Source organism: Arvicanthis niloticus, chromosome 14 (genome assembly GCF_011762505.2).
Source record: "Arvicanthis niloticus isolate mArvNil1 chromosome 14, mArvNil1.pat.X, whole genome shotgun sequence".
NCBI classification, from domain to species: Eukaryota; Metazoa; Chordata; class Mammalia; order Rodentia; family Muridae; genus Arvicanthis; species Arvicanthis niloticus.
The window spans coordinates 74,744,300-74,877,742 of NC_047671.1; the positions used below are offsets into that span (position 1 = coordinate 74,744,300).

At 39.6% G+C, this 133,443-nt stretch overlaps 1 protein-coding gene and 1 long non-coding RNA gene across 2 annotated transcripts; one reads left to right on the forward strand and one right to left on the reverse strand.

Annotated features, from left to right (window-relative positions):
- Positions 1-12,683: 12,683 nt before the first annotated feature.
- On the reverse strand, positions 12,684-111,262 carry Mib1 (MIB E3 ubiquitin protein ligase 1). The gene is made up of 21 exons (XM_034517857.2): positions 110,887-111,262; positions 88,847-89,018; positions 86,916-87,045; positions 84,404-84,508; positions 82,502-82,568; positions 80,041-80,245; positions 78,076-78,259; positions 73,358-73,502; positions 70,753-70,886; positions 65,940-66,047; positions 54,003-54,200; positions 51,177-51,328; positions 34,171-34,303; positions 32,610-32,696; positions 31,315-31,476; positions 28,647-28,828; positions 25,632-25,824; positions 23,790-23,868; positions 20,676-20,789; positions 19,214-19,314; positions 12,684-18,509 (listed from the first exon to the last, which is right to left on the reverse strand). The coding sequence occupies exons 1-21, from the start codon at positions 111,113-111,115 to the stop codon at positions 18,369-18,371; spliced, it is 3,021 nt and encodes a 1,006-aa protein (XP_034373748.1). The 5' UTR covers positions 111,116-111,262; the 3' UTR covers positions 12,684-18,368.
- LOC117719680 (uncharacterized) lies at positions 40,758-46,504 on the forward strand. The gene is made up of 3 exons (XR_013103851.1): positions 40,758-40,874; positions 42,530-42,701; positions 46,334-46,504. It is a non-coding gene; the product is annotated as an uncharacterized LOC117719680 (long non-coding RNA).
- Positions 111,263-133,443: the final 22,181 nt, after the last annotated feature.

Here is a 133,443-nt window from a genome sequence, read left to right on the forward strand (position 1 = left end):
TTATACCCAGACCTTAGGAGTCTGAGGCAGGAGGATCACCATAAGTCAGAAGCCACCCTGTACCTCAGAGTAAGGTCTTGCCTCAAAAAAAATTTAAGTCAGGAGCTGGAGAGATGCCTTGGCAGTTGAGAGAACTTGCTCTTGCAGGGGACCTGGATTTGGTCCCCAGCAGCCATCCAGGTAGCTCGCAAGCATCTGGAACTCCAGTGAGGGGATCTGACTCCTCCCCTTTCTGGTATCCAAGGGATCCTGCACACAGTGGCACACGTAAACTCACACACGTTCACACATGTGCATATAAATGAAGAGTAAAGCCAGTGTGGTGCTGCACACCTTTAAGCCCAGCATTCAGGAGGCAGAGGCAGGTGGATGTCTGTGAGTTCTAGGTCAATCTGGTCTACAGAGTGAGCTCCAGACCAGCCACAGCTACATAGTGAGACCCTGTCTCAAAAATGATCACAAAAATAATGATAATGAAAAATAAATCATTAAAAATAGATTTTTTTAAAAAAAGCAAATTTGAAATAGTGTGATCCATTTGATCTAGCAATCCCACATCTGGGCACGAACTCGGTGAGCTAAAGGTTACCTGTGTTCTCGTGTTCCACTGTTACTCTATGAAAGATAACCAAGATACAGACTTCACCGAGGTGTCCATCAACAGACGAGTACATATGAAGTGTGTGGTACATATACACCACAGGATGTTACGCATGTATAAAAAGGAAATCTTGCCATTTTTGAGAACAGGGGTGAACCTAGACATTATGTGAATGAAACCAGGCGCAGAGAGGCAAACAGTGCTCACTTCCACTCATCCGCTGGTCCTATAGAAGAGTCAAGACAAGGGTTGGCAGGGCAAAAAGGAGGTGGGGGTGGAAAGAAGCTGGATAGTGGTCACGATAACACAATGCGATAAGAATATGTTCTAGTGTTGGGTCTCTATAACCTAAGAGGGTGATTATAGTTAATAATTTATTGAATATGTCTTCTCTTTTCTCTCTTTTAAAAAAAAATCACAGGATCTTCCAACCTGGCTTCAAACTCAAGTCAATCCTCCTGCCTCAGCTTCTTTAGTGCTGTATTGTAAGTGCTAGCCACCACAGTGTCTTTGATTTTTTTTTTTTTTTTTTTTTTTTTTTTTGAGACAGGGTTATGTTATTTAGCTCATGCTGGCCTGGAACTCATTATGTAGTCCAAACTGACTTTGAACTTGAGAACTTCCTGCCTCAGTCTCTCAAGCATTGAGGAACTAGCCAAGCTATGCACAGCTCCTATGCTATCTAGTCCCCTGACCTTCGTTGTAACACAGTGACTAGTGAACAAAATGTTGTATATTACCCAAAGCTGGGGCTGAAATGTGAGGGGATATGGAAGCACTGTGACTGTTGCCTGAAGTTGGAGGCCCCACTGGTAGACAGACATCTGTCCTTTTGGTTTGAGTGAGCTTGTCTTTGCTGGCTACTGGCACCCTGATGGGCACACTGTGTAAGTGTGTGTAGAGGGGATTTACTCTGAAGCTGACAAAGCTCACAACAGAGGCACAGGCCCCTATCCAGGGCTTGAGTTCTCTCAGTAGCTTATTCATGTGAGCATACTGTTTATAAAACAGGTTCAAATAATATATTTTTCACTGATGGTATCTTCTACTTTAATTCCTGTTGCTGTGGTAAAATATCCTGATAAAAATCAGTTTAGGATTACCACTCTAGGGTGTGCTCCGTCACTGCAGGAAGTCACAGCAGGATTGTGAAGCAGATAGGCATCCAGAGTCAAGAGCAGAGACAAGTGAATACATGTGTGCTTAGTGCTTAACTCAAAGCCCAGGACCTAAATCCAGAGAGTGGCCCACATATAGTGGGCTGCTTTCAACTCCCTGAACCCACATGATATTACACGACTGTCTGACTTCCAGGGATCCAATGTCCTCGCCTCCTCGGGCTCCAGACATGCCCACAGTGCAATGACATACATGCAGACAAAACACCCATACACATAAAATAAATAAAAATCTAAAGAAAATTATCCACAGCTGTGTTCACAGGCCAACCTGCCTTTTGAGGCTCTTTTCAATTCTAGATTATTCCAAGTTGAGGTGCCAACCACCTGTAGCAATAAAACCTTTCCACTCTTGTGCTACCACAGCTGGTTATGAGTGTCTGAGAACAGAGCTCAGGGATTCATGTGTGTGTGCTAGGCAAGCATTCTACAAACCGAGTGGCACCGCACACTCTGCTTTGTCCTCTTTTCAACACTCTTTCTGTTAGCTGGAGAGAGACCACCCAGGGAAATTTCTAAGCTGAGCCAGATAAGGATGTGTCAAGGACACACTGATTTGGGATTTAATTAGATGCATTAATGCAGCCCACAGATAATTCTGTGCGAACCTAAGTTATTTTTAAAATACCCTGATCTAGAAAGCTTTTAGGACCATGCTGTCTAGTTTTGAGATGGAAGGGAGGTGGTCACCACCATGCTGTGTCCTGAGATGTCTGGCAGAACTGTGCGGGCTAAGGAGGACAGAAAAGGTTCAGAACAGATGTGATCACTGCAGTGTTGGGTTGAAGAGTGGTCATCAGAGATTGCATTAACACCAGGCCAAAATGGAGACATCCTACTGAAACCGCAGTGTGTAGGGCTGGCAATGTGTTTTCTTCCTCCTCCTCTTCTCCTCCCACCCCCTTCCTCTGTTCCTCCTCTTCTTTTCTTTTGAAACAGGGTCTTACTCTAACCTGTAGCCCAGGCTGGCCCCAAACTTGCAGCAGTCCTCCCTCCTTCGCCTCCTAGGTGCTGAAATTACAGGTCTGCACCATATTTTCCTCTTTTTCTCCTCCTCCTCCTCCTCCTTATACCTATCATTTCTTCTTCTGTTCATCATGTCCCGACTACAGTCTCCCCTCCCTCCACTCCTTCAAGTGCCACCCCTCATCTCCCCTCTTCTCCTAATCCACTCTACTGTTTCTTCAGGAAAAAAAAAAGCAGCCCTCTTAGGGACATCAACCAAACATAGCACAAAAGTTACAATAAGACCAGGCACTAAACCTCATATCAAGGCTGGACAAGGCAACCTAGTAGAAGGAAAAAGTTCCCAAGAACAGGGAAAAGAATCAGAACTCTCACAACACCACCAAGCTACACATCCATAACATGTACGTAGAGGACCTAGCTCAGATCTATACAGGGTCCATGATTGTTGCTTCAGTCTCTGTGAGCCCCTATGAGCCTGGCTAAGTTGACTCTGTTCTCATGATGTCCTCTGCCCTCTCCCATCTGGCTCCTACAATCCTTCCTCCTCCACTTCCATGGGGTTCCTTGAGCTGTGCCTACTATGGTTGTGTCTCTGCATCAGCTCTCATCAGTTGCTAGATGAAGACTCTCTGATTAGGCTTGGCTCCAACCTATGAATATCAGAATACCATCGAGAATCATTTTACTGACTTTTTTTTCCAGTCATGTTTGGTTCTATCCTAGGTCCCTGGGCGATCTAGCCTCTGGTTCGTCACCATTCAGGCAGTGTCAGGCATGGGCTTCCTCTCATGGCATGGGCAACACGTTGAGCCAGTCATTGATTCTGCACCACCACTACCCCAGTACATCTTGCAGGTGTCTATTTCCCCTTCCCAGGGAGATCCACTTGCTCCCACTCCCCCTGAGTGCTCCTTGTTATTTAGCTTCTGGGTCTGTGAATTACAGCATGACTATTTACTTTACAGCTATTATCTACTTATAGATCAGTACATACCATATTTGTCTTTCTGGGTCTGGGTTACCCCACTCAGGAATATTTTTTCTAGTTCTACACATTTGCCTACAAATTTCATGATGTCATTTTTTTTTAACATCTGAGTAATACTCCATTGTACAAATGACCACATTTTCTTTATCTACTCTTTAACTGAGGTGCATATAGGTGGTTTCCAGTTTCTGGCTATTATAAATGAAGCTGATGTGAACATAGTGGAGCATGTGTCCTTGTGGTAGGATAGAGCATCCTTTGGGTATATGCCCAGGAGTGGTGTACTGGGTCTTGAGGTGGATCCATTCCCTATTTTCTGAGGAACCATCATAATGGTTTCCAAAGTGGCTGTAGAAGTTTGTACTCCCACCAGCAATGGAGGAGTGTTCCCTTGCTCCAAATTCTTACCAGCACGAACTGTCACTTGTATTTTTGACCTTAGCCATTCTGACGGGTGTAAGGTGGAATCTCAAAGTAGTTTTGATTTGTATTTCCCTGATGGCTAAGGATGTTGAGCGTTTAAGTGTTTAAGTAGGGGCATTTGGGGAGCAACATGGAAATTTAGTGCAGTGACAGTTTCCCTGGAATCTACATTTGGTAAGCTGATGTCTCATCTCTTAAGTTCTTTATATATTTTAGATACTAGCCTTCTGCTGGATGTGAAGTTGGTGAAAATATTTTCCCATTCTGTAGGCTGCCATTTTGTTCTACTGATGTTGCCCTTTACCTTACAGAAGATTTTCAGTTTCATGAGGTCCCGATTTATTAATTGTTGATCTGAGTGCCTAAGCTATTAGTGTTCTGTTTGAGAAGTTGTCTCCTGTGCCAATGTGTTCAAGGCAGTTCCCTACTAACGTGTCTGGTTTTATGTTAAGATCTTTGACCTACGTGCACTTGAGTTTTGTCTAAGGTGATAGATGTGGATCTATTTGCATTCTTCTACATGCAGACATTCAGTTAGACCAGCAACATGTGAAGATCACTTTTCTTTTTAAAAGGATTCACAAAATATAACTCTTGGAGCTGAATATTGCTGCAAGTTTGAGGCCAACCTAGGGCACACAACCAGGCCAGCCTGAGCTACAGTGTAAAACCCTGTCTCAAACAACACATATATGCACACACACACACACACACACACACACACACGTAAGTAGACAGTTTATCTAGTATACATGGGACACTTATTAGATCAACATCCTATAAACATGTGAGGGCATGGGCACATGATTCCAGAACTCAAGGGACAGAGGCAGAAGGATCAGATATTCAAGGTCATCTTCAGGTATACAGCCAGATGGAGGGCAATCTGGGCTACAAGAGACCCCTGTATCAAAAAAAAAAAAAAAAAAAAAAAAAAGGAAGGAAGAAAAAACAAAACAAAACAAAACAAAAAAAACCCAAAAACATAAAGAAGGGGGGAGAGGAAGGAAGAAAGGACCATGCTAAAAAAAACCATGCTAAATTATTTTTCTGCTTTGTCTATTAATAAAATCACAGACACACTGAGAGATCAGAAGTTTAAATTAAGACTAAGGGAGAAAGATATCAGGGAGTTGAGTTTTTAAAAATCCTCTTTCTAGCTGAGCATAGTGGTGCATGCCTTTACCACCAGCACTCATGAGGCAGAGACAGGCAGATCTCTGTGAGTTTAAGGCTAGCATGATCTACAAATCAAGTTCTAGGACAGCCAGGGATACAGAGAAACCCTGTCTCCAAAAAGAAAAACAAAATCCTGTTTTTGGAACATTGGGAATATGTGCAATCTTTGTTCTAACTGTAATTAGATGTGACTTCTGGTAAATAAAACCCACTTTCACATCTGTATTTATATCTGTTAATTTCTGTTGTTTTCTGAATATGTAATTCCCATTGTGTGAGTTCCTGGCCCCACAGTCTTGACTTTGCCTCCTGATCATGCACGTATAGAACAGAAAAGTGGCTCTGCTGGGAAACATGGAGGATGTGGAGTTTGTTTATACAGGAGAGAGAACTTGTTATGTTGCTCCCAGACAGAGATTGCCAGTCAAGCAATGCTTGAATCATGGTGTCTGCCACTTAGATAATTCCATCAAGCCCATTTTATTATTGTTGCCTTAGACATACTACCTTTTGTTCAAAACCCTTAGACACAATAATTGTGAGATACAGAGGGGCTTTACATTGTGTGTGTGCATGCTTGTGCTTCTGTGTGTGTGTGTTTCATGTCAGAGGACAACTTGATAATATCAGTTCTCTCTTCTTACTATATGGATCCAGAGATTAAACTCAGGTCACCCAGCTTTGTGATAAGACCCTTTATCCGCTGAGCTACAACACGAACCCTAGAGACAGGTTTGGTTTTGTTTTAAATTGGTTGTTACCATACTTTATGTGCAGCAAGTTTTAACTAAAACATCACTTACTGAGAAGTAAAGACTGGCCACTGCTCTCTCTGCCTGTTTCCCACCACAGGGCTGTGTGAGGACAGAGGAAGGCAGGGACAGACTATAGTGCAGGTCAATTTAACCCAGGCCCAGGCCCCTTAACGCAGCAGCCTCAGGACTTGACTCTCTAGGAGACTTTTACTGCCCCCTTGTGGTATAAAATGATGCAGCTAATGGACTCCGGAGACCATTTTCCTGAATCTTCATCTGGAAAATTCAAAGAAAATCAAGGTAAGCTATCATCCCTCAGGCTCTTCCCATTCAGTTGAAAGCTTTTTTCACAGTTACTTCTCTGGACACAACTCAGTGCTGCCATCAAAGGGAGGCTTTTTGTCAGGAATGGGAGCTTTGAAACAACAGAAAGAAGAGCGGTGGGTAGGTGGGTGGAGAAGGGGCAAGGAATAGGGACATGAGAAGGAGGGAAGGAGGGGGAGAGGGAAGAGGAAGCAGAAGACAATGCAGGAACAAGGGAGGGAAGAAAAAGGAAACAGAAGTTTGGAAGTCAGGCTTGGTGCTGTCCTCCTGTGACCCTTACTCAGAATGTGGAGGAGGGAGTGTCAGAAGACAAGGTCATGTTCAGCTTGAGCAACTTCAGGGCTAGCTTTTCCATGCCCCCACCTCCCCCCAATGAACAAAGTTAAAGAAAACTAGGTGGACTTTAAGTACAGCTACTAACAACTGAAAAACTACATAATTTCACCTCTCTGAGCCGCCTCACCTCACAGATCATTGAGTCTTGTGCTGACCAATCGGCTGCATATGAAGCTCTGTGTGGCACAGGTGCCAAGAAGGTGGCTCTGTTGCTGTCATTAAACCTGATGGTGTCATATTTACCAGACCCCATGACGCTCAGCAGGGAGAGATAAACAGGTAAAAGAGCAAATTCCCAAATTCCACAGGGAGACCAGATGACCATCTCTGCAAACACACACAGCCGGACACACTTCTTGTGTGGGGAGTATGGCATCCCTCTTGAGGGCTGAATCTTAGAGGCTAGGACCAGCTGCAGTGCACCACCCTCTCCTCAGTAGTCAGACGGCAGCCCTCAGCTCCACTGGGTTCTCACAGAGGACAGAGAAACGTCGAAGATCCACACATTCAAGGCCCCCGTCCTGTAAGCGTACTTTTGGGGGCTACTTTATTGGGTTTTATTATCAACCACCCTTCTATCCACCCCCCAAAACTAGGTAAGAGAGAGAGGTTAGAAGGGAAATGGGGCATACACATTTTTAGATTACTTCCTGCTGATTAGGGGCATCAAGTTCGTTGGGGGGAAATCGATCTCCAACCAGCAGTCCAGCAAGACAGCAATCCTGCAGCAGCAAATGCAGCGGCAGGGGAGCCGCAGCAGCAAATGCAGCGGCAGGGGAGCTGCAGCCAACATGGGCACTCTCGGGGCTCTCACATTTATACCCTCTCCTAGAGCACAATCATTGTAAGTGGTTGTGAACAATCTGAAGTAGCCCAGTATCCCACACCAAGGATTAAAACGAAATCACATTTACATAATATAACTGGGTTTTTAAAGAAACCAAGATTCTTACTACACCATCACTGTCGAACCTCTGGGAGAGCTGTGAGGTGAACATCCACAGACTTGCTGCACCTGGCTGACGACTGAGGACCAGGTGGCACCTCTCCTTCCCAGAGAGACGATGTGGGTCGAACAGTAATGGATCCTGAGCTAAACTTGAAGAAACTGGGTATCCCCCACCCCTTTTTGACCTCATCGCTGATGCTCCTAAGTTCCTGGGCTCCCCCGACTTCAATTCATCAATCCAGGCAAGACTGTAACTTTCTAGGTCTCATTCCCAAGAAAAGGTTGAGGCTGTGTCGAATGTAGTCCAGGCTGGCCTCAAACTGCCAAGCTCTGAGGGGAAATTGCCTTACCTTTCTTTCTTACTCAGCTGTTTATTACCGCAGCAGATGCCTGAGTTAAAGTGTGCGTAAGAAAAGGCCACGGCATCCTTCCTCTTCTCATTTAACGTGTTCAACACTCTTCTGCCATCTTCATTTTAATGGTTACCCAGATGTGTACATTTCTATACTCTTAATGTCTAAAGTGATTACTTCACCTTCTTTAAAATAACTATACATTCAGAAATGTATTGTCCTATCTGCTTTGTATATTAGTTTGTTTTCATTACTATAGCAAAGTAACCAAGACAGGCTACTACCTAAAATAGCAGTGGCTTTTGCTCCTGGTCTGCAGATGTGAAGTCTGGGGCTTTGACTCATGCTTTTGCTGCTGGCAGCCATTCCACAGTGGCGCACAGCATCACAGAGCTAGACACAGGACAAGCACACGGTCTGGTTTCTCTCCTTATTCTTAAGAGTCCAACAGGATTCAATCCTGGAGTCCCACCAGAGAGACTTCACATAGCCCTAACTACCTCCCAAAGACCCCACCCACCTCTAAGGCAGCAGAGTCTCATTCCACAGTCAGTATTAAGCATCAATACTCAAGGTCATGCGGAAACACTCAAATCATCAGACCAAGGCACCCTGCTCTCACCGTTCACACTCGTGTTCCTAACCATCTTGATTCTACATGTGATTTAAACACTGCGCACTGAGGAGGCCTGGTGGAGCCTTTCATCTCTGCTCTTCAAAGGCAGATCTCTGCGTCCAAGGGCAGCTTTGTCTATACAGGGAGCTACAGGCCAACGAGAACTACATAGTACTGCCTCAAAAAAAAAAAAAAAAAAAAAAAAAAAAAAAAAGAATAAAAACAAAAACTCACCACATATAAGCACAATAAGCATTTATATTCGGCCACATATTTGCTTCTCTAGTGCTTGTCATTAATTTTGCAATTTTACATTTTCAATAGTAATCTCTAGGCCCAATGAGGGACCTTATCTGTAAAAAAAAAAGAAAAAGAAAAAGAAAAAGGTAAAAGGGAGCTGGAGAGATGGCTCATTGGTTAAGAGCACTTGCTGTTCTTTCAGTGCACCTAGGTGTGGTTCCCAGCACCCATACGATGGCTCACAAGTGTCTGTAACTCCAACTCTAGGATTTGATTATTTGTTTCTTCTTCTGAGACAAGATCTCACTATGTAGCCCTGGGTGTCCTGGAACTTGCCATGTAAAACAGACTGGCCTTGAATTAAGAGATCATTGGCTGCTGCCTCCAAAGTGCTGGGACTAAAGATGTACACCACCATACCTAGCTCCATACCTTTTTTAAAATGAAAGGCAGACATTACTAAAACTACTCTTGGATTTCTAAAAAAGATTTTTAGAACCGTTCTGGGTTTACCAACATGCTGTCCAGACAAAACAGGTGCCATACACTGCCTTATATGCAGCTTTTGCTATTATTAATATCTTGCAATAGTATGGTATATTTGGTACATTTGATGAATCAAAATTAACATACTAGGGGGCAGTGAGATGTCTCAGTGGGTGTCTTAGGGTTTTACTTTGCTGTAAAGAGACACCATGACCAAGGCAACACTTACAAAGGACAACACTGAACTGGGACTGGCTCACAGGTTCCAAGGTTCAGTCTATTATTATCACCGCAGAAGCATGGCAACGTCCAGGCAGGCATGGTGCAGAAGGAGATGAGAGTTCTACATCCTGTTCCAAAGGCACACAGAATTCTCCCAGGCAGCTGGCAGGAGTGTCACTATTCCCACAGTGACACACCTCCTCTCACAGGACCACACCTCCTAATCCTGGCACTCCCTGTTGGAGGGTCAACGTGGTATTTTTCCTGATAGAATTCATAGATCAAATTTGAAAAAAAAAAAAAAAAACCTAAGGATTATTGTTTCTATCTTCTGAAGAGACAGTACATAACTGGCATAATTTCTTCCATAAATATTCCATAAAATTCAGCATGAAATCACCATGTTCATACTGCTTTGTTTTTAAAGCAATGTTTTTGATAGCTATCCAGAGTCCCCAGTTCTCTTTGATGGGAATACCTTTCAGGGAATGAAACCGTTTAGGTGGTAAAATAAGTAAAAAAAAAAAAAAAAAAAAAAAAATGTATAAAAGACTCAGGGCTAGAATTGGTAATACTGTATCTTCCTTTTTAAACTGGACCTCATGTGGCTCAGGTGGGCTTGAACTCAGTCTGCAGTAGGGGATGATTTTCTGGCTCCGTTATGCAAATGCCAGGACTGTAAGAGCACATCACGACCAGCCTTCATGTAATTTACATTTTAATACTTGTCAGATCTGAAGTGATGGTACCCTGTATATTCCTTGCTGTCAGTAATCCCCGCCTTTTAATTGCCTATTTAACCTGGCTAATCTCTTTAGTTGATCATTTCAGGGTCGAGCTCTTAATATTATTATTCCTCCAATAAATTCCTGTTTATACTTTTTTTTTCCCTTCCAATTTCTGCTCCCATTTTTATTTCTTTTGATTAATTTGTCCCTCTTCTAGTTTCCTAAAGGAGTTTTTACCTTTTCGACTATATACTATATAGTATACTATATATCTTTTCTACTATATTCTATATACTGTCAATGTCACCAGCTTCTTTTCTGGGGACTGCTTTCTGTGCATGTGCCTGTGTGTACCAACCACCTAGCCAGCCTCTAACTTGAGATCTTTTTGATCTCACCCTCAAAAGTCCTATGAACATACGTATAAGCCACCACACCCAGTATCCAAAGGGGCCTTCACTTGAGAGTTCTGTGGCTTCTGTGTTACTTGTGTGGCTTAGTCACCAACAACTTAATGACTGGGATTTTTTTTTTTTAACCACCTCTCTAGATTTCTAGTTTAATTCTAGTCTGTGAGAATATGGTGTCATTCTTTTAAGACACATTAAGTATATATGAAGGCCCCAAATATTTTCTTCCTGACTCAATGTTCCATGTGAGCCTAAGAGTTATGTATTCTTTGCTGTTGGTAGTAAACTACTGTGTCTATGTCAACCACACCGAGCTGACTACGCTTTCTCTTGTGTCTCATGCTTTTTCCTTCCAGTCCTGGGGACTGAGCCTGGGTCCACACATGTCAAGTCCAGTGGGTGCTCTACTGCTGAGGGAAGAGCTAGCTCGGCGATATGGGCTCCTTTGAACTTCCACCTCTTAGGTTTGTGCACAACAGTATTTACTGTTTGTTAACGTTCTGCTCAATACTAATACTAATTGGTGAGAGGGGAAATAAGAAATATTTACACTATTTTTTAAATTCTGTCTTTTAGAAAGTTGTTCTGTGAATGAATGCAAGGCCTATTGAGAGCACAACCAAAAGCATCTCTCCTCAGGGCATCATCAGCTGCTGCACCACCACCCAGTCTCCTTGACATTTGCTCGTTCACTCGTGGTCTCTATCATGGTCTGGACTGCACATACTTACTACGTGTACCATTATTATTATGTTCTGGGTCTAGATTGTACTCACTACTTCTATCACTATTATCATTATTATTAGGTTTTAGGTCTGAATTACAATTACTATAGCTATCATTATCATTATCATTATTGTTGTTGTTGATGTTGTTATTTCTCACAAAAATAAAAGTGAGCTCATCAACTATTATTTTGGTTGTAAATGAAGAAACGATTGGCCAAGGCTCAGGCTCCAGCACCTATGGGCTTTCCACTTCTCATGCTTCACTGCATCTTCTGAACATCTACTGTTGCTCCAAAAGCATTATCCAAGATTTGAGATATGCTGTGCCATAAAATATAAGTGAATCTAATCTCTGTGAAGGATAACTGTTAATGATAAAATATAAATCATGTTTTCTAAAACGTCTTTTATTATTAAACCTATAGTTTCAATTTAATAAAAAATATGACCATGAGGTAACTACTTATACAGTAATGGAAAGAAACACAAAATACAATTAATTAGAGGTTATCCAAAATAAATTCAGTTTAAAATTGAAAACTCATGTGCTTTTATCAATTAAACAAAAGATGTGTTTTCAATGGATTTTCTTTTAGACATTTGAGATACGCATCTTTTAAACTAGAATTAGAAAAAAACCTATCAAACAAGTACATCTAGCAACTTTAAAAATAAAATACTCCCAAACTACTCAATGACTGATTAGTCACAAAACACTGAAAATATCTACTTTCTAAAAATTGTGTGTATGTATATATGCGTATGTACATATGCACGCATGCACATGTGCGCGCACACACACACATCTGTCTTCTGAAGAGGAATAAGCTTTTTAAAAATATATGTTCTCTAGAGAGAGAGTGAGAGAGAAAGGGTGAGTCCTTCCTGTGTGGCTTTCTTTAATCAAGTCTGTTCTATTCAGGTTACTTTCCAAATACACCTTAATCTTCTAAGAGTCAGCACTAAACACGCGAGCTTCTCTGACCTTCGCTGGGCTTCTGACATGTGACCACAGTGAGAGCCTTCTAGATGTGGGTGCCTACTTCTCATACTGAGTTTGAGAGGTGTCCTTGTTTCTCAAAGATATAGTAATTTTCTTTCCAATAATAGGATTTTTTTTGATGTATTGAGATTTGTTTTCAAATGTATTAAAAATAAAAATTCATTTATATTATTATAAAGAATAGCTTCCAAAAAGTCAGAGAAAAACATATTATACCACAGATTTTATTAATGGTAAATGTTTGCATTTATTTTTAAAAGCTTAGTTTTTACTAAGCTTTTTTCTTAAACAAAAGCTAATAAAACAAGAATCATTTTTCCATACAGAAACTTTATCCATAAACAAGATTTAAATTTATTCCAACATTGAAAGCTAAAAAGAACTGGAAAAATTACAAAGCGCAAAACATTTAAGTCAGCCTTTTTCTACCATTTGAATATACTGTACTTAGGATGGCAGACACATACTGAAGGAGACAGAAAAACATGCATTTAGTCTACAGATCAGCATTAAAAATGACATGCAATTCATGATTTCCTTTCAATTATTTATTCAACTGAACCACTTGAACAAAGGGTTTGGTTTGGTTTCCACTTGAGAGGAAGATGATCTGTTTTCTGAGCTGATCATCTTCTCGTACTAGGTACAAAGTGTATGAGCTCTGGTCTCTCCCCAACAGCTATTTGAGGTGACTTGCAGATAGACAACAAACACCATTTTTCTGGTTAACAGTGCCATGGCCTTGAATAATCAGTTTGTAAAAAACAGAATCAAAAAAACCAAGTATCAAGTGCAAATGTAGAAGACTTCCCTTAAAGACTGAGGCAAGCCCAGCCCACGCAGAGGTGTTCTTGCACACGCTCAGCAGGCTCAGGAGGAGCCTGCGTATCATGACTGTGCACTGGAGGTTGCCTAATACAAAGTTTTTTAAAGTGTTGCCAAGTTAATCAAGGCACTGAAGAATTATGCAGATGGAGTTTCCAAAATATATTAACAATTGCTTTAACTGTTAAAAAGCCCTGAGTCAGAACTCTCAATAGCTTCCTGAAACTGTACTCAGACAAAATGGCATATTTGCTTATTTCATAAAAAATTAGAAAATCACTTTGTTTTTGAAGAAAGAAGTCATGTTTATGAAATAAAATCAAGAGAACTATACAGGTCAGTCCAAATACTCTCCTTCTTAGACAGTTGTATATCAATTCAAACCTTTGAATTTAGGCACCAAATTAATGTGACAGGTTACTTTTCCTGTATCTATTACTTAAATTCTCAAAAAAAAAAAGAAAGAAAGAAAGAAAGAAAATCTAACTTTAACTTCAGGTTGCTTCCTTTTCTCCCACAAATAAGACAAGATGCTGGACGGTGGAAAGAAAAGCAGTGTTCTGGTCGAAAAGGAGGTAGAAAATGCCAAGGTAGCGACTTAACTTTATTAACTATCCGCTCCTACTTTACATTGTAATTATGCCACTGCTAGCCACTTTTCAGCCACCGAAGCTCGGTGCAAAGGATTTCTCCTTCACTGCAGGAAAGCAGCACACACACAAGACAACATTAAAAAGCTTCCTCATGTTTAGTGTTTAAAGACATACAGCTGTAATTATCAATACTGCCATTGCATGTGTGTTTGTGTGTGTGAGTCAAAGGATATACATGATTATCAAGTAGTGTCAGTAAGCATTCCTATTGTAATACTCAAGCAAGCTAAATTAGGTTGCCTTTTGAAAGAAAAATGTGTTCTGTGACTTTTGACAGGTAGACTCAATGACAACTGACATTTATAACAAGGCACAAATTACTTTTGAAAAATCTATTACTTTCCCAATATAGTACAAAACCAAAGCTAACTTATTTTCCATATTTAAAATGTGTTTTCCCCCTCTGGCTCAAAACAAAATAATAAACACTTTCAATGAACATAAATGTAAAAAATAGCAGTTATGGCAGGGGAGAGATGCCCTTCCTCAAATCTCTGGAACCTGATGTTTACCTAGGCTTGGATCTTGCAAACACAAATGACTCTACTCAGTAGTCTGAGTGTCTGTGTTACAAGTAGTCAGAACCCTACTGCACAGAGGGAAGGAAGAAGGAAGCGTCTGATGGGCACAGATTGAGTGGAAGTGGCCCTTCTAAACTGCATGTTAAGAAGCAGTCAGGACAACACACCTTATGATATGTGGTGCTCACTGCAATTTAAAAAAAAAATGCCAAAAATGTATCCGTGAGTGCGTTTTTTATACAAATTATTACTATAAACGTTTCAGACACTCTGAAAGGATAAATGCTTTTTCTTTTAGACCTTAAAAGAGCAAGTCATGTTAAAACTCTGCAATTTACAAAACAACTGACAGGCCATATGAAGAACTGACCTTAGAAACCCCTTTGTATGTTTTAGTTAAATGTGCCCTCTCCACTAATACCATGGCAAGTCCTACATGACTCTCGTCTCTGTGCTTACTGTTTTTGTTTCCTATTTGTTGTAACCCCAATCCCCCAAGCCAGCTCTGTTCCATCCAGCCTTGTCCTAGTTGACAAATTTAACTATTCCTCATCCAAAAAGTGCCCAGAATTCAAAATAAACAGAAAACATCCATCAGGCAATATATGACTACCAGGATGTTCCCATGTGGAAAAATGACCCGGCAAGGCTTGAATTTTGAACTAGACAAATCTTAAGCAGCATGCATTTTCAACATTCTAAAATAAAATGTTCTTTCAGACTAAAGTCATCAAAAATATAAATTTAAGGAATTATTTCCAGTTAATTTTATGTTTCAGTAGACTTCTAGTTAACCTGCCATTATTAAATTACAAATACCTTAAGCATAATTCAGGTAACTAAACTAAACATTTGCCTAGTATAATATTCTTACACTAATATAAAATTATATTCTCTTGAAAACCCTGCTCCCAAAAAAATTGTGTATGTGTACAGCACAGGTCAGGATGTTTGACGACGTGAACAAGAGCAGCTGTGACAGCACCGCCTGCTAAGTTGCGTGTGTGCTGAGTGAGAAAGCCAGCAGTCTTAGTGAATAAAGGAGAAATTGTGGTGGGCTGAGGAGCACAGGAAGGGAATCCAGCACTGTTCCCGACAGCTCTCCTGAAACAGCAGCAAGGAATGCTAACACGACTCAGGATCCCATCCTTCTGTCCACAGATGGTGCAGCGGAAGCTCTGAGTGCACCAAGACACCGACACCCTTTCCTGCCCCCCATTTAGACCCTCAAGTCCAATACTTTAAAAAATGAATGCATGTCACTGTAAAAATAATTCTAAGGAAAAGAATTCTTCTGAGGCACAGGAAAAAGAGGTTTACATAACAAGAAGGAAAGATCGCCAAGGGGCCAAGTGTTCTAAAGAGACTAAGAGGTAGTAGTTTCAGAGTGCAGGAGAAAGTCACTGGCATGATTCAGTTCCTGGTCTTACTGTCTCCCGTAAACCCAAAACAAATTTACAATAATTTTAGATGCCCAAAGACCTGAACGGAAGTGCATCTGTTCCTAATAGGCATAACATAAACAGCCAAGTGACAAAGAGGAAGCCGCACGTCCCCAGCACTACAGACATGATGGCTTCTCTCTCCTAAGCTAGTGTGTTGTGCTCTGCATGGAGGAGATGACGGAGCAGGTCTATCCCTTGACAGACAGAAGCTTTACAGGATATAAAACTCAGCACTGCAGCTTGAGAGACAGAGAAAGGAATGAAGTGGGATGCAGCTGTGGTGCACAGGTTCTTGGGCTGGCAGACTGTACCAGCTATCCCTCCTTGCCTGATGACAAGCGGAAAGAGTTGGGCTGCCTATGGCAAGGAAGAAAAGATGCTCATTTCTGCTCTTTCTAAGTCTGCAAGAAGATAGTTTGTCTCTTTATGTAAACATTGTATCATCCGATGTATCTTTAAAAAACAAAAAACCCTTCAAATCATACTTAGAAAACAGCCCCATTGCTTCCTTCCAACAGAACATTTTTAACTTGAAACCAATATGGAGTGTACTCTCCAAAATGATTAATACTTGTTAGATATGGTGGGATCCCCACTCTATAATCACACAATTGGAAGGCAAAGGCAGGAAGATTATGAGGTTGAGGCTAGCCTGAGCTACACAGTAAGTTCCAGGTCAGCTTGGAATACATAGTGAGCCTCTATCTCAAAAACACAAAGGAGAAATAAAGCAGTTACTCAGCTAAACACAGACATGGAACTTCTGAGTCTGCAAGGCAGACAGCAGCTCAGCTCAGCTCAGCGTGAGGCTGGCGAAGGCAGCTGCAAGTAAACTCCAGCAACAAAGTACAGCCAGGCTGGACATTGCTCTCCCACTTTAGTTGCTACAGAAAAAAAAAAAAAAAAAAAAAAAAAAAAAAACCAACAACCCCAACCCCAACCAGACACAAGCCAGCCAGGTTCAAATGCTGGAGAAACTGTCCTCGAAGGACACCATCCTGAAGAGTACATGCTTACATACAGCACATAGTAGACACTATTGTAAATAACTGACAGGAGTTTTTTAGTTTTTTTCCTTTTGTTGTTGTTGTTGTTTTTACAATCTAGCAGTGAGGAAACTCAAAACACTTAATGTGCATGTATTTAGGCTGGATACAAAGATTACTCATTTAAAGGAGACAGAATGCTCAGGCCCCTAACCAAGTCAACATGTATTTTCCATTCTTCCCAGAAATGCCCTGGCACCCTTCTCTAAGTATCTGACACTAAGCTATTTATTGTACCTTAGTTAATGATGATAGTTTAAAGAATGTTCATCTGTAGGTATAAAGAAAACCTATGTTCTTTAGAGTAAAATTACTATCCAAGAGAGAATGGAAGTAAGGCGTCTGATGAAGGTAGAACCTCTAACACTGTCAGAAGTAACAGATATTCAGAACAGACTGCTGCCTCTAACAACGCACCACCCAGCTGAAGAGACCTCAGAGGCACAGAAAGGATGGTGTGTACACACTGATAAGATCAAGCCCAGGTCAGGGGTCACAGGGAAAACAGGAATTACTTTTCACAGATCTTTTTCTACAAATGGCTGATGCAAACAGTGAGACGTTAATACAAGAAGTGCAGCAGTGATAACCAGGTAAAAGGTGTGCTTGCGTCGTTCTGGGCTAGCCTTCAGTTCTCACTAGAATTTTGCATTGCTTTTTCATGTCTACTGGTGATTTTGAAATTATTCATTAATTTAAGTTAGTCCAATTTTCCTTTTAAGTCTAGAAAAGGAGGGAAAGTCATTATTCTCTTACCCCACACTTCTCCACTTACTTAAAAATTCAGAAGCAATCATTTAGATAACTTCAAATCAGCCTGAAACACAATGTTTCCTTCAGCACTGCTCTAGACAAGAGGCATCTCGTCTACACTCCTGTCACCACACACACATGACATAGTTTGACTTGCCCCACTCACCTTCGGTATCACTTTTTAGAACAGCGTATCATTTCACCATGTGAAAACATGATAATCATGTAGAATACTGCCCTTGTAAGTCAATGTCTAAGGTTTAACATATGTGTACATATTAAAAAAGAAAAATGTGAAAGGAGGTCCTTAAAGGATTTCCCCTTCAAAGCCAAAAGCAAATTTTCTATGAGTTACTATGGATTTGATGTTCCAAATTCAAGAGGAAAACACACACACACAAACACACACACACACATACATGCACTCGCACACGCACACATACACACACACAATGGCAATTTCAAATACTGTATGTATGTTTTCATTGTGATGGTGGTCTATATATAGTCTAATTACATTCTAATAAAGAAATTATGAAATTACAGATTAACCCATTAAATTCCCAACTAGTTTTAGAACCTACTAAGATCTCATGATCACATACTTTTAGCTAACAAAACACTCTGTGTTTCTTAATCAGTACAAAAGAATCCTTCGTTCAATGGCCTTGCGACAAATTGGGCATTCACTCATCCGGTCTCCACAGAGCTGGCATGTCCCATGGCCGCAGAGGAAAATCATGTTCTTCAGACGGTCCAAGCACACAGGGCACATAGTCTGAAATGCAATCAGACAGTGAGTCAGTGGGAGCGACCTGATACTTTAAGTGTAACACAACAACTCTTTTGTATCATTAATTTTCTATTCTGGTTTTAGTCAGCCTTCCTCCACCTCTCACAGTTGAACACCAGTCTGAATTTTGCACTCATTTTCCCCTTGGTTTTCTACATAAGCACGCACGTATTAAAAGTATATACACATAGAAATGTACACAAGTCATAGAGTCCACAGCATGACCAGACTCTTGTACCAGGCTCTAGGCTCCTTGGTTCTTCACAGCAGAGAAATTCACTATCCAGCCTCTAAACAGTATGATTTCCACCAGGTCTGTAGCCGTAGACAGCATCCTGTTTAGTTTACTAGGCAATGGCAGTGTGTTCCTAAGTCGTTTTAACAATGGTGCCTCTTCTCAGCAGCAGGGTAGGAGTGCTCCTGCTGCATACTCTATTCTACTACTTGGCACCAACATGTCTGCATAGCCATCAATGTTTGAAAGGCACCTCACTGCAGCTTTGTCCAGCCATATTTGTTGCTATCTGGGTTGCATGTTTTGGAAAATGTCTGACTCCAAATCAAGGTCAGACACTAGTCATTGCTCCACTTGAACACTAAAAGTGACCTGTTATGGCAAGATCTCTTACTATGCTCACCAAGTGAGGTGGCACAGTAAGAGGCGCTGGGTGCTGGGGTGCAGTCCTTACCTGCTCCTTAATGTCCTGAAGCTGCTGCTGCAGCTTCTGCACGTCTGCGTTGACATTGGTGTTGTCTTTGTCCTTCTGTAGCACGGGGATACTCCCACTCGCTAGAACAGAATTCAAGAAAAACCTTCTTTGTTATCACTGTTTTGACAGTGGTGTGAATAGAAATGGCCCCCACAGGCTCATAGATTTGAGTGCTTGTCATCAGGGAGTGGCACTGCTTGACAGGGATGAGGAGGTGTGGCCTTGCTGGAGGAAGTGTGTTACAGGTGGTGGGCTTTGGGGTTCCAAAAGTCCAAGCCAATCCCAGAGTTGTTTCCTGCTATCTGTGGGTCCAGACACAGAACTCCCAACTACTTCTTCAGCACCATATCTGCCTGCATCAGCATCAGCATCAGCATCAGCATGCAGCATGCAGCATGCTTTCCACCATGATGGTAATGAACTAACTCTGAAATTGTAAGCAAGCCCCAGTTAAATGTAATAGTGTCTCTTCACAGCAATATAACACTACCTAAGGCACTGACTCAAAAGAAAAAAAAATATTTTAAACAGTTGTATGACTAAAAAAGTAGGAGGCAGGGTTGGGAATACAAGCGTTATAACAGGTGACTGCTTGCTAAGCATGAGCAATGACTTCATTTTGCCAGCATCATGATATAAAAGGAAAAACTGAAAGCTAATTATCTTCATCTCTCCACTTGTCTGTGTTAGAATTTAGCTTACTCTGTCCCTAATTACTATCCAATGTAATACTATCCAATGTAATACATGCAAATTAGATGATCTTGCAAGCCTGCTATGTAAAGGGACCAAGTTAAAACATTTGTAAACTGGGAAAAAAAAAAAAAAAAAAAAAAAAAAAAAAAAAAAAAAACCTAAATTGGAACTCACCACCCCATTTCCAGATACATTAAATTGGTCTGGTATACAGCTCATTGGTATAGTATATGCTTAATTAATCTGACTCCCAGAAATAGGTATACAAACACAGCCAGTAAATTTCATCTTTAAAACAAAAAGCAAATATTCTTTAAGCAAGAATATAATGCTCTTCATATTACAAAGCCTCAGACATGTAATATTAGGCTGGCAAGTTGGTTCAGTGGTAAAAATGCTTGGTACTTGCCGCATAAACCTAGATCCCCAGAAGCCATGTAAAGGTTGGGGGAGAGAATCAATTCCATAGAGTTGTCCTCCGATTTCCACTTACTGAGGCATGTACAAACCTACATACACACATTATACATGCATACATTCACTTTCAAAGTCTATAATCATATCACAAACTAAACAAAAATCCAATTTTACATTTCTTATACTAACAAAAGCACCAAAAAACCATACCTACTTCTCTGTCAATCTACCTCACATATCTTAGGCTGCACAAGACACAGCGTAGTGTAATGGAGGGACATATCCAACAAGAAAGCAGACAAAGAACCCCTCAACAGGGGACACTCACAGATCTCATCAGAGGGCTCTTCTGAGCTCTTGCCCCCACAGCACGTGATGAAAGGCGCCCTCCGCTCGACCACTGCACGGCACTGCACACACTTCTTCATCAGGCTGGCACAGTCTGAAAGGAACAGCACTTCTTAGCTACGACAGAAACGGCATTGCCTTTCTCTGCTCTATTTCTATAATGTAACCACATACTGAAACAAAGAGTAAAACAACATACCAGATCCTAGCTACAACACGTTATAAAATGAACTCCTACCTTAGTATCATGTTATTAACCTAAGGATGAAAACTGTCCACTGAAACAAAGAACCTATCAGGAAAACATTTCCTAATGTAACTGAATAGTGATTTTTTTTCAAGTAAATATTTCCAAATCATAAAGTTTAGCTGGGAATGGTGGTATACAATTATCATCCTGTTTCAAAAATCCATTAAAAAAAACAATAAACAAGCAAAAAATAAAGGATCTTAAGGCTTAGAAAACGGAGAGAAATACTGTTGACACATTTCAGTTAATAGACTTATGAGTGCCATATCCAATGCACACATCTGAAAGAAGGAAGCTACAGTGCACACTGCGCATGCTGTAAGCACGTGACGTGCTCCTGCTGTTTTCTATCAGTCTGAAACTCTGCGGCTCTTGATATGGCCATGCCCATTTAATGTGACACATTCACTCAGCCCTTCATTCACCCAGGGTCTCCTCTGCCTCCCTAAAACATGATGGCCAAATGTTCCTAAAAACAGTTTCTATAATACATTTCCCTTCCCTTAGGTTTCCCTCTGTCACCTGATGCACTGCTTCAGAGTAACTAGGAAAATGTTTCCAAAAGACCATCTTTGCCATGATAAATTTTCAAAAACTGTATTTTAGTAGCCTTTCTCATTTTAGAAAAGAAACACTGCGGCTGGAGAGACGGCTTAGGGGCAGGTAAGAACACTGGCTGCTCTTCCTGAAAATCCAGATTCAGTTCCCATAGGGCAACTAAAAACCATCTGTAATCCCATCTAGGGCGAGCTAGCACCCTCTCCTGGCCTCGTACAGCACTGCATGTACAGAGTGCACAGACATACATTTGGGCAAAACATACACATAGAATACAAATTAATCTCTTAAAGAAAAAAAATATCTAGGCACAATATACATTATTGATTATTCATATCATCTTACAATGAACTTGTTAATTATAAGATAAGAAATAGTAAGTTAACATGTTCTTTTTTTATCAACATGTAGCCCAGGCTAACCTTGGGCACTAACATATCTAGTCTATTTGTCTTCAATCTGGAGGCAAACTTTTTTCTTAAAGAATTAATGTATTATATACTAATCAAACAATATACCATCAAAATTACATGGACTTTTTTCTTAAAGAATTAAGGTATTATATACTAATCAAACAATATACCATCAAAATTACATGAACTTCCTGTAACTGTTTAATTATATATTTCTAAACAATAGAATTTTCTAAATAAATAAATAAACAAACAAGCAATCAGCCTCTTCAAAAAGGACATAACTTTCCTTTTGACCGATCAAGGTACTTTATACTCTTCAAGGCTGGAAGGCTCTGCGTAACATCACTGTAGCATGGGTTCTGAATTAAACACTTCAGCTTATACTCATTATGAAAGGGCTGCCTCCCTCAGCCATGCATGCGTGGTGACGAGCATGGTCAGGAGCTGGGCAGTGAGGGGCACACAGGCAAGTCCTGTACTTGGGAGGGAGAAGAAGGAAGATCAAAAGCTCGAGGCTAGCCTGGGCTACATGTAAGACCCTGTCCAAAAATCAAACAAACAAAAAGTTTAGCGCTGAAGATGTAGCTCTGAAGCAGAACACTTGCTGAACATGTTAAGAGGTCACATGAATGATCTCAAGGACCATAAATAAAACAAACATAGAAAACCCACCTAACTGTGATTGTACTGAAGATTAAATTATGATGCATTTAAGTAGAGAGTAAAATGTCTAGTCTAGAGTTCAAAGTTCAAAGTTAGCTAGTACACTACAAAGCAAGAATCTTGTAAAAGTTTTTAGAAATCCTTGGGGGGAAAATAAAATATTAAGGCTCAAGGGACCGTGTACTCAATACTAGTGGTTACAATTGTCCTTCAAGTCTCACACAGGCATTACTTGGTCTACAGTAGGAAGGAGTCAACAAACCACTGCCCCAAAGCCTGCTCATGTAAATACGCTTTTATTGAAACACAGTTCCATCGTTCCCATGGTCATTTCTGGACTGCAATGACAGTACTGGGTAGTTGGAAGAGGTGAGTGATTACTGAAAAAGCTACATGGCCTACAAAGCCAAAAAACATTGATTATTTGTTCTCATACAGAAAAAAGTTTGCCAACTTCTGGTCTACAAAAGTTTACTTAACAGATGGAATGTCTAGGTTGTTTTGACAACTGATGACAGCCTTTCTACGTGCCTTGGTGGATAGAAACAATTACTTGAGTTAGACTGTCAACAGTACAAATCCTTGACCTATTATTTAGTTGTCTATCAAAATGAAAAAACTTAAAACAAAACACCAGTATTCTGGGGACCTATAAGATGGCTCAGTGGGTAAGCCCCAATCAACAGAGCTGTAAGAGACCAAGGAATCAGGCAGGTACACAGAGAAGGCAATGCTAAAGACAATGAAAGTACTCTGACACATACCAACCACTGTTTATACAAAAAAGGATGGACTAGATGCTTTAATAATTTTAGAAGTTTCTATTATGTATGAAAGAAAGAGAGATCCTTTGTGGTAATACAGAAATAAATAAAAATTCAAAATAAATAAATAAGTAAATACATACACACACACAACAGACACATACACACACAACAGACACATACACACACACACACACACACACACACACACCCCAAAAAAATCCAAAACAAATTTTAAAAGAGTCTGATAGAACATAGAATTTCAGTAGTCAAATTATTCAGTATACTCTGTTGCTCAAAAGTAGAGACCAGAAAGGAAACTAAATGCTTGTCCAGCTTTTGTGTAGGTGGGTTATCCAATAAACAAACAAACAAACATCAAAGATGTAGTAGTTTGCTTTTGTCTCTATGACAACATGGGAGGTTTCCAATAGGCTACTTACTTTCACAAGCACACATGTGCCCACAAGGTTGAAAGAGAACAGCTGCTTTCTTGTCAGAACACACCACACATTCTTCAATCTACAGTGAGAAAAGGCAGAGTGAACACGTGTAGAGAAATCTTATCACCCCAGCAGCTATGGCACCGTGTCCTTCCCCATCCAGAAGCCCCCTTCTCTGGCGCTCCTGCCTGCTCATTTTCACATCACTAGGTACCTAGTTTAAGGAGCTATTTTTGCATTCCTCTCCTACTTGACACCAAGAGCTGTGTAGAAAGATTCCATATCATCTAAATGTTAGTTTCCCTTTTTTGTCAAAAAACTTAAGGAAGTTTTAATAAACAAGTACTAACACAAATGACTGTGAGAAGACTAACAACAACAAAATCCTACCCAGAGTAGCCAAGCTGTTAAGTTCAAGAGAGCGTGCTTGTGTTGCCTCCATCTAGGGAGTCATTCATGAAAGCCCCCCTTTCAGGATCTGGCCAATTCCCATGCTTCCTAGAGCCCAGAACAATTAGGTCACTCCTCACCCACCCTGTCACTAAGTCTGCAGTCTTCCACAACCAACGTATGCTGTTGATCTGACCGCATCTACAGTGTGTGTGTCTGGTAAACTGTGTTCCCTGCCTGTGGCTCCTTTTCCCTCTAGCTCGTACCACTGCCTTAGACTCACATTTGTTTTCCAACCAGACTGCCTTTACTCAACACAGCCACACCTAACTACCTTTTATTTATTAGTATTATTATCCAGAAATGGTCACCTCTCACTATAACACCATCCAACCACTAAACACTGTTCTTGCTTGCTTTCATGAATGTGTGCTCTCCCAGCCTATGGCTCAGTACTGTACATGGAGTTTGCATACCTGGCACACTAGTTTAGTACAGTAAACTGCTTGGTCTCTGATATTCTTAAACCCCAAAACCATCACCAATACTAATAAATTACCTAATATTATTTATAATAGTAGACTTTAAAATAACAGAGCAAATTGATCTAGTAATCACTTATATATCGTTTCTCCTATTTAAAAGAAAAGTCTTTCTAAGCACAAATATTCCCCTTCTGGATTATTTTCTTGGGCTACATTTCCATGCGTGGAACAACTGAAATCAAAGCGGTTTGTGACTCTGAGCCAACAATGTCCTCCCAGCATGTATCAATGTTACTTAACAAAGTAATCATTTCCTGCTTTGATAGTTAGCATTAAAAAAAACAACCTTTCATTTCCTAATTCAACAAAAAGTTTGTACTAATTTGTAATGTATTTATACTTCCCTAATTACTAAAGAATCCAAATGATTCCTCTAAACACACCCCTTTCACTAAAAATAAGATTTTTCTTCAATGAAACTGTTGATTCCCCTTTAGCCACTTGGGGTCACTATTTCCTTGTGGTCAAAAACAGCTGGTAACCCAGCAAATCTGTTGATTGGTTAGACGTGTCTGTTTTTTTTTTTTTTTTTTAAATTTTCCAGAGATTTGAAAACTTCATAGTATATAATACAAAGTAGAATTCAATGTACCTAAGTTTAAAAGACTCTGAAATCAAAACAGGTGATTAACTTTTAAGTACTATACTTTAGATATAAAAAGAAAATGTAAACTAAAAAGACTGAGACTTAAAAACCATGTATGGTTTTTAAATTCTGGTAATAATGAACATGAAAAGGAACATCAGATTAGACTAGAAATCAATTCATAAATTCTGTATAAACTATGTACTATGATATTTAACTTATTCGTAAGAGCACAGTAAAACCCCTATCACAGAGGGGAGCCCTGGGTCTCACAGAACTCCACAATACAACACAACAACACAAGACTGGCCAGTTTGTTACCTTTGTCCTGGACTGAACCTGTTCTTTACAAATGAGGCATTTCTTGACACGAGGGGAACACAAAGAACATGTCGCAATGTGTCCACACGGACCAAAAAGAGTATCTCTCTTCATGTCTGAGCATACCATACACTCCTCTAAGGTTTCAGAATCGTTGCTAATCATAGACGGACTCCGAGAACCCACTTGGCCACTAATAAAACAGAATATTTCAAATCAAGCCCATCCAAATATTTAAACAAATATGTTAATTTTTGACATCCGGAGTGTCATTAGCACACATAAAAACAGATTGTATTAAAAATCAAATGTCAACAACTTTATGTAAATCCATTTTTCTATTTTTTAAATTTGTAATTGCTTACATTCACATCTCTGTTGCTCAAAAGCATAGATCAAAAAGGGTACCTTTTCCCATTTATAAACCTCTGAACCTTCTCTTCTAGTGCCAGTAAATCTTCAAATTAAGACTCAATGAAAAAGAGTGAACTTATTAAAAAAAAAAAAAGAGCGGAAAACACTAGCAAAGGCTAATTTAGTGAGCTGGGTATAGTGGTGCATGCTTTTAATCCCAGCTTTCAAGAGGCAGAGGCAGGTGGGTCTCTGTGAGTTCAAGACCAGCGTGGTCTACACAGTGAGTTTAATGATAGACAGAGCAACATAGTGAGTCTATGTCTCAAAATAAACAAATAAAAACTAATGTAAGTGAAATTTCATTTAGAACACATTCTATCTACACAGACATAGCAGAAACCGCCAGAGAAATAAAACAAATATCCCAAGTAGCACTATATTATTACATTAATTAAAAAAAACACCACCAGGGGCTGAAGAGAAGGCTCAGCGCTTAAGAGCACTGACTATTCTTCCAGAGGTCCTGAGTTCAATTCCCAGCAACCACATCCTGGCTCACAACCATCTGTAATGGGACCAGATGCTGTCTTTTGTGTGTCTGAAGACAGCTACAGTGTGCTCATAGACATAAAATAAACAAACACCACCAGAGTTCACAAAGGGTGGAAAACTATAAAGTAAGACATTCCAGCTGCTGCTCTGACACTGCACTGAGTGTGCTGTTCAGGAGGCTAAAACTGTACTACATACAGGAAGGTAGACTATAGCTCATATGTAGAAGCAGGCAGGAAATACATGCATGTATAACTAATATAGCTATGAAAAATTCATGCAGGCTTCAGAAACGTATGAATGCACATAAAGGTTCTCTAGTAAGGCCCCACTGCTCAAAGTTATTACTACAATAATGAGAGTGCCTTGTACTTATTTATAAATATATTCTGTAATCCTATATCAGAATGTTAAGTTCTTAAAGATATACTTTAATATTTATTTCAAATATAATTTAAATATATACATTAAAATACTTAAAGTTGGGGTTACAAGCTAGTTCAGGCTCCCACTTAAATTATTTACATTAAAAGAGAGATAAAGAGACATCTCAGTGATTAAGAGAATGTATTGTTCTTTCAGATGACCCAAGTTCAGTGTCCAGCACCCTCAATGAATGGTTTAGGATCTCCCACACCTCCTGTTCTGGGGGATCTAAAACCTCCTGCCTGGACAGATGGACACAAAATTAAAAATAATTAAAATGAATCTTTAAAATATAACCTCAATATATTCTCTCTCTTACATACACACACTCCTGTCTTTTCATTATCAATATATTCTCTTACACACTTACACACATACTCCTGTTTTTTCATTATTAATATATTCTCTTACACACACAAACATACACAAACTCCTGTCTTTTCATTATCAATATATTCCAATATATTCTCTCTCTTAAACACTTACACACACACGCACGCGCACACACTCTTGTTTTTTCATTTTCAATATATTCTCTCTTACACACTTCTGTTCATGAAATCCGAAGCAATGTCATTTTATCATTATATATACTTTTTTGTTGTTGTTCTTGTTTTTTTGAGACAAGGTTTCTTTGTGTAGTCCTATATGCACTAAAACTTACTCTGTAGACCTGACTGGGCTCTGTCTCAGAGACCCAATTGCTTCTGCTTCCAGATTACTGGTATTAGGAGTGTGTGCCACCACTGCCCAGTGGTTACAAATATATTTTAAATGAGGTGAGAAAAGGCTGGAGAGATGGCTTAGCAGTTAAGTGCACTGGCTGCTCTTCCAGAGGTCTTGAGTTCAATTCCAAGCAACCACATGGTGGCTCACAACCATCTGTAATGGGATCTGATGCCCTCTTCTGGTGTGTCTGAAGACAGTGACAGTGTACTCACATACATAAAACAATTAAAAAAAAAAAAAAAAAAAAAAAAAGGAGTGACATGATCTTAAAAAAAAAAAAAAAAAGAAGAAGTAAGAAAATATAAACATAAAGGGACAGCTACCAATTTAGTCACTAATAAGAGGTATAGAGGTCAAAAGAGACGTGTACTTTCTGTATGCCTACTCAGTTAAAACAAAAAATGTATACCAGAAGTTTAAATTAAAATTACTGACATTTCACATAGGAATGTGTGAAACAATCACCTTTAGGGAAAATGCCCAATCAACCTGGCAGTTCCTTTGTTCATTCTTGGAACCTTTATTGCTAATAACTGTCTTCAAGGTTTGGTGCAAGGTGCTGGAAGTATTACACATTTTTCACTCTGTTCACAGAGAGTAAACTACCTTTTGCAGGAAAATATTGTAATGTTAGTCAGTTTTGTTGTTGTTGTTGTTGTTTTGTTTTTACTCTTAAGGCTTTTCCTTACAAATTCCCAGAGCATGCAGAATTCCTGGAAGAACTAATTCAGAGAAGTTTCTTAAGCTTACCCAAACAGTAGTCCATATAACGTGGGGCTGTAACATGAAAAGAGACACTACAGAGAGGAAAGGTTTCCAAGGAACAAAGTGGCAACACAAAGGTCTAAGAACTGCAAAGATCAAGATACCTGCGAGTCCCAGGTCCTCCCTTATGAAGTTGTACAGCATCTCATGGATAGAAGAATAGTACATTACATGAGAAAAACTACAAACCTGACTTTTTCCTTATGACATTTTGCTAGAGCTTTGCAGAGACTTGGGTCAGGACAGAGATCCAGTGGTGATTGACCCTTTTTATTTCGAATGCTGAGGTCGGCACCATTGGCTGCCAAGAAACACGCAATAGATGCTGCACTCTTCTTCTCGGCCCCCTGGGTACCAAGTCCCATTATTAACTGAAATCAAATGAAAAGAGTTATGATTTTGCCTTAAAGAAATCTGCCATCAATCACTGCTACCAATATGTGTGTGTGTTGGATATGTAAGAGTTTCAGTCCTAACAGAAACTCATCTCTCCACAGTCCCCATTTTTCTTGATTTTCCCAAATTTGTGAACTGACTCTCCAGTGTACGAGTGGACCAAAAGTGGCTAAACTCAGGTGGATGCCTGCTTCCTACATGACTGATTCAGAAACCACACAGAACCAAAGTCAGGTCAATTAAGACTAAGGAACTCAAGTACAGTGTCTGGTTAACAAGAAATAGCACTTTTGTTCCTACTCAGTTTAGCTCTGGGGCTGCTACCAAGTAACTTCTCAATGCTTCTGAATCAAGGTAAAACTCAAAAGAATGAAAAGAAACGGGATCTGATTATGTCATCTGAGATATGGATCTAAATATAGCTGAAATTGTTAAAATAACTATCAACTGAGGACCCATAGACGCCAGGTACTATTTTAAGTATTTTTATGATCTTACACAATAACCCATGGAGAGAAGTATGCTCCTCTCAACTTTAAAATAAGGAAAAAGAAAAAAGGAGGCACAAAGAAGTTAAAAATGTATACTCAGAATACATTTATACTCTTTAAAATGATAATAAAATTAATTTGAAAGTGAAAAGGCTTACCATAGCCAATCATTTAAAATAAATTTGGAGGACTTCCATTGTCTGATTTCAATATAAACAAACGTTGAGCACAGAGCTCTAAGACACTTGACTGGGTATCCCACAGCTAAGAAAGAACATGGAGGAAAACAACAAGACACAGTATGTAAAAGGAAACCTCCAGACAACTAGCTGACTGATCCTGAATAAAGTCAGCAGGATCAGACACAAGCAGAAAAAGACACTACTCAACAAAAGGTATAGGGACAGTTGGCCATCCGTCCGTCAGTTAACAAACAAACTAACTGCAACCTATAACACATAAACTATATAAAAGTTCACTTGAACTTAAATGCAATAGCTCAGCTTTATAAGCTTCTATAGCAAGAAGTCTAAATGACCTTCACTTTGCCAAAGATTTCTTAGTATACATAAAGCATACATAATAAAAGAAAAAACTAATTACATTTTTTCAACATTAAGACATTCTGTTATTCTAAGAACACTGTCAAAAATTGAGCATGGTGGCTTACACTGTGATCACAGCTATTCAAAGGTCAAGGCAGGAGGAACAAGAATTTGAGGATAACTGGGGTAGATTAAGGCCTCATTACAAAACACCACTGTCAAAAGGGAAAGAAACGTGAATGTACAGCATAACCCACTTCTTGCCATCCCAGAGCACTACAGACAAGGAGGACATCAACAGACTGATTTTTGACTTGTAGGCTCATCTGAATTTAGAGAAGCATCTTTGGGGACACACTAGATCAAATGGAACTCCATCTCTTATAGCTTTCTAAGAATGAAAAGTGTTTTGAGAATGCAAAAAGGACCAAATATCCATTCTGGAACTTCTCTCCTCAGGAAGACAGGAGGTATAGACACATCACACCAGCCACTATACACACAACTGGTATGCCTGCACTTCTGACTCTTCTCTACACTTGGAGGACACAGTGTATTTCCAGTGTCTGAAAACTATAGTATTTAATTATACAGAGACGCTTTTGTTGTTTTGCTTATTTGAGATAGGGTCTCACTCTAGCATAGCCTGGCCTAGAACTTATAATCGGGTCACAAATCCTGCCTTAGCCTAAGTGACGGATTACAGTCATGAGTTAGCATGTCTGTCTTTACATATATCAATTCTTGAAAAGCATCACTGACTACTCCATACAGAAGCATCTCATACTAACTCACATTTGTTCCTGTGCGGCAGCACTGCACCACTCGTCATTACCTTGCACAATCACCCCACAGAGAAGAGAAGGCAGTACTGCCATCAGTAGCAACACAAGCCACAGACCAGCAAAAGTAAGTACGCATCACATCCTTGACATGACCTTGTTTTCACATTATATAAACAATTCTTGAAATAATTAGAAGAAAACAAAAGACCTGGCAGTGGAAAGAGTGCTTGCCTAGTATGCATGAGGCCTAGGACTCAATCCCTAACACCTCAAAAACTAAAACCACAAGAAAACAAATGAATACTAGAATTCTAATGAAAAAGATTTGAGAAAATAGCTCTTCAAATACATGTGGGATTAATCAAATGAAAAGCAGGTCAAAATGAACAAGCATTAGGGATTTCAAATTAAAACCATAATAGATACTCACTCCATCCCATTTGTACTGTTGAAGTTATAAAGAACCAAACAACTTTGATAAGATGCAGAACAAATGCCCTTCATAGTGACCAGTAGTAGCATTAAAGTTTGATAAACCCAAGTCCATCTCCAAAAAAATGTTTTGTCCAATGCAAATCAGATGCAGAGTAAATATAAAATATGCTTGCACTAGTAGTGAGAGGACATTATCTTTACTCACTGTGTTTTTTGAAGGTTCCCAGGCAGCATCTACCTTGCCCACGTCTTGCATGTCTTGCAGCTGACGTAGTTGAGACAAAGTATGATGTCTCAAAGCTTCATGCAGAGGAGTATCTCCATCCTTATCCTGAATGTCTAGCTTAGCACCTGCACGGACCAAAAGCTGAGGGGGGGAGAAAGAAGGAGAGGCCTCATTTGGATAATATCCATACCTATAAGAAACTGTAGCCTATCAGCAGTAGGCATTCTGGACCAATTTGAAATTTTAAAAAACAATAAATGTAAACACTGTTTGCTAAAACCTAATCACTTGGCAAAATGAATTACTGATTATTTCATCATGTGCCTTGCACAGTAAATTGTAAGTTCACTTTAGATTGTCCGTATGGTGTTTCAACAATCTTCCTAATCCTTTCTACAAGTATCAAAGAGCTCTAAACAATAGCATCTACAGAAACTAATCTCTGTATAGTCTTGTCTTGGCAAATCAAGCTTTTTATCTTGTTTTGTCTCTTTTTATGTTCTAAAAAGTTAATATAAAATATAATTCTATGACTTATTTTTCAAACTTGTTAACTTTTGCTGTCGACTTGTCTAGATTTGGAGAAACCTAGGAAACATACCTCTGGGTGGGTGTGTCTTTGAGTAAGTTTCTAGAGGTTTAACAGAGGAAGACAGACCCACACTGACTGTGTGGCCCTGTGTGATGGTCTGGCGTACCAGACTGAATAAAAGGGACAGGGGTACACTGTAACCAACTGCCATGGCTTCCCCACCCTAACAGACTGTATCTTCTCACACTGTGAGACAAACCAACCCTTCCCTTAAGTGGCTTCTGCCAGCTATTTTGTCACAGCAAAGAGAAAAGCTACTAAAAAAGGACCAGATCCAGTTCTGCTGTTCTGAGGCAGAGTACAGAATAAACTTTGCTGTCACATTTCCTGGTGACACTGTGGCAGAGTCACTGCTCCATAAAAATATTTAAAGCAATATTTTTTTCAGGAATTTTGTTTGAAATCACCAAACTAATAAATTAAAAACATATAGTTCAAATTTTCAATTTGCAGCAAAGATCCCAGGCAAAGCTTTTATTTTACTATCAACTATGCATATTAAGGGGGATATAATTATTCAAATTGTTGCTTTAAATTTTCTCACTAACATTATGAGAAGTCTGAGGACAGTATGCTGAAGACTTTGTACCTAGGTATTAATTCCTTATCCCACAGACACAAATGAAAGGCTCTAAATCTCAATATGGTTAAAAGCTCATATGAACAGGAATAAATACTTTACCCTAACAATCTGGGTGTGCTGCCGTTCAACAGCAAGGTGTAGAGCCGTTTGCTGGTTCACATTCTGGATATCCAGGTTTGCATTTCCCTAACAATGAACAGATATTAAATAGTTACATCTGAACAACAGAGAAGAAGAACATGCAAATTGTTAGCTATTTATAAGGAATACATAGCTCTGTCCACCACTGTTTCTTCCTTGGAAGCTGTCCTGACACAGTTCTCATACAGATAGTGAAAACTGGACAGACAGACAGCCAACCTAGAGGTAGAACAGTTAATGTAAACCTGAGTATTTCCTTTACAGTGACTACCTCAAACTAGCTCAGGGACAAGTACAGTATGGAGCTGAACAGTATTCTCTTTTATTATCCCCTGAGAGCAATTCTTATAAGCTGTAAGCACCTCTGAAATTTCAGCAACTGTGTCTCCATATAGGATTCAGAGTAACTTTAATGACCTGAAGCTCACTTCCTTCTCTTGCATAAGCAAGCTCTTCGTCACTCAGTGAGAAGAAGTGAGGAGATGATCTGAATGTTACGAAGCTAGTAAAGGCAGAGCAGGAAGTCGTATGCATGCTCAGGAGAGGAACAAACAGATGGACTCCAAAAGTAGCTGTTACTATACACAAGGGAAAGAGTCTATGGACAAAACACTGATCTTAGAATCAAGGCACTTTGTCTTAAGCTCTGCCGCTTACAAGCCATGAAAACTTTTGTAAGCTTTTCACTATTTAGCCCTTTTCTTCAGTTCTAAAATAGTGAGATCTATTTCACAGGGCTTATGTAAAGATTAAGAAGTACAGCATAAAAAACTGCTTAGCATAATGTCTGACATAACAAAGGAAAATTAAAAACAGAGTCAACACTTCAAAAGAAACACCTTACACTGCTAGGCTAAACCCATCTAATCACAGCTGTGATGGCCACCTGTGCCCATGCATGGACTGCTGGCCAGAGCTGAAACTCCAGCAAGTTATGTCATATTCTGGAAGACAGACATTTCTAGTTTGCTTTTATCATGTTTAATTATGTTTCTTTCACTGGTCATGAGGTACCTGGTTCTCAGATCATCTGTTAACATCTATTTAAATGTGAATAGTAGGGAAATTACGAGCAAGTATTAGAGAGAGGCTGGCAAAACGTAGCCAAGCCTAATGTCCTGAGTTTGATCTCCAAGTGTCCTATGATGGAAGGATGAAATCATTTCTTAAAGACTGTTCTTTTGACCTCTATACACACAGTATGGTGCAAACACAATGAGAGGAGGTAGGTGGAGAGCCAGTGTTGGCCAGGAAAACGTGCGTACCTACAGTCCCAGTACTCAGGAGGCTGAGGCAAGATACTGAGTTTTAGGTAAAACTGGGCTACGTATCAAGACTGTTTGTTTCATGCAAACAAACAAAAACAACCAGTATGTAACAACAGAGCATATATTGAGTTAATTTTCATCATCATGAGGGTTTTACGACAACCTGTACCTGCAGTTGAATATCCACTTTGTGAAACAAATTAAAGAATTAAAAAGTTTTATGTCTGTTAAAGCGTAACTGCCTCTCCTACCTGATGCACCAAGAGCTCAGCCACTTCCACATGATTATTTAGGGCAGCCAGGTGCAAGGCAGTGTAGCCATCATCTTTCTTCTCATCCACAATCCATGGTCTTGGTAATTTTGAGAGTAAAACACGCATTGCACTGAAAGGCAAACTCACATTGTCTTTACATTTGCATAATATGATCTTTGTTTTCTTTAGAAAAATAGTCAAAAGAAACCCTGTAATCAAATGAAGATAGCCTTTAAAAATAAAACAAAAAACAAAATAAGAAAATCATGTTTCTACACACAGGCAGAAATTACTGTCATAATTCTCCAATGTTTTGCTTTGTGCTATTTTGAGAGACAAACAATCAGCATTTTTAGAATGCAGCCAGCACAGAACCTAAATGCTACAGAGAAAAGCTGTGGTTGAGAAGAAGAGCCAGGCAGTGGTGGCACACGCCTTTAATCCCAGCACTTGGGAGGCAGAGGCAGGCAGATTTCTGAGTTCGAGGCCAGCCTGGTCTACAGAGTGAGTTCCAGGACAGCCAGGACTACACAGAGAAACCCTGTCTCGAAAAAAAACAAAAAGGAAAAAAAAAAAAAAAAAAAAAGAGGAGACCACCCAGGAGAAAGAAGAGAAAGCAAACAGTGTGGCCTGAGGAAACCTGAATGTTCACCTTTAGTAGTTTCTACCATAAAGAAATAACAATTTACAGAAGGTAATAAGGGCGAGACAGCAGGAGAACTGATAAGACATACTCGGTAGCTTATTAAGAATAGCAGAATTAAAATGTGATTTATGTTTAGTGCTAAAATTCTGTTTGTGAGTTGCATCGAGTGGTAATCATAATTCAATATTTACACTTCTAAAATCGTTAATATTTTCAAAAAGCCAAAAGTCAAAGACCCCATAAGAACATAAAAAACTTAAAAGTCCCAGAGACCCAGAGAACCAAATTAAGAAATAAATGCTTCTTGGCAACCTTTCCTCACAAAACTAATTTCTATGGAAAAACTCGCCGAAGTATCAGCCTCTACACTGACACGGGGACCTCAGAGGACTCGGCTGCAAATGTCTTTGATGGCGGAACTTTATAAATTCCAAGTGTTTTAAGAACAGGCTTTGAAGGAGCAGGTAAGTAAGACGCTTGTGGCTGCACCTGGGTTTGATTCCAGGGACTCATGGTGGGAGGTGGAAGGGGAGAACCCACTCCTCTAAGTTGTGCTCTGACCTCACTATATACATCATGGAGTATCGACGCACATGTGTGAACACATGCTTACACACATAAGCTTGTCACACAGATACAGACACACACACACACACATAAAATAGATGATTGTTTTTAAAAATTAAGCTTTGGGGGGGAAAGTAAGCTTTGGGAAGCTGGAGTGAGCAGTTGTGAGCACTTCCAGAGGTTCTGAGTTCAATTTCCAGCAACCATATGGTGGCTCACAACCATCAGTGATAGGATCCAATGCCCTCTTCTGGTGTCTGAAGGCAGCTACCGTGACTCAATATACATTAAATAAATAAATCTTTATTTAAAAAAAAAAAAAGTGAACAAGAACCTCTAACTTAAACTAATGCTGCCAAATGCTTAGTTTTAGCAGATATTTTTGCTTTTAGAGTCTTGCTACTTATGCAGGCAAAGCTGGTCTTGAACTTTGATGACCCTGCCTTATCCTCCCACCATGACTAGCTCGACTCAGATTATGGAAAGTCACTGGTGACTACTAGACTACAAAATATATGGACATCATGATGGCCATATCATCCACTACCCACCACTCTGCACACCAGAGTGCAGAAAAAAACATGAGAGAAAAAAAAAAAACTTATAAAAGGTTTATACCCTGACAGGAGCCTGATACAGCTGTCTCCTAAGAGGCTCTGCCAGATCCTGACCAATACAGATGTGAATGCTCGCAGCCAACCATTGGACTGAACACAGGAACCCCAATGGAGGAGTTAGAGAAAGGACTGAAAGAGCTAAAGGGGACTTATGTGGCATCAATGGGAGGGGGAGGCCCTTGGTCCTGTGGAGGCTTGATGCCCAAGTGTAAAGGAATGCTAGGGGGAGTGGGTGGGTGGGTGGGTGGGTGGGGGAGGGAGCATTCTCATAGAAGCAGGGTAAGGGGGATGGGATAGATTTGCAGAGGCGAAACCGGGAAAGGGGATAACATTTGAAATGTAAATAAATAAAGCATTCAATTAAAAAAAATAAGGGAAATTAAGTGCTGCATAATAAAGTAAGAAAGAAAAAAGGTTTTATACCACTCTATAAAGTTTAGAAGACACACAAATCATGAACACGTTTATGAAAAATGCTATGGGAATGTGAAGATGGGTCAGAAGTTAAGAGCACTTAATGCTCTTGCAGAGGACCCTGGTTTGGTTCCCAACACCAACCACATTGTGGTTCACAGCTGTCAGTTAACTTCAATTCATCAGCCTTCTCCTGGCCTCCTCAGGCACCAGGTACAATGTGGCACATATATATCATATACATAAAACTTAAATTAATTTTCAAGAAGAAATAAAGTATTACTTAAAAGCAATGAAAGGGGCTGGAGAGTCCGCCAGTGGTTCAAGCGCTTGTGGATGACCCGGATTCCGTTCCCTGCATCCACATGGCAGCTAACAACTGTCTGTAACTCTACTGCCAGAGTATGTTCTTTCTGGCCTCTTGAGGCACTGGCATGTACGTGGTACACCGACATACACGTGGGAAAACACCCATATACATAAAATAACAATGAAAAAATAAAATCTCAAAAAAACCCACGTATAATAAATGTTTGCTGACAGATCATAGTCAAAACCAATGAAAGCTGGTCATGGCGATTCAAGCCTATAATTATAATCCTAGCACTCACTTAGGCTGAAGCAACAAGAGCATGAATTCAACGTAAGCTCAGGTGAAATAAAGATCCTGTCTCTTAAAAACTAATTACAATTTAAAAAAAAAAAAAAGTGCAAACTAAGTAACTATCAACTAGGCAACATTAGGTGGACAAATGTTCACTCACTTTGTGGTGCTGGGAGGGATGAACCTTGTGCATGCTCTCTCACTAAGCTAGACCCTTAGGTCTCTAGAACTTAAAACATTTTTAAATTTTTTTATTTAACATTCCTTTTTTGTCTGCTCTGAAAACCACATTATATCCTATCCCCAATTTCACTTTTGTTTTTGACGAAGCTAAGAAGCCTAAGGAGTATTAACTAGACACTCTGTACGTTTTCTCCTCAATAGCCTGGAGCTAGGGGTCCTGGCAGAGTAACTTACATAGGCAGTGCTTCCCATTACTCTTCACCTACCATCCACATGATCCACCACTCTTAATGTTGACTCCTGCATGGAGGAGTGTGCGTCCTAACTCTCTGTTGAACACTGTCTCCACTCTGTATTCTACCCTCTTGACGAGGCACTGTACAGCCCACACTCAAGGGGTGCAAAGCCATGTTCCTTGTCTGAGAGAAACATCTACACTGGCACATTCTACACTGAAGCTACAGGGGATTCACTTTTACTGATATAGATAGATAGAAGATAGATAGATAGATAGATAGATAGATAGATAGATAGATAGATAGATTCATACATATACATAACACATACATATATACATGAGTAAATTTTTTAAATGATTTATTTTTATTTTATGTGCATTGATGTTTTGTTTGCATGTATGTCTGCATGAGGATTTTAGATCCACTGGAACTGGAGTTATAGGCAGTTTTGAGTTACTACTTGGGTGCTGGGAATTGAACCTGGACCCTCTAGAACAGCCAGTGCTCTTAACAGTTGCCATCTCTCCAACCCCCTCTTCAGAGATTGTAATTAGAAACTTATCAACTTCTTTAGAAAAGTAAAGAAAACAACACACAACCTTGAAAAGAGAAACCATCTTTAGGCCCAGCTTGGAGAAAATAAAGGAAGAGACCCTTGTCTCTTCACCTCTGTACACCAGTAATAGACCAGCACAGTCTGCCCTCTTCGTTCTACAGAATGGACGATTTTAAGAACACACTGTAGAACCTGGGAGGGCAGCTACAGGTTCTCTACAGCACTTCCAGCTAGTCACCAGGAGAGGCTATTGCTATGCTGCAAGCACTGAGGGCTATGAAATTACACAAAAGACACCATTACTAGCTCAACAAGCAAGTCAATTTCTTTCACTAAGCCAACAGACTGTTAATTGCAGTCTCTAAGATTTGGTGTTATTTTTCCCAATAGGGAAACACTCTTTGACTTATCAACTAGTTCTTTTTCAACAGGTTAAGGACACGGATGTTTTAGAGATAAGATCTTACTACCAGTTAAGCAGGCATTTGTAATAGTGCCAAAAAAGCATTAAGTTCCAGAACAACTAATAGTGGTGCCTAGCCTAATCCCTGGCACATGGCAGTGCTCAGACATTTGCTGAATGACGAACAAATGAGTTCCAAGAAGCAGAGGGGACAAGCAGCTGTCTACACTGGTATGCGGTGCTCAAATGGTACCAGGCTAATCTCTAGTGCCTGCCATGCTATTCCTAATGTCTTTCTTCAGCAAGAGGGAACATTTTCTCGAATCCAGCAGGTAAACTACAAAAGTCTTGCATATTATTATCACTTAATTTTAGAAAGATGTTAGAATAGCATTTTACTGGGAGGTCAATAAACATTTGCTTAGTTAATTTAAGAATCCCTTTAAGCCAGGCAGTGGTGGCACACGCCTAAATCCTGGCACTTGGGAGGCAGAGGCAGGCAGATTTCTGAGTTTGAGGCCAGCCTGGTCTACAGAGTGAGTTCCAGGACAGCCAGGGCTATACAGAGAAACCCTGTCTTGAAAAATAAACAAACAAACAAAGAATCCCTTTATAGTAGGTAAAGCAGATTAGTGCAGAGTTCATGAAGAAACTTAAGAAAGTTAGCCCAAACAAACAAACAAAAAAATTGGAGCCATGTCATACATTCTTATACAGTTGTATACAGAAAGAGATTCTTTGCACATGGAAACCAGACCTCAAAGTTTTGGTGAGTGGAAAGAATGAAGAAACACGGGGCATCATCAAGTCTGAGCATCCAGGCAGGGTATTAGTAATACCAGATCTTTGGTGGATTGCTGAGCATAGGAGTAGGAATTTTCTGACTCATTTCAATGTCACAACCCCAGCACAGGAACATGGCACAGTATTCATTGCTACCGAACAGCAAGGTCGGGTAATTTAGGACCTAAAAATTAAACTCTTCTAAAATCTGACATATATCATCTCTTAATGTGCATAAATTTTGAACATCTGGAAAAAGTATAGTTTTCTAAAATTCATCAGTATCCACGAAAGCATTCCTTTAAAATCCTCACCCCAAACAAGGTAACTGTGAAGACAAAAGACTGTCAAGACTAGACCCCTGCCTGTGTAAGGTGATGTAGTTCTACTTGACCCTTAGCTCAATGGCTACTTAAGAGAATATGTCTGAGTTAAGAACAAGATATATATGGTTTCTCCTGGCCAGTTTTTCAGGCTTTTGAGATTTAAATTTTATCTTTATGGATTTGCTGGTGTTTTAATACTACTCATTTTTGGTTAAAAATAGGTATCTATATTTAAATTTAACCTGAATGCACTATTAAAATTGAGAACTCTGAAGTATTTCCTGTTTTTAAGACACATGCTATATAGCAAAGTTATGCCAAATTCATGACCATTTAGTCTGTGGATGGTTATACCTAAATGGTACTTAGAACACTGAAGAAAGACAGAGCACTTAGACTTAGATTTAAAAGTTCAATCCACACTAAAAGGCATGTGTGGACTTGTACATTTACATACAGTTCAAAGCACATCATTACCCACAGACATTCCTACCATATTCTCACTAAGTGCGCTAAGACAAAGTGACCAAAGTGGACACTGAACTAAGATTCTAAATATCCTTCCAAAGAATCCCTTGTACACATTTCTTACTGATCTTATCTCACGGCACTATATAGATTCTATTCACCATTTCTATTCTCCATTCAAGTACTATTTATTATGTTTTTAAACAATTTTTTAAAAATAGAAATAACTATTCCTAAATATAACTGTACAAAGTCCCTACAGGCCAACAGCTGTGTAATTCATTACTATACAAAACATTTTTAACCAGCAAAAAAACGTCATATTATGAAATATTTTGATAGCAGAGGGATTTTTGCATCCTGCAGATCTGCCTGAAGACTGTCTTGCTACCAGCCAGGGAAAATTTGTTGTGCTCCCCCCAGCCCCGCCCTTTTTCTCTGCAGTGCTTCTAAGTATAGTGACAGCCACATGAGGTTTTCCTCGTCTCAGCACAAGCTCAGGGGGAATCTGGGAAATGTAAGTGGAAACATGAGACACCACTTTATTTGGCAGTACTTAAAAAAAAATAGCAGGACAAATGGCAAAGCAGTGTTGGGACCACAGGAAGAACAATCAATAGGCAGAAAGCAAGATAGAAGCCTCCTCAGCTTTTAGATCGACAATCGACAGCTGAGAGACTATTTTTTGCTATGGCTGACTAAATATGGTCAGGGAAGAGAGAGGCACAAGAGAGCCTGTTTGCCTCGGAGTGCATGTTTCAAATGCTTAGCTGCCTATAAAGCTCTAACAGCCTAGGCTGTGGCCACTGAGTCGGGAAGAATATAAGTTGGCCTCTGTGGTGACTATGTGGAAGTCCTGACCTCGCTTGCAGACTTGATCTCTGGATATGACAAGGTAGCTTCATTCCAGATCTACCACTAACCCTGGATATTCAAACTCCTGTTCCTCCAAAAGAATCCCAAAGCAAGAAAGATGCAGAATATTTCCTGTGGCATCAGAAGAACCTAGTATATTCTGGTGGGCACAGGAAACGAAGTGAATGTTTACAGCTACTTGGGGGAGTATGAGGTGTGTTTGGGGTTTTGCTTGCAGTGTTTTTTTTTTTTAAATCTTGGATTACAAAATTAACATCCTCTGTAACCTTCCCCTCTTGTGAATCATTTCATCTAACAAAACCCAGCTACCTACAGTCTCTTTGCTACTGTAGCAACCTTCCTATTACTTAACTTTCTCTACATATCTATACAATAATTGGTATATTACATTCCAAATCATATGATCAATGTTGATTCAATTTTAGAGTGTGTGTGTGTTTGCACGCCTACATTAACACATCTGTGTATGTGTGTCTATGTCTATGAGGAAGAGCAAGGGAGAAAGGTAAATTATGTATTTTTTGTATATTTAACTTGTCTTTCAATTTTATCTTAAAAGGTAAGATTCTGTGTTCACTTATACACCTGCTCACTGTACCCAGCGCATAAAAGAAGTGCTGAGTCAGCATCAGTGTGACTCTAGGTCATTACATCTCTTCCCTGTAAGTGCTGCAGAACAGCACGCTCACAGTTAACCAAGCATGAGAACTGACTTGTAAGGATGCTTCTGACTTTCTGCATGTTTATCTAGTATTGACTGATATATATTCTCATTGTTAAATTAATTTATATCTGGGCATAGGCTAATTTCAAAGCTCAAATTGATAATTTAGTTTTAAAATGCACGCCATATAACTTCAAAAATGTACAATCTACCACTGACATTATGTCACTAAAGCCACAGTCTTTATTGTTTTAGATTAAACAATTGTTTCAATTGTGTCTCACTTCTCTAGTAAATCTGCATCCCTATCTCCAGAGCACAACAGCTTCTAAAAGCTACTTCAAGATTTAGGTTATAAAATGTCTCCCCTTGTTTATACCCAGGCCATAGACATCTGCATGACAGTGCACGGTGCAATTCTCAACTGCACTGCTGACTGAGGCCTGTGCTAGCAGCTCACTAGCTTTCTTCAGGGGCTGCAGAAATCCCATTCCCCACTTCCCTCCCAGCACTCCCTTTTCTATACTTTACCAAATCTCAAAGCTTCTCAATGTGTCCTTTTGAATTAACCTTCGAAATATCATAGTGACTATAGGTCACTCAAATTATTTTTTTTCTTGTGCTAAATACTCAAGGTAAAACCCAGAGATTCACAGACTAAAGTGCTTCTGCTCTTTAACAGAGACTTTGAAAAGTTATTTTAGTACTTTTCCATTATATTAAAAACCATTTTTAAAAAGCAACTTCATACAAACCAAGCACATATTATTTGAATTTGCATTCAATGCAAACAAAAACACAACAAAAACTTGCTAAATGATAGTGAGTTTTTAATCTGTTACCTTGAAAATAAATTTCCATTTAAGAACATTAATTCACCCACACAATGAAATGACCCAATTTTCAAAGCCTGTGCTAAGTGTAAATTGTTTCTTCCAATAAGTGTTAAGTAGAAGTATCTGGTTTATAAAAATAATTTAAACTAAATTGATTATCATCTGTCTATAAAGGATCTAGAAGCAAAGAAAAGGGATGTATAATGGAGAAAGCAGCAAGAACACTAACATTTCTGAATATACTTAGAGGACTCTGCTGACTGCATCTCTTGGAAAAGAAGGAAGCAGGGCAAAGCATGGCAGTGCTTAAAGGAACAAAGAGCAGAAGGGGCACTGACGGGATCAGGTAAATCTGTTGTAAAATTCAGTTTCTGATAAGCTCTGCACATGATCCATTATTGTTCCAGAAAAGTAATCAGAATGTTCTATTACCAAATGGGAGAAACAGGCCGCTTCATGTTGTTGCAGCTGTCGGCGTAGGAGTGCCTACCCAGAGCACATACTTCTTTATGTACCCATATGAACATACGATGCTATGGAATGTAAAGAAGTATGTATTTTGGGTAGGTAACGTCCACCAAGAGGAAGTTAAGCTGAAGCTAAAGGAAACTCTTTCCAGGAGGATGACCTTCAAACTTTGAGTTAACCTACTGTCAAGAAAATGGCCACTGAGAACAGCCCCATTCCACTTATGGGTGCCAACTAATAGCCCTTATATTATACTTAAGAGAATAGTTCCATGAAAGAGGGTTTTAATTTTTATATTAAAACATACTACACTCTACACTGAATACTCACATGATTAAAATTTGACTACTACAGAGGAAACGGTATTGCTAGCACAAAACAGGATCACAACTGGATATTGATAGTGTATCACATCTATCAAATCAGGACCAACAAGTCTAATAATAAAAAAAAAAAAATAAAGCAACAAAAAGCTGCTTTTACTCATATTTTAATAGCTATTCTTCACATGGGGTAAAATATATAACCTATTACAATCAGAGGACTTTCTAAGCCAAAATTTTCGGTTTTATTACTTTCTTTTCTAACAGCTATTGAACTATAATTTTTAAAAACTATGTTTTAAGTAAAATTATACTGTACACATGAAATCACTGGCTCTTGTCCTTCTCCAGTCTGTCAGTTCTTAACCCAATTTGTACTTTAAGTGCAGTTAGTACAACAGCATGAGAGAGAATGATAAAAATGACAAAATCCTAGGCCACAACTAAAACATGAACAGTATATATTGGCCACAAACTGTCAAAAATGTAAGTCTGTTATCCTTACTTATATCAAATGGTATTATTCTTTTCATAATGAATTATGAATAACTATATTAGTTATTCCACAGGTCTGGAAGGTTTTAAAAATTCTTTAAGAAACAGTTTCACAACTAAGAATTTATTACAATCCTTAGAGAATACTAGCTATTCATTTATAAAGTAAGCTGAAAACTGATTCTGTTGCTTCCAAGCTCAGCTTATGTCTAGGAGTATTTTGAATCACTCTGAAATGTCACATCCAGCACTTAGATCAGCTGTCCCTTTTGAAGTGAGTACATGTTAAACTCTAGGCATCTGCTGACACTGCTATAACTCAAACACTTCAACTGTCTCCCTGACAGGGATAACAGATGCTGACACTATCAGACGCTGTACTATTTTTTCCCATGGCCTCTCCTTGTCCTGATATGGCCAGTACACGAAACTGAACTATCCAAAAACACACTTGAGCAACTGGATTTGCTGAATGGCTGCCATGTAACTACTAAAAATAAAACCAGGCAAGTGCTGTCCACATTCAGCACTTAAGTTCAGGCAACTGAATACCTGTTTCACTATTTGGAAAAAATTCTGGAAAGAATTAAAATTACATTAATTTCACCAGAAGCACAATATTTAACAACAGATATAGAATATTAAATTATCTGCATACTCTCTGAGATTGTGTTGTCCTTCTACCACATTAATTAAAAAAATAAAATTATATGTTATTTCACTCAGCATTCTTATTTTACAAACAAAATTATATCAGACTTTTATTGTACGAGTGAGTATATGCTAGAAGACATCCTCTTCAGACAGGAAATCTACAACAGAATCATATTAACAAGTGCTTAAGTGTTGGTTTTAAAGTATTACGTGGTAAGTTTTAATATTCAAAATTCAGGGTTACAGCTAACTACCATACATCAATGTATCACTAACCTTATAATAAGAACTAAACAATCTATACTCAAACCAGCATAGAATTTAGTCAAGAAAATAGATCTTTAAGGTTAATTTCTGAACTCAGGGTTAGTATGCCAATATAAGCAAAAGCAAAGATTGGCACTGAAGATATGTGTGATGTAATAATAAATTAAAGGACAGAGTTATTTTCTTAAGGCCATTCGCATCCTTCCACTCCCTTTCAGAACTTGCTAAGTCCTCAACTACCATGCTTAATTAGAAGCAGTACAAAAATATGTAGCTAACATGACCCTTTTTCAACTTCTAGTTTAATTACTTAAAACCCTGGCTTGCAGGCATGGTGGCAAACAGCTTTAATCACAGCACTTGAGAGACAGAGGCAGACAGATCTCTGAGGCCAGCCTGGTCTACATAGTGAATTCCAAGCCAGCCAGGGCTACATAGAGACTTGAATGAACAAACCAACCTGGGTGATAATTTAGAAGCATTACTCTGAAACACATTATGATTTATTTGTTCTTTTAAATGTTCGTTTTGAAAGGCTATTGTGTGCATTTAAGATCTGAGTAAAGATGCACAATTCATGTGAGCTGCAAGAATAGCAAGTAGGTCATATGCCTAAAAATGGGAATTTCCTATTTAACAACTGGTACACTAGTGTGGGAACCTCTAACACTTGTCATGTTATATTTCCACAATGTGCATTTAACCTGTTTGGACCCTAAATCAGCAGCGGTAATGCTTTGCTAAAGCTGGTAAAATGGAACCAAATCGCCTCTCAATGGATTTGGTCCCCTTCAACCAGCTGTAGCTATGCATTGATGACCACAGGACAGCCGGCGCTTTATGACTGTGAACTCCATCTCAACTAATTTCAACTTACTGAATTCATACAGACTGTAATTTAAAGCAAATAACTAACAACTGTTGGTTTCATCTGGAAGAACTAAACTGGTTAAAGATGTATCTTAAAAGCTTTATGAAAATGTGTGATAAAAAGAATTTCAAATAAATTATTTATTTGTGGTTGTGGTATTAACTTTTCATTTTAATTAATAAAATTTAAAAACTATTATAAAAGCACTTCACATTTTAAAAGTCACATTATTAAATTTCTTCTTCTGAAAGTGATAATAAGACGCCTATTGTACTCGCTAATGAAAATGACAAAAATATTTGAGAAACTTACCAAAAACTCACCTAAAAACATGATAGGAATATCACACTATTTCACATGGGCATACATAATTTAAAGGTTATTTTTTTAATTCTTAAAAATATTTAATGTGTATTTGTATGTATTTGTATGTGGGCCTGTGTACATGAGTACAGTTGCCCAATGGAGGGCAAAGGCATCAGATCCCTCTGAAGTTACAGATAAGCCACCTGCCATGGGTGTCTGAAACTCAACTAACATCCTCTAAAAAAAGAAAATAGCAGGGTGTACTCGTAACTGCTGAGCCCATGGTATGCATGTTTTTTTTTTTTTTTTTTGCTTTTTTTTTAATTTATTTTTATTGGATATTTTATTTACATTTCAGATGCCATCCCCTTTCCCCATTTTCCCTCCCTAGAAAACCCCTATCCCATGCCCCCTTTTCCTTTTTGCTTTTATACAGTTTTTTTAAATGTTAATCAAAGGCTTTATAAGTTTGGTATTGCTCAATCAGAAATGTAACCCACTACCCAACCTAGATATATCAACTATCTTTGACTAGTGGAGACATGTGAACATCCGCCTCCATGTCCCCCTCTGTTTCTCTCTCTCTCTCATCAGGTGTGCACGTTGTAAGTTACAGAGAACGACAACTGTATTCAGTACTCCAGAGATGCAGCAATGACCTTCAGAAGGACAAAGCCTTCAATTCTGCCACTACGTAACTGAGTTTTAGCAGAATGTTCCAGGGACAGACTTTAACAATAAATAGCTAATTCTTCTGACCCTGAACCCGAAGCAAAGGTTTTGTAACGCTTAAAACAGAAAGAAAATGCTAAAACATTACTACTTACTACTTATGAAGCTCTCCTCACTTGCCAGCTGACAACCCTCACTAACAAACAAGCAGCTGCTAGAGAGCGGCCTTTGTCCTTCAGAGAAACTTTCCTTACAAGTCTCTTAGTGACAAAGCCAGAGACCAACAGCCACTCAATTTTCTCAATGACTACAAGAGAACTGAAGATAGCTTGTGTTGCATACTAAGCACACACTTTAGCAATAGTGAAGGCCTGCAGGCAGGTGCCTGAGTAGCCACAGCTGTGTGCTTATCCAAATAAACCTGGCTTTCACTTTTTATCAATCTTGATTTAGAATTGAAATTTTACCCAATGGAAATAAAATTACAGGACTAAATTCTAGGAGGAAACACCTCTATAAACATCAAGTATCTGGAGATGTAGCTCAAGAGTGTCTTGCATATACAATGTCCTAGGCTCAATCTCTAGTACCTCCAATACATAAACAAAAAACACCAAGTATCAGAAAACATGATCAATGTTATTCTCAGTTACAATTTCTAACCCTACAGATCAGCTTCTAAATTTACAATCTGTTTTGATCTGCACTTTCAAGTCCAGGTTTCAAAACATATCTTCCATAACATAAGGCACCTAGACATATTTTCACACACAGGATAATAAAAGTTGTTCTTCAGAAAAGCACATGCAATAATTATCAGTTATACAATGTTGCTGATGCATTGCTGAAAAATTACTGTTATTAACTAAAAGCAAAGCCAGGAAGCGTACTGTTTCCACATATATACATAGACACATACATATATATGTGCATGCATGCATACATACATACATACATACATACATACAAACACACACACATACATACATACATGTGTATATGCAAATTCTGGAAACTTCCCATATTTTCAATTATAACAAATGGAAATGATTACAAGCAAACTTGTCCTGAGATGAGCATATACAATGTTAAAAAAAATTAATGGGGGGAAAAAATGCAAATGTCCCAAAAAGAAAAAAGAAAAACTCTCAAAAATACCAGAGAATTATACTAACTAAAGAACTATTACTAGTTACAATTAAAGTGGAACAGAAGTCCAGCATACAATCATACTAAGTAATTTCAGACTGTGTCAAAACAAGATCACAAAAACAGGCTGAAATGTTACAATAAGGATATTGATAGACATATTAACAAGACTAGAAAATGCTCAAAGAAAGGGAAAATGCAGAACATTTGTTAATATTTGATACTGTATCTTAAAAGAGGGAAAATTTTAGTATTTGGAAATAATAATGTGCCATATCTGCTTTTTTAAAGTAAGAATAAAGGCCCAAAGTCTAGAAGAGTTAATTGTAATAAAATATCTGTTATGAACAAAAAAAAAAAAAAAAAGAAAGAAAGAAAAAGAAAAAGAAAAAGAAAAAACTCAAAACACCTCAACATGGTATTACAATTGATACATATGTTTACATAAACATTTAGTGTTTGCCAATAAAACCTGTACATGGCAACCACAGTCACGGCTGCCCAAAATATGTTAAAGAAAAAGGATAAGGGAGTCATGTAGCTTTAACCAAAGCCATTTTGTTATATAAATTAGTACATTTTCCTTTCTTTTAAAAATATTTAACTGTGTATGCATGTGGTATATGTGTGTGCCACTGTACACATGTACAGGTCAGAGAACAACTTGGAGAAGTCACTTCTTTCCTTCTCTAACTGGGTCCTGGGGAGTGAACTCATGTCATCAGGCAACAAGTACCTTTACCTACAGAGCCATCTTCTCCAGCCCCTCTTTTCTTTTCTCAATGTCATCTAATACAAATTAGCTGGTTGAAGGAGTCACTGTTAACATATTTTCTGAAAAATCCAAGAATTACACAAGAATTAATTCTATAATTAATTATACATTATCTTCTTGAAATCTTGCAGTGTCTTTACTGTTAAGATTAATTTGAATGTCTCTGTATAAATGTGGAGTATATACACATGAATATGAACATCCCTTGTCCTTAAGGAAAAGGAACATGGAAATGTACATAGTTAACAGACCACACTAAGCAGGCCACACACGTGAGTAACAAACACCACAGAACTCTAGTGGAGAGGAGGTAGCAATTGCAGGTGGGAAGAAAGGAAAGGTGGCTAAGATAACATAGTCATGAAAGAAAACTGTTTAAGAACAGGGAGCAAGAAGACAACCTACTTTAGACAGTAACATAACTAAAGGGCAAGGTAGGCAGGAAGATCTGAATTAGTGGGGAAAAGTCAGAGAGAATGGCTCTACACACTCAGCCCATAACCCCCCAGCCCTCAGAAGACTGAGGCGGAAGACGACAGACAGTTCTCAGACCACTTGAGCTACATAATGAAACTGTCTTGAAAAAGAAAAAAAAAAAAAATGGGCTTGAATGCAACCCCAGACATAATAAATAAAATGAAAATAAATCAAAATAAAATAAATAAATAAAATCAAAAGCTGGTCAGAGGGCAGAGACCACAGACTGATGGCACAGTGCTTCCCTCAAAGCTGCCTAAATACAATCACCAGTAGAGCAAGCGAAACATCAAATTAAGGCTTTAAAACTTTGGCTTTTAAAAGAACTGCGGTGATGCATATGATGTGCTTAGAAGAGGCTTATCATGCTTCCAGTAAGTGATGTCATCACTGTCCTCCTCTATCTTATGGAGGGAGACGTAATAATTACTGTCTCCTTTACAATGCAAATGGATAAAGAGTTCAAATATTTGTAATATGAAAAGAATTCAATGTGTACTGGGCAAATATTGCCCTTCAATTCACCCCAAACAGCAGTTCCAATAAAGTCCTGCTGTCTTCTATAACTACCCTCAAGTGGTCATCCTAAGTTTTAAACATAGCAAAAGAAAAAACTGAAATGTGATATAAAATACACTAATGAGGGATGAACATGTAAAATTATTCAAAGAATTAAATAAAAACCACACGCATATTAAGGAATTCCAAAGAGAAAGAATTCACAATAGATAAAATTACCAAACATCAAAGTGAAAATTTTTCTTTTTTTCTTTTTTTTTTTTTTTTTTAAATATTGGAGGAGTTTTGAGTAGAAGGGTGGGTTTTTTTTTGCATTCAAATTTTTTTCACTTGTCTCCTTTTTTTTAAATTGGATATTTTATTTACATTTCAAATGCCATCCCCTTCCCCCATTTCCCTCCCTAGAAAGCCCCTATCTCATGCCCCCTTCTCCTTTCTGCTTTATACAATTTTTTTAATGTTAATCAAAGACTTTATAAGTTTGGTAATGCTCAATATCAATCAGAAGTGTAACCCAATACCCAATCTAGATATATCAACTATCTTTGACTGGCAGAGACATGTGAACATCTGCCTCCATGTCTGGCCCCCCCTCTCTCTTTCTCTCTCATCACCTAGCTCCTCCTCTCCTTCTCCTCCTCCTCTCCTTCTCCTCCTCTCTGTACTCCTCCCACCTTAGCTCCTCCTACATATCACCCTTCCTGTTAAAATAAAACTTTTCTCTCAAAATACAGTTAGAGCATAACTATACCAATTTATGTCAGTAAGGTGCAAGATAGGCCTAATACCCAGTCCATCATTTTGTTGACTAAGCAGAACCTCTGTCATCTCTCCTAAATAAAAGACTTAGTTCTGAACCTGGCTTTTTCCCCCCTTGGCTTTAGAATGAATGTCAGCTGAAAACCATCCTCTCAAATCTTTTCTCTCAAAGTAAATAGCAAGGATTGGCTATGAGACTATAAGTTTTCAACCCCATCAGAAATCCAGAATGACTGAGTTAACTGAAATTATGGGAAGCACAAAGCATAGCTTCTAAAACATAGCCAATTTATAAAGACCGCTGAACACCTGGACAGTCCTATACTACAGAACGTTAGAGCATCTGATCTTCAGCCTTCTGGCCCAGGATCATCTGACAGACCTAGTGATGCAGAATTATTAAGGGCTGATTACTCTGTCTTGGCAGATATAATCAGTCAACTATTCTGCAAGTGTGTCCTTTTCTGGACAGTAATTTGTCTGTAGATGAAAAGAGGCAATTCTTGCCTAGTGGCTGTCTCACCACATTTGGAATAATTCCAAAGATGCTCAATTTGTGAAGATTTTTCAAAGTCAATATATTATAGGGTTTTACTTAACTATAAGAAAACGTAAGTTGTTTATGATAACCTTATCATTTGTATTCGTCTTCAAAAGTAGCCCTCTAAAATTTTAACCAGCAAACCCTTTTAATCTGGTAGAACACCCATTACTAGAATATAATTAAGGTTCCTTGGTATTACATATCTAAATAACCCAGTATTACAATGACCATAAATACTTAACATCATCCAAATGTGAGGTTAGAAGACACCTTGTGAAGGATGTTGAAGAAGCAAAAAATCTTTAGACACATTTAATTGAAATCTTTAGATACTTTATATCTATATTCAAGAGACCACTTCATAATACTTATATTGGAGCAACATGTACCTGATGAATGAAGGCATATTTTCTATAGAGCTTTAATCATTTGAAATGCTGAAATTAGCCAAATCTGTCCTCATCACATCAGGAAAATGACTACCACAACCCACAGGAAGCCGCCTTTAAGCAGCACCTAGAGCATTAAAAGACGACCTTTACCTGGGATTCCCTCTCAGTGCAGCATGATGCAGGGCATTGAACCCATTATTGTTCGTGATGGTCACATCTGCTCCAGCTTCCAGAAGAACTGCCAGAATGTCATCCCGTTTCTTACTTATGGCATCATGGAGAGGAGTGTCACCTTCAGAATCCTTTTTTGTTTTTTTTTTTTAAAGTTTAAAGAGACTTCCATTAGTTCTCCTTTCATTGATCAACAGGAAGACTTTCACAGAACTACTAAACAGAAGAAGCAGGCTCTCTAACAGCAAACTGCTGTCAGTCAGTAATCATGCTCTGGGTTTTTTTTGGTTTTTCAGGTTTTTCAAGACAAGGTTTCTCTGTATAGCCAGCCCTGGCTGTCCTGGAACTCACTCTGTAGACCAGGCTGGCCTCGATCGAACTCAGAAATCCACCTGCCTCTGCCTCCCGAGTGCTGGGATTAAAGGCTAAAGGTGTTCATCACCACTGCCCAGCCATGCTCTAGGTTCTTACTGGTCTGTTTCTGACAGGCGGTGACAGTGGTGGTAGTTCTTTTTGAGATACATTCTCACACTGCAGTCTGAGCTAACCTTTAACTTTACTCTATATAGTCGAGGCTAGCTTTGAACTACCGATCTTCCTGCCTCTTCTTTCCAAGTGCTGGATTACAAGTATGTATTAACACACCCAATGTCACACTCTATTGTCATTGCGCATACCATGCACAAAGCCTTGGGCTCCATCTCCAGCACCACAGGAAATGGGGCATGACAATACATACCTATAACCCTAGCACTAGGGAGGTGAAGGTACAAAGATCGTAAGTTCTAGGTCATTATCATTTATAATGTCAGCCTGGGCTACAAGATATCTTGGCTCAAATATTAAAACCAACAACCTATGGCAGCACTTGTAGGCACCAATACAATAAGTGTAAGGCCAGTGTTTTCAGCCTTTATACAAGTATCGATAATTTTTCCATTTCCTATATATGCAAGCCACCAGTAAGAGTCAACATCTAATGTGTTTTCAGAGGGCGGGAAAGTGGTTACTTAGCTCAAAGTAGAGACAAATCCAATCAAAACTCTAACTTCTGAATTTACTTTTTGAAAACCTGTATCTGTGTGTATGGGGTGCAGTGTATGGTACAAGAACAGGTGTATGCGCCTAGAGAAAGACAGCAACCACATCCCTCTTCTCTTCTCACTCACTCCCTTGCGACAGCGACAGCATCTCTGACTACATCAGCCAGGCTGGCTGGCCAGGAGCTTTGCACTCACTTGTCTCCAGCATCCCAATGCTGGTGCTGCAGGAATGTTATAGACATGCTCAATTTGTTGTGTGGGTGCTAAACATCTGAACTCACATCCCCCTGCTTACACAAGTGCCCTTACTCACGGAAAGGGCTCTTACTCCCTCAATCTACCTTTTGTGGAGGTACTTATCATTAACCAATTTACTTAGCAACGAATTCTAATTCAGCAGCGATCATCTGCAAAAGTGGATTATAGCTTATATACAATTTGTAGTTTTACAAAGTCATATATAGTGTACCCTCTATTATATATCACAGTTGTCAGATCCAGCTTGCCATCTGTTTTTAGAAATTAAATTTTACTGGAACATAGTCATACCCATTTACCTATGTATTAGGTATGATTATCTCATTCTATAATGGCAGAGATATATGGCCTTGAAATAAAATACATGAAAGCCTATAGTATCATCTGGCCTTATTTAGGAAATGTTTTCCAATCACCTACATAAGGTATTTCTAACCCAAGTTCAATCCAACCACCTACCTTCTATTTGGTGGCACTAAAAACACACAGCCTCTCACCTAAGGTGAAGTAATGTGCCCTGGAATACCTTTCCATGGGTTCCTGGTCTATCCTGCTTCCTGATCCCCACAACAGCTATTTCAAAGCACAAGTCTCAAGTATGCTTTGTCTACCACAGTCCCTACACATAACTATTTCCCACTTCAGACTGAAAGTCTATCTGAACGCCTTTTCCTTAACAGATCAACACTCTCAGTTCTTCCTTGTTCTCTAGTTCTTCTTCCCACAAGCAGGATAGACAGCTGCATCCTGGTTCAGAGGAATCGTTCCAAGTGGCAGCTGGCTGAGCAGTACCTGCCACTCTCTGCTACCACTCCTGGAATATCACAAGCTGTTTAAGACCACAGTGATTGCTCCTGTTGTCCTCTAGTTATTACTGTGTTTTCAACTTAAAGAAGTTTTGCATAGTTTAATAGTGCTCAAGAATATTTACTTAAAAATAATACTCATTAATTATTATAAATGATTATAAAATGTATTTAAAAATAAATACTTTTATTTAAAACTAATATTTCAAGTCTATTTTGTTAAAGATGATCAAGATACAAAAAAGGCTACAAAGAAACTCAAACACTGACATATTATGATTATATGCTATTTTATTTTTCTATGAAATTAAGTACTCATTCGTAATTTTAACCATGTATATGCGAAAAACTGTTCATGGACACAGACCATGTTTCTCTTATATATATGGTTTAAGTTCATCTAGTTGCTAAACAAGCTTAGAAAAAAAATCATTTTTAGGCAAAATTTTTGTTTCAAATATCAGGCTACGTTCCTTCCTACTCTCAGTCAGCATAACATATTTTCCAAAGCAGATTTAAACCTAGAACCTAGAATAATAAAACAACAATGAAAACATTTAAAAAGCTGCAAAGTAAGTTATCTTATATCAGCCTGTATCTTGGATATTCTTCACAATAACAAATTTACTACAGAATTTGTGGTGTCACTTTAACCAGTCCTACCAATGCCTGCTTAGTATATTCCTCTCAAGTCTTACCTGGAGACTGGGATGACAACCAAAGTCCAACAAAGTCTTCACAACCTGAAGATGACCTTTATTGACAGCGATATGAAGAGGCGTCTGTCTACGCTTATTACGAGCATTCAAGTCGGCACTGCCTCGGTGCAGGACTTCAATGACAGCACCCTCATCTCCAAAGGCTGCATGGTGAACAGCCCGATCTCCATCTTTATCCTGAAGATCAGCATGAAAGTTCAATCAGAAAAGAGTTAAGAAAGAAAACCTAAAGCTATAAAATATCACAAACCAAATTAACTGCAGAAAAGTTATGGAAAAATAAATATAAAAATGACAAATGTTAAAACTAAATTAAATTACACCATACTAAACTAAGCCAGTATAAGGGTATTTTACTAAAACAGTAGTACTGGGGATCAAACCTAGGGTCTCACATAGGGAAGGCACATGCTCTACAGCTGGTGCCATCCAGCTCATTACAAAGTCTTTTAGACAGAATCTGACGTTGCCTCAGCTGGCCTTGAGCCCTCCTGCCTCAGTATCCCAAGGCCTGGCATTTCCAGAATGCAGGACTAAACCAGGCTCAAGACAACTACACTACTATCTATTGAATGGTAACAAAAAAGATACTTATTAGTTAAATTACATCTAAATCAGATGTTACATCTAAGTGTTGAACATACATACTTCTGTGTATTTGAAAACATAAAATCTTACTAAATAATGCTTTTTAAAGTTTGAAAAAATGAGCCGGGTGGTGATGGCACACTCGAGTACTCTGGAGGCAGAAGCAAACGGATCTCTGTGAGTTCCAGGCCAGCTTGGTCTTCAAAGCAAGCTCCAGAACAGAAAAGACTACACAGAGAAACCCTGTCTCAAAAACAAACAAACCAACAAACAACCCCCCCCAAAACAAAGAAAACAAAAACAAAGCAAAAAAAGCAAACAAACCCCACAAAATTCTATAACTCTTTCAGAGGAATTAAATAAACTATGCTTGCCATACTGTTTGTAACAGTCAAACTTCTAAAAAGATGAGAGATTCACTTTTTTGTTTACATAAAATAAACTACTTTATAAAGGGGAAAATGCTTACACTGTACCATAAAGGTAACATATATTATGTATCACATATATTATGTATCACATATATTTGCATTAGCCTCATTTCTTTTGCAGAGACAGATATACATAGAAAAGAATACTATAATACTCCTACTATCTTCATGAGAATACTACACTCCAAATGTCAACACCATTGCACTTGAATGTAAGCTTATTCAAGTATTCCTCCAAAACAGTGACTCCCGACATATGTGTCAGTACCTAGACAACTCCACAGATTTTACAAGGGGCTTGAAAACTCATTTGGTACCATAATCACTTAAAACTACTTCTCAAGGATCACACACGTAGATGATGTAATTAAATACTTCTAAAACAAATGAACAGATACAAAACAAGTACTGAATTCAAGATAGGTTTTGTTTTGTAATATTTGCCTGTTATCTTTCAAAAAGTTATCAAGGGTAATATTTATGTAGGAATTTGGTTCAGAAACACTTCTTGAAATGGTAGGAAATTTCTACCTTGTGACATTTCTGACTAAATCAAAACAGGAGTTGCAGAGAAAAACTCTTACATACTGTATGTGTATCACTTGTCATTAAAAAAACCTATGACCTATAGGAAAGAAAAGATTAGAAGATGGGATGTTCAGAAGGCAGAAAGGATTCTGGGATAGAGCCAGATAAGGAAGATTTGGGTCCCAGACATAGAAAACTGACTATCGGTCTCCATCTGCACTTAGGAGCTAAGGCTGTCTGTCCCAGAGCCCTCCGCAACCCAAATCCTTCCCAGAGAGAGCTGGTCTCCCAGGATTGCTGACACACCTAAGATCACAGGCTCACAGGTCCACAGAGACAGCAATATCAACTAACACCAGAGATAACCAGATGGTGAAAGGAAAGCACAAGAACCTAACCAACAGATGCTACTTGGCATCATAAGAACCCAGTTCTCCCACCACAGCAAGTCCTGGATACCCCATCACCCTGGAAAAGCTAGACTCTGATTTAAAATCACATCTTATGATGATGATAGAGGACTTTAAGAAGGACATAAATAACTCCCTTAAAGAAATACAAGAGAACACTGGTAAAAATCAGGTAGAAGCTTCCCCCCCCCCCCTTTTTTTTTTTTTTTTTGGTTTTTCGAGACAGGGTTTCTCTATGTAGAGGTAAAAGAGGTAAAAAAATTTTTTCCTTAAAGAGGAAAAAAATCTCTTAAAGAATTACATTATAGGAAAGTACAACCAAACAGTGAAGGAATTGAACAAAACCATATAAATATAAAAATAGAATCTAAATATAAAAATAGAAACAATAAGAAACTCACAAATGGAGATAAGCCTGGAAATAGAAAATCTTGAAAAGAGATCAGGAGTCACAGATGCAAGCATTACCAACAGAATATAAGAGTTAGAAGAGAGAATCTCAGGTACAGAAATTACAATAGAAAACACTGACACAACAGTCAAAGAAAATATAAAATGCAGAAAGCTCCTAACCCAAAACATCCAGGAAATCCAGGACACAATGAGAAGATCAAACCTAAGGATAATAAATAGGTATAGAAAAAAGTCAAGATTCCCAACTTAAAGAGCCAGTAAATATCTTCAACAAAATTATAAAAGAAAACTTCCAAACCTAAAGAAAGAGATGAACATAGAAGAAGCCTACAGAACGCCAAATAGACTGGACCAGAAAAGAGATTCCTCCCATTACATAATAATCACAACATCAAATGCACGAAACAAAGTAAGACTATTAAAAGCAGTAAGGGAAAAAGGGCAAGTAACATATAAAGGCAGACCTATCAGAATTATACCAGACTTCTCACCAGAGACACTGAAAGCCAGAAGATCCTTGGCAGACATCATACAGACCCTAAGAGAACGCAAATGCCAGCCCAGGCTACTATACTCAGAAAAACTCTCAATTACCATAGATGGAGAAACCAAAATATTCCATGACAAAAACAAATTTACACAAGGTCTTTGCACAAACCCAGCACTACAAAGGATAATAGAGGGAAAACTTCAACACAAGGAAGGAACTATACCCTAGAAAAAGCAGGAAAGTAATCTTCTTTCAACAAACCTAAAAGAAGATAGCCACAAAAACATAATTCCATCTCTAACAACAAAAATAACAGGAAGCAACAATTACTTTTCCTTAATATCTCTTAACATCAATGGACTCAATTCTGCAATAAAAGGACAGACTAATAGACTGGATACATAAACAGGACCCAGCATTTTGCTACATACAGGAAACGTACCTCAGTGACAAAGACAGACACCACCCTCAGAGTAAACAGCTGGACAAAAATTTTCCAAGCAAATGGTGCCAAGAAACAAGGTAGAATAGCCATTCTAATATCCAATAAGATAGACTTTCAACTAAAAGTTATCAAAAAAGATAAGGAAGGACACTTCATACTCATCAAAGGAAAAATCTACCAAGATGAACTCTCAATTCTGAACATCTATACTCCAAATGCAAGGGCATCCACATTCATAAAAGAAACTTTACTAAAGCTCAAAGCACACATTATACCTCACACAATAATAGTGGGAGACTTTAACACCCCACTCCAATCATGGACAGATCATGGAAACAGAAACTAAACAGAGACACAGTGAAACTAACAAAAGTTATGAACCAAATGGATTTAACAGGTATCTATAGAACATTTCATCCTAAAACAAAAGAATATACGTTCTTCTCAGCACCTCATAGTATCTTCTCCAAAACTGACCATATAATTGGTCACAAAACAGGCCTCAACAGATACAAAATAATTAAAATAATCCCATGCACCCTATCAGATCAGCAAGATCTAAGGCTGACCTTCAATAATAAAAACAACAGAAAGCCCACATACACATGGAAGCTGAACAATGCCCTACTCGAAGATAATTTAGTCAAGAAAAAAATAAAGAAAGAAACCAAGGACTTTTTAGAATTCAGTGAAAATGAAGGCACATCATACCCAAAATTATGGGACACAATGAAAACAGTGCTAAGAGGAAAACTCATAGCTCTGAGTGCCTCCAAAAAGAAACTGGAGAAAGCATACACTAGCAACTTGACAGCACACCTGATAGCTCGAGAACAAAAAGCAGCAAATACACCAAGAGAAGTAGAAGGCAGGAAATAATCAAACTCAGGGCTGAAATCAACCAAGTATAAACAACAACAACAACCACAACAAAAACATACAAAGAATCAACATAACCAGAAGCTGGTTCTTTGAGAAAAATCAGTAAGATAGATAAACCCTCAGCCAGACTAATCAGAGGGTACGGAGACAGGATCGAAATTAATAAAATAAGAACTGAAAAGGGAGACATAACAACAGAAATTGAGGAAATCAAAAAAAAAAAAAAATCATCAGATCCTACTACAAAAGCCTATACTCAACAAAACTGGAAAATATGAATGAAACAGACAATTTTCTAGACAGATACCAGGTACCAAAGTTAAATCAGGAACAGATAAACCATCTAAACAGTCCCATAACCCCTAAAGAAATAGAAGCAGTCATTAAAAGTCTCCCCATCAAAAAAAGCCCAGGACCAGAAGGGTTAAGTGCAAAATTCTATCAGACCTTCCAAGAAGACCTAATACCAATATTATTCAAACTATTCCAAAATAGAAACAGACGAAACACTACCCAATTCATTCTATAAAGCTACAATTATGCCCATGCCTAAACCACACAAAGACCCAACAAAGAGAACTTCAGACCAATTTCACTTATGAATATCGATGCAAAAATAATCAATAAAATCTTGCAAACTAAATTCAAGAACACATCAAAACCATCATCCATCATGATCAAGTAGGCTTTAGCACAGAGATGCAGGAGTGGTTCAATATACGGAAATCCATCAATGTAATCCAGTATATAAACAAACACAAAGAAAAAAATCCACATGATCATCTCATTAGATGCTGTGAAAACATTTGACAAAATTCAACACCCCTTCATGGTAAAAGTCTTGGAAAGATCAGGAATTCAAGGCCCATACCTAAACATAGTAAAAGCAATATACAGCAAACCAATAGCCAACATCAAAACTAAATGAAGAGAACTTGAAAGCAATGCCACTAAAATCAGGGACTAGACAAGACTGCCCACTCTCTCACTATTTTTCAATAAAGTACTCGAAGTTCTAACCAGAGCAATTAGACAACAAAAGGAGGTCAAAGGAATAAAAATTTGAATAAAAGAAATCAAAATATCACTATTTGCAGTTGATATGATAGGATACTTAGGTGACCCCAAAATTTCCACCAGAAAACTCCCAAACCTGATAAACAACTTCAGCAAAATGGCTGAATATAAAATTAACTAAAACACATTAGTACCCTTCCTCTACTCAAAGGATAAACAGGCTGAGAAAGAAATTAGGGAAAGGACACCCTTCACAATAGTGACAAATAATGTAAAATTCCTTGGTGTGACTCTAAGTAAGCAAGTGAAAGATCTGTATGACAAGAACGTCAAGTCTGTGAAAAAAGAAATTGAAGAACACCTCAGAAGATGGAAAGATCTCTCATGCTCGTGGATTGGCAGGATTAATATAGTAAAATAATGGCCATGTTTCCAAAAGCAATCTACAGATTTAATGCAATCCCCATCAATATTCCAACTCAATTCTTCACAGAGTTAAAAAGAGCAATTTGCAAATTCATTTGGAATAACCAAAAAAAAAAAAAAAAACAGGATAGAGAAAACTATTCTCAACAATAAAGGAACTTCTGGGGGAATCGCCATCCCTGCTCTCAAGCTGTACTACAGAGCAATATGATAAAAACTGCATGGTATTGGTACAGAGACAGGCAGGAATAGAACTGAAGACCCAAAAATGAACCCACATACCTATGGTCACTTGATCTTTGACAAAGGAGCTAAAACCATCCAGTGGAAAAAAGACAACATTTTCAACAAATGGTGCTGGTTCAACTGGAGGTCAGCATGTAGAAGAATGCAAATCGATCCATTCTTAACTCCTTGTACAAGGCTCAAGTCCAAGTGAATAAAAGACCTTCATATAAAACCAGATACACTGAAACTAATAGAAGACAAAGTGGGGAAGAGCCTCCAACGCATGGGCACAGGGAAAGCTTTCCTGAACAGAACACAAATGACATAGGCTCTTAGATCAACAATTAACAAATGGGTCCTCATAAAATTGCAAAGCTTCTATAAAGGCAAAGGACACTGTCAATAGAACAAAATGGCAACCAACAAATTCGGAAAAGATCTTTACCAATCCCACATCCGACAGAGGGCTAATGTCCAATATATACAAAGAACTTAAGAAATTAGACTCCAGGGAACCAAATAACCCTATTAAAAAATGGGGTTCAGAGCTAACCAAAGAATTCTTAACAGAGAAATTCCGAATGGCTGAGAAGCACCTAAAGAAGTGTTCAACATCCTTAGACATGAAGAAGATGCAAATAAAAACAACTCTAAGATTCCACCTCACACCAGTCAGAATGGCTAAGATCAAAAACTCAGGTGGTAGCAGATGCAGGAGAGGATGTGGAGAAAGAGGAACACCTCCATTGTTGGTGGAATTGCAAGCTAGTACAACCACTCTGGAAATCAGTCTGGCGGTTCCTCAGAAAATTGGGCATAGCATTACCTGAGGACCCAGCTATACCACTCCTCGGTATATACCCAGAAGATGCTTCAACATATAACAAGGACATATGCTCCACTATGTTCACAGCAGCCTTATTTATATAATAGCCAGAAGCTGGAAAGAACCCAGATGTCCTGCAACAGAGGAATGGATACAGAAAATGTGGTACATTTACACAATGGAGGACTACTCAGCTATTACAAACAATGAATTCATGAAATTCTTAGACAAATGGATGGAATTAGAAATTTCCTGAGTGATGTAACCCAATCACAAAAGAACACTTATGGTATGCACTCACTGATAAGTGGATATTAGCCCAAAAGCTCAGAATACCCAAGATACAATTCACAGACCACATGAAGCTCAAGAAGAAGGAAGACCAAAGTGTGGATACCTCAGTCCTTCTTAGAAAGGGAGAACAAAATAGTTACAGGAGAAAATAAAGGAGACAAAGTGTGGAGCAGAGACTGAAAAAAAGGCCATCCAGAGACTGCCACACCTAGTGATGTATCCCATATACAGTCACCCAGACTCTACTGCAAGTGCTGGGAAGTGCATGCTGACAGGAGCCTTATATATCCTGAGAGGTTCTGCCAGAGCCTGACAAACACAGAAGCAGATGCTTGCAGCTAACTACTAGACTGAGCACAGGGAGGAGCCCAATGGAGGAGTTAGAGAAAGGACTGAAGGAGCTGAAGAGGTTTGCAACCCATAAAAACAACAATATCAACCAACCAGACCCACCCCCACCCCCACCCCCGAGCTCCCAGGGACTAAACCACCAACCAAAGAGTAAACATGGAGGTACCCATGGCTCCAGCTGCATATAAAGCAGAGGATGGCCTTGTTGGGCATCAATGGGACGAGAGGCCCTTGGGCCTGGGAAGGCTCGATGCATGCCAGAGCAGGGAGGCAGGAGTAGGTGGGTGAGCACTGTCATAGAGGTAGGGGGGAAGGGGGAAGAGGATGGGAGTTTCCAGAGGGGAAACCGGGAAAGGGGATAACATTTGAAAATTAAGTAAATAAAATATCCAATAAAAAATACTTAAGCATCTGCTTCCTCTCTGAGCATTCTGTGTGCGCCTCAGAGTCCACAGTTATTCTTCTTGAAATGACTTTCTAGTCTATTCCCTCATCTCCACCTGCCAGGCCTGACTCACTCCCACAGCTCACTCGGCTGCGGCTGCTGCGGTGTGGCTGTCCCTGCCTCCCTCCCTCCCTCATTGCAGGCAGTCTGACTCTGCTGCCATTCTGCTTCACTTCTGCCTTCAATTCTCTGTGACTGAAGAAGACACTATGCTATTTATCTTTCCATTTACTGAGTATTTGTGACTGCTACAGTTTGAAAACAATTTGTCAGTACAAAAGTTCCTGTGCTGGAAGCTTAGTCTCCCCACTGTAGAAGCACTTGGAGGAGATGAATCTATGAGAGGCCTAATGGAAGGTGATGAGGCCCTGAAATGATGAGGACAGGCCTCACAGCAGTAGGTTACCTTCAGAGATAGGAGTCTGGGTGGTTCTCTCTTACACAGTACTTCTCCCCATCACTCTCCTATCTATAGCTGATATTCTAGGTCTTCAACAGTTTCAGTTTTTATGAGTGAAGAGATCTCTAATAGCAACTTCAATTATCATTTTTGGGAACAAATATATAAAGGCATTTTGATGGCTATAAACTTGAGTCCTTCCTGGTATTTAACAGAAAGATTCCTTTACATTGATCAATTGTGAAGGCACTTACCTATTCCCCAGTTTTATAGTTTTGTTTCTGTTTTCATTAGTGAGATTCCTAGAACTAGACAAAGTAACATCTGAAGAAAGAAAGAAAGAAAGAAAGAAAGAAAGAAAGAAAGAAAGAAAGCAAGCTAGCTACCTTAGACTGTCTTCTGCCTGTTGGAAATTTTTAGTTAGAATAAATACAAGTGATACCAAAGTGTGATGCTAAAAACAGTGCTTTGTTTCTCTTTCTCCATATTACAATCCCTTAAAATATTATCACAAACAAGAAAACAGAAATTTTGAGTTTTCAAAGAATAAAAACAAATTTTCTTGCTACACAGCAATGATAACAATGGGTATGGCCATAACAGTACCACCTTTCAGGAAATTAAAGCTTTTATAATGAAACTTTGTACCCAGTATCATTTTAGAAGCAAAAATATCATTTAAATTTTGGGTTTATGGCTAAAGAAGGTAGCTCAATCAGTAAGTATTTGCCATACATACACATAGGAATTATGTATGTATACAAATAGGGCTGGGGGGGGGAGGAAAGAAGGGAGGAAAGGAGGGAGAAGAAAGGAGGGAAGGAGGAAGGGAGGAAGGACAGAGGGAGGGAGGGAGGGAGGGAGGAGGAGGGAGGGAGGGAGGGAAGGACAAAGGGAGGGAGGGAGGGAGGGAGGGAGGGAGGGAGGGAGGGAAATCAGGGTCTATGGTGAAGCCTCATAGTGCTCCTGTTGCTTAACCCTCAAATCAAGAGTCCTCAAAACCCTTAGAAATCACCATTTCCTAATAACCTAAGAATGTTTGCATTCTATTAAAAACAAAGGGCATTCATCTAAACCTCCATATCTTAATACTTTATCAGTAAAGGAAAAAAAATCCCAAATTCCTGAAGAGGCCCCAAGTTTGCTCCCACAGGCCCTGATGCTCTAACCTGTACATAAGGAGGACACAGAAAGAAAGTAGCCCTGTGCCCAGCAAGCCAGGGACTGACAAAGCTTGCTTTCCCTAAGTCAAAGAAACAGGAAGGGAATTTGATGCATAGTCTATCCCCAGCCAAAAGGCTGCTAATGTTAGCTCTTATGTGTGTGGGGGGGGGTGGGGGGGAGATCAATGCATTTTTATTTATATTTTAATTACATTTTTAAATAGTTTTGTTTTCAACATTTGTGAAACTGGGTTTTGTAGTGCCCTGTCTGGGTTCTGAATAATAAGCATCCTTTTATGTGCTAATTCCATTACAAAAACTAATTACATTAGCAAATATACAACTTTTCTTGAATTGATTCCAAAGGCAATCACTCTCCAAATGTTAGGTGAAACCATACACAGCATCAGTAACAGAATGTTTAATATTATGTTTTTACTATTTTAAACTCCTGAACAATTTAATGGAGAAAAATTAGGGAAAATACTATGTTTATCTTCAACATCTTATAAATATCTATTTAGGTTTTAAAACTAAACTCTGGAGGTGAGTACAGAACCCCCTCCTCTCACAACTAAATCAACAGTCTAACACGGATCAGAAAAGACAAGAGACTCTACTCAGTGTTCCAACAAAGTACAGATGGGGAACATTTAACTGGGTACAACACAGTGCCTACATGACCAGCAACAATGTCCCAGACACTTCACTTCAAGATGTGCTAACACTGTTTCTCTCCACATTGATTGGTACAGTCTGATTAAGGTTTACATCTTACCCTTCCTTCTCAGAGACTCCAAGAAACTTATTAAATGACATAGGAATATTGCTTTTCACACTACTTCTACGAGTTATATAAATCTGCAGTAGCAGAAAATACATGGAATGGAACAGCACAAGTCCCAGCCAGGGTCTCACTGTTCTAGTTAACGACCAGTTTCCAAACCAAAGGACTATTTACAAACATCTGATCAACAGCACACACTCTAGCTTTAGTCTTACATGTTTATAGTATTAACTGGCTGCTTATTTTATATTAATTCAATTAAGCAGGGAAAAAATTACTGATGAAAGCAAATTCAATGCATTGTGTCAGCTTTACCCTATTCTGTAAACCATGTCCTGAGGACAAGAAGTATACATCTCTATGTACTTCTGGCTGTCCTAGAACTTACTCTATAAAACAAGCTGGTCTCCAACTCATGGAGATCCACCTGCCTCTGCCTCCCAAGTGCTGGAATTAAAGGCATGTGCCAACTACTGCCTAGCAACAAAATAACTTTTAACCCATATCTAAGTTCCTAAACTCATCCAGGAAAACTCCAACTTTTATACTACTGTAAATGAAAAATCACGTTATATATATCTCATTCATAATAAAATATCACAGTAAAAATAACTTATGTACTTGGTGTCTTCCTCAATGTTAATTTCAAGTTTAAGCACCTGGGTCTAGAGAGATGGCTTAGTGGCTAAGAGCATGTATTACTTTGCAAAAAGACTCATATTCAGTTCCCAGTACCTACATCACAACCACACACAACTCCAGCTCAAAGGATCTGATGCCACCTTCTGGTCTCCAAAGACACCTGTATGCACACACACACACACACACACACACACACACCAGCAAATGTATACTGACAGACATATAAGCACCAACATGCATTCTCTCTCCTCCTGCAAAAAAAAAAAAAAGGGGGGGGGAGAAAAGATTAAAAATTAAAACTCATTCATGCTCTCTTGATGGGCAACAGAAAATTCCAATATCAAAGATAAAACTATTTATGGTAAAACACCATAAGCTTTTTAGGTATCCAAGAAAGTATAAACAAAGAAAAAAAGTAACATAAGATCAGAAGACTTTTTAAAGGATATAAAATAAAAATAAATTTAAAACATTTTAAAAAGAAGAAGAGCTAGAAAGACCCTCTGGTGACTGAAGTAAATCCTTCCACAGGAGAGATTAGAGGCACAGCTACTGGTCTACACTACAATAAAGACAATCCTCATATCCTTTCTCTTTTTTTTGTAATGTTACAGTTAACATTACAAGCTGTTTCTACCTCATACATAGAACAGATGTCCCAGCTGAGAAACTCCAAGGTCAGTATCTATTGCCCTTTTATAATAGACACAAAGTTAAGCATATGCATATTCAGGGGTGTAGAAGCAATGTTAAAGTTAAAAAAAATAATAAATAGGCTAAGCAAATGATAATGAAACTGTAAAAACAAAAGATCTCTGAGTGATAAATAAGGAAGATGTTGATCCCAAATGTATGCATCCCCTTATACATTTCTAGTAGGGATCATGGGTGAGCACAGTAGGGCTCCCAATAGCACTCCTATCCTCGTACAAGGAAGCCATGTCTGAAATATTGAGAATCATTAAAAAGAGAGGGAGTGATGGAAGAAGAGAAACATAGAAGAAAGCTCTAAACTATCTTTTCTCAATTTTCATTTTATTTAGGACAACATGGGGTGAATATTAAATTTCAAGAATGAAATGCCATCTTATATACAATTATTTCTAGAAAAAGTTTACTCAATCTTGTTTTCAAGCTTAGTTTATATACCTCTGCTTCAACGTCTACATTTTGCTTCAAAAGTAACTTCAAAATATCAACATGTCCATTTTGACTAGCAGCTTGCATTGCTGTGTGGCCAGCACACTGTCCATTTACCTAAAAAAGAAAGAAGGAAATGTTAACAAACGTCACAAATCAGAAATAGCCAATAAATATGAACTTTTAAATCCTGCATAATATATGATTCTTGGAGGGCAACCTGACATTACAAATATCACAACATAGATCATCAAAATTATGTAAGTAAATAAATAAATAAATAAATAAATAAATAAAGTGCATGTGTCTCCACACCTTGCTTTCCCTGACCCTGGAGCTCAGTGACTCGCTTACAACAAACAGCTGGTCAGAAAGCTCCAAGTTTCTTCCTCCCTCTGCCTCCCAGTGCTATGACCACATGTGTGCGACCACAACGGTGTCCGTGTGTGTTAAGTCGGTGCTAGGGATCACACTCGGGCTCACATGGTTGAACAACATGCACTTTTACTGACACAGCCATCCTCCCAGTCCCTCACCCTCCATTTCTATTTTGAAAAGTGTTTATTTAGCTTGAGTAAATTAACTGCAAATAAAACTTAAGCTACAATATAGTCTGAATAGAAATGACTAGAATAAACACAGCATAGGATTTGATTTGTCTGCATTACTCAGAAAGCATGCAACAATCTAGAAATCTTAAGTTAATTATAGTCTTTGAAAAGTAAATAACAGCAAGTATGGATATATCACAAATAATATAAAGTATAGTATAAGTTTCCTGACATGTATTTTCCATACGAACTCAAATATTATGCTTAAAAGAGCTTTAGATCAAAAGTAGTAAAAAGAAGCAAGAAGTTTGAGATAGGCCTAGACCCCACAGCCAGCTGAAGAACAGTGGACTACATAGTAGGCCTATGGCCAAGAAATCAAAGGCTAGAGGTTCATCCCAATAGTCAAAGAGATCAAAAAGTAAAGAAAATACTTCAATACAGTGGCTAGAGAGTTTTATATCAACTTGATACAAGCTAAAGTCATCTGACAGGAGGGAGCCTCATTAAGAATATCAGACTGAAGGCCAGCCTGTAAGACAATTTCTCAGTGATGAATGGGGGAGAGCCCAGCCTGTTCTTAGGATTGCCATCCCTGGGCTGGTGGTCCCAGGTTCTATTAAAAAAAAAAAAAAAAAAAAAAAAGCAGACTAAACAAACCATGAGCCCTCCCTGGCCTCTGCCTCAGCTCCTGCCTCCAGCTCCTGCCCTGACGATCTGCAGTGATCAACAGTGATATGGAAATATAGGCCGACTCTTTCTTCCTCAAGCTGCTTTAGTAATGGTGTCTCCCTGTAGCAGTAAGACCCTAACTAAGACACACAGTAACACTAGAGATTTCGTGTTTCATTTTCAGCAGCAGACAGAACCATCATCCAGACAAAAGTTAAAGGAAAAGCAGATAAATCACATTCAAGATTACAGAGAACTAAAATAATTTACGTATTTCATCCAAGACCTGAAAAATACATATCTTTCTTAACACTACAGAGAGTACTCTCAGATATATTATATGATAGGCTGCAATACAAAATTCAACAAAATACTTAGAATAAATAGCTTTGAGTTTTTTTCTAACTACAGTACAGTAGAAAATAGGCTTGGAAACTATACGATGTTTGTGGAAATCAGTAATTTACACATAAATATTGGATCAAAAAAATAAAGCAAATTTAAAAGCTCTTGAAACAAAAATGTAAATATGACATAATTAAAACTCTACGAGCTAGGACAAATGCACTGCTACAGCAAAGCCAGTAAGTACATCCGACACAGAACTAGATGCTAGAGTGTGAACTCAGGGCAGTCAGAGCACTTGCCCAGCACACATAAGGCGCTGGTTTCAATCTCCAGATGCAGCAAAGCCAAACACCGTGGCTCTTGCTTATAATCCTAGTGCTCAGGAAAGAGAGACAGAAGAAGTACAAATCTGAGCCCTCTCTGGGACTACACAGGGAGTTCCGAGCTATCCATCCAGAGCTACACAATAAGATCCTGCCTTAAAAAACCAAGACATAGACACCCTAAGATACTACTCACTCTGGCTATAGGACATAGAAAAATTAACTTCAAACTAACTAGAAGACATTCTGTACTGTCTACCTTACATTGTGCCAGAAATTTCTACGTAGGCTCCTGGGGAGAAAAGTTACCAATGGTCTTAGCCAGCACTGGACCTGTACACTATGATACTGACCTACCTGGGAAGATGCACCTGCACTTTTGCTTTCATTATTGTAAGTTTTGCTGTAGTAATGCGTTTGTCCTAGTCCATAGATTTTTGGTTATGCCATACTTACATTTTTGTTTCAAGAGTTTTTAAATTTGCTTTACTTTTCCTTGATCCAGTATTTATGTGCAAATTGATTTCCACGAATATCATAGCTTCAAAACCTATTTTCTACTAGTACTTTCGATATAGGCACAACAGTGCTAAACACGAATTTACCTGGTATAACAGTGGAAAGACAGTGATGTCAGTAACCTTTCTGATTAGATATGAGGCCTGCTATACAGGAATGAATATGCCTGTACTGGGCTAGTCTCCCCCCTTTTATTTTATTTGGACTCCCAATCTATTGGATTGTGTTGCCCATTCAAGGATATCCCTTATCTCCCTACAACTACCTTGAATTTTTCTGGAAATATCCTCCTCCTCCACACACACTTATTTTACCAATGTCTTAGATGTTTCTCAATCCAATTAAGTCAATAATCCACATTACCACCAAACAAATTATCTTTGTGCTCCAAGAAATAAAAAATACAGCTAAATCCAAAATCTATAGAAGGAACAAAACACTGATGATGACAGTGTGTGCTGAAAAGCAGGTCAGCATGTGCAAGCCATGGTGTGAATACCAAAACCCAGGGACCAGAGCAGAAATAAGTTAAGCAAAAAACTGAAAATGAAAGTAAGTAAACAAAGAGCCGTGCTTTAACAAAATAAAACAAAACATACAAATCCTTAATGTGACTAAAGTAAAGGAGGAATACTCAAAACTGGAGATGAAAAGCGAGTATTTTGGCGACTATCATGGAAAACATCAAAGGAGAACTGAGCACCAAAGAGATCTGAACAGATTAGTGGATACATATAGGACATATGTATCCATCCTATCCTCTCAATACTGAATCTTCACAAAACAGAATGCCTGGACTGAAAGTAACATGCAAGAAGGAATCAGTAGCCTCCAGACCTGCCTCATTCAACTGCACCTCTCAAGGAAGAATGAACACCAATTCCTTTCCATTATTGCTCCAAACTCTATCAGGCCAGCACTACCATTATATGAAAACCAGACAAGGACACATACAAAACAAAACTATAGGGGAATATCCCTTTTAAACAGATCATTCATCATAGTGTAGTTCAAGCAAAGAAATACGAACGTATGCCAAGATTCACCATCAATAAACATGATTATACTACCTGAACAAATGAAGGACTAAGAAATTTCATGAGCATATCAATAAATGAAAAAAAAAAAAAAAAAAAAAAAGTACTCGATAAAATCCAACATCTCTTTATAATAAAAACTGGACAAACTAAATATTGCTGGAATATATTTCAATATAATAAAGGTCATATACAGTAAACAGCACCTAACAGGCTGAATGAGGTAAAGTTTTCAGATTGGAAGCAAGGCTAAGATGGTCACTTTGTGTACCACCTGGTAGTCACAAAGCAAGCAAACAAAAGGAAAACAAACACACAAACAACCACCACAACAAAGGGCATCTAACCTGGGAAGAGGAAATCAAACTGCCACTATCTGTAGGGAACATGATTTCTACACAGAAAATCAGAAAGCCAGACAAGGTGGCAGACGTCTGTTCTCCAACGTCTTACAGGCTGAGGCAGGAGACCATCCTGTCTAAAAACCCCAAGAAAGGGAGAAGGAAAGGAACTTAAGTACAGAAGGAAAAAGGAAGGGAAAGACAGACAAATGGATAACAAACGTAAAGAATCGACCAAACACCTACTTGAAGTAATCATCAAAGTAGAAACATGACAGCAGCACTGGCAGACCGCAGCAGCTGGCCATCACAACAGGAAGCTTTTCAATCCCAGTCACAACAAGGACCCAAAAAGTAGCAAGGAAAAAAATTTGACCAGAGAGGTCAAAGATTTCTACGATGGAATTCTAAAGTGCCAAGGAAAGAAACTGAAGAAGATACATAAATACAGGAAGACACACACACCTTACGTCACATGTTACAAGACAGTAAAGGAGCCAAAACAAACTACAATGCACCCCAATGACAACAGCTGGCAGAACCAAAACACAGGAAAAACCCAAAAACTAAAAGCTCTATGAAAACACGTACACACACACACACACGCAGAGGGGAGGCAGGGGAGGGAGAAAGAGACAGGCAGGCAGGCAGGCAGGCAGGCAGGCAGGCAGACAGACACAAGAGCAGGAAGAACAGAGCAAAGAGTATCCACTACTCTAACTTCAAGATATATTGAAAACTACAGTAACTAAAACAAGCAGGTATTTACACAAAATCAGATACAAAGAACAACCAACCTCTGTGTCAACCCACAGCTGACTTTTTGGCACTGGAAGAGGAGGATACATACTGGAGAAAAGACGGCAGTTTCAATATCCAGTACTAAAAACACTATCTACATGCAGAATGAAAATAGGTTCATGTTTCCTACAACTGCAAGAGCCAATTCTAAATGGCTTGAAGACGTCAGTCTTTATTAAGTCATTAAACTATTTCTGCCTATGCCTCAGAGTTGTCTCTGAAATGCTCACATCCACATCTGGTCTTTTCAGCAAATCTTCCACTTTAGCCACGTCTCCATTGGCAGCAGCCTTAACCAGCTCTTCGTTGAGGTCACCAGATTCTTGGGTTTCAAATAATTTCTTCAGAAGCTGGGAAAGTCTTTCTGCAAGGCACAAAACAAGCTGTTAATAAAGGAACAGATGTTTTCCATGTTCCTAAACACTTTCTCCGTTTTACTATTTCTAAATTAATGTTATTTCTACGGTGTACAGACAGCTACCCATGCAAGTAATAAGCATTAATTTCAAGCTCCATTAAATTCAACCCCATAAATATTTTAAGAGTCTTCAAATCATATATTTCAAGTTGTAAATGCAGAAAATGTAAAGTTACACACTAAAATAACTTCAGATTTAGTCATACTAAAGATACTATAAACACACTAGCATGGTGATCACACAATGAATGATATGAATGCCTTTTAGAGCCTAATTCTACACTATAGACCCTAGAACATTACACTCTGTAGTAAACTCAAAAGAGCAGCAATTATAACTCAGAAACAATGTACCCTCTAGAGTAATTGGGGAAAACATTTTTAAGAGGAAATTTTCAGCTGAAAATGAACATATAATGGTAAGAGCATGCATGCTCTGTTAAGTGCCACTTGACTGTTTTTCCTAAATAGTATAACAGAAGATATCAAGTTCCAGTCTTTTCATTCTTTGAGTCATTACTCAAAAGCAAAGTAATCACAAAGTGGGGTAAAAGAAAAATCAAAAGGAATGCCAAGCCCAATTATTTGTGAGTAGGTATTAATTACTCTTCACTTTTTAGTTTATATGTAGCCAAGCTAACATGCTGCATCTAGCCCAAAATAGAAATCAATACAGCTTGACTTAAGTTATCAATATATTAGCAATCTGCAACAGTAAATCAAGAGAGAAAAGTAGATACCATTACAAAATAAAATCTTAAATCATTGTTTCTTTTTGGATACAAGGTTTCAAGATGCCCAGGCTAGCATCAAACTCAGATCCCTCCTGCCTCTACTTATCAAATATAACCACCATAACTATTAACCTAATGGTTTGGTTTGTTTATTTGTTTATTTATTTATTGGTATATTTCACTCATTACTATGGTCCTCTCTCTTCTACTACATGGCAAGAATGCACATACAGTAACTTAGAAAATGATGCAGAATAACCAGACTGTGCACACAAAGCTTGGGCATATAAAGGAAGGGTGTTAGAAACAAGTTTAGCCATGCACTTAGCAAATTCACATTTTAGCAAGTATGGTGGCTTGAATATGCTTGGTCCAGAAAGTGGTACTATTAGGTGGTGTAGCCTTGTTATAATAGGTGTGGCCTTATTGGAGGAAGTGTGTCACTATGGGGGATAGGCTTTGAGGTCCTAAATTCAAGCTCCGCCCAATGTGGAAGAGAGCTTCTTCCTAACTGCCTTTGGATCAAGATGTACAACTCTCAGTTCCTTCTCCAGCCCCATGTCTGCCCGGAAGCTGCCATGATGATAATGGACTGAACCTCTGAAGCTGTAAACCAGCCCAAATTCAGTGTTATCCTGTATAAGAGTTGCCCTGGTTATGGTGTCTCTTCACAGCAATGGAAACCCTAAGACACCAAGGGTTCTGATGGTACTGTGACTGATATAAAAACACACAGGAAGAGAAACATCTAGCAATAATGTTGGAAATAAAAAGTAAGCTAAGAAAGAGAGAATTTTTTCCTGGCCCCCCGCCCCCAAAATGCAATTTCTGATTGAGATAAGAACTGAACTTTGAGCTGGAGAGATGGCTCAGTGGTTAAGACCACTGACTGCTCTTCCAGAAGTCCTGAGTTCAGTTCCCAGCAACTACATGGTGGCTCACGACCATCTGTAATGGAACCCAATGCCCTCTTCTGGTGTGTCTGAAAACAAGCTACAGTGTACTCATAAACATAAAATAAATAAATCTTTAAAAAAAAAAAAAAGAAAAGAACTAAACTTCAAGTGTCTCTTTGATACAGAGAAACTTGATATGCCCAAGAAAAAGCAGAAATTCATGAAACCTTTCCAGGAGCACCTTAGCCAGAGTAATGCATATGCAGTACACTAAAAAGAGGAGGCATGGAAAGAGGAATGGGAGGGGAAGGAACTGAGAAAGGAAGAGAGGGTATAAAAAAAGAAAAAGAAAAACCCTTTGCAAAAGTTTACAAAGTAGCTGGGCAGTGGTGTCACAAGCCTTTATTCCCAGCACTCAGAAGGCAAAGAGAGTAAAACCTCTGAGTTCCAGGACAGGCAGGGCTAAACAGAAAAACCCTGTCTAGAAAAACAAAACAATACAAACAAATTTAAAAAGTTTCCAAAGTATTCAATGTCCAAGTGAGCCTATGCCATCTGGAAGAAAGCTAAGTGCACAGACATGACCATATGTGCATGAGAACTGCTTTCTTCATTTGTTTTTCAAATCAGGGTTTTTCTGTGTAGCCCTGGCTGGCCTGGAACTAGCTCTATAAACCAAGCTAGCTTTGAACTCGGAGATCTACCTGAGTGCTCGGATTAAAAGTGTGTGCCACCATGTCCAGCCTGTGATCTGGGTATTATCTTTAAGAAAACAAGCTAAACATACCACCAGATGCATTGCTAATGGCTGATCCTGCAGGTGCCACCTTGGAAACTGCTGCAGGATTATACGTCCAAGACGTTCCACAGACTTCCACCTTTAAATCGCTGTCTGAATAAATCTGTTGTACTCTGCCAACTTTACCTAAAGTCTTAAAAAAAAAAAAAATGTATTATTAAATGCAATCACCACCTTCTGTATTTTAAAGTGTTGATTTTACTTAGTTACTAATTTTAAAAATTCTGAGAGATAACAATACTCAAATAGATTATGAGTCACAAACTTAACAGTATCTTTTTAAAAATATCTGAATAATGGGGTTAGAGAGGTAGCTTAACCATTAAGAATACCTGCTCTTGCAGGGGATCTGGGTTCTGTTCCCAGCACCCACATGGTGGCTCACGACCAACACTAAATCTAGTTCCAAAGGATCAAACACCCTCATCTGACCTTTCCAAGCACCAACACACATGTACACGTACATGCATACAGGCAAACACTGATAAACATAAAATGTTAATTACACTAAAACAGAAATTTAAAGCAACTGCTTTTAAAGAAATAATATGTATATTAAATCTAGTAAAAAAAAAAAAAAAGTGAGCCACATAAGGATATCAGTAGCAACAGGAGTTCTCACCAGATGACAAACACTGTTCTAAGACCTTTACAAATTCATGGGTACACCTAATCCAGAAACAAGCACTTTTGTTAGCCCCATTTTAACTCAGCTACAAAAGCCAATCTCTTAAGCATTACCGAATCACAAGCTGACTAATTCCTAAAGATAAGACCAACCTTGTACACTGTTGGCCTGTTTGACTCTTCCAACTTCTTAAAAGGAGTCCCACCATTTCTAGATGATGCTCTTCTTGCCTTTGTGCCCATTCCTTCTCTCTCTCTGTTATATAGATATGGGTATAGATATGTACATATACATGTACATATTTAATAAATACTACATAAAATGTTTTTGTTTCTTTTTCTTCTTCCCTTTGATGTTTTATTATAGGAATCTGCCAACAAAAGTAGCTAGGAGTATATTGAATTTTCATGTACTCTCCAGTAGCTAAAAATAATTATCAGCTCATGGCCAATCTTCATACATTCCCCCTACAATTCTTCATTATAAGATTACATCAGCCTATACATACAAAACATATATTAACAGATCTATACTATTATCTACCCACTAAACACTATCAACAATTCTGTATCATAAAGCATAAAATATCAGTATTCAAATTTCTAGCTGTCATATAAACAACTTTTTAGTTTGCTTAAAATGAAGATCCAAAGTTCATGAGCTAGCAGGTAAGAGCACATATTGCTCTTGCAGAATAACTAAGTTAGGTTCCAAGCACCCACTATGGTTGTCTCACGATCACCTGTACCTGTAGCTCTAGGAGATCTGATGTCTTCTTCTAGACTCCAGAGGCACATGCATTCACATGCACATATGCACAGATCCACAGACAGACAAAAGTAAAGAAAAATCTTGAGGGCTAGAAAGATGGCTCAGCAGTTCAGAGCATTTGCTCCTACAGAGGACCAGGTTCAATTCCCAGCACCCAGATGGTGGCTCACAGCCATCCTTAATTCCAGTTCCAAGGAATCTGATGCTTTCTTCCAACCTCTGGGTATTAGGCACATACATGATACATATACACTTAAAGACACAAAATAATCCTAAAAAGCAAAGTAAGTCTTTTCAAAAATTTCCAAGTCTATATGCTTTTTCCCCTCATTATAAAAGTACAAAGAAACACGGTTACCTGACTCACACTCTGACTTCTGTTCACTGGCATAGCTGGACAGGCTTGTCTGCCTTCTGTATGTCACCAGTGAGAACTCTGCACGTTCGTTCTTCATTCTCTGAGTACAACTCTACAAATCCCTGATACGTTTTGCTGTCTGGTACAAGGCCCATTCTCTCATAAACTTTTCCTCTTTACTAGGGGAAAGTTATTCAAAATCATAACCTACACTAGACTGGTTACTGCTACTACATTCTTATTACTTACAGGCTTCTTCATGGACAGAAGTCAGAAACAGGGTTTTACTTTCTCATGTTCTGATTTATGTGTTCATAAAGTGTTTGTGCAACACTTTTAAAAAGGAGACTAGAGCCTGGCAGTGGTGGCACACCTTTAATCCTAGCACTTGGGAAGCAGAGGCAGCTGGAGACGATCTCTTGAGTTCAAGGACAACCTAGTCCAAAACAGAGCGAGTTCCAGGACTACACAGAGAAACCCTGTTTCGAAAAACCAAGTACATACATACATACATACATACATACATACATACATACTGGATATAATACTTATTAATGACCATGACTAGTAGAGTATGGAATCCCCACACAGTGGAAGCCCTCAGGAATACAGGGCCTTACCAGCTGTCCAGAAGACAGTAATTTGGGATATATTTGATCTCATGGGCATCTGGAACAAGCCATTTCTCAGCTACCGTGTCTTAAAATTCATTAAGTGTGGTGAAGTCCCACTTCTTTTAGGTATGGATGTTCCAGTGGCCAGGAACTTGACCTTGGCTCTCCACAGGTCACTAATCATGTGCCTTATTCTTGGTGCAGATAAACATGACCTGGCCAATGTGAGTCCTGGCCACTAATGCCTTAGGACTTTTCAAAGGATCCCTGGATTCCTGTATACATGGAGAACAGCATTGGAATAAAAAATAAGCATGCCCACCAAAACTGTCTAAGCTCCCTTAGGGCTACTCACACAAGCAACAGGCTAAGTGCACTACCACAGAGGCTGCTATTTGCCACCAGGCTTTCAATAATCTTAAATAATAGTATTTCATGATAGTTAACACAGCTAAAAAGCAAACAAACTTTTAAACTTCTCATGCTTCCTCATTTCCATTTCTGACAGTTGAAGTTATGCTGTTAGAATATATAATCACTGTATGTGAAGCCCTGTCAAATTAATTAACAAATACACAGCATGAGCAGCCAGCAGCTGGTCACCTGGATGGTGTCAGTGCCACTCTTTACCAGAGCATCTAGAACAGGATTATGGGAACAGGGCCTTTAAATTCTTACATACTCAAAAGCAATTTGCAACCCCTAGACTTAAGTCAGTTTGGCTAAATATACATTTTCTTTCTTTAATTATATTATCAGTGTTTTCTACATGAAACCCTGAGATATCTTTCAATACAAAATGTTCCTCTTCCTGTTATGACCAATAATTTGACCTTTTTCTTAGCAGTTGGAAAAAGTTTTCCTATCCTCAAAGACTTAGTCACTGTATCAGAGTAGATTCCTGTGTACGTCATGTGCCCTCCTTTTCAAGTTCAGCCTCAAATCTGTTTTCAATTTCAAAAACGTTTAGCTGGAATTACAAATGTTAGCTTAGTGGTAGACAGCTGGCAGGCATTCACAAGATGTTATTTAAACCAAAAAAAAATTTTTTCTGTTTCAAACCATTGCTTTTGCAGGGCTTACATGTGAATATATTGGGTATTCTCTACATGTCACTTTCCCTGGAATATACTTTATCTTTTTCATATTTAAATTCTTCATGCTTTTGATACTTCTATTGCTCCTAAGGTATTATCTGTGGTAAGTATTTGTTGTCTGTTCCTTCCAACTTAACCATCACTTTTTTCTCCCTCTTTGTGAAGCCCTGGCTGTCCTGGAACTCACTCTATAGACTTGGCTGGCCTTGAACTCAGAGACATGCCTGTTTCTGTTTCCCAAGTCCTGGGATTAAAGGTGTGCTCCACTACCCGGCTTAATCATCATTTTTAAAAAGACTTTATTTGTGCATATGTACTTTGTATGTATGTGTATCTGTGTGTGGTACCTAAGTTCATGAAGAGATGTGTGTTTATGTGTGTGTGCTCAAGCACACATACTCACATGGATGCCAAACCCGGATGTCTTCTAGTAACACTCTCCACTTCACTTTTTAATTATACTTTTATTTATTGTGTGTGTAAAAAACACAAGTGTGCATGTGTGCACGTGTAGGTATGTATGCACCCATGACATGGTATGAGTGGAGGTCAGTGGACTATGTGCAGAAGCAATTCTCTCCTGCTATAATGTGGGTCCTGAAGATGGAGTTAAGATCATCCACCCTTACAGGTTGAGCAGCCGCTTCTCCCTACCCTCCACCTTATCATCTCAGACAGGGTCAAGTTCTCTTCTCTTCTCTTCTTCTCTCCCTCCCTCTCTCTTCCTTCCTCCCCCTACTAACTTGTGGACCCTGGCACTTACCCACTTACTGGCCTGGCAGACCAGAAAGCTCCACTGCCGTGCCACTCCCTCTCTGGTACTCAATGCTCAGGTTACAGATGCATAACTTTTACATGATTTTGGATGAAAAAATCTGTCCTTCATGCTTGCCTGGTAAGTATTTTACAACTGAGCCATGTCCTCAGCCAACCATCATTTTTTAAATGACCTTTTTCTTCTTTTGAATTCTATCTTATGTTCTAACACCTTGTTTCTGTTATTTTATTCTTCTGTATCTTGGCATATACTTAATTTATTTTAGCTTATTTTGAATTGCTTGACCTTAGCTTTTGTGAGTTTTCTGGGCACAGCCTTTCTTTACAGTTACATTCTGAGTGATTTTTTAATGTAACTTTCAATTCCAATTGTTTCTAAAATTAATTTGCTTTAGTTAATTAGCTAATTTTATAAGCACAGTATAATATCTTTTTTTCCCAAACTATTTACATATACTTACTGGAAGCATGGCTTCAGCCCATTCACCATGTCCTCTTTGGAGAAGTTTAATTCTTTCCAGATCATAACAAACTTGCACAAGATCACCCACTTGAAACTGTGAGGTCCCTCCTTCTGCACCCTGTGCAGCATCCCCACTTCGGACAATGTTTGCCTTAGTGAGAACAGCAGGATTGAAGGTCCATCTACAAAAGCAGAACCAGGCTCAGAACAAGTGGATTCACTCAATATATCTTTAAACACTGCAGGTAGAAAAGCATTACACTACTTCAAAATAATAAAGCAATCCTCTGAAATTACATTCTGAATGGGTTTTTTTAATCTAACTTTTGATGTTTATCAGTACGTATCATACATAAAGACCATCACTGTATCACCTCACTGTGCAGGGTTGGTTTCTTGAGAGCAGTTTAAGGAAGTTTCCTGATCGCATGTATGGATTTACCATCTGTCCTAGCCAAACTCCCTACCAAGGACAGCTATCCCAAATATCAGGGTTCTCAACCTGTGGGTCAGAACCCCTTTTGAGAACTGCATATCAGATATCCTATAAATATCTGATATTTGTACTATGATTTATAATAGTAGCAAAATCAGTTATGAAATAGTAGCAAAATAATTTTATGGTTGGGTGTCACCACAACGTGAGGAACTTGTATTACAAGGATCCCGGCATAAGGGCGGTTGAAATCACTGCCCTCTACCACTGCCAGTCTCACGGATAAAAGACTAGTTTTAATTTGCCACACATAAATGTTTTCCATAACTGTCACCCTTGTATCAAAAAATAAAATAAAATAATAAAACTCCAGGGCACAGTGACAGTCACTGTCTCACTCGCCAAACCCTGGGCTTAACTTTCCAGAAACACACACACATCAAATATATTTTGTTTTTTGTTTTTGTTTTGACAGAATCTCATATAGCCCATGCTAGCCTCAAATATAATGAAAACAATCTTACTATTCTGCCCTCCTGCCTCTGTATCTCAAATGCTCAGATCACAGATATGTACCATATATCATATTTATGCAGTGCTGGGAACTCATGCCAGCTGAATGCTCTACAATTGAGCCATGTCCCTAATCCAAAATGATGGCTTCTTTGTTTTACATAAGCATTTCGCTGTGCCACTATCATCTTCCTGACTACTCAATATCTCAGCAAACAATGTATCAAAACATACACAACACACTCCACTTAACTAGGCACTGAACTCCAGTGCCAAAAAAAAAGACACCTTGTCAAAGAAATTCCCCAATTATTTGCATTTTATGAGTTGTTCAGAATCCAAGTGCTTATCTAAAATAAGAAAATCTAAAAGATCAAACTACATTTAAAAGAAAAAGACCTGTCCTAAGAACCATGCAAGTTGGGGCTGGTTAAATGGCTCAGTGGTTAAGCCAGTATTTCTCAACCTGTGGGTCACTACGCTTTTGGGGTTGCATATCAGATATCCTGCATATCAGGATTAAAGAATGATACACAACATTCTATTGTTTCTCATCAGCCAATGTCCTTTACCTCCCAAAATTACATCGTAAAACATAACAGTCTTACAACAGCACCTAAACACAGAAATATGGATTTAATATCTCCCTCTACATAGTGCTTGCTTCTCCCTTACATTTGTACTTTTATGTCCTTTTTTTGACCTAAATGACGTGTTCTAAAATATTTCTATATCTACTGATATAATCCTATTCCAATATCCTCAGTGCTGAAATTACAAGTGCCACGGCATTTTAAATGTAAAACACTTTTATCATAAATATATGAATACAGGCATGCACATGCATGCACACGTGCGCCCCTCAATGCCTTAGCCACAAGCTCTGAATTTGCTATCAACTGCTTAAGAACTAACTTCAATAAACTCTTGAGTTTCAGCATAGTACTTGCTTTCCTTAAGGCTCCTATCTCTGTGTGTTAACTTTGTCATCAAAACCCATGAATCAGCACTAACCTATTGCCACTTGGATACTGTACTACAATGTCATGATCTTCATCAATGCCACAGACAGTTCCAGTTGTAGTTAAAGTCTCAAACATGCCATCGGTCCATCCTCCATGACCGTGCTGCAAAGACTGGACGATCTCTAGGTCAAGGTCTATATTTACCAGGTCACCGATCTGCAACCCACCAGGGTTCCTGTTGCCGTTCTGCTCGCCTGTAAGTTCAAACACAATTAATGAATGACAAGAGGCAGTCACTACAGTGTGCAGCTGCACTCATGTTTGTGTGGTCACTACCTTGCTATCTGGACTGCTTAGGTTACACTAGGTGGTTTTGTGTATCAACTTGACACAAGCTAGAGTCGTCAGAGAAGGACACTCAGTTGAGGAAATGCCTCCATGAGATCCAGCTGTAAGTAAGGCACTTAGTCAATCAGTGACCAATGAGGGGTGGGGGCGATGATCCATTGTGGGTGGAGTCATCCCTGGGCTGGTAGTCCTGGGTGCTTTAAGAAAGCAAGCAGAGCAAACCATGGAAAGCAAGCTAGTAAGCAGCACCTCTCCACAGCTCTTCCCTCCAGGATCCTGTCCTGTCTGAGTTCCTGTCCTGACTTCCTTCAATGGTGGACTATGATCTGGAAGTATAAGCTAAATAAAACCCTTTCCTCCCCAGCTTGCTTTATGATCATGGTGTTTCGTCACAGCAATAGAAACTCTGGCTAAGACAGAGTCTATGTTAATTTTCCATTTTTCTACCTTCTCTAGATAGTTACAGTGTTTTGTGTAAGAGTCTATTTCTTACATTTGGTTTATCCCATTTATTGACCAACAGCTGTTCATAATATTCCTTTAGAAACTTTTTACCAAATAGTTTATCTTTAAATGACGTGATAAATTATACATATTCATGGATATCCTATAATATTTTAAGATACATACAATGCATAATAAGCAAATGAGAAAAAGCATACCCATTACCTCAAATATTTATCCTTTATAATAAAAGCATTGCAAATTCTCTCTTTTAGCTATTTTGAGATACAAAACAGACATTACTTAACTAAAGTCACCATGCTATGCTACAAGACCCCCAAACTAACTATAATCATGTGACTATAAGATTTTAGAACAGAGTTCTCAAACACAAAAAAGTAAATCAACATAACTCATAAGCTGCCAAGGTGCATAGAGCGCTGCCCCTCTTGTCAGGCAGATGGAAGGCACTGGGCCTGATCCACAAACCACAAACCACAAACCAAGCACAAGACATTTCTAACAATACAGTCACTCATAAAAATTAAGTAGAAGCAAAATCTATAAAAGACTATCAATCCTATATCAGAATATAGAGTTCTGGGGGCTGGAGAGCAGTTTAAGAACACCGATTGCTCTTCCAGAAGTCCTGAGATCAATTCCCAGCAACTGTATGATGGCTCACAACCATCTTTAATGGGATCTGATGACCTCTTCTGGTATGTCTGAAGACAGCTACAGTGTACTCACATACATTAAATAAAAATAAATATAGCATTCTGAAAGATAAAAACACTCACAGTTTGCTTGGGTGACTCCTGCACTGCACCAGAGCCATGGTAACCATAGTAATACAATATAGAATCTAAACGGAAAATCTAGATTTCCTCAAATGTGCTTAGTATTTTTAACAAACAAAATCTGCATTTTTGTCTAAGGCCAATTAAAAATAAAAATTCTGGAATAAAGGTTTAAAATCATAAAACACTCTCCTGAGGGCTCCAAATGTTCATGTTGAGTCCACACTTTCCTTATAAAGGCAAAAAAAAAAGTAAGAAAATAAGAGGTACCCAGAAGCATGTGCATTTTCCTACACTCTCCTTTAAAAAGAAATAAAAGTATGCTGAAAGAAAATAGCACTTTTTGACAAAATGCAAGTCAAATGAAAGCGCACATACTACGGGGGAGGGGAGAGTACACGGTGACTGCAGACCCATCACAACATGCAACAATAACCAGCTTATAAACGAAAGCAGAGTTGGTTTCTTTACTCTTTAAAAACATTTATGTTCCTTGAATTATATTTACTATATTATCTTGACCGTGATGAAGCTGTTCTTTTACTAAGAAATTAGTGTTATAGTAAGTGTGAGGTATTTATAATCATGAAATTGTCAAATTCTTTCCTCAGTAGTATGGGAGATACAACACTACTATAAACTAATACAAAAAATTTCAATGGTGTAAGTTCAGTTAAAAGTATATTAAATACACATTATGACACAAATAGTACATCAATTCCCAAGACATGACAACTCATTCTGAGCCTAAATAAATCATAAAAAGGAATAATTGCTTTAAAACTAAAATGAAACTAAGTATTTCTCTACATAACTTTAATGATAATCCATTTTTTCCTGTCCAACTGAGATATTATACTAATTCTATGAACCTGACTCATAATTTATTTGGAAATTTTCTTTTATCTGTTAACTCACCTAGCACAGGGCAATGATCTCTGTAGAAAGAACCTCCTTTGGCATCCTGGACACACTTGAGATCAGACTAAGAAGAAAAGAAACCAGAAAAGTCATCCATTAAAACCTGAAATCAGGCACAGTACGAAGCAGAGAAGCTCCACTCAGCACCGGTAGCAGAGGCCGTGCTGGGACAGAGCCAAAGGCAGCGCTATGTTCAGAACATCCTGCAGAAAGACCTTATATACCTTCAGCTATCTAACCTTAAAGTCCACAGTCAGCACTGGCCCACCGACATTACAGTACTTTCAAAAGCAGATGGCACACAATAAGCTCTCAGAAATACCCAATATCTGAGGTGTGCACAACATCTTGAAATTTTAAAATAACTTTACCCAAACTAAACCAAAACTCTTACTACGTTTGATCCTTTTACATGTTTATTACAGATATAAGGCAAATACAAGTAAGAAGGGAAATTGTATCAAACCAAGCAGCCTGCAGAAGCAGAGAAAAATAGAACCAAACCCAGCCTTTGCTCCTTCACAGGTAATTTCCCCATTTATCTGGTTAATTAAGTGCCTTCCCACTTATTTCTATAAGAAAACATATTCTTAAAAAAAAAAATATTCTTACTTAAGTACCTGAATGAGAAGACACCTATGATCATGTGCTGTAAGAAATGTGGACATTAAGGCAATCTTGGGTGTTACTTATAAAACTTTTTAAATGAATTAAAAAAACACAAACAAACAAAAGATACAGTTTAAAAAAAATAAATAAAGACTCCAAGAGTAGCTGTAAACAAGTGACTGGCATATAACATACATGCAGAACCCAACTCTGTAACAGCCTGTCCTGCCACTAACCATGAAACAATGCTCACCCCAGACCCAGACAGAGGCTGGGATCAGTTTACTTTAATGTAATAGTCTGACTCAGTAATTCTACCTCTAGATATCTATCCTAAGGAAATACATCCATAATACACAAAAACATATACAAGCATACTGGCTGCTAACCTGCTTGCAGCAATGGAGAGGGAAAGGTAATCCTCAAAAGACATCTCATTAAATAACAGTATTAACCATATAAGCCATCAACTTGTATATGTTCTTCATTTAACTGCCTGTACCCTCACAGCATATACATCTTCATGTTAAAGTATTAGTCAGTTGGAATCCTAAAAAACCTCACAATTTGAAAGCATGGAGAGGCGTGAGAGCCATGAATATGCAATAGAAAAGGAAACTAACTGACCCTGTATCCAATGACAAAATGTAACATTAATAAAGCATTTGGTAGTTGGGCAACAATGGTGCACACATTCAATCCCAGCACTCCGGAGGCAGAATCACTTTCTTGCTTTATCTTGTTTTTTTTTTTTTTTTTTTTTTTTTTTTTTTTTTTTTTTTTTTTTTTGAGACAGTCTTATTATGTGCCCAAGATGGCCTTGAACTTGAGATCTTCCTGCCTCCAGCTCTGGAGTGCTGAGATTGCATGTGCCACAAGATAATCACATTTAATCATCAACTCTATACTTTAAAAAAACTTCCTTAAAAATAATTAAACTTTTTATCAGCTACTACAGCAAAGAATACAGAAACAACCTCATTTTAATACTAGCCTCCAGGTCTACTCCAGAGTACCCTACAGATAATTCTTATCTTTTTTTTGTTAGATTTTAAGAGATAAATCCAATACACTTACTTTACAAAGAAATGTGCAATTTATAGTACGATGCCCAAGTACTGACTATGACAAAAGCATGTTTACAATTAAGCAGTGTAGACACACAGCATTGTGAGGTATCAGGTGTGAGGATCTCCTGCCCTAGTGCATCCCCTGGCTCCTCAGAGGACAGAAAGCAGTGCACACACAGCATGGGCCCAGTTCTCACTGGTGTGCTTCTTCACTACTCACCATGCCCTCAAAGCCAACCCTGTAAAGGTTCTTAGCACCGTTATCCCAGAGAACATACGCTGCACTGTGTGGGCTGGATGCACTCCAGTCCTGGATTTCCGTTACCTAATAAAAATTTAGGGTGAAAAAAAAAACTTTTTTTAAAAAGTGGAAAGAGGTTAAATGCTTTAATTATACTGAAAATTTAAAAATATTTTCATCTATCAACCTATATAACAAAATCAAGAAAAAGACTTACTTGCCTATCAGCTAAAAAATCACTTTCAGCATTCATTGTTGAATTATCAATAAAGTCCAATTATTCCAGAATTTTAAGTTTTATTTTGTTTTGTTAAGTTTTGTTAAGTTCTCCCAAGGGAAAGGACTGCAGGCTGTGTCCACCACCCCATCCAACTTACTTACTTGTTTGTGTTGCTGTTGTTTTTATTCTTCTGTTTCTTCCCTTGTGGTACTTTGCCCTGGACTAAGCTAGGCAAGCACTATACTCCTGAGTGTTTTTGATGTTGTTTGTTTGCGATAGGGCTGGGGTTGAGACAAGTTGTCAGAACTTAGCCCTGGGTGACCTCCAAGTCTGTGTCTGCATTACAGGTTTATGTCATCATACCTGACCTTACCTGAGAGTTATGAAGTACATTCTAAAATCACTGTAAAACATTTTAAACTAGGAAACAGAGGAACTGTATTAACAGAAAATGAATAATGTAAATTTTAAATTCCTTTAAGAACACAGTATATTCTTTTAAGCCAATTATCCAATACATAACTTAAAATTTTTAAAAATGATAAGCCTATTTTCTAGTTAGTACCCAAAGTTGTGAAGAATATTAGTGGCACTGAGCTGCTCAGTATCAAGAAAGCAGGCTACCCCAGTTAGAACAGTATCCCATAGTGGGCACACAGACACAATAACCCACCCACTAATTCTTAAACCCAAGCTGGTTTTGCCATTGTTCTTGTCCCAGCAACAGAAAGCAAACTAGAACAAAAGCCAAGTCCCATAGCGTCCCAATCATGTGGCTTTGGAGGGCCTCACAGCCACTGCCTTACAAAGCCCTTTGCAAAATTACTTCTAATCTTCCGCCTACAGAACTGTGGGAAAGAACAGTTGTTTTCAGAATAAAAAATATTAATTTTTTTCTTCTTATAAACTTTCTAAAGCTGTGATCTACCAAAAGATAAGAGTGTGCTCAACCTAATGGACAGAGAACAAGAGGCTGAGAGGTGTCCAGGAAAACAGCAGGGGTGTAGAAGGACCTGCAGGATGATAGGCAGGCACCAAGCACATGGGGAAATCCATCCAGACTACAGGCAGATGGGCTGAACACATTAAAAGCTCTTATTATCAAGCTCTCCACTGCTGGGAGGCAGTAGTGCACTCCTTTAATCCCAGCACTTGAGAGGCAAAGGCAGGTGGATCTCTGTAAAGTTTGAGGCCAGCCTGGCCTATAGAGCAAATTCCAGGGTAGCCAAGGCTACACAGAGAGACCCTGCATCACAAGCACAAAAGAAAGATCTCTACTGCTGGTGTATTTTGCTGACCCAAGAACACACTGCCCACTATGCCTGACCTACACACATCAAGGTATCAAGAATATTGTTTGTTTAGACCATGTCATAATGACACCATCTGTCCCTCTGCCACCCATTCCCTGATACCAACATGAGCTAAGGTGTCTATCTCTTTCTCCCACACATACACACAGGAGGAGGATAATACTATGCTTTATCCTGTTTATAAAACTATCGCTATGGGGAACTTAGTAAACACTGTACAGCAATACATCCCCAAGCAAGCTTCTCAAAAGACAGCAGTGGACCCAAGGGTGATTGACATGTATGTTTCCAAGTGCTACTCATTTTAGTACACTGACTATCCAATGTAACACGCAAGAGCATGTACAATAATACTTGTTGACTAAATAAATTAGTTATCAGCAAAAAGAACATAAAATCCAAAATAAATATAAGCAACATACCCAAATACTGGCCATAGACCACCTCCCTCTTGTGTACAAGACCACCTCCCCAGACCCCTGCCCCCCCAAAAAAGGGTATCTTAACAGGCCTTTAAAAAAATAGAATAGAAACATGTGGATATAATGTTTATACTTTTTAACAGCTCTGTGAATCAAATCCAGGAACACCTTAAGGCTCTGTCATTGAGCTACACCCTCAGCCCCTCAGATAAAATTTTAGTAGCAGGAAAATCAAGAACATGAGGTGCTACTTAAGAAGGACTGGTCCACAAATGAAATCTTCAGGAAGGCACATCTGGGCAACAGCAACATGAAGCCTGAAGTAAAACCCACCTAACAGCCTTCTCAAGAAACAAGAACACAAATAAGCAGGAACACTGCTTTCTTCCAAAAGGGGAAAATATATATATAAGATTTTAAAAACTTGTTCCTGGCATGGAAATAAACGGGCAAAGACATGTGTTTATGGCAGCAGTAGAAATCTTCTCAACCCACGATACTCTAGAGCAGATGGTGAACCTTTAAGAAGTGCACACCTTTCCTCTCCGCCCATTGCCTCCGTCTTGATCCTCCCACTGCCAGTCCACGCCTCGCACGACTCTGGCACCAGCAAAGATTCCTCTGGCTGTAATCTTCTTAGATTTTCTACGAGACTCTAACAGAACCCTAAAAATAAAAGTTTTGTTTTCACAATCTTATAAAACTAAGTCATAGTAATTTATACATAAAAGCATTCACATGGGTGTAAGTGTTAGCACCTTAAAAGAAAGATACTACACTACCCATTTTACAGATGAGAAACTCAAGGCATAACAAAACGATGTTGCTCATGTTCGTAAGAGTCTACAAAGCAATGGAATCAGAACAGGAATTTAGTCTAGGCACTTCAGGCTTTGGCTTCAAGTGTCCTCTGTAAGGGCTTATTGCAGACAGCATCTCCAGATGAGGGGCAAACCATACTCGCTCTGGCTTAGGAAGAACAGTTAGAGACTTTGGTCTCCTAGAGCATGATCTATCTACACAGAATAGAAGATCCTCTGCTTCTGCCAAATGCTATGAAGAACAGTCAGCTGGGTTCGGGGGGTGGGGGGGTCTTTTAGAATCTGTAAAGGTGAGCACACTGTGAATGTATGCCAGAAAAATGAGTCTAAGGCACAGGTCTGACTACACTATACTGCCTCCAGAGTATTACACACCTCTGAGCATTACAAATGTGAAAGAGATTTCACTTAATTGTCTGAGTCAGCTGCTTTCTCCAAAGCCATCTGCCCCTTTCTCATCTACATTAATTTTTTACTCAGAGATTTAAGACCTATTTTTAAAAACATTCAAATGTTATTTTATTGTTATATTCATTAAAAAAAAAAACTATCATTCCTTAATTTTAATTGTAAGCAAAAATAACTGTTTTCAAAGTACTCAGTTTGAGTGGCAGGACCAATGAAACGCTGTGCCTGAAAACTCTGTTACCCTATGACTCCTAGCTGTGGCTCTCTAGCTGGCTGTATATAAGTGCAGTATCCTACCTACTAAGAAAGGACTCCACAACCTAAAACCCCATGCCCATTATCCCATTATGCCCTTTTCATTGCTCCTAAAAACTAAAACATTATCCTACCTTACTCTAAAACATCACATGCCAATCATTCATGACCCATCATTCCTCTTAAATTATAAACTCCTTAAGAAAACTATCCTCAAATCACAAATATAGTAGCTGTCATATGGTCTCTCTTTCTGTGTATGTATTCATGTATGTATGCATGTGTGCAGGTGTGTATGCACATGTGAAAGCCAGAGGTCAATGTTGACTGTCTTTCTTTTCCACCTTATTTTTAAAGAGATCTTTCACTGAATCTGTTGTTCAATATTCAGCTAGATATGCTGCCAGAGCTCCAAGTATCATTCTGTCTCTGTCTCACAGCACTGGGATTACAGCAATGTGCCACTACGCCTAGTTTTCCATGGGTGCTGGGTATTCAAACAGAGGTCCCCATAGTTGTGCATCAAGCACTTCACCAACTGAGCCATGTCTCCAGTCCCTACCCTTAGTGTCTGTTGACTCAATCGGCAGGCCAAAGTATTCCCGGGATAGAAATTCATAAAACAAAGGGTGTAACAAGAAAACATTATTCAGTTTTGGGCTGCCTGTGTATTTCCAACTGATCAGCAATGCCAAGTCTTCATGCTAGAGAAAAAATAGCTAAGATCATCTATAATAGTAGTAGCAGCAGCAGTAGTAGTGGTTGAAGGTCAGCCTGGTCTACATATTGAGTTCAAGGCCAGCCACAGCTATACAGTGAGATCATGTCCAGGAAGGAAAGGAAAGGAAAAGGGAAGAGGAAGGGGACAAAATGGGGGAGGGGAAGAGGAAGGAAAGGAAGGCTGTCCAAAGCTACTTCCTAATCTACATTTAAAGCTAACAGGATGAAATAAAAAGTCACGAAGAAAAAATTCTTTCCCTTACCGTTCACTTCCTGGTGTAGTAATTCTATAAAATCGATGTCTTAAGTGATGTTTATCTCCATGATAACAAACAGTGCACAAATCATAATTGGTGCACTCTGCACATTTCCATCGAATGCCAATGATTGGTTGTTGGCGGCAGGTGTCACACATAGTTCCATCATGCTTGATGCCTACGGAAATAATCACATGCTTAGGTCGCTCTCAAACATTTATTTGTGCACTACTGTGTTGGGAAAAACACATCATATATTACAGGTTATTTTAACAGAGGACAGGGAAAAATAATACATCTAACTTTGAGATGACAGATCTGAAATACTTTTATCAATACTTTGATAAATCATAAACTAAACATGTTTTCTACTCTCATTTTATTAGTAAAACACAAACCAATAGTGTTACAGGATATTTGATTATTGTACATAGAAAACCTGTTAGCCTACACAGAGAAACCCTGTCTTGAAAAAAAAAAAAAGAAAAAAGAAAAAAAAAAGAAAAGAAAACCTGTTAGCAAAATATAAAGATTAAATACATATTGCAATTGTCAGATATTGCAGTTAGGTGTGTCCTGAAGAGATACAGTTGGGGTGTGCCTCTAAAAATCTCCATAGGTAATGAATGCTTAAGAATGGAAAGTTCCTGCCTATTTTAAGACAAATTGCTTGAGAGAGATGTTATGTTCTCTGCTCTATAAGGCAAGGCAGAGCCAGCTGGACAGCCCTGAACTACTCCACCATAAGTTTGGCCCCCCTCCTGACTTGGCTTAGGGCCCCTGCCACACAATGAGGGTTACATGATTCAGCTGGCAATAAGTGTAAGGAAAGAGCTAGAGACTTTTGTGAGCGACCAGAGCACAAGCTCTCCCTCCCCTCAGAGCTCTTTCTCCCCCTCCCCCTCTCCTCTCTTTTGGCTTGGAAGAGCCTTTATGGAAAAAAAAAATCCAGATAAGAGATAAGAAAAAAATCCAGATAAGAGATAGGGATTTTCTCTTCGGGCTTGCAGAAACAGAGAAGCAGCTGGTAGAACACGGGTAAAACCGTATTCTAGGAAAGAAAGCGAAGGAGCCCTCTGTGTAGAGTAACATAGAGATTTCTAAAGAGCTAAGAGTTTAGTTGCAGGACCAGGCTTGTAAATAGTTGTATATAGTTAAGAAAATAAAGATACCTCCATGAGCTAGCAGGTTTTCACCTCAGTTTCCACCTGTGTCTTTATTGGTAAAGATATTAGATAATTTACAGTTACACAATAGCCTTTACCTAGCTCTCATCCATAAATGAAAATCTGGACTTAATACAAAGAATTCTTTCCCATCAATTAAACATTTCTGACTATAAATACTCATAATCAAAGGCTGTGGAGATAGCTCAGAAGAGAGTGGTGAGAACATTCAGACCACAATTTGGACATGATCCCCGGCACGAAGACGTGATGCAGAGCAAGCTGGCTGGCTACACCAGCCGCTATCACTTGAGCTCTGGATTCACTTCAGAGATTCTAATCCAGTATCAATCTTGGGCCTCCACATCCACATGTGTGCCCACATACCTACAAACATGCATGATACAAACATGGACACAGACATGAAGAAAATAAAAACCCCTCAGGATTTTTGAGAGAACCAGAGTTCTGTCTTCAAGACACATATAGTGAAAGGAAAAACACAATTCCCACAAGTTCTTTTCTGACCTCCACATACTCTCTATGGCATATGTGAACCTATACCACAAACTAAATATATATAAAAGATTAGCAACTGGTACTAAGAGTGGGCTCAGAGGTGGGGAACGTAAAGCATGCTTCAGAAAAGTTATATCTGGTTCCCAGCACCTACGTCAGGCAGTGCACAGCTATCTGTAACTCCATCTCCAGGGGATCTATCATCCTTTTCTGGACTCTGTAGTGCATTTTGCACACATACCAACACACTACACACACATGAATGCACAATTAAAAATGCTTTTAAAAATATTAGCAATCGCCAGGCAGTGGTGGAGCACGCCTTTAATCCTAGCACTTGGGAGGCAGAGGCAGGTGGATTTCTGAGTTCAAGGCCAGCCTGGTCTACAGAGTGGGTTCCAGGACAGCCAGGACTACACAGAGAAACCCTGTCTCTGAAATATATATATATATATATATATATATATATATATATATATATATATATATCAAATTTCCCTATTAAATGGAAAACAATACATTTGTTTCAAACTTATAACCTCCATCAGACTGCTCACATAAGAATGAAGCATACACTAAAAGAAACTATGACAAATTATTGAAAGTACTTTAAGAGTGGGGGCAAGCCTCCTATTACCCTGCAGCACTACTATCACTGTTCAATACACTGAAACAAGAATTTAAGTGGTTTGTGGATTATGACACCAGGGTTGCCACTTTACAAGACATCCTAGCAGGTGAACTCACTGCTAGCTACAGCTAGCTCATGCTTATCTTTGTGTTCTTAGAGAGTTGCTATTACTCAAGTATTTACATATAAGATATTTATACACATTTCAAGATAATTAGAGGCAAGCGAGTGGAAGGTGGGACTTAGATAACTGAGCTCAGCCAGGCTAGAGCTACCTGGTGGGTGACATGGACATCTCTTATTCTGTACTTTGTCTAAGGTAAGAAGCTTTCCATACTTACAGAAAAGAAAGGAAGTCTTTTTACTCTGAAAACTTTAGCCTCCTTTGGAGAAGGCACAATGTTCTTTAGTGGTGAGGCAGTATGCACTAAAACTCCAAGAATGTGCTGTGCATGCAAGAATTACAGGACAAAATAGTAATATTATTATTATTAAGTTCTAAAGGAACTGGTAATTATTGCTACTCCCTAACAAGAAACTGTAATATTTATTTCCTCTATCCAGATAACCAGATTCCAAACAAGAAGTTGAACTCAAGTACAAGCCTGTGCTTGAGCCAAAGTAAAGCTGCAGGGAAGGTGGAAGGAGAAAGCACAGACTAACAGTGAACTGAAGTGGCTACTGGACAATCCAAGAGTGTAACATTCCAGTGTCAAATATGTCATATGCACAACCCCTCGGTCTCCTACTTCACAAATGTTTAACCAAAAGGTAAAAAAAAAAAAAAAAGACAGTGGACATCAATGTCTACTAACTGGAATTTATTTTTTAGCACATGTCTATGTGTATTTATGTGTGTGTGCGTGTGTACACAGGCCAGAAGGAAAGTTGAGTGTCATCCTCAGGAATATCATCCACGTCCTTTGAGAAAGGGCCTCTTTCTGGCCTGTAACTCACCAGTTAGGCTAGACTGAGTCAGCCAGTAAGCCCCAGGGTTACTCCTCGGATTACAAGCATACCATACCATTTTAACATGGCTTCCAGATAGAATTCAGGTACTCATGCTTTACTGACTGTGTTGGTTTGAATGAGCCCACAGGCTCATTGGGAGCAGCATTATTTGAAAAATCTGGACATGTGACCCTGTTAAGAGAAAAAGTGTCACTTATGGGTGGGTTTTGAGGTTTCAGAAGCTCAAGCCAGGCACAGGGGCTCACTGCCTCTTCCTGCTACCTGCTGGTCCAGATGCAGAACTCTCAGCTCCTTCTCCAGCAACTTACCTGTCTACATGTTACCGTGCTTCCTACTATGACAATAATACACTAAACCTCTGAACCTGTAAGCCAGTGTGAATTAAATGTTGTCCTTTATAAGAGTTGCCATGGTCATGCTGTCTCTTTATAGCAGTAGAAATTCTAAGGCACTGACTGAAGTAATTCTCCTCCGTATTTTTTCCTCCTAGTGGAGGCGGGACGGGTTCAAATATTACTCTTTTTATAATGTCAAGAGATGGCAGAATCCCAGTACTTGAACTGCAAGGCAGGAGGCCTGAATTCAAGGCCAGCACAGGCTATACAGTGAGACCTTATATTTAAAAAAAAAAAAAAAAAAAAGGAAAAAAATGAAGAAAGAAAAGAGAATGGAGGGGAGGGGGAAGGAGAGAGGGGAGAAGGGAAGGTGAGAGAAGTGGAGGAGGAGAGGGGAGGAAAGGAGGGAAATTGGGGAGCTATCAACCAAAAGGCAGTAATAATTTCCTGGTTAATGCTGAGGACATACCATGTAGCAGAGCATACAGAATCTATGTAGTCAACTGCCAGCACCAAAACAAATCAGAAGGAATGACAGATTCATGAGCTCTCAAAGAAAGGAAGACATCACAGAAGAGCAAGTACAAGAAGCTTCATACTTCAGCAGGACCATAAAATAGAATCAGAACATGAAGATAAATTACAGAGTTAGACTGGGAACTAACAAGTTCAGACATGGTTTCTGACCTGTATATTTATAGTGTTATAGTAAATGATAAAAACACAGATATGTAATTTAAGAGCCTAATTCCATAATGTATTAGATTACACAAAAATAGTTTAAATTATGTGAGATCTGAACTATGCAAGTATCACCTAAAACTGAGTAAACACTTCCTTTCAAATGGAGGTCAAAGCAATACAATTCATTAAATGTACTAGGTCCTTTATATGAACAAATTAGTGATCAAAATTATATGTCCTACTAGTCAAATCCTACAGTCTTTAAACAGAAGTGGAGGGAGGGTTAAAGCCCAGTTCTCAAAAGGATACTTGATACTTAAAATCCCTAATTCCTCAGAGAATACTGGATCATTTATACGTGAACTAAGCCCATTTTAGCATCTTCTCAGTACTACTACTACATCTCAAGGTTTCCCCAAAGCTCTGGTGATCCAGACACATTTATCTTCCTAGTTCCTTTCAACTGTTTTTGCTCTGGAACTGCCAAGGAAAACAGCTTTCCAGGCTAGTAGATGACCCACCCTCCACTTCCCAGCAGTTAATCATGACACTTGTACACTATGGCAAAATAAGTCTGACTATATTGATCAAAGATCAGCCATAGATCCCAAAGAAACTACACTTCCATCTAAGTGAATGTAAACTGAAACTTAAAGCCACAGGAGCACAGCTAGACAACTTTATCAACACGCACAGCATCACAGCATCACGGCTGCAGTCTCTGCGTTTATATCAGAGGGTCGGACTGCACCTGTCCTCTACTCCTCCCATCGGAATCATACACAGCAAAGGCTTTGTCTTTAGTCACAGAATAACTTAGGGGGGAAAGTGCACAAATAATCTTCAAACCAGACAAACTACTTGTAATCACTCCTTATATTAGGAAGAATGCATTATACTATACTATATATACTATACTTTAAAGCACAGTACACTCAAGGGCATCTAACGTTAATTTATAACAACAATTCTGAAATTACTTCTTTTTTTTATTTTATTTTATATTTTATTTACATTTAAGATGCCATCCCCTTTCCACATTTCCCCTCCCTAGAAAACCCCTGTCCCATGCCCCCCCTTTCCTTTTTGCTTTTATACAATTTTTTTAAATGTTAATCAAAGGATTTATAAGTTTGGTAATGCTCAATCAGAAGCGTAACCCAATACCCAACCTAGATATAAAAACTATCTTGACTGGTGGAGACCTGTGAACATCTGCCTCCATGCCCCCTCTCTCTTTCTCTCTCTCATCACCCAGCTTCTCCTCTTCTTCATCTTCTCTCCTTGTTCCATCTCTTCCTCTCAGTACTCCTTCCCACTTAGCTCCTCCTACATATCACTCTTCCTGTTAAAGTAAAACTTTTCTCTCAAAATGCAATTAGAGCATAGTTATTCCTAATTGTACCAGTGAGGTACAAGATAGTCCTAATACCCAGTCCATCATTCTGTTGACTAACCAGAACCTCTGTCATCTCTTCTAACTAAAACACTTACTTTTGATCCTGGCTTTTTTGGCTTTAGACTTTAGAATGAATGTCAGCTGAAATTACTTCTATTGTCATTACTACCAAAAGCTCATGAAAACATATTCACTCACAAGTTTTATCAGTAAATTCTCAAGTTCACCAATGGATAGTTTTGAAGGATCATAAATATCTGGTACAGAACAATAAAAATATCACTTTTCCTAAAACAGAAATTTTTGAAGAACTGCCAAGAATCACAGCATATTTTATGAAGTTTCTTAAACGCACAGTTTTAGAGCCTGTGGGATGGCTCAGTAGATAGAAGTTCGTGCAGCAGTCCTGAGGACATCACTAAATTAGTAGACATGGACCTCACATAGTGGAAAGAGAGAACCAGCTAATCCACAAGTCGTACTTTGGCTGCCCCCACCAGCCCCACACACTATATTTTTAAAAAGAAAGAAAAATACACAGATTTTAATACTAAAATCAGTGCATTCTGTTTAAGATATTCATTATAGTAATTATATTACTGAAGAGCTGCAGAGTGTTTTTTTAAAGAAGATAATATGGCAACCTTTGTTTTCAAAAAAATGGCCACATTCATCTAGATGCCATCCCAAGTGCTCTTAGTAGCCGACACTGACACTCCACTATGAACACTGTGTCACTTGTAATATGAGGTAATGAAAGCCTATGCAGATGTCAGCTGCCTCCCAGACATCCCCCTACCCCCATGGCTGGTTGCTCTCACTCACAGGGGTGCCAAAGCTGAGCCTGAAGCTCAAGCTTGGTTGCAGTGCATGGTGGAAAAAGCTATACAGAAATACCTAAGAATCCCTGACTGCAACCAGATGCCCAGCTGAAGCTTCAAACCTGTGAATACAAGACATTTCTTATGCTGCCTCCAAGTTTCTGATCTAAGGGAGCCAGCTCATAAATCACTTTGCATATGGTTTCAGAATAATCTGTTAGGTAACTATAGTAACTGTAACAAAGAGAGCTAAAAATATTTTTGTATTTGTTATAGTTCTCCTACAATACAATGTACCAAAAATTAAGAGTTAGATATGATTTTTAAAGGACAAGAAAAGAAAATGATAAAAGTAGTAGTAAAGTTTAGTAACATCAGGGAGCACGTCCCCTTTGATGCTGCCAGCAGCACAGGAACAAGAAAAATGAACAAAAGTTAACTGGCAAATGTTACAATTTTAAGGAGGATGATTAAAACATAAAACAAACCACAGAACCTACATGTGGACTGAACACACACACATTTGTGCACTGGCTGCCCCAGCTTTTTCTATTGATGCTAAGAATCTAAACTTAGGTCCTCCTGTTTGCATACAAAACACTTGACTCACTGAGCCATCTCCCCAGCCCCCACATTCCATTATTCACATTTTTAAATTGCTTTAAACCTTTATTAAAAGCATATTGGTGTTTATTTTCTAATTTGAGGGGAAAAAAACAATGAAGAACAATTTTATTTCTGAAACTGACATAGTTCAAAAGTAATATTCCAAAGTTGGGTGTGATACATACACCATAATCCCAGCACTCATCAGGTAGAGGTAGAAGATGGCAAGTAATGAACCAGTCAAGGTTACATTGTGAAACTCTGTTTCAAAAGATCAAAAAGAAAAATCAAAAGTAAAAGTAAAAATACTATTTCAGGTTTATGGAATACTAACAAGAAAAAAAAATACCCCGACACAACCTCTGCTGAGGATAATTTCAAAATGTTTCAAACCACTTCAATCTTTTAAAGGGACAGATATACTCTATTATTTGTATAAAGACAAAAACTTAGATGTAGAAAATATAGAGCCACGTGCATACAAACTATATTAACCCACAAAGGACATTTTATTCAGTTTTAAAACACATAAAATGTTGCCATGGTAAAATATTTTACCTAGTTTGCAAATATCTATTATGAAACATTTTATTCTTAAAATTACATAATATACTCCCATAGGCAAACAAGAAAGAAAATTACCAAAACCTGTTATGGAACTGCCCTTTGCAGTTTTCCAGAGAATGTACACAGAGGATGTGTTAATGCTAAGAGCACCTGGAAAACCAGGACAGGTAAATGAAACTGTGAGATGTTGGGTATCTCAAAAATCTAAACTTCCCAACTAGTTACATTAGTAAGAGGGCACACAGCTGCTGCTGCAATTTTTCACCCTTACACCGAGTTATGCCATGCTTATGAAGACAATGCCATTCCCCACAGTGCATTATCCATACCATATGCAGCAATCTCTGTCTCAGTGCAGGAAAGCTGGCCAAAATGTCAGCATGCTGATACCAGTAACAGTAGACATCCACAAAATGGTTGTTTCTGAACAGACCAGAGGAGAGCTCCAGTTAGTCTGCTATCCCAAGAGTAAAATGCACTGACCCAATCAACACCCACTACAGCTACTGTGCAGCTGATGAGGCAGCTGAACAAAGGGAATAGGAAAATTCTATCCTGAAGTCCCCACTCAACAGAAAGGCAGTCTGTAACTACTATCCTATCCATGTATTTTTCATCTCTAAGTCCATTTTCTACAAAGTACAATGATAGCATTCATGAGCTCATAAACTGCATACAGGTTTTCTTTAAAAGAATCCATTTAAACACACAATGACAACTGACACTGAAAAAGAAAAAGAGCAACCTTCTACAATTTACAATTCATGGTGTGAAACAATACTTTAGGAAAACCATCAGTGCACACAAAAGCACATCTAAATCCTTTCATGGTTCCCACAGTTCAAATGCCAACAAAGCCACCGAACAGCTGTGAAACAGACTCCCACTGAGAATTTTAAAAATAAATAAACAAACAAAGCTGGGTACTGTGGGACCTAGAATGAGAACACAACTAACTTTAAAACAAAAACTGATGGCTAAATAAAACCTAAAGCAGAAGAAAGGGCACTAAACGAGGCCAACACTTTCATCTTTTAGGATGCAAAGATCCCCCGTTCATTCTCATCTAAGACTGTTAGCTCCAGCAGGAGGAGTAACTATTCCTTCAAGTTTTCATTTCAAACCCCTTAATTCCCCAGCTAACCCCATTAGTGCTTTTTCTCCTTGCTGCTGCTGCCGGACAGTCAATTCTCTTTTCCCCCACGCTTTATGAAGACACCTGCCACCATTAAACCAACAGGCTGCTGCAAGCTTTGACTCCTTGTTCTACTAAAATTCAAATGACCATCTGTTCTCAGCTAAGTTCAACAACAAAGAATTTATACAGCTAACAATTTTTCTTGGAAATATGTAAATACAGCACAGCAATCAATAATACAAAAATAAAACATAAGCTCTTAAGAGAACCATTAAAAAGTAACTCAAACTCACAAATTATTAAGATAAAATAGTGAACCTATAAAGAGAAAAGACAACAAACTCAAGTTTCCCTACAGCAGTTCGGTACGTGAAGCACACTCAAGGTGAGATAAGAATATCTAAGTTGACACAGTAGCAGTAGCAGTAGTACTGATTGTCTATTTAGATATCTTAAGGTTTATGTAACAAATTCTCAGACTTTCCAGATATAAAAAACAAACATCCACAGTAAACTAACATGGCACCTAGTGACCCATGAAATTCTCTCCAAATTCAAAGATTTCTAAAATCAAACTGGACATAATGGCACATGCCTTTAATCTAAGCACTCAGGAGGCAGAGGCAGGCCAGCCTGGTCTACATATTTCAGGACAGCCTGAGCTACAAAGAGAAGCCCTGTCTCAAAACAACAAAAAGATTTCTAACATCAAAAAATAATTAAAAAGTCATACTATTATTCAAACACAATTTATTACTGAGGCCAAGTGTTGCCATCATTCCAAGAGTTCTATGCCTTATACACTCACTGAATTTAACCCTTTAAGAGGTTACAGAAAGAATTAGGGACCTAGAATCTGTGAATGAAACTCCTGAAAAGAAACTCTTATTTTCAGAGAATGACTGATTAGAATTTCACTACTGTAGATCACAAGTCCAAAAGCTAATTATACTCCCTGCCCACTTCTGTGTCAAAGCTAAGGTCTTGTGACTAGTAGATACAAACTTGTTGGGGCCTCAGAACTTATACCACTAGCTTCTACAACCTAAAAGCTAAAGAAAAAACTCCAGCCAGGCAGTGGTGGTGCATGCCGTTAATCCCAGCACTTGGGAGGCAGAGGCAGGCGGATTTCTGAGTTGGAGGCCAGCCTGGTCTACAGAGTGAGTTCCAGGACAGCCAGGGCTACACAGAGAAACCCTGTCTCAAAAACCAAAAAAAGAAAGAAAGAAAGAAAGAAAGAAAGAAAGAAAGAAAGAAAGAAAACCACAACTGCCTCTCTGATGTACCCACCAATGTATTTTAAACTTGCCTTGATTTATGACTTTCTCTGTTTTGTAAAAACTATGAAATTTCATGAAACTGCTTCCATGTTGGAATCTGAAATTCACAGCAACCTAAATCTGTGTTCCCAGGCCATGATTGCTAAAACGGCTGCAGAAAAAACTATTTCTTATCTCCTTTAAGATGAGAGCTCTTGGACATTGTGTACTCAAGTCCAAACTGTGATTGAAATACTTACCGAGGGCAAGGCTTTATTACCTACCAACCGCCTAGTATATTCTCCATTTCTTATTCTTGAGAAATACTAAATTAACCAAAATATCAGTTGTTACTAATAAAAGCCACTATTTTAACAAACTTGGTGCCCTACATACATTTTATTCAACTTTCCCAACAATCCTAAAAATATGTATTATTATCCCATTTTATTGATGAAGAAATTGAGGCTCAGAGAAGTGACTTGCCTAGAGTGACACACTGAAATTGGAACCCAGGCAGGACTGACTACAAGGCTCACCTCTTGACAAGCAGTACTCTAAAACCTCCCCTTACCCCACATCTAGGGTATATTTCCCACTGACCTGCTGGATTCAAGATACAAGCTACTAAATTGCAAAAGTAAAAATAAATTCCAAGAGGAATATACTTTAAATATTTAAAAGACTGTAAAGTCTGTTTCAATAGTATAGACACACATCATTTACTTCCAGCCAACTAGTGTTTCACATTAAGAAAATGTCTGGAAACGTCTCAACCAAATCTGCAACTCCACCTTATCTTCTCTGCCGAATAAATTATTCCCTCCTGTTTTACTTTTTCAAATGCACACAATAATTATAACTATGCCACGTAAAGGTGAAAGAAAAAGTGTCAAACTACCATGTAATAAGAAACTGATAATTGTTATTTTTAGCATTTGTCATATAGGAGTAAAAAAAAAATGGTAAAGTAATGTGGAGAGCCAACAGAAGGCAGCTATCATCCTTGCAGCCATCTTGAGCCATATACCCTGACAAGAGACTTGTTTACAACAGCCTACAACAGCTGAGCACACTCTGATAACATCTTGTTTTAAATACCCAGGATTGTCCCTTGGGTGTGTGAGACTTACAGGTGACTTAGAGATCAGATTTAGAGACAAGACCTAAGGGCATGACTTAAAGGCGTGGCTTAGAAGTGAGACATATAAAAGGAGAGAGGCAGACAGAAGAAAACCATTATTAGGCATGAGACTTTAGACACTTGTACTTGGAAGAGTACTTGAGACTGGAGACCAGAAGAAAGCAACTAGAAACTAGACACTTGGAAGAGCACTAGAGACTAGAAACTCAAGACTCAGGATTTGGAGAGAAGAAGAGAGACTGAAGAATAAACGGGATTGAATCACACTCTGTCTGGTCTCCATTCTTCTATTCTGTCCTCACTCTCTCTCTTGCTGAACCCCGACCTGCAGACTGGAGCAGCTTGGGGCAGTGCGGGCTCTAACAATTTAGTCCCCAAGGCTTTTGGCAGTGTGGGTTCCAACACTGATAGAGCGGTCCAGGACATTTCTGGCCCCCAAATGTGGGGCAGAGTGGTTCTCAACATTTTTGGCCCCCAAACGTGGAGCAGCTCGGGCCACAACAAAGTAAGATGTGAAATTAAGAACTGTATCCAGTCTTTTTTTTTTTTTTTTTTTTTTTTTTTTTGGTTTTTCGAGACAGGGTTTCTCTGTGTAGCCCTGGCTGTCCTGGAACTCACTCTGTAGACCAGGCTGGCCTCGAACTCAGAAATCCACCTGCCTCTGCCTCAAAAAACCAAAAAAAAAAAAAAAAAAAAAAGAACTGTATCCAGTTTAAGCCTGGCAAGATGACACATGTCTGCGATCCCAACACTCGGAAAGCAGAAGCAAGGCGGCAGTTACAAATTCAAGGCCGACCCAGTTTACATGTCACACTCAGAGGACTGCCTGAGAGATCCTAGAGAGGAGAGGTACATTAAACTGTCCAGAAAAGCCAAACACTTGTGCATACACCCTGACCTATTCCATTTTATTATGTATGTAAAAATAAATAAATAAATAAATAGTGCTTAAAGCCAAGGAGGTTGAAGACTAACTAGATTTGAATCTCCACAAATTGTGAGCTGTCAGCCCACGCAATTCATTTCAGATGGCCTGGAATCATCAACAAAACGAAGCCTACATTCTTATGAGGATCAAGAAAAATCCTTTACCACTGCCTAACAGGCTGGAGCTTGGTCAAACAGACTTACTAGTTAAAAACAGAGACAACAACAATCTCACCCTCTGATTCCCAAGTTTGTGCATTTCCACTGCTCTCTAAAGAGCGAAGACACCATAATGCAAAATACTAGAGTTCCCAACTCTAATTATTTTCTATCGCTAGCCCTGAAAAATTCCCAGAGATCTAATGATTTCTCCTAAATCCCAAAAAAAAAAAAAAAAAAAAAAAAAAAAAAAAAAAAAAAAAGGTTTCCACTCTACTTGTTTTTAAAAAACAAAATCACCTTGAGTTAGCCCTGGGATACTGGTGAAAGGGCTCAAAGAGTAAACTAAATAAGAGTAAACTTACTGCCAAGTCTGACGGCTTGAGTTCAACCACCAGGACCCAAGGGCAGAAGGGAAGAACCAATGTCTCCAAGTGCCCTCTTGAGTCTACATGTGTGCTAGGGCACATACATACGAATACACATAAACACACACAAAATAAATGAATGTAAAGAAAAATAAAAAAATAAGCCCAGCCAGAGGAAGAGGAAGAGGAAGGGACATCTAGACTCTGCTATCTGCAGTTATTTGTGACATTATCTCCTCCACTTATTTAAATTCCACCTTACATGATTATATCCCCAGAAGTTCATTTACACACTCAACTAGAACTGGGTACTGCAGGAAACTAGAACTCATTTCCCTGGGGTGCGGTGGGGAAACTTTTAAAGGAAATACAAAAATATGACTATTTCACAAAACCTGTTTATTCCAAAAATAAAATCTATAGAGTACAATGGTGAAAATGCTTCTGTTGTTTCTAGTTCCTCTAAAGATATGATTCAACCACTGCAACCCTGTCTGCACAAGACAGCAGTGTGGGACACACTTAAGAACATGGGTAAAGACATGGTCTAAGACAGCAGTTCTCAACGTGTGGGTCGAGACCCCTTTGGGGGTTAAACAACCCTTTCACAGGGGTCACATATCAGATATCCTACATATAAGATACTTATATTACAATTCATAACAGTAGAAAATTACAGTTATGATGTAGCAATCAGAATAATTTTATGGCTGAGGTCACCACAACATGAAGAACTGTATTGAAAGGTTGTAGCATCAGGAAGGTTGAGAACCACTGTTCTGGGAGGACAAAGAACCGTCCCCACAGGCACCTATAGTGTGCACAATGCCTGCTTATTCAGTTTCAATGTGAGATGCATGACCCAGGTCTATAGAAGACAATCTTGTGAAATCCAGGGTAACATGCCCACACTCTTTCCACTTTCAGAATGAGTTTTATTACGAGAGTGAGCTCCACAACCTTGGGAGGTGCCCAATTGATTGGGCCTTAAACAGGAGAGCAAGCAGGAGAGATGTTAATTATCATCATACCAGACAGCATGATGGGGCCTTGAATCTGAAGAGAGACTTCCCAGCACAACCCAGAGAGGGGCTTTGTCAGAAGTGCCTCAAGAAGTGGGACAGCATTGTGGGGAGGGGACTCAAGAAGAGAAACAAACCAATTTCTTATGTGTAACTCCAAAATCCAAAACACTTTTTAAAAACACAGCAGCAAACTGACTCATGGCAAGCCATGACCTAAGCTAACAAGAGGCTACACAGACTAGATAATAGCTATTCCCCTTGGGTTATACATATACATCAATACAGAGTTTTATTTATGTGTTACAGAATGCTCCTGTGAACCTCAAGGTGTTAAGTGTTATGAGGCAAACAAGCATACAACTTGTTCTAAATCCAAAAGGAAGTAATTGAATCCTATGCGTCCTAAGAACTGGTAGAAGTCCAGTAAACTCCTTTTGAGCTGCACACGGAGCATGTGCCTATAACCCCATGAATCAGGAAACTTCAGCAAAAATCCAAAGTTCACGGCCAGACTGAACTCCATGAGGAGAACTCATCTCTTAACAAAACGACTCTCTCTTTTATATTTATTTCCTCTGCCCCTCAAAAAAAAAAAAAAGTATGAGTAAAATTAAGTTTTATTAATTGTAAATTAGTCAGCTAACTTAGTCACAGCTGTCCCTAAGAGCCTGAGGGCTTCATAAAGGCCCTGCCAGCAGTGCACCTCTGGCACACTGGCACAGGCTGCCACTCCTGGGCCCCTACTTAGTCGAGTTTCCAAAATAATTGAGATAGATGACCAAACGAGCCAAACTAAAGACGAGTTCCACATTTCTCTTTTACAAAGTAGACTGTATTCTAAAACTACATGCCTTTTCTGCAATGAAGAGCAGTCATGACAGGTTCACCTACATCTTTTTCTTAAAGTACACCTGCTTTAATCTCCTAGGTACAGTTGAAGTCTGACAATAAATAAGAAAACACTGTCCCATCTTAAGAAAGCAGATGAAACAATGTGGAACTGGTAATTAAGATGAGGAAACCTATGACAGGCTTCACAGGCAGCTCAAACAAGCCTGGAACTGACCATGGAGCCCAAGCTGGCCCCAACCTCACAGTCCTCTCATGTCATCAGAAGCATGCCTGCACAACCTGCCCGTTATATAGTTTGCAGTGCTGAAATGAACTATATTACTCTCAAACTTTCATATCTGTATCCTAAATTAATTTTTACTTTATTTTGGATTCAGGGATTTTTTTAAATTGAGTTGTTTAAAATTCAAAATACAAATCCTTCAAATAGTTTGTAAAGAACGACCAACAACATAGCTCAGTCAGCAAGAACCTGAATTTGGTCCAGCAGTGATGGTGTGCACTTATAATCCCAGCACTCAGAAGGCAGAGGCTGGGGAATCTCTGAGTTCAAGTCCTGTCTGGTCTATAGAGTGAGTTCCAGGGTACCCAGGACTACACAGAGAAACCCTGTTTAGAAAAGGGCATGGGGGAAAAACAACCTGAATTTGATCCCAGCACCCACATTAACAAAAAATTAAAACAGGCACAGTAGTGCACATTTGTAGTCCCAGAGCTGCAAGTAGACAAGCAGAGCCCAACAGAGCCCTGAACAGCCAGCTAACCTACTTTCCAAGTTCCAAGTTCCAAGACAGTAGAGAAAGCCTGTCTTTTTTTTTCTTTAATGTGCCTTATCTGATGAGTTTGTGCTCTTTACCCACACTGAGCACATAAGCATAAACGTACACATGCACACAGCAATTCTTCACTTAACTGGTAAATGGAACAGAAAGAAATACAGTAAGTCTTCTTTAACTTCAGGTTACATCCACATCCCATAATGATCTTTATTATTCCCTCACCACACATAAAAATGTAAATATTAAAGGGTCAGTTTTCTTCATAAAACAACAGAACATATACTAATATTTGAGTAGATAAGACAATGTGACACTTTCAGAAAGCCAAAAAAGCAGGCTTCAAGGGTAGGTAGGGTGTGACTTTGGTTTTCTTTCTGGCAGTTTCAGTTACTGTATCCACCACTACATTTTCCTAGGACATTTCACACACATATGGATCATTGTACATTCGTTTACTCCAGAAAGAGACAAAGCTTTAGTTTTGTTCTTTTATGTGTAGATGTCCACATGGCTGTAGCTGTGTGCATTTGTCTCTCTATTCTCTACTGGCCAATGTGTCTGCTTAAGTGCTAGCACCATGCTAGTTCTCCTGCTATGCTCTGGTAAGTCTGAGATCAGGTGCTGTGATAACCTTTGACACTGTGCTCCCATAGAAATTCTAGGATTTTTTTCAATGAAGAATGCTTTTGGAATTTTGATGAAAATGCATCTCATCTATAGATTGTTTGGGGTGATAAAACTTTTCATAGTAATTCTGTCAATCCATGAGCACCAGTGAGATAACTCTGCCAGTTCTAGAGCACTGAGAAACCTCTCAATCGTCTAGTATAACTGAAACTTTGAATATATCTGGAACACAGATAATGTGAAAGATTAAGGACCCCAGTACTATCCTGATAGTAAAGGCTAGCCAGCTCAAGATCCAGGACCTGACGGCTCATATGATGTAATTCCATATAGTAAAGTACCTGCTACATGTGTATGCATACACACATAAGAAAGCCAGTAAGATCTAGCAGTATTTCATCAAGTTAATCAAACACACTATGTACTCACTTACATTAGTATTTCTCATCTTCGACAGTGAATGTTAAGAGGACAGGGTTTTGAACCTAGAATTATCATTCAGGTTTAAGAGTGGGCAGAACAGGGGCTGGTGAGATGGCTCAGTGGTTAAGAGCACTGACTGCTCTTCCAGAGGTCATGAGTTCAAATCCCAGCAACCACATGGTGGCTCACAACCATCCATAATAAGATCTGATGCCCTCATATGGGTGTCTGAAGACAGCTACAGTGTACTTACACAAAATAAATAAATAAATTATTTAAAAAAAAAAAGAGTGGGCAGAATAAGGCAATAATATAAAGCAAGTTTTGGATCTGAAAGTATTCAAAATATTTACTCTTTCTTTTTTAAAGGGGAAAGAACTTTTCCAAAGAAAAAAGAGGAGAGATCTGAAATGTAAGACAGTAAAACTTGTAAGTACTAAAATCTCATTTTTGTTTATTTGTGGAGATGGTGCGTTCCATGTTGCCCAGCTGATCTCCAATTGCAAGGCCTAATGAAGTAAACCTCTTGCCTCAATCTCCAGAGCAGCTGGGAGTACAGGCACGTGCCACTAGACCCAGCTGTAAAGTGATGCTTCTGCTTGTTGAGCTTGTCTGTTTTGTTCTGTTGGTGCTAGGAGTTAAAACCTGAACTTTACACATGATAAGCACACATTCTACCACTAAACTGTAACCCACGCTTTAATATAATCTTAAGAGTAAATTCTAAAGCATTAAAAGGGTCATATTTAGGAAGCAGAGGCAGCCTAGTCTACATAGTGATTTCCAGGCCATGGCTTCATAGAAAGACTTTTTAAAAATTATTTATTTATGGGGAGGAAAACACAATTTAGAACTAATTTTGATTATTTCCACAAAACCACAGCAATGGAAAGGAGAAACAATTTTCAGTCAATTAAATGATAGCCATCAAAAATATAACATAAAAAAAAAAGTTTTCCAACTCTTCAGAAAAATGAAACATAAAAAGGAATACAGTAGCAGTGATTAAATAAACTTTTCATTTATCACCAACACCTATAAACTAGCTTCTCAAAAGACCAAAATTCTCAGACTCAGTGAAAACAGAATTCCTATAACAAATTAACATACAACTAACAGTCCTTTAAGATATGTAGTAAGCACTGTTTACAACATCAGAATAAAGGGAAGTAATATAAGGGGAGCAGTTAGTAAACACTTTGAACTAATAAATGCATGTATCTACTTAAAAAGACTAGTGTCTACTTGCTAACTTAGAAAAATGTCCAAGTACAGAAAAAAGAAAGCTAAGAACAGGTGCATATCCTTTGTTTAACAGGGAGAGCCAAACAGTGGTGTTTCTCTACAAGTGCATAAGCTTAGTGCATCACTTTACTTTACAACAAACACATTAAATTATTTGCAACTCAAACAGAAAACACATAAAAACAGAAAAAGTGTTTAACAGTAGAGTTAACACGGATTCACAAATCCAATCAACCATGAATTAAAAATATCAGGAAAGATTATGAGTGGGACCCCATGTTCATTTACTCCTCTCAGTGCTGGGACATCATCTGGCTTGAACCTTGTCCAAGCTGCCATTCTTTCTTTAAACCCTAGGTTAGAAGCTTTAAAACCCACACCCAACTACAAACACCTGTGAGGTTTTCCACATGGAACCTGAGAAATATTCTTAGCTAGGTGTAGAACAAGACACAAAGATACACACACACCCAGAACATCCTGGAGCAACAATGCCTGGAGGAGTTTGAATGCACCGGACTTTCCTGACCACCACCTGTTTTACACATACCAAGAATAAGAACGGCAACTTTAGGAAATCCTAGTTCATGCTCTCCATGCTCCTTGGTAATAATACAGTACTGCACTCAAATGATGACAAGACAAATCTTAAGTAAAAATATACTTCTCCCCAAATCATCTAAAACCATAAAAGACATAGAGTCAATTATACCTACCTGATCATAAACTTCACAACCCCAAACCAAACCCATGAATTTCCATAATCTTCTTGGTGACTTCAGATTAGCCAGTGTATCTCTAAGACCCAAGTTACATTATACAAATTTCTACCAAATGTTCTTCTTCCTAAAAGTTTGAGTAGCCTAGAACATAAATTCTGTACACTGCAACAGAGCTGGAAAGATGACAGAGAAAGATGCCTGTCTCAAAGGCTGACAATCTAATCCACAGATTTGATCCCCAGAACCCACATGGAAGGAGAGAACCACCACACCTACTATACAGCGCACACAACCCCTACACACACACACACACAATGTAATTTTTAAAATACTCTAACTCATAGTAGTAGTTTGCATTTTAACAAACCAGAGGGCTTCCTCCCCACCCCTGGTACATCCTCAACTCCAACGCTTTACAGCTGTTCCCTTACTATCTCTCCTGCACTATTAGTGCATCACTGTCAAATGTGCAGTTCTCTCACTTACTACTATTATTATTTATTCTATTTGTATATTCTTAACGTTTTTTTCTAACTTTTGCTTTTCCATGCAACCAACACTGCTGTGAACATTCTTACAAAAAACAGTTGAGTGACAAAGTCTCTTAGGGCAGTAATTTGTTCTTGAACAGCCCTAGGAAAGACATCTTTGTAGGCTTCATGTGGCCAAAGGTAGCATGCTAACATGAAAAACAGTAATCAAATCTTTCACACTGGCATTGCACTGATAATACAAAACTCTTGGAAGGTGAAGAACAGTCAAGTTAACAAGAACAAGACCATGGATTATGCATTTCCTAGAGCAGGACACTGCAAAGGGCAAACACCATTTCTATCAGAGTGTTGCCACAAACCTAACCTGCATTTAACCACAAGGAAGCATAAGACAACTCAGTTTGAGGGACAGTCTACACCAGTTGTGGCTGCTACCTCTGGAAGACAAAGAATGAGAACATGGCCCAAAGTTAAAGGAAACCTCTAAATGAGAGAAGAGTGAAACCAAGAAAAATCCTACTAGTTTACAATATTTTTGTAAGCCAAAATTATTTCGAGGTGAAAGGAGAATTTTGCCATACCCATTATACACACACACACACACACACACACACACACACGTGTGTGTGTATTACAGAATATATCAGAATAAATCTTACAGAGTGTAGTAAAATGTCAATTGACATCATTAATTCAATATTTTGAAGCAAAAACAAAAGGTTTAGGGATAAAACCAGAGCTAAGAACTTATATTTGTTTAATATTTCAAAAAACATTTAATGGATGAAAATTGAACCACAGAAACTACAATACATTCTAACCAGCATTCCAGTTAAGACTACCTAACCTGCATGTAGAAGTGTTTTCAAATGTTTAAGGGCTAAAATGTAGCTGTCACAGAGCACAGACCTTGGGCTCAATCCCCAGCACCAAAACAGTATTTTCAAAAGGCATCAGAGGAACAAGAAGCGCTTCCCATTAGATACTCTGTCGGATTATCCTGAAGCAATAAACAAGAGCTCCAAAAGTTACTCCTTTACAGTACATGCTTTTATACTAAGCATATTAATACAGTATATAGACGCCATACTACAGTCCTTGAAAAGTCATGACATAGAAGAAATAACCTCTGACTCTGCTGCATGGGAGGGCATCAAAATAACAGTATGCTGTAGAAACAGATTTAAAGGTTTTCATCACAAAGAAAATAATAAATGTGTGGAGATAAAAGTACTTCTACCCTAGAAAGACATTTAAATTTCTCCATAGTCCTACAATCACTGATCCTAAAAATTCCTCCAAATAATTATACTCTGGTCCGACTTCTGACTGAGCTAGCATTCACTTGCTGGGAGTATAAACTGGTCAAATATCTTTGCAGGCAATCAGTCAATATCTATGAGAATATTGAATATGTGCATACTTAGGTGCGCCAATTCCAATTCTGCAGAATTAGCACATATGCACAAGGCTTCATCTACTCCATCACTGTAAAAAGACCTAAGATATAAACACCTGTCAAGGAACTACTGGGAAAGTACATCTCTACACCCAGTCACCTATAAAGAATAGAGTACGCGCACACAGAGGGACAGACATGGGATGAATTACTACCTGAAGTAAGTAAAGTGCAGAAGAGGGCTGGGGAGATGGCTCAGTCCTGACTCGATCCTCAGTACCTGTGCTACAAAGTGTCAGGCAGGCCTCCCACGGGTGCCTGATATCCCAGTGCTGGGGGTCCAGAAACAAGAAGACCCCCAGGGCTCAGTCAGTCAGTGAGGTCTAGTTTCCATGAGTCAGCCTGTCTCAAAAAGCAAAGCAAGGAAAATACCACACATCTGACCTCCACACACTTGCACACTCAGATATACACCCACCCCATATGCAAACAGATGTGCAGGAACACATACAAGTGTAGACTAAATACAGCTTATTGCTATTTGTATTTAAGAGAAGAGATTTGTATTTTCAGTACATTCACATCTGTGCTTGCAACTGTAAAATATACAAGAAAGAGGTAATGGTGGCTGCCCTTCTGAGTTCTGCACACACATCCTTTCAGTGCGTAAAAACTAACTAAAACAACCCTGATTTCCAGCAGGGTCTGGTGACCCGTGTCTGTGAGCCAGCATTTGGGGAGACTGTAGCAGGAGGAGCAAGAGTCCCGTGGTTACATGAGACCTTCTCTTTAAAAATGAAACAAAATTTTATAAATTGCTAACTCAAAACTGAGTTAGCTCACGGTAACATTTTTTCTGCTGGTAGCAGTAACTATCCATTTCAATTTTTAAGCTCTGCCAAATTGATTGTCTTAGTAGCATCTTATGTAGAAATCTGAAATGTAATTAATATAAGTTCAATATAAACTTTCTAAATGAATAATTATCAAAAATAGATCTTAGTGAAAGTTGATTGAAATAAATGGTATTTTTTCTGTGAGAGCAATTCATATATGTTTGTCATATAAAAACCATAGTGCCAGTAACTCATAGACGCCTATAATGGAGTAAGCCAAGAATATCACTCTCAGGATAAATATGTAGCATCTTAATACGTTATTGGACAGGATGCTAACCAGATAAAAAGAACGACGTTTCCCATGTCTGTCTTTTTGAAAAAAGTCACACACAATCATACACACACACAATCATATACACGCACATGCACACGAGCTCAACAGCTCACTGTGTTCCCCCCTCTATTACTACAAAGCTATATAATTAAACAATGTCGATGAAAATGCATTTTCAAGTCCCAAATAGTATTTACCAACTAAATACACAAATCATTCTGTGTCACAGGCGGGAAGAAAAAAAGGTTGACTCAACAAAGCAAAGGCACCAAGAGACGGACCCCCGAGCAATTCCACACCATATGGCAAGGCAAGCCTCCCATTAGACAGTGAACACTTGGTAGCTGATTAATGTCAATGCTTATTAGACAGCCTCTCTAGCCCTTGCCCCAGAACAGGAGGAAATCTGTTATCTGCAACGCTTTCATCTAGGAAACTTGAAAGCATCCTGGTAATGGACATTCTGGGGGTTGGGAAGGATGTCCTATGTTTACTGCGTTTGGAACCTCAAACTCCCCGTGACCGGGCACTGCACTGCCGGGCAGCCGTTCCACGGCTGCTCTCGCCCCTTCCCCCAACGCGTGCAGCCCCAGGCCCGCTGGCCCGACTTACCGGTGGGCGCGCTGTCCAGGATGCGCAGGTCGTAGGCCCCGGAGCAGCGGTAGTTGGCAGCCGTGCCGTTGTCCCATACCACCACGACCTCCTCCGGGCTCTCGAAGCTCCGCACAGTGCCTACATGGCCCTCGCCACCGTCCTGCTTGCCCCACTTCCAGTCCGGGCCGCGCACTACGCGGGCGCCGACCCCCTCCACCATCACTCGGTTGTTGCGGGAGTTACTCATTGGGGCCCGGACTGTGGGCGCCGCCGCCGGTGGGGGAGCCGTGAGCGAGCTGGGCCCGGGCCGCACTCTGGACGCTGGCGGGGGCGGCAGCGAGCCCCGCGGGCCGCGGGGCCGACTCACCGGGGCGGCGGCGGCGCGGTCCCCGAGGAGCCTTTCACCCGGGCCGGGCCGTGGCCGTCGCGGCCCCGGCTCCGACTGGAGGCCCGCCCGCGGAAGCTCGCAGGCGGCGGCTTGCAGGTCGAGGGCGAGCGGCCGTGGGCGGGGGCTCTGCCGCTTGCCCCGGACTCCCCGGCCGGGCTACAGCGACGGCCGCCAGCAAACCTCGCTCTCCCCCGGCCGGGAGCGCGGAGGGCCGGGGGAGGCTCGCCCAGGCACGGCGGCGAGCGCAGCGGGAGGCCAGGCGAGCCGCCGGCCCTCAGCGGCCCCCGGCCGCTCGCTCAGGCCTGGGTGCCTAGGAGCCGGCTCCGCGATGGACAGCGGCGCTAGCGGCCGGCGAGCGGCCGGCGCCGGGGCTCCGGGGCCCGCTTCCCTCAGCCCCCGCGCACGCCGCCGCGCTCCGCCCCGCCACCGAGTCCCCGCCGGGCGAGAGCGGCTCCACATCCGGGTACGGCCGCGTCTAGGCCCGAGCGGCGCCTCGTGAGGGACTGCGAGGTGCTCCTCGGCGACAACAGGGTGGGAAGGGTTTGGGGGAGTCGCGAGATCCAGGAAAGAAAGAGAAGGAAACGGATCCCTAAGCGTCCCCGGGACGCCGAGGGAGTGCGCATGCGCGCGGTCTGGCCCACGGAGGCCGAAAGCTCCGCCTCCGTCTGGAGTGATGAAGGGTGGGTCCCTGCAGTGCCTCCGAGGGGTACGGTACTTCCCATTGGCTGGGAGGAAGACGGGCTGGAAGTCGGGCTAAAGGAAGAGTGAGGTGGATGAGAGCAGGCTGCTGCTCCTCTGCTAACCTCGGCTGCTTTGATGATCCCCGGTGTACCGGTGTGAATTGAGGATTGCATACTCTTTTAGGCTTCTTTTCTAACAGGAGCGGGAATCGGACATATGACAGCACAGATTAAAGGTGACTTGTATTCCTTGTACAAATTACAAACATTGTGAACCAAAGTGGGTGGCTGGTGGTGTGTTTTTAAGCTTTTGAAAAATGTGCCTTGACTTACTGAAGTCAGGATAATAAGCAGACTCCACTCTTCATATTATGATTATATTTGCTCTGATATATTTAAATTGGTTTTTGGAAGAGGATGATAGGGATGGAACCTAGGGTCTTATGCTGACACATACATGTTCTACCACTGAGTTACAGTTACACTCCCAGACTCTGGACTTTTACGTTTAATGCCATATGGTCGGGGATTTTGTTTGAAACAGAATTTCTCTATGTACTTCACTCTGGCATTAACCTGGCGACTTGCTGCCTCAGTCTCAGGTTGCACTGCCATGCCCAGGTAACCATAGAACATTTTAATTCCAGCATTTTATTTTCTGAACATTAGTACACACATGAAATACAGTGTTTGGGAAACTGTGGCAAGCAGATGGTAAATCTGTGGGCAGCCTAGGCTATATAGTGAGACTATGTCTCAAAAAACAAACAGAAGAAAAAAAAAGAGAATTTTACTTTACCTTAAGTGAAAAGCTGCACTTCCTTAAACTGAAAAGACATTTAAGGTATCTTTAGTTAGTGGATTACTGGGTGTCTTTGGGGGAGAGTGGCTTTTTAAGACATGACCTCATGGAGTCTAGGCTAGCCTCAAACTCCTGCTGTATTTCACATTGTGCGTGTTTCCCTATAAAATAGACATTATAAAAAACGATTGTTTAAATCTCTGAACAGGTTTTTATGCTCTCCTCTCAACTTAGATCACTCCTGCATCCCTAGGTGTTTACATTGGAACCTTCTAGAATCAATATGAATCACCATGGAAGTTACTATATCATGTATGGGTCTGTCATGTTTATAACACATACATAAGTTTATCTTCCATTTTTTAAGGAAATTGGTGCCATTTAAAACTTAAGAGATTTCTTCTCTTCTGACCACAGGTAAGATAAATCAATCCTTGCTGGACATGATCACACATTCCCTTTAATCAAAGCATTCTGAGGCTGAAGCAGGTGTTCATTCGCTGTCTCCTAAGATGGATAACAGAGAGAGGGAGAAGATAGAGGACTAGAACTCCTAAGGTCCTTACCCCAAATGCTGCAGCCCATCACCTAGAACTCAGGTCCGGCTGCTTGAGAGAGGGGAAATGTGGTCTAGCTGAGTGCCTACTATTCACTTTTGAACATTCAAATCACTCTTAAGTAGTCAAACAGCAAAAATTTAGTTTAGCAAGTTGACTGCAAAAAGTGCCAGAAGAGCTTCAGAAGTGAAGAGAGCAATGAACTATAAAGTGCCATCCCTGGGTACTTGAGAAGCAGGAGGGGGCATGCTATAGGAACCAATGGCTACTGTTGAAGCTGACTGTGTAGCTTCTGCTGTTGTTAGAACTATGACTATTTTGCAGCCAGCCAGGGTCCCTTATTCACACTAACACTGAGACAAGAAGGCCAATACCACCTACCATTGTCACTACCCTGTGAGTCTCCCTTCTCCCTGAGGTCCTTGGTCATTGTTCCACGAGGACAAAGGGAGCAGAGTCTACAAACAGGGTTTCTGACAGCCTGTGATTATGAACGTTAATAATGATACACTGGAACCAGCTTTGGAGACCAACTTTCCTTGGGATGAATCAAGGATTATATAGTTTTGGGGTTCAGGGTAGGAATATCCAGGGTGGGCAAGAGTCATTGGCTAAAGGCTGAGATACTGAGATGCCTCATTAGCATGCAGAAGCATTCCAGGAATCTCTGGTGCTAGCTGAATGGGTTCTTATTTGAAGAAAGGAAGCTGAACCTGTAATCTAACCAAGGCTATGTGACATTCCACTGGTATAGGGTATGGGGTTTGGGATCCCCCAGGTTGAGAAAAGGAAGCCTAAAGTGGAAAGTTCTGGCTTCTTTGGATACTCAGGTTATAGTGATGTTTTTCTGGAGCAGACACAATCAGGATATTTTGCTAGGCAAACACATTAAAAGATGCATGATGTTTAGAGAGAATATAAATATGACCCCACAGCAGTGGGAGCCTGAGCATTGGTTCACTTTGCTCCACCTCGCTAGTCTTTGCTGACAACATGCATATATTGGTTTGCCTTACATTGTGTTGCTGAGTTTTGATTGTGGTGACTTCATAGAGAGAAACTCACCAAAGAACTTGTTGTGCAATTCCTGCTGCATTTTACCACTTGGCTGATTGGCAAGCTTCTTGGTTTCTTTTGGACTGAACTGTTCTTGCTGAGTCATGTGTGGTGTCTGTCATGTGGACTGGACTACAGCTGCTGATACATGTTTGGTGTTTGCTACTGGACTGGACTGAGAACAATGAAGATTGGACTCATCCCAAAAAATACTATTTCTAAACAGTTTACTTCCCCCATATCTTAATAACCTTTCTTTTCCACTACCTCTAGTGGGTGGTGGGCTAGAGGAAAGGTTGAACCCTTATTAAAGTAGATTGTGAAAAATATATGCCTACAGGAGTCCACCATTTTGCACCAAGCTCAGGCCATCCAGACAATTGTAGACTTTGATCTTAATTACCAGGGAAATATACCCCTACCAGAGACAGGGCTTGTGAATTCAGGACACACCCTGATCCTGCTGCTGTTGGAACTGGCTTGCCTCTGTAGGTACATAGAAACTGCCAAAATCTCCCTGTATTAGTTTTCTTTCTACTGCTGCAATCTCCATGACCAAGGTAACTTACCTAAGAAAGGGCTGTCTGGGCTTACAGGACAGCGTGACAGCAGGTGGGACATGGAGACTAGAGACAGACACCGAGAGCCAGGGGCTCCATCTCAGGCAGGAAACAGAAACCAAATTTGAAATGACACAATCTTTAAATTTACAAAGTCTACTTCCAGTGATATACCTCCTCCAACAGGACCACAACCTAGCCACCCCAAACAATACCACCAACTGGAGACCAAGGATTCAGGTGCCCAGGACTGGGGAGGGGAGCACATGCAAACCACCACAGCTCCAGCAGAAGCAGGACAAAACTTGGCTTCTCTCTCCTTCCTTCTCTTACAGTTAACAAAAAGAGCCTACTATGTCAGATGTTCAGCAGTATTGTAACCATTCTACTAAACTTAGACTTCCATATAACCAAAGTAACATCATGCATGTTCAATTTGAACATTCTTCCCAGTGAAGTCTTTCAAGAGTGCAGGAGCAGAGTCTGAGACTCCTGAACTCCCAGCTCCCTGCTGTTCACTTCCTGTGCACTCTGCTTGGAGACTGTATTAGTGAGGGTTCTCTAAAAGAACTGATAGAATGAATATGAATATAGATAGATAGATAGATAGATAGATAGATAGATAGATAGATAGATAGATAGATTCTAGCTAATCCCAACAATGGCTGCCTATAAAAGGAAGGTCCAAAAATCCAATAATTGTTCAGTCCCATGAGGCTGGATATCTCAACTGGTCTCCAGTACACAACAAAATAATGAAGACACAGCTCTAATGGCAGTGGAGAGATGAACTTCCTAGCTAGAAAGGTGAGAAGGAACAAAAGCTCCCTTCTTCCATGTCCTATATAGACCTCCTGAAGAAAGTGTGGCCCACATGAGAGATGGGGTTTTCCCAGTGCAAAAGATCTAGATTAAAGGGGTATAGGTGTGTGTGTGTGTGTGTGTGTGTGTGTCTGTGTGTGTGTGTGTGTGTATGTATGTGTGTGTGTGTGTTTCTGCCTCAAGATCAAGATGAAAGTTGTCTTCTTACCCCAAAGATCTGGATTAGAAGTATATCTCATTTCAAATTAACATCTCACAGGTGTGCCCCTCCATTTTGGGGTTTTAGTTCATTCTAAATATAGTCAAGTTGACAACCAAGAATAGTCATCACACCAGGAATGATAGGAAAGGAACGGAATGGCTCTTCAGGGGCTCTAATAAAACTTTGGGCCTCTGGACCTGTAAAGCCCAATTTTCTATTATTTTAAATAATCCCCTTTCTTCAACACCCATTCCCAAAAATTCATAAGGTAGTTATTTATCAGTGTAATGATGAAAAGAGCCAAAAAACAAACAAACAGACAAAAACTTGGTTCCTGAACCTACTGATTCTGACTATGGGAATAACATATTGGTTACATATTCAAAGTGTCCACCCTGCTTAATGTAGAGCAGGCATTTTTGCCTCAACTACAGCTTGGGAGCGAACATACTAGTTTTCAGAGAAAAAATATTATTTGTGTGGATTAACTTTGCCTCAAAGTCCTAGAGGTTTGAACCAGTTCTCTCCTTGCAGCACTTACCACAAGATCCATAGACATGCTCCATCTGACACTAGGTACTTCAACAGCATAGTCTGCTGACTCACATATCTCACATGGGGAAAAGCTTATTCTGCAACCTGGGCCTATGGAAGCGACTTTCACTTGCTTCAGGACCAACTCAAAACAAGTTTGCTTGAAAAAGGTAGAAACAGAGTGATACAAATGTGGCGTATAAATTTTGCCTATAAAATACAAGTAAGTCTACATATTTTTGCCTCTTTCTTAGCAACTAAGGTGACAGGTATGTGGGGCAGTGGGCTGTGAGAGGCAGCTGGGTATCTGGTTCAGTGCAGGCCTCAAACCCTGGAGACCCTAAAAGAATGGTAGGTGTTCAGCCTTGCTCCTGGGCCCTGGTTCCTTTCACTTAGGACAGCCCTCTACAGCCCCTCCCAAAGAGAAGTTTGTGCTGTGTAGCATAGGTAGAGGGCATGACTACAGGCAGCAGAGCCTCAAGAGATTTCCATAATAATGAGATACCTAAAGGCCAGACGGTGTAGCCAATTAAGCATTCCTTTCCAGACCCTCCTCCTACTTGCAGAGGATATTTAACCTCAGGCCCGCCCTGAGAAGAGGGGGTACAGCTTCATCCACTTTCTGCCATGACAATAAACCTTTTAAAACCATGGACTACCTCTCATCTTTGGGACCCACCGTGGAGAACCATAGAGGGAGCCTTCAACTAACAAGCCTAATCTCCCACAGGAGGACTTCTTTACATTCCAGCCATGGAGAGAACACCAACCCAAGCGGAACTAGCTGAGCCAGACATGACCCAGCCAAGCAAGTCACCTCGACCAAGAGTCTCATCCACATCGAGGGGCACTGCCAGAGCTTCTTCCTCTTGCTCCTTTCAGCTGTGGGCCTGTCCAGCCCATACGCCCCGGTCTCAACACTTCTGCAGCCTCTCAATGGCACCTGGGAGCCCAAGGGTCTGAGACCAGTTGATCCCTGCCTGTCTTCTTGCCCGGGACTCCCCAACCCAAGAGCTCGGGCCCCCTGCAAGACCTCAGACTGGGATCTCCCCCCACCCTGATTTCAGCTCTGTGGCTTCCCATAACCCGGCACAGGGTGGAGTGAACTCAGGCTACTGCCCTCTGAGCTGCAGTTTCAGCTGCCTGGGGCGGCAGACACTCAGGACCCACAACTCAGCCCAACAGAACCCACGCCCACGTGCATGAGCTACAACCCCACAGAGGTACACCAACTTGCCATTTTGATGGGATATTTTAGCATGTCCCTGGACTCCTACCAACTTCACCAAAATGACAAAACCTGAATTTTCTTAGAATGTCTCTTTCATCTTCTGTGTCCTACTGAAGCATCTACAGTTCTTAACACACAGCCTCATCATGGCAAATCTATTCACTGTCATCTGCATAATGAAGCCAAGTTGGAAAGACAAACAAGTGATGACACAAAGTAGCAGACTCTTCCTGACTCAGAGAGAAGATGCTGATGCTGATGCTGATGCTGCCAGGAGGATGCAATGTACTCATTCTTGTCAAGTGATTTAGATAGAGCATCTTCAGGTCAATAGCTGTGATGGCTGGAGCTGCATAACAGTGGGCTTCATTGACAGAGCCACGTTTAAAAAGCAGCTACAGCTGACTCACCATCTGAATCAACCCAAAGTAATACACAAGCCATCTTCCCATTCAGTCTAAATGGGCAACTAAAACGGGAAGGTGACGGGACCATCATCAGCTATGACTCATGTCATGATGATGGTGCTTTCTTCACATCTCCCAAGCATATCTTCCTGTGACTTGTGGCTTGTTTTGGGGGAAGAAAGGATAGTTAAATCTAATGCGCACCCCCGAGCCTTGCATCCTCGGAAGATAAAACACGAGACGCAGAGATCGGGTAGTTACTAAAAAAGGAGGACTTTTACTCTTTTGTATCACACACGTGGAAAAACGCGGAAGGGCTGAGCTGTGGAAGGGGCCTGGCTTAAATACAGTCTAGAGTGACGTATTCACTTCTGATTGGCTGTTCGCTCACCACCCAACATTCAGTGACTTTGGCAGGCTCTCTGCCTAGCATCTGCGCAGATAATTGTTTCTAGCGCCAACTTGGGGTGGCAGATTATATTGCGGCTTCCTACAGTTAAAAGACTCTTATTTCAACTTTACTACTGAAATGTCTCACTCACAAATCAGAAAGTCAGTATGTCAATTATTCTGATACCCAAGGATGTCTGTCCCAACTGTATATTCTTCCAGAAGCCAGGAAAGTTGCTTGTAGCTCCACGTAGTTGGGAAGCTGAGGTTGGAGGCACTTGAGCCAGAGAACTCAAGGCCAGTGTGAGCAATGCAGAAAGACCCTGTGTGGCGGTTTGAATGAGAATGGTCCCCAATAAGCTCATGGGTTTGAATGCATGGTCCTCAGTGAAATTGTTTGAGAAGTATTAGGAGACATGGCCTTGTGGAAGGAGATGTGTCACTGAGAATGAGCTTTGAAGTTTGAAAAGTTCGTGCCAGGCCTAATCAGTCTCTCTTTCCCTCTCTGCCTGCACCTTGTGAATCAGATGTGAGCCTCTGGCTGCTGCACACTGCCATTTTTCCTGCCTACTGCCACATTCCCCACCATGATGATCAGGGGCTAACCCAATCAAATGCTTCCTTTCATAAGTTACTTTTGTCATGATGTTTCATCATAGCAATAGAACAATAACTAAATACCCAGTCTTAAAATAAAACAAGAAGAAACTCTGAGAAAGTAAAGAAGTAATTACAGTTGGTTCCCCAAGATTAGTGTATTGTACTGGAGTCAAAACTGGGATAATCATAACTTCCTAAGCTACCTCTGACCCACTAGCATCCGAATTGCCAGTAGGTAGGGATTCTTCAAAGGGAAATCTCCTTTCCTTTGTGTCCTTCTGTCGGGGGGAACTTTGGCTTGGGGGGGGGGAGGTAGAGGAAAAGAGAATCACAGGATAGATACAACTATGTCTCATGTCCTTCTCTTGGGGAGCTGTACTTCAGTTATGTCCAGAGACTAGCTGAAGGCTTCCCAATATAGCTCATGTCAGATCTGTGCTTATCAGAGTTGGAGTTTTTCTGATTCCATAGATCAAAAATTACTTAAATAAGGTTCGCTCAATTCACTGTGATTAATAGCCACAAACAAATAACTCTGGGAGCTAAAACGTTCTGACTGCCACGTTAGTACTGTATTCACCTTGATATTGGAGAATACATGCTGTTCCCTGGTCTCTGCTAGTGTAGCTTTAATTCAAAGAGCATAGTGGTTTAATATGCCATCACCCCTAGTCTGCAGATACAGGAACTATGTCAATGGGCTCTTTGAAAAATGCAAATAGTACCTTCACCAACGGGTTTCTCCATATCCTAGAAAAAGGTCCTTAGCAAAATGTCTCCTTGTTCCCAAAGCCCTTTTTTTGCCCTTTAAAACTGTGCAAGTGATGTAGTTGAATGGTAGAGAATTTTCCTAACGTGTGACAAGCTATGGGACAGATCTGCAGCATTACCAAAAAGAATTATACCAGGAAAGTTGTAGGTTTTCAATGTCCTACTGAAAGGAAGCCAACATTTTAGTTTGAGTTCCATGTTATTTTAGAAAAATCTAGTAAGTGCCCCCAGGATGCTCAGTTCATCTTAGTGGGGTTTCTGTTAGGTGCTGCTCCTTTTTGTGTAGCAATGTGTCACTTGACAGGAATATTCCGGAAATGCGTTGCTAATAATGTGGAAACACCATAGACACACTTACACAGAACTAGATGTCCCAGCTTGTACACATTTGGCTATGACATAGCCTCCTTTGTATATTGTGTGTTATATATTTTCATTGGAGGGAAATAGGTGAAGGGGAACCCAAGAATTCTGTACTATCTTGGAAACTTATCATGAGTTTAAAACTATTTTAGAATAAGTTTGGAAAGAGAGAGAAGCAGAGGGACATGGAAGAAAGACAGGGAAACAGAGGGGAGGGAAGGAGAGGGGAAATCTTAGGGGGACTTGTGAGTTCAGGTTTCTCAGATTTGTCACAGTCCACTCAAATCTTCACTCTAGGTCTTGGAGTTCCATCTTTACCCAATCTATGCCCCCAAGTTATTTTTAATTATTTCACTTACTCAGATTTAAGCATTTGGATGCATGTATGTAAATACACCACATGTGCATACTCGGCGCCTGCAGAGGCCAGAAGAGGACATCAGATCCCCTGGAACTGGTGTTAACAATGACTGTGAGCTGCCATGTGGCTGCTGGGTCCTTTGCAAGAGCACCCAGTGTGCTTGACCACTGGTGGTCTCTCCAGCCCCAGTATTGGATCCTTAAGAATGTCATTAGAGCCGGGCAGTGGTGGCGCACGCCTTTAATCCCAGCACTTGGGAGGCAGAGACAGGTGGATTTCTGAGTTCAAGGCCAGCCTGGTCTACAGAGTGAGTTCCAGGACAGCCAGGGCTGCACAGAAAAACCCTGTCTCGAAAAAAAAAAAAAAAGAAAAGAAAAAGAATGTCATTACAATGATTGGCTAATCAACCCTGGCACTCCCCCCTTCTCTTCTTCTAATTTTTTGTATGACATAATAGTTACCCTTTTTGATGTTTGGTTTGATGATGCCTGTTCACACTGCTGGACATGGAATCCAGGGCTTCACCTTCCTGGCCAGGCACTCTACGAAAAGCTGCACATTTATTTCTGACAAGATGCTTTTAAGGTTGATTTTAAATTGTCATACTGTCTTGTTGATTTGTTTTGTTTTGGGGAGTGGCTTGTGTGGTTAGCTATTTGGTTTATGTTTTGAGACAGGATCTAACTGCTAATCCCAGATTGACCTCTAACTCATAATTCTCCTATCTCAGCCTTCCAATTGCTGTGATTACTGGCACATGCCACCAGGCCTGATTAGATAGCCATTTTGTAACTTGAAACTGAATATAATCCCAAACAATTAGGGTTTTTTGCCTTCTTTATTGTTTTATGTATACAGATGTTTTGTTTCATGTATACCTGTACACCACATGTGTGCCCAGTGTTTTTGGAGGCCAGACAAGGACATTGGATCACCTGGGACATGAGCTATCATGTGGATGCTGGGAATTTGAACCAGGTGTTCAAGAAGAGCAGCCAGTGCTATTAATTAATTGCTGAGCCATCTCTCCAATCACTATTTCAAATTCTTACTGTATTGTCATGTATTACTATATTATTTCAGAAATTTATTCTTCGGTGATTCCCATTCTCTTCATTCCTAAAGCTATTTATTTAAACAATAAAAATCTTTTTATTTTGGTTGGAATTTGTTATTTTAAAAGATAGAAAATTGTATTTAAATCAGCTTAAATAAAAGGTGATATCCTTTGAATCATCTAATTAAAAAGAAAAACTCTTGAATGTGGTGGCACATATTTTTAATCCTAGCATTTGGGAGGCAGCCAGATCTCTGAGTTTCAGGCCAGCCTGGTCTACAGAGTAGATTCCAGGACAGCCAGGGCTACAGAGAAACCCTGTTTTGGAAAAACAAACAAAACGTCTTGGAAATTCTGATGCATGGATGTTGAGTTAAGAGTCCAGGCCGCATCTCTAGGATGAAGGTTCCTCAGTCCTCACTTGTGCCTTTTCTTGCCTTAGGTTTCCTGTGTGCACACACTCATCCTTACCAGTAGAGTCTCTGGGAAACAAGGGAGGTTCTTTCCCTACAGTCTCAGCAGCAGTATCGTTTTGACGTGGTGAGTCTGAAGAGATTGTGTACACGTGCTTTAGTCAAACTCTGGGATCATAACAAGCCTGGGTTTCATGTCTCCTTTTAAATTAGACGTGATGCTACCTCTACCCCCAAACACTTGGTTTAAGAGCAGAAACACATAGAGCAAGTCAAATGTTCAAGAATGAGCTATTGGAAGAGGAACAGTAACAATTAGGCCAGAACAGCCAAAGCTGAAATGATTTGCATTCTCAAGCAGGTTGGCAGAACCATCTGAGCTTTTAGACACTGTCAGCTGTTGGAGCAAAATGAGTGGACTGAGCAATGCCAGGCTAAGATATGCGTTGACATGTATCAAATATAATAGTGGCAAAAGCAGGGAAGTCTTCAAAAGAGTGCTCTAGAGAGAGTCTGAATGAAACAGGAGTATAAAGCTCAGTTAGGAAGTTGATAGCCTAGTGTCTTAGTTTCTTTTCTTATTGCTATGATGAAAGACTCTGACAAAAAGCCACTTAAAGGAGAAAAGCTTTATTCTGGCTTGCTCACAGTTCAAGAATACAGGCCATCAGAGGAAGGAAGCCAAGGTGATAGGAACATGACAGCTGTCACATCGTATTCACAATCAAGAAGCAGACAGCAAATGGATGCCTACCCTCCTCAGTTCCCTGCACTATACAGTTCAGGCCCAGCCAGACAGTGGCGCTGCTCTGCTCAGCACCATCGGATCTTCCCCTCAATTAATGTCATCAAGATGAGTCTCCCACAGGGTCTCTCGGATTACTCCAGAAGCTGACCACACAGCTATTACACCTCAAATGCAGAAAGCCCTCAGACGACCTATTCCTAACACCAACATGAACCAGGTACAGTGACACACTCCTATAACCTCAACATTCTGGTGAGGATCAGAAGTTCAAAGCCAGTCTTGGATAAATGAGAGGCTGTCTCAAACAAACAAACAAACAAAAACAAAACAAAAAAAGGACAGCCAAGACTATATGGTAAGACCCTGTCTCTAAAAGGAAAGGGAGAGAGAAAGAGGGAGATGGAGGGAGAGAAGGAAGCGGAGGGAGGGAGAAGGGGAGGGAGATGAGGGGGAAGGGGGAGAGAGAATGAGAATATAAAAGAGAGAAAGGGAGGGGAAAAAAGATAGCTGTCAGCTTTAGACACACCATACTCAAAAAAATGGACCTTGGTAGAATTGAGATCAGAGCTCCATGAGAGCACTTGCCTAACATGTACAAGGTCCTGATTCAATCCCCAGCGCTGAAAGTGAGGTACTGGAAGGAAATGATAGTTAGATTTAGAACAAGGTCTTATTGCTGTCCTATCTCTTTGTTTTCTCTCGATTCTACCCAGGAGGACGCAGAAGCTGCCTAGCAGGTGCTACATATGGAATAGAAACACTAAGTGGAGAAGAAAAAGCATCTTTTCCACTTTGTGGTTCCAATTCAGAAGCTAAGCTAAAAGGAGAGAATAAATGTCATTTTAAACCAAATTTGAAATAAAAAGTATTCTCCCGGGCTCTAAATTGAAGAAAAGGGTGTGTCGGGAGATTGATGTTGCTCGGGCTGACCGTCAAGCCTAGGCTCAAATGATCGTCCAGATACTAGGGGATTACAGGCGCACACCGCGGATCCAGCTGTCAGTGTTTATTTTCAAAGCATGGATTTGAACCTTGACCTAGAAACAGTGGAAAAATGAAAAAGATAACAACCAAAAATTCTAGATTATGTAAGAATAAAGAAGTCTCTGAGGCCCTGGAGGAGTAACTTCTAATGGTACAACCCAGACAACATTAACAGATTGAAGAACAAATGGATTCATGGGAACTCTGCAGACTTCTTTGGCTTAGGTGGCTAATTCTTGACTCTGCGTTAGTTAATTTCCCCCACTCTGTCTTGGTCTGTTTGGGTACCCTGAAGTCCAAGATCAAAGTTCCAGTGGGTTTATTGTCTGGTACAGGCATAGAACACATTCTTAGTGTCCCTAATGTGCTGTGTGTCCCTGAAGTTTCCTATCTTAAAATGTACACCCCTAATGTGATAACTTAACAAAGAAAAAATAGTAGAGAAAGCTTTGAGGAGATGACTAGGTAAACTCTCGTAAATGGAATTAGGTCCTTAAATAATTCGCTTGAACCAGGAGTGGTGACAGACCTTTAATTCCTGCTCTGAGGGAGGCAGAGGCAGGTGTTTTGGTTCAAGTCTAGCCTGCTCTGCATAGGGAGTGCCCGGACAGTCAGACCTCCCTGTGAGCTGGAGGACGACCGACCAGAAGGCGTGCTGTGAAACACAGCTGCTTCCTGAATGTACCACAGGAATGATTACCTGAACACATGGAACCAGGCAACATTCCAACTCGAACAGGGAGAGGGGGCTCGTGAGGCAGCACTCCTCCCGGAGCAGCTCCTGCCAGTCACTGGATGGGAGGAGCCATCTTTCTTCAGTGATGAAACCACTGGTCAGTTCCATGCTCATGCAAGCACCTGGAATTAGACTCATGGGTCATAGAAATGAAGATAATGTGACATGAAGTCGGAGAGGGGTTGGAAAGTAAGAGGGACTGAGGGAATAACTGGGAGGTGAATATAGTAAAAATACATTATATATGTGTATGAAATTGCTAAAGAATCATTTTAAAAAGAAGTTTAGGGGAGCCTTTTGTGTCTTCTGCTACATTAAAATACAGAGAGACATATGCTGAATCTGTTACTGTTCTTTGAATGTTTATTATTTATGTATTTTATTTATTTGGGGAGACCATGTCTTTCTTTTTTTTTTTTATTTTTTTTTTCTTTTTTTTTTTTCTTTCTTTTTTTTTTTTTTTTTTGTTTTTGTTTTTGTTTTTGTTTTTGTTTTTGTTTTTGTTTTTCGAGACAGGGTTTCTCTGTGTAGCCCTGGCTGCCCTGGAACTCACTCTGTAGACCAGGCTGGCCTCGAACTCAGAAATCCGCCTGCCTCTGCCTCCCAAGTGCTGGGATTAAAGGCGTGCGCCAGACCATGTCTTTCTATTTAGCAGTGTGTTGTGGTTAATCTTGGTTGTCACCTGGACGGAATTGCCTATGGGACACATCTTTCAGAGTGTCCATATGATCATTTCCAAAGATGGTTAGCCTAGGAAAGAAGGCCCACTGAGAAAATGGGCCCTTGTGGTGTTTTCCCATAGGAACTTCCCAGGTTTGGGGACTTTTAGGTGTTGACTGCAGGGTTAGGCATTGACTGCAGGGTTAGGGGTGGACTGCAGGTTAGGGGTGGACTGCATGTTAGGGGTGGACTGCAGGTTAGGGGTGGACTGCAGGTTAGGGGTGGACTGCAGGTTAGGGGTAGACTGTAGGTTGGGGTGGACTGCAGGTTAGGGGTGCACTGCAGGTTAGGGGTAGACTGTAGGTTAGAGGTGGACTGCAGGTTAGGGGTAGACTGCAGGTTGGGGTGGACTGCAGGGTTGGGGGTAGACTGCAGGGTTAGGGGTGGACTGCAGGGTTAGGGGTAGACTGCAGGGTTGGGGTGGACTGCAGGTTAGAGGTGTATGCAGGTTAGAGGTGTATGCAGGTTAGAGGTGGATGCAGGTTAGGGGTGGACTGCAGGGTTAGGGATGGACTGCAGGGTTAGGGGTGGATGTAGACTGTAGGCTAGGGGTGAAGACAGCAGGTTAGGGGTGGACTGCAGGAATATTGCATTGGGAAATGAACATGAGTCTTTAGGGGCCACGTGGGAAATGTTATAATTTAAAAACATTTGGCTGTCAGGCTGACAAGGGAAGACCTTATGATCATTAATCTCAATTTGTTGACTTTACAAAATTTACAAAATTTCCAGGGGTTGTAACTGAGGTGGAGACCTATACCTTGAATATGTGCAGCCCTATTCCATGGACTGGGGTCATACACTGAATAAAGAAGAGAGCATAAACTGAATACCAGCCCCTCCTACCTCCTTCAACTCTCTTCTCTCTGTTCTGCGCTCTCCCTCCCCTTTTCCCACCCACCCCCCCTTTCTCTGAATGGCTTAGATTCTGGCTTCAAGTGCTGGCCACCACCCTTGCCCTTCCCATCAGGAACAATGTTCTCTCACTGTGAGCCAGAATAGATTGTTTTTCTCTTAAGTTATCTTCTCAGGCATTTTGTCATATCAATTAAAAAAAAAAAAAAAAAAAAAAAAAAAAAAAAAACCTACTGCACTCAGACTAGCTTGGAACTTGCTGTGTAAACCAGGCTGGCCTCAAACCCGTAGGTTCCCCTTGCTTCTGCCTCCCAAATTGGAATTATAGAACTCTACCACTATGCCTGATCACTGCTAGTATGTTGGTCTGGGACTTCACAACTTCTAGTACTTGAGCAATAGATTTCCACTGCTAAAAATTTTGCCTAACTTAAAGTATTTTTTTTTTCATAGCAACACAAGCAAACTAAGCCACCATCTCCTTCACAAACTTTGCCCCAACTTTGTAGAGACCTCATGTACCCTGTTAAGTCATGTGCCTGACTAAAGACAGAGTTTCTCAAAAATCTCATAAAGGTACTGTGGCCATGAGGCCCAGTTCTGTAGAGTTAGGTATGAGCAGGTCATTGAGTAAGGTATCTGAGAACACTTCTTAGAGAGGTAACAGTCTCTTCTATTACCTGCCTGCAATACAATTAAAAGTACTGGGGGAGTCATAAAAGAAACCACAAGACCATATGTTAAGCAATAAAAAATGGCATCTTGGGACACTGAAGACATTCTTTGAATAGCCACCAATACCCTATACTGTCATGGAAAGTTTTAGAAATGGTGGTACAGCTTGACTCCAGCTAGCTCACTGGGCACCGCCATGTTCCTGCTCTATGTTCCCATACTAACAGCGACAGAGGTGTCAGCCCAGGAGAGCCAGCCCTGGCTGCTGTCTCCGACAGTCAGCTCTGTGGAGTTTATGGCTCTAAGCATGGTTCAGGGCCCGATTCCGCCACCCCCATGTTGTAGATATATTTTCTCAGTACCCAATAGAATGAATACTCTTAATGCTTAAAGATTATCCAGTAGATTTATTATATTAGCAAATGTTCAATACACAAGATGCCCACACAATTAGAATTGTTAACCCAATATCTAACCTTTTGACATGAATAACTACCTGAGACTCCTAGAGACACGTCAGCCTCCATATTGCTTCTTCTCCTCCTTCTCTTCCTCTTCCTTTCTCATTCCTTCTTCCTCCCAACTCCTGGCTCCACCTCCTCTTCTACTGCCCAATCACAAAGCTCCACTGCAAATACAATGGGCAGGAAATGTTCCTGCAACACTCTATTACCTGCCTTCATATGAAAGGAAACAGAGCCCTATCTTGTTCAACCCCCTATGTAAGCTGTATGTAATGCCACGCTATTCTTTCAAGATGTTTAGCTATTGTTTAGAAGACAGATAGACCAATAAGAACGTAGGGACATGTGATTAAGAATAGATTTTTAAGATTATGAAGCTTTGAGCTTCTTTAACTGATAAGAAACATCCAGGGGAACAAGAGAAAAAGACAAGCAAATAGATGAAAGTACCATAGAATGGAAATAACTGATAAGACTATATTAATTAATTGCTGCTTTATAAACCACAGATACAATGATTTCACATCTGTTTATTGTCTCTCAGTCTCTGTGAATCAAAACTCCAGATATGACTACCTGAGCCTTCTGCTCAGAGTCCCACGAGGCTGTAGGCAAGCTGTAATTGAGTCTGAAGTGTGAAGTCTTCTTCCAAGCTCACACAGTTGTTTACAAAGTGCATTGGACTGTAACTATAGAACCCAGCTGCTTCTTCAAGGCCAGCAGTCAAGCCTCTGACCTCTTCTACCCTTGATCCAGATCTCTTTTTTAAAAGAACTCAATTGATTAGATCAGATCTGCCCAATATAATCTTCCTTTTGATAATTCAAAGTCAACTGACTAGAGACCTTCAATTACATCTGCAAAATCCCTTTTACCTTTGTCATATGAAGTAATAGTCACCAGAGTGATACTCCTTCATAGTCACATATCCTGACCCCCTCATCCAGGGGAGGGGATGAAACAGAACTGATATGATATATATATATGTATTATATATACATATATATATGTGCATATATACATACATATATATGTATATATATATATTAGAATAAGATGAGAATGGCCCCCACTGGTTCATATGTTTGAATACTTGATCCTCAGTTGGTGGAACTACTTGAAAAGGGTTAGGAGATGTGGCCTTGTGGGAGGAGCTATATTACTGACAGGGTGAGCTCTGAGGTTTCAAAAGCCCATGTCATTTCCAATGTGCCTCTTTATGCCCACTGTTTAAAGATCAGGATGAGTGTTGCCAGCTGCCCCTGCCACTATGCTGCTGCTCCATCATCATGGACTATAACAGTCTAAGTCAGTGGTTCCCAACCTGTGGTTGCAGTCCCTTTGGGGATTGCATATCAGAGAGCCTGCACATCAAGTGTTTACAATATGATCAATAACAGTAGCAAAATTTCAGTCAGAAAGTAGCATCAAAGCATCATAATTTTATGGTTGGGGTCACCACAACATGAGGAACTGTACTAAAGGGTCCCAGCGTTAGGAAGGTTGAAAGCCACTGATCTAAACCATAAGCTGAGTTAGATGCTGTTTTTTATAAGTTGTCTTAATCATGCTATTTTGTTACAGCAATAGGAAAGTAAGATACCTTGTGAGGGTACAGTGATTTTTGAGGCAGGAAAGGACACTGCCTCAACCTGCATTGCAGTTCCAAGTCTCCTTTCCCACCAAGGACTATATCCTCTCAGTCATGTGGTGTATGTATAGCTAAACCTGGGGAAATCCGATTTAGAAGAGTTGCCTTGCTTAAGAATGATATGGAAGTGCATATGGATTATTCCACAAGTCAAGAAGCAAAGACAAAAAAGTATTGCTACCTTCCAAATTCCAGGACAGTCAGGACAGGCAAGTGGGTGGATAATAATATTTAAAAGAAAGTTGCTTCTTTGCATGCAGTGGAACTAGAGGAATTAAGCCATAGTTCTGATAAGATCTTTGTCTTAGTCTTTGTATTATAATCTGTATCTGCCTGTCTTCCTTCCTTCCTTTCTTCCTTCCTTCCTTCCTTCCTTCCTTGCCTCATAAAAGTATGTCCTTGGCATTTTCCTAGGGAAAGAACATCATCCTCTGCTGCTCTGTCTCCCCTCACCCCCACTGGGCTATTAATCCTCTCTACACAAAGATATTCCCAAATGATGCTGGTTACCTTGGAGGAAGAAGGGATAATTTTTCTCCCTATTATGGATACAGCTTGGCTCTGAATCTAATTAACACAAATTAGTGTTGAGAGAAGCTATGCACACATTTCTACTTAAGACTCCAAAGATCAGTATGAACGTACAGACTGGAATGAGGTCGAAGGCCCAGACTCAGCTGACCCTTGACTGCCCTCCTGGGCCACATAGGCATCCTTTCTTTCCATGTTTTAACTCCTCTCGGTTTTTAGAGTAGAATGAGCCTATAATATATATGTTAGGCTAGACTTTGTAGTGTATGTCTTTGATGAATAGTCTCTAGTTTATGTCTAAAGCTAGAGAGGCTGAGGCAGGAGAACTACTATGAGTTTGAAGCCAGTAAGGGCTTCATAGTAAGACTGTTTTTTTTTGGTTTTTTTTGGTTTGTTTTTTTAAAGGAATTATTTATTTAATGTATGAGTGCTCTATCTGCATGTACACCTACATGCCAGAAGAGGGCATCAGATCATGAACCACCATGTGGTTTCTGGGAATTGAACTCAGGGCCTCTGGAAGAGCAGTCTGTGCTCTTAACTGCTGAGCCATCTCTTCAGCCCCAGTAAGACCATTAAAAACAAAACAAAACAAAAACAACAACAACAAAAAAACCACAGGTAGTGCCTGTCAGTCGAAATCATGGATGGTGTTCATGTTAGGACTGTGATGATAACAATAAGATACAGAGCTAAAGTTGGAGGTCACAGTATTTTACTAACAAAAGTGTATCAATTTAATGACACTTGTTATTTCTTATAATAACTTGTACAGGACTGTAGCATATTTTAAATCGAGTAAAACCTGATTTGTTTTCAATGTGTGCCTATGCTTCTCCATTCTGGAATTCTCTGTAAATACAAACCATAAGCTCTTCTTGACTGGATTGTGTTGCTGACTTACAGACCTGAGAAGGTTGAAATATAGGAGCACCCTATTGCAGATAGAAAATCATTGCTCAGAGATGTAACCCTTCCTCATAAACCCTCAGAGAACTCATGTGAGTGTTCAGAAATTCATCTTGAGCTACTTCGTATACTCAGATGGATGCAGACAGAAACAATTGCAGATATATGGATAGTAGACATGTACATGTTTGCGGTGCTCACAGTATCATTAAAGGCAGTGATACTCCAATGGCATTACTTGTATCATTCTTGATTTTAAAAAAGAAAGACGAAAAGATCTGAGTAGATAGTTTTCAGCTGACATTCATTCTAAAGCAAAAAAAAAAAAAAAAAAAAAAAAAAAGCCAGGATCAAAAGTAAGTGTTTTAGTTAGAAGAGGTGACAGAGGTTCTGGTTAGTCAACAAAATGATGGACTGGGTATTAGGACTATCTTGTACCTCACTGGTACAATTAGGAATAAGTATGCTCTAACTGTATTTTGAGAGAAAAGTTCTACTTTAACAGGAAGAGTGATATGTAGGAGGAGCTAAGTGGGAAGGAGTACTGAGAGGAAGAGATGGAGTAAGGAGAGAAGATGAAAAAGAGGAGAAGCTAGGTGATGAGAGAGAGAAAGAGAGAAGGGGCATGGAGGCAGATGTTCACATGTTTCCACCAGTCAAGATAGTTTTTATATCTAGGTTGGGTATTGGGTTACGCTTCTGATTGAGCATTACCAAACTTATAAATCCTTTGATTAACATTTTAAAAAAATTGTATAAAAGCAAAAAGGAAAGGGGGGGCATGGGACATGGGTTTTCTAGGGAGGGGAAATGGGGAAAGTGGATGGCATCTTAAATGTAAATAAAATATTAAATAAATAAAAAATAAAATAAAATAAAAAAGAAAGACTAAACTGTGGCTCTTTAGAGACGTAGCTGGCTTAAGGCTTTGTTATAGCCAAGTATGCCTATAACAGTACTAGAAATAATCCCTTGTGGGACTAGACAGTAAGGAATTTCTTAAATTTCAGAGGCAGGCTGAACAAGAGTTTATAGCCAAAATAAAAGAGTTTCAGTGGCTAAAGCCCAAAGTAAGGGTACCAAGATGCCAAATATGACAACCTGAATTAAATCCCCAGGACTCATGTGGTGGAAAAAGAGAACCTACTCCAGCAAGTTGTCTTCTGGCCCCCCATATATGTACCTTTGCATGGGAGCACCATTCACACACACAGACACAACACACACATACCACACACACATACACACACACATCACACACACCATGTATCACACAGACACACAACACACATACCACACACAGCACACACACATCAACACATCACACACACACCATACACACTACTCATACCACACATCACACACACACAAACACACACCACACATCACACACAATCAATCAATGTAATATAACCTTAACAAATAAAATAATGTGCTTGGGGACTACAGTCCAACTATAAGTAAGTAAATACACTTGATTCTGTATATATGACAGGTATGGCTACCATGTCTGTATGTGTGTGTATTCAGTACATATATATATTACACAGACACATACACACACTATATATATATACTGGGCATGGTGGCCCATACCTATAATTCCAGCAGTGAGTTTCAAGTCAGCCTTGGCTACAGAGGGGAATCCTGTCTCGAAAACGAAGCAAAACAAAAATGTGAAAGTTAGGTTTTAAGCAAGCATTTCCACCTGAGTTGCAGCTTACAGTATGTGCTTGGTTTTCTCCCTTTTTTTTCAGTTCTGGGCATTGAAACCTGGCTGCCATATACCCAGCTTCCTGCATCTACATCATTGGTAAAGCCTAACACATACGTAGTTGCCTCTGAACAAAGAGACTTCTTGAAAAGAATAAAGCTATGGAGATGAGCCAAGAAAGCCTGCTGGAAGACATTAAACAAGAATGAGTCTATCAGAGACCATTTAATAGTGTGGCCTACACGCCTGTCTAGCCACAGGAGCAACCTCTCATCTTTTCCCCACTCTAAGTGAGGAATTCATTCATCTCACAAATAGTCAGCATTGCATATCTATCACCAGAAAGGTCTTTAAAATAAATAAATTCTCAGGTCAAGAATCCAAAGCCCCAATTCCTTCTCCCCCTCCAGTCTGTCTGTATGGCACACAGGGAGGAGAAAGCACCTAGAATGTTGATATGGATATTTAGGCCAGGTTAAACATCACTTACTAAACCCAGAGAGCTGCATAGTTCCCCATCAGGGCAAGAAGGGAAGTGCTACTAACATTCTGCTAGCCTGGGTGAGCCATAAATGCATTCAGGCCCATGCTATCGCTGTGAGCTTTTGTGTATTTCTCCACTGTTGGAGGCATAGCTCATTGATGAAGCACATGCATACTATGAACATTCAGTCTTCAGCACCTGAAACTAAAACCAAAGCAAAAATTCTCAAATCCCAACCTCTAAGATATGGGAATTGATGAATTTCCAGTGAAATCCAGGACTCGTGCTTATAGACTATTAACAAGGCGACATGACACAGATTTGCTTGCCTCAGTCTTTCTTGTTACAATGTATTCTGTTCAGGATGCTCACAGAGGTCCACCTACACACCTCACCTTCACAGAGCTGACTAAACAGCAGAGACATTCCTCCAAAGTTTAGAAGATAGGGTGCCTTCTGTGCTTTAGCTTTTAACCTTGAAACAATGTTAACTAATACACTTCTCTTTGTCCTTTGTTATTGTTTACATGTGATTCAAAACCATGATACAAAATTTAAAAGTCCAGCCTGAGCTACATAAGACTCTGTCTTTAAAAAGAAAAAAAAAAAAAGCAATATATTCAAATAAGTGAGAACTCTGTGACATTTTTGTAGTCTCAGCAGCTCTTATCTCCGTTGTTTCCCTGTTTAATCTTGCTACTCTTGTTTCAGATGTCTTTACTCTCAGCCCTCTGTTATGTTGCCACAAACAAGCCTAAAAGAGTTTACTTCATAAATGGTTTCCTGTGCGCATCCTAGGTAGTCATACACCTGTGAGTTAATTAATCAGCCATATGATGGAATCCTATTTCCAGTAACTGACCTTTTCTAGACCTAGTTCTCATTTAATAGCACTTAGCTATTTAAAAGA

What these genes read in the sequence shown, in the direction of transcription:
- Mib1 (XM_034517857.2), bottom strand. Translation starts at nt 111,115, where the DNA reads ATGAGTAACTCCCGCAACAACCGAGTGATGGTGGAGGGGGTCGGCGCC. An exon ending in AGATCATTGCCCTGTGCTAG is followed by an intron (nt 80,246 to 82,501) that starts GTGAGTTAACAG and finishes TTGAACTTACAG; the next exon opens with GCGAGCAGAACGGCAACAGG. An exon ending in GGGAACCTTCAAAAAACACA is followed by an intron (nt 28,829 to 31,314) that starts GTGAGTAAAGAT and finishes ATTTGATTTCAG; the next exon opens with TTAATAATGGGACTTGGTAC.